Below are 142,968 nucleotides of genomic sequence, written 5' to 3'. Positions count from 1 at the left end.
ATCCTACATGGATGCTGTTTTGATCTGGCCATTTTGCTTTGTCTTATTTTTTTTTTTCCCTTAGAATGTAGTGCTTGACATACTCTGTGCCTCTGCTAATTAACAAGCCCTTAGGCAAGTTTTCTTAGGTTGTAACACTTCATTTAAGAGAGAAAAAAAAAATTGGAGGTTGGTGCTGTGGCTCCTGTTGAACACTAACATCCAATATGAATTCCGGTTCAAGTCCCAGCTGCTCCACTTCTGATCCAGCTCCCTGTTTATGGCCTGAAAAAGCAGCAGAAGATAGCCTAATGATTTGGGTCCCTGTACCCACATGGAAGACCCGGAAGAAGCTCCTGGCCCCCAACTTCAGTTCAGCCCAGCTTTAGCTGGTACTGCCATTTGAGGAGTGAATCAGTGGATGGAAGATCTCTCTTGTCTCTGTGTCTCTCCTTCTGTCTGTAACTGTGCCTCTCTCCATTCACAGGAGAAAGAACCAGGGCCCAGGCTAACCAAACGATTTGCCCCAAGTAACACAGCCGAAAGTGTCAGTACCAGTTTGTTTTTAGTAACGCTTACTAGTTTTTTTCGGTTAGACTTCTAATTACAGAAGTATTACGTGGCTACCGATAAAGCAAGGCTGAGAAGAAACTCTACCACAGACCCACGAGGCGGAGGCAACCCACCATGAAGCCTGCGGCACGCTGCTTTCCAGGCCATTCCCGTGTATGTGTCAGGGTGCAGACACAAGTGAAAGCCGGTTCTGTGTGCTCCTTGGCAAGGGGGCAGGTGTCACAACAGCCTGGAGGATCCCTGCCCCTGGGTCCCTCATAGACAGAACTACAGTGAGCTCCACAGTGTCTTGCCCTGTCAATGCTGGTAACAAACTCTTTCGTCCTCTTTGGCATGGTGTAACTGCACAAGTCTCGAACCCTCAGCCTAAAACATGGGATCCAATATGTTTCAAAGACCACAGCTTGGGCCCAATGGAATAGGCTAGTAGCTAAATCCTTCCTTGCATGAGCTGGGATCACACAGAGGTGCCAGTTCTAATCCCAGCAGCTCCATTTCCCATCCAGCTCCCTGCTTGTGGCCTGGAAAAGCAGTTGAGGATGACCCAAGTCCTTGGGATCCTGCACCCGTGTGGGAGACCTGATGAAGCTCCTGGCTCCTGGCTTTGGATCGGCTCAGCTCCAACCATGGTAGCCACTTGGGGAGTGAATGAGATCTTTCTGTTTCTCATTCTCTCTATATCTGCCTTTCCAGTAAAAATAAGTAAGTCCTTAAACATACACACATACTCTCTCACACACAAAAGCCAGCTTTTCATGGCTTGGAGAGGCTACAGAGAGCATTTGCCATTCATTAACCACTCGCAGGTTAAGCCTCTACCTGCAGCACCAGCTGGTTCATGTCCCAGCTGCTCCACTTCCCAATCCAGCTCCCTGTTGTTGCACCTGGGAAGGCATTGGAGGATGACCCAAGGCCTTGGGTTCCTGCACCCATGTGGGAGACGCTGAAGAAGCTTCTGGCTCCTGGCTTTGGACTGGCCTAACTCAGGCTGTTGCAGTCATTTGGAGAGTGAACTAGTGGATGGAAAATCTTTCTCTGCCTCTCCTTCTCTCTATAACTGTGCCTTTCAAATAAATCATTAAGAAAAAAAAAAAGACCTTCTCCAATATAGTCTGGAATCGTGTACCCTAGTGTTGGAGCTACAACCACAGACATTCCCACTGCCTGGGCAGGGTGTGGACATTATAGTCTTTGTCCACTTCACCTTGAATTAGTGCACTCGGAGTGGCAACACCAAGAAGGGCCTGTCTGCGAGGCAAGGTCCTGGCTGCACAGGGAGAAGAAAACCAGGGTGACAGTGGATTCCTAGAACAGGGAGGGGTGCGGGCCTCTGGGTGGAGGGGGTCAACTGCAGCTTCCTGAAGAGGGAGTTACAGGGAAGGAGGAAGTCAGTGATGAGGCCAGAGGGGGAGTCGCCAGCAGTGCAGAGAGCAAATGCTCCCAGATGAACTTCAGGCCCACTTTCCCCACCCAGGATCAGGCCCCGGGGTCGGGCAGGCGTGTGTGTGTGTGTGTGTGTGTGTGTGTGTGTGTGTGTGTGTGTGTGCCCGTGCTGGGCCTCCAGAGACCAAGGGCAAAGGGACGAAGGGCGGAAGCTCAGTGGCAGCCCGTGTGTGTGTGTGTGTGTGTGTGTGTGTGTGTGTGTGTGTGTGTGTGTGTAGGGGGGGGCACACCCTTGTTGATGCTGCGGGAGGCCCAGGGCAGTGGGCCTGTGCTTCCTGTGTCAAGTGCGGTTTGCCGGTTTGCCGTCAAGTGGTGGCAGGGTCAGCCGCAGCGAGGGGCGGTGGGGGCGCGGCCCTGCGGCGGAAGCCCCAACTCCGGCAGGTGATTCGCTGGGGCCGCTCACAGCCACCCTGAGCAGGATGAATGGTGGGGGTGAGGGGAGGGTGGGGGCTTCTGGCTGGTGCAAGGCATGCTGGGAAGAGTGGGTTTACACTGGCAGTTGGGCAGTTTGGCCGCAAGCTGGGGGCAAGCTGGGGTTGGCCGAGGAGGAGGTGTCGATGAGGCGGAAATTGCGAGGAGCTTTTCTTACACCAGTAAAGCCAAAGGAGGATGAAGCTATTGGTATCCTCATTGCCCAGTCCTGAGGGCAAAGGACCTTCGTTCCTCCTCCCAGCTTTGCCTCCTCCCAGCTTCTCACCCTCGTGACCAAAATGGCTTGCATCCTCCCCCCCCCCCGCCCCCGTTCAACCCCACCAACTCCGTTTCACGGGACCTAGTGCTCTAGTGCTAGAGGCCACGGCGCACCCCACCCTCGCGGGCCTTGGAACCTCCTCCTGCCTTGCTGGTCCCCTCTCCCCCCATTACTCCCAACTTGTCCAATCCAGTAGCTCGACTTATGTGAAAGGCTACCTCATTCCTGCAGAAAGCAGACCATGGGCAACCACAGTGGTCCCAAACACAACAGGAAACCACTTCCAAGGCAAGGTGCATCATCCCTGCGAGAAACGTACTCACCCTTGGCCTCTCCCCAGAGCGTTAGTCACTGTGAGAACAAGAGATGGTGGTAGGGAGAAAGAAAAAATAAAGAGGAACACAGGATGCACCCCAGAGCTGTGGCTGGATTTCTCCTGAGAGCATCCCGTGAGAGTCAGTGGGCTGTTGGCAGAGCCCATGTGTGATCCTGCCATCAGTCAGAGGTGCCTGACGAGGCTGCCAGCTGTACGGACGGACTGATGTCAAGAGTTCCAAAATGCAGTCATAGATCCGCGACCCAGTTTTACAAAAAGGATAGACGACACAGCTCTCCAGGAAAAAACAAATAACTGTCAGTAAGAAGAGGTAAAGATTGGCATCACGCGGGAGATGCAATGAAGCTCTGAGGAGGGGCCGGTGCAGTGGCACAGCAGGGACACCCACACATACTGCTGGAGTCCTTGGTTTCAGTCTTGGTTACTGTGCTGCAGAGCCAGCTTCCTGCGAGCTGGCAAGTGAGGGCTCAAGTGCTTGGCCCCCTGCCACCCACATGGGAAACCCAAATGGAATTCCAGATGCTGGCTTCAGCCTGACCCAGCTTTAGCTGTTGCAGGCAGGTAGAGGGGATGAACCATTGTATGAAAAAAAATCTCTCTCCATTTGTCTCTGTTTCTCTGCCTTCCAACAAATGGAAAATAAACATTGACACACCTTTAACAATATTTTCTATGCACGTTGGTTGAATCCATGGATGTGGACTCAGCAGGTGTGAGCTGGAAAAGTTCAGCTGTATATGTAGACAACAGATTACTACTCAATCATGAAAACAAATGAAGTATTGACACATCGTTCTAGTACAGGTAAGGAGACAGGGGCCCCAAGAAAGAGCTGGAGCAACTATGTCCCCACACCCTACCTGCCCAGGTGGCCTCTAGGACTCCTCCCCTGACCATAACCCGGAATTGGGTTATTCACTGCCCTGAACCAATGCTGGCAGTTAAGATCCAGCCTGGCAATGAGCTGCAGCCTCTGATGACATTAGAATGAAACCAGGTGGCTGACACCTCCTATCATGCACCTGGTACTTCTGAGACTTTCTATTATGATCAGAAAATTCACCCAGTTGCCTGGAAATTCCCACCCTATTCTTCCCAAAGCATCACACCCCTCCATGCCTCCAGATCACATAGGGAGATGACTCCAAGCCTTGTGGGTTATGACTCACTCTAGAGCATGCCCATGGCTGGTGCCATGGGATATCATGTTAAGCCTCTCCCTGAGGGGCTGGCATCTCATGTTCACCAATTTGAGTCCCAGCTGCTCCACTTCTGATCCAGCTCTCTGCTGATGACCTAGGGAAGCAGCAAAGATGGCCAAAGTGCTTGAGCCCTTGCACCCACGTGGGATATTTGGGTAGATTTCTAGGCTCCTGGCTTCAGCCTGGTCCAATCCCTGCTGTTGCAGCAATTTGGGAAGTGAAGCAGTTAATGGCGGACTCTCTCACTCTCTCTCTCTCTGCCTTTCCAATCAAATGCAAACTAACAAATAATTTTTTATTTTTATTTGAAAGTCAGAGTTATAGAGAGAAGGAGATGCAGAGAGAGATATCTTCTATCCACTAATTCATTTCCCAAGTGACTCTTCTCTCTGCAGTGGCTAAAGCTGGGCCAGTCCAAAGTCAGGAGCCATCAGCTTATTCTGGCTCTCCCACCTGTGTACAGGAACCCAAGGATTTGGGCCATCATCCACTGCTTTTCCAGGCTGTAAGCAAGGAGCTGAATCAGAAATGGAGCAGCCAGGACTCAAACTGGTGTCCATAAGGGATGCCAGCACCACAGGCAGAAACTTAGACCCCTAGAGGAGCCTTTCTATGTGTGGCCTTGGTGTAAAACAAGCCCATCCTTGCGAAATGAAGATACAATGTGTGACCTGTGTTCCACCATCTGACTGTGTGCCAGGAGCTAGGGTCCAGAGCAAGGGATATGGAGAAGCTGGCTCTAGAGCAGGAAGCAGTGGCCTCTGATGTCTTGGGCAGTGGGGCAGCCATGCCAGGACGGTATTGGCAGCCCCCATGTCACAGCCCTAAAACCAGGCTATCCTCATGGCATAGTGTGAGCTGTGGTCTCTGCTGACCTCCTCCTCTACACCTTTGCTCACCTGCGTCCCCAGCCTTGGTGCAGATGCCCACCCCCTCTACCCTCCAGGCCTTCCTCACCTGCTTCAGTGAGCCAGGATCAGCTACTGTCACTTGCAAGTGACAAACTCAAAACACCTGACTCTCAGGCCCACTGTGACAGCTCAGTGCCTAAGTCCTTGCCTTGCAACCACTGCCGGGATCCCATTTGAGCAATGCTCCACTTCTGTCCTGCTCCCTACTTGTGGCCTGGGTAATAGGCCTTGGAACCCTGCACTTGTGTGGGAGACCTGGAAGAAGCTCCTGACTCCTGGCTTTGGATTGGTTCAGTTCCAACGCTGTGGCCACTTGGGGAGTGAACAAGCAGATGAAGGAGCTTTCTCTCTGTCTTTCTTCTCTGTAAATTTGACTTTCCAACAAAAATAAATAAATCGTAAAAAAAAATGTCTCTGACTCTCAAAGTAGGAAAGCCATACATACAAACCCTTTGAAGTTAAGAAAGGAGATGGGAGAAAGAAAGGAAAGAAATAGGAAAAGAAGCGAAGTCTTGAGGTGTGGAAAAGTAAAATAAGGGTTTTTTTTTTTGAAATAACCAGAAAACAGTGACAGATAAGAATCTTGCTAAAGCCGCATTAACTTGCGCTAGCAACCAGGCTGCCAGGTGTGGGCAAACCACAGCTGCAACTCAGTGGGCACAAATCAAATCAAATTGCAGTCTACCGATCATGGAGAAACTTAGACACTTGAGTGCCAGAGTGAAAGAATTCCATCAGAGGCAGTGCATCTGATTTTCTGAGATGATGTTTCTTGGTGGGTGTAGTCTCGTTGAAATCTGCAGACCCAGAAGAAGAGATGAATATGAACCCAAAGTGGTCAAGAATATGAGAAGAACTGAAATACTTCCCACATGCCCGAAACAGGAGAAACACCCACAGACAACGCATGTTGACACAGGAAGTAATCTCGGATCAAATGTGACAACTGACTTACAGTTGGTTACAGGATAAGACTATTTGCAGGTGGGATTATAGTTGTTATATAAGGTATTCTGAAATTATAATTCTATATAGTTCTTTTTAAAGATTTATTTATTCTATTGGAAGGGCAGATTTACAGAGAAGAGAGAAGGATCTTTGACATCTGCTGCTTCACTCCCCAAAATGGCTGCAACAGCTGGAGCTGAGCTGATCTGAAGCCAGGAAACAGGAGCTTCTTCTAGGTCCCCCAAGCTGGTGCAGAAATTCAAAGACCTTGGCCATCCTCCACCTCTTTCCCATTCCATAAGCATGGAGCTGGATCAAAAGTGGAGCATCGAGACACAAACAGTACTTCACTGGAAACGCCAGTGCTTTCAGACTGAGGTCTAGTTTGCTGAGCCACAATGCTAGCCTCTTCTATATATTTCTAACAGAAAACATAGAAATGAAATTGTCAACAAGAGAAAAGACTTTCTAGTGATTTGTGGGGAGAATTTGGTCATTTGAATTTAAGGTCATTTCAATGAAATGCTGCTTCTTTCAGTCTGGAGTTACTGTGATCACAGGAATTGGTTGAGAATAATTAGTGGAAAGTTTGCAAAATACACCAAGTTGTGCAAGCTTGGTTTTACTCTAGCCCCAAACTGGCTATTCTCAGCAGAAATGACCTGCTTCATAGTTGCCGTGGCTTCTCTGTGCCTACTTCCACATTTGCAAAGCTTTGGTAATAGGACCTACTCCCCAGAACTGCTGTGCAACATTAGTTAGTATCATGACTTTGTTCAATTAAGTCCTCAGCTATACTAGCGGCTCAGTTAGCATTAGTTGTTTTCGCCGTAATTGTTACAAACAGCTGTCATTTGGAATAAAGTCTGATGCACTCTCAATGGCAGTGAAAGCCGAGGCAGCCTAGGACAGCGATCCAGTTGAATCAAGGTCACTTCAAAAACACAGGGACAGGCATGTGGCCTAGAATTTAAGAAACTGGATAGGATACCCACATCCAATATCAGAGTGCCTAGGTTCAATTCCCAGCTCTGGCTCCTGGTTCCAGCTTCCTGCTGATGTGGCTCCTGGGAGACAAGGAGGATGGCCCCACCAAAGGAGCCCCTGCCACCCATATGGGAGACGTGGATTGAGTTCATAGCTCCTGGTTCCAACGGCAGAGTTCAGACAAGGTAAAGAATCAGCAGCTGGGAACTCTCTCTATGCCTTGCAAATAAATAAACTTTAAAACTTAAAAAGAAATAAGTAAGAATTAAACAAAAGGAAAGAAACACAAAAGGTGTGGCATTCTAAAAACTTATCTAATGTTTGGCTATTTATTTGAATGACACAGAAAGCAGCAGAGACAGAGAGCACTTTCATTTGCTGATTTCATGCTCCAAATGCCTACAACAGCCAGGCCTGGGTCAAACCAAAGCCAGGAGCCCAGTTCAGTCTGTGTTTCCTACATGGGCGGCAGGGACCCAAGCACTGCAAGCCATCACCTGCTACCTTCCAAGATGCACATTAGCAGGAAATTGGATTGGAAGTGGAGCTGGACCACTAACCTAGGCAGGGACTTTCGCATGAGATATGATGATCGAAGTGGCATGTTAACAACAAGTGTCTCACTCCCTCCACTTCTCCAATTTTAGGAAAAAGAGAGGATCGTGGCTATTTTGCCACTAGCACTGTAATGTCCCACTGCTACTTTCTGACACCCAAATCTGTAAGCAGTCTGAAGGCAGAAGGAAACCAGGGTGCCAAGAAAAAACTGCAGGATAAGAGCCGTGGCAAGGCAAGTTAAGCTGCCACTCGCAGTGGCGGTGTCCCATATAGGCTCCAACTCAAGTCCAGTTTGTACTTGGCAACAGTTTGTACTTGGCAATCCAGCTCCCTGCTGACGTGTCTAGGAAAGCAATGGAGGATGACCTAACCCTGCATCCACATGGGAGATCCAGAAGAAGCTCCTGACTCCCAGCTTTGGCCTGGCCCAGGTCTAGCTATTGTAGTTATTTGGGAAGTCAACAGCAGATAGACTGCCTCTCTTTCAATCTGTAACTGCCTTTCAAATAAATAAAATACAAGGAAAGAAGGAAGGGAGAGAGAGAGGAAAAGAGGAAGAGAGGAGGAGAGGCTGGCACCATTGCATAGTACAGTAAGGTTCTGCCTGCTGTGCCAGCATTGCATACAGCACCAATTCAAGTCCCAGCTGCTCCACTTCTAATCCGGCTACCTGTTAATGTCCTAAGAAAGCAGCAGAGGAGGGCCAAAGTCCCATGTGGGAGACCTGAATGAAGTGCCTGACTTCTGGTTTCAGATCTACCTAGCCCCGGCCATTGTAGCCATTTGGGCATGAACTAGTGGATGAAAGATCTCTTATTCTCTCATTCTCTCTCTCTCTCTCTTCTTCTTCTTCTTCTTCTTCTTCTTTCCCTGTAACTCTGTCTTCCAAATGAAAATAAATAAGTCTTTTTGAAAAAGGAAATAAAACCTTGTAGATGAGATTGTAAGGGGAGAGGATGCAGAGGTCTGCGGGGAGAACCCAGGAACACCTGTTAGGTGAGGAAGGGTGCTGTGCTGCGAGAACAGAGAGCTGAAGGTGAAAGAGGAGGCATGTGTTCATCTGCTACTGTTACTACAGTGATGTACCTGAGGCAGCCAACGGCGCAGGGAAAGGCCTGATTGAGCCGACACTTGTGGAAGGGAAGGTCCAAGATCAGGAAGCCTCCTTGGTTAGACCTCTGACAAGGGTGGCAGGTGACAAGGACAAAATGCATGTGCAGAAAGGAGCCTGTGCCAAACTAGGGCGCAAAGACAAAGGCTGGACCCAAACTTGGGCTTCTAGAACATACCACCGTGGGAACTCCCTTCCCAGGGCCTTTCTGCAGTGACTCCAGCACTTCCCCTTTCCCTCCCTAAGACACCACCTAGGAACCAAGACTTTAACACATGAGCGTTCAGGAAACAGTCAGGTCCCCAAAGCAATAGCCAGACCACGGCAAGGAGAGGTTCTTGGAAGGTGCCTCATAGGGTCAACTTCAGCTCCCATAAGCAGACACAGTCAATGGCTCACAAGCCCCTCCGTGTCACAGAGAAGGCCCCAAGAGAAGCAAGAAGATGCTGAGGATGTGTCTTGGCATCCTCAGGCACGCTGACAGCAGCCCATGAGACAGCCCTGCCAGCAGGGGCCAGAACCTGGGCTCTGGAGTCAGACCCTGACTCTGATACCCACAGCCTTCCACCTGCCAGACAGACGGCCTTGACCCAGAGCCAGGGCTTCCTAATGGAGAGATGCCTTTCACCCAGTGGGAGCTCAGGCGACCTGAGCTGTTGCTCTTGCCTGCTGACCATTTCATCTTCCAGAGGAGAGGAAGTGCTAAGGGGAACTGCCCTGCTGAGCCTAAATTTGGCCCAAAGGAGGAATTAGTTGGCAGAGTAGGAGTGACAGGAAACTTGGAACGAGGCAGCTGTGTCTTCTTCAAGCTGATGACAGGACAGCAATGCTGGGGCCAGTAGAATGTGATCCCCAGATTGCTCATAATTAACAGAAAAATACCATGGCTGTGGGGGCAAGAGAAGGGGCATTTGCAAGTGTCCTTAACTTTTTCAGAGCATTTTCTTGACCTTGGGGATCATCCCAGGAGCTCCCACAAATGCCTTGGTGGTCACAGGTATTTGTCTGACGAACTACAGGAGGGAGCTGAACCGAAGGACACACACTCATCATCATCATCATCTCCAGGGAAAGGGCAGATGGAAGAAGTGTGGAAGATGCTGCTGTGACAGTGACAGCCTCCCCTCACCAAGGACTTCACACTGAAAACAAGAGCGGGCCACACCGCGTGTGGTCGATGTTGTCACGTTGGTGGGTGACAGAGAAAGCAGAACTCCACGATCTCGAGCTTGCTTCTGCTTTTGCTGCCGAAAGGATCGCGCTTAGGGCTGAACACCCAGGGGAAAAGTGAACCCAAGCTGGGAGGAACAAGCTATGAGAGACTTGTCAAAGCAGGCGTCTTCTCTGGGGAGTTCCGGGAACCTGATGAGAACCCAGGAGGTTGCAGAAGTGAGGCAGCCTTGCAAAAGAACACCCTCATGGAGACTCAGTGTCAGGGGCAGACCTCCGGGGATGAACGCTTACAACAATGATGAAAATGGTGAGGACACCGAACTGCCCACACAGCAGGCCCTGTGTTCATGCACTTCCAGATCCAAAGTGGAGGACTGCCGTGGACAGAAAGCCTAGTGGTTAAGATCCCCCCCCAGCCCATGTTGGTGGGGAGCCTGGGTTTGAGTCCGATTCGATTCCAGGTTCCTGCTAATGCTGACCCTGGTGGATAGCCAGGATGGCTTAAAGATGTGGATTTCTGCCATCACATGCAAGTCCTGGATTAAGTTCCTGGTTTCTAGATTCTGCAGGCTGAGCTTAAGCATCATAGGCATTGGGAAGTGAATCAGTGGATGGTACTGCATGCTCTCTCTCTCTTTGCCTTTCACATTTGAAAAGTAAGCAAATGAACTGCTAAGGAGTGCCTCAAAGAGATAGTGAGTGGTCTGTAGTAAGGATACAGGGCACTAGAGAACATTTGGATCCCTGTCATTTTGTCCCCAAGGAAGTTTCCAATATGAGTATTTCAAATAAATTATACCAACATTGATTATTTTCATCCAGAGTGTTCTCTGGAAGAAATTTCATTTGGCAATTTAATTCTTTGATTGTCTCTCCATGAAATTTATTTGAAACATTCCCACTCATTTTTGTTTTTATTCAACTGAAGTATTGTCTTTTAAAAATCATTTCAGGGGCCCAGGGTGGTGGCGCAAGTGGTTAAGGTCCTCGCCTTGCACCCCCGGGATCCCATATGGGTGCCGGTTCTAATCCCGGCAGCCCTGCTTCCCTTCCAGCTCCCTGCCTGTGGCCCGGGAAAGCAGTCGAGGACGGCCCAAAGCTTTGGGACCCTGCACCTGCGTGGGAGACCTGGAAGAGGCTCCTGGCTTCGGATCGGCATAGCATCGGCCGTTGCGCTCACTTGGGGAGTGAATCATCGGATGGAAGATCTTCCTCTCTGTCTCTGCTCTCTGTATATCCGCCTTTCCAATGAAAAAATAAAATCTCTAAAAAATATATAAATAAATAAATAAATAAATAAAAAATCATTTCACAGTGGAGTCCAGGAAAATCTGAGCAGTAAGCAGGTGTTTGGATCTCCCAGCCACGTGGCTGGGGGAACCTGTGTCAGGCCAGGCTTCCTGCTGGGGATCCCAGTTCCCCATCTACCGCTGCTAGGCAGAAGAGGGTCCTGAGGCAGGAGTGCCAACTGGCACAGGACTTCACTTGCTGGCAGCCTGGCAGCGAGCTTCGGGGTGTTAGGGGTCTGGAATTATTGCCTAGGGACATCTATGGCTAAAGACACTGTACGTGTATAGGTGAGGAATGAATCCTGAGGGACATCCAATGACAGGATTTCTGTACTTGCAGGTAAGTGAAGGGACTGAGATCTGATGGTTTGAAAATCTTTATGGGTCATACTGATGCACCAGGCCACATGGGAGTCCTGGGTTGGGTTTGTTAGCATGGAACATGCCTGACCACCACATGCCAGTGCACACAAGCTATGGTTGGGGACCTGTCTGGTAGGGCTAGATCCCAGTACCTGACAGTGTCAGACCAGGTGATGGGTCACATTAGAATGTACCATGACACTTACCAGCACGCAAGAGAACTAGGTCTGGGGTTGAGTTCTGTGGGGAATATGTGGGCTCATTCCTATGGAACTGCCAAGTCCTGCTGGTTAGCTTAAGAGTTGGGATGGTGATGGGCTGAGCTAGGCATGACCATGGAATTCACCAACACTCACTGGTACTGGGGTTGGGAACAAGCTGAGAAGGTCCAGGCTACAGTACCTGCGTGAGCACCCTCAAACAGGGTGTGGGGCAGGCCGGGCTACACAGCACATACAAAGGTCAGGACAGATGGGACAGGCATGCTGGGTAAGAGTCAAGCTGCCACTGGTATGTGTGAGATCTGGGCCTGGGAGTGGCCTGAGTGGGGGAACTTGGAGACTTCCCTATTGGGTCATAGCTCCTGCTGATGAGCATGTGGTTCAGGTTGGGTGTTGGGTAGGCTGGGCAAGGTAGCTCCATCTGTTGGCAAGTGTATGGGTTCCTGTGCCTGCCAGTATGTACAGAAGACTGGTCCAGTCTGTCCCACATTTCATTCAGTTCTCATACATGTCAATGGGCATTGAAACCTAGTTCAACCCAACCAGCCCCACTATCCAACCCACACATGTGCCAGCGGGTGCCACTCTCTATCTAGCCATACCTGTCCCAGTCCTGGTTCTTATGCTAAGCAGAGTGGCAATCCAAGAGGGAGGTGCCCACTGTTTCCCTGCTGGGCCCACTCCCACTCCTGGATCTTGCACTCTCCAGGAAGTTCTGCAGTTAGCTTGACAAAATTTGCTCCCCTGTGCCAGCATCTGCCAGCTGATGCTGTGGCAAAGTGCAACTAACCCATATCCACTGTGGCTTATGCATGTACAGTCAACCCAGTCTGGCTTGTCCCCAATCCAGCTTACATGCGGGCCAACAAGTGTTGTAGCCCTGCCTGGCCTGGTCTGCCCCCAATCCCAGCTCTCATGCTCAAACAGTGGGAATAATGGCCCAGTAGGGGAGCTTCCTGCAGCTCCCCTATTGACATCACCCACTCTCCCCTGGGTCTCACAAATGCTGGTTCGGCACTGTGGCCTAGTCTAGCATGGCCACCCTCACCTCAGCATTTGTCAGTGGGTGTTGTAGCCTGGCCTGGCCAAGCCCATCCCCAATTCCAACTCATGCTGGTGGAGACTACAGCCTAGTCAGCCCAGCCAGCCCCCAATCCCAGCTGGTATTATGGCCCAACCTGGCATGACCCACATTCCATTCTGGCTCTTGGATTTGCCAGCAGGTGATATGAACTGACCCAGTCTGGCTCAACCCAGACCTGAGCCAAAGATAAGACCATGGGTACCATTCCCTGGCCTGGTCTAGATTGCTTCCTTTCTTGGTTTTTGTGCTCACATGCAGGAACTGTGTCCTGACAGAGAAGTTGCTCAAGCTCCTCCATCAGAACCTCTCCCAATGCCAGATCTCGTGCACATGGGTGGGTCCATGGCCAGCCCTAATTAATCTACTTCCTGTCCTACCCGGAACAGCGGCCTTTCCTGTTTGGCCCTCACCCATTCCGGTTCTTACTGTTGGATGTTACAGCCCAGCCAAGCCTAGTCTGCACTCAGGCACACCTCAAACATGGCTCAGCAGGGGCAAAGACCTAGCTCAGCCTGTCCTATACCTACCCTGGTTCTCACCATCACCAGTGGATGCTGGAGTCTAGCCCACTCTGGCACACCCCAGACCCAGTCCACATTTATGCCGAGGGGCACTGCATCCATGTCCAATGGTCTTAATATTTTTCTATTTTTTATGATTTATTTTATGGGCCCGGCTTGGCGGCCTCAGCTAAAGTCCTTGCCTTAAACATGCTGGGATCCTATATGGGTACCGGTTCTAATCCCAATTGCTCCATATCCCATCTAGCTATCTGCTTGTGGCCGGGAAAGTAGTCAAAAGCCTTGGGACTCTGCACCCATGTGGGAGACCCGGAAAAGCTCCTGGATGTTGGCTCCTGGCTCCTGGCTTTGGATTGGTGCAACTCCAGCCATTGCGGTCACTTGGGGAGTGAATCAATGGACAGAAGGTCTTTCTCTCTGTCTCTCCTCCTCTCTGTATATCTGCCTTTCCAATAAAAGTAAAATGAAAGATTTATTTCATTTTACTTTTATTGGAAAGGCAGATATACAGAGAGGAGGAGAGACAGAGAGAAAGATCTTCCATCTGCTGATTTCATTCCCCAAGTGGATGCAACACCCAAAGCTGAGCTGATCTAAACCAGGAACTTCTTCCTGGTGTCCTATGCAGGTGAAGAGTCCCAAGGCTTTGGGCCATCCTTGACTGCCTTTCCAAGGCCACAAGCAAGGAGCTGGATGGGAAGTGGAGCAACTGAGATACAAACCAGCACCCATATTGGATCCCAGCACGTGCAAGGCTAGGATTTAGGCACACTAGACTATTGTGCCAGGCTCAATATTTTCCTATTTTTTGATGACTCTCCAGATAATGTATATGAGTATCTAGAATAAAATTTGGAATAATCAGAATTCCTTTGATTGTTAGTAACAGAAACAAACTGGCAGACTGGCATTGTGACAGTGTTAAGCCACTGTCTATGAGGCTCTGTATGAGCCCTGGTAGGAATCCTGGCTCTTCATCTCTCAGCCAGCTCCCTGCCAATGCACCTGGGAAAGCAGTGGAAGATGGGCCAGGGTCTTTGGTTGCTGCACCTATGTGGGAGACCTGAAGGAAGCTCCTGGCTCCCGGATTCAGATTGACTCATCTCTGGCCATTATGGCTAATTAGGGAGTGTCTCTCTCACCCAGGCAACATTGATGATGGTTTTCAAGAAGTTTTAGGCCAATGACTACCAGGTTAGCAATGCCCAGGGGAACGAAGCCCTTTCTAAACAATGTTCAGCAAAGGACCAAGGCCTGAATATCCTTGGCATGGCCCGGAATGAACAACCTTTCCTCTAACCAGTCTCCATGGTTGGGCAATAGAATATGTTGATTTTTCTGGATCAGGTGCTTATTCCCAAAATGTCACTCATTTGACATGTCCTAAATGCAGAGGGGAAAGGAGGCCCTCAAGATAATCAGGGTGCTTTCAATAGAAGCAGCAGGGACGGAGTATTGGCAGAGAGAAGCGTGGCCCCCTCGCCCCAAGGTTACCATGGTTTCTGGCAAGAGCTGAAGGCTGGGCACCGGCCTCCACCTCTTGCTCCTGGTCTCTAAGCCAGCTCCTGGAGATGAGAAAACACACGTACTGTCCCCAAATACAGATGGTAAGCAGTCCCTTTTAGAAGGTAGGCAACTTTGGGGATACATAACTAGATTACTTTGAAGAAGCATGCGAAGGTTTCCCCATTGGAGAGTCTCGCTGGAATAAAGTGCCCTCTTTGTTGCCTTTCCCTGTCATCGGTTTGGATTCCCAGGGAGTTTGTTATCATCATCAGGAGATGTGGGGTGAAATGGCCAGGGAGGGCTCTGGTGGCTAGTCATGGGAGTGAGATTGGTTGAGTTGTCAAGGCCTGCTCTAGCCTCCCTTAGAACCCACTGCAAAACGTGTGTCTTCAAGAGGACAGCAATACAGTGGCTAAGGTCCTCACACTGCAGCTCTGGGCCAGAGACGGGGGAAAGACCTGCAGTTCCAAACTCCCTCAAGAACTCTGTGCTCATCAAAGGATGAACATCTTTTTATTCATCGTCAACAGAATAGAAAGACAATACATCGGATAGGAAGAATGTTTGAAAATTTCATGGGGGCACTTCAAAAAGTTCATGAGAAAAAGAAAGTGATTTTGGTGCAAAAACAAAGATTTGAAATTCCTGCACATGAAAGATCATGAAAACATCCATGGAAAACAGCAATTAAGAAAGATCACAGCTGGCTCTGGAGTCCTTGGGTAGAAGTCCCAGCTCTGTTTCCAATCCTAGCTTCCTGCTGATGCTCGTCCTGGGAGGCAGTAGATGACGGCCTGAGTCCCTGAGTCCCTGAGTCCCAGCCACTCTCCTGGGAAACCCGTGATAAGATGCTGGCTCCTGCCCGTGAGACTGGCCCAGCCCTTGCTGTTTGGGCCATTTGGAAGTAAACCAGTGGACAAATTTCTCTCTCTCTCTCTTTCTCCCTCTCTCTCTCACTATCTCTCCCCCTTACTTTTGTCTCTCTCTCATCTCTCCCTCTTTCTCCATAACTATGCCTTTCAAATAAAAAATAAATCCTTTAAGAAAGAGTATGGGTTAAGTATTAGATAATATTAGGAAGTATGGCCCCTTGTTAGCTACCACATTTTTATCCTGATCATGTGGAAAATACTTTAATTAAAATGGTTTATTTATTTGAAAGGCAGAATTACACAAAGAGAGCCTGGCATGATGGCCTAGTGGTTAAGTTCCTTGCAAGCGCCAGAATCCCATACGGTTTCCATCCAGCTCCCTGCTTGTGACCTGGGAAGGAAGTAGAGGACAGCCCAAAGCCTTGTGACCCTGCACCCGTGTGGATGCCTGCAGTTAACCAGCAGATGGAGGATATTTCTGTATAACCTTCTCTCTGTGAACCTGCTTTTCCAATAAAAATGAGTAAATCTTAAAAATTACATAAAGAGAGATTGAGAGACAGAGAAAGAGACTCTTCCATCTACTTGTTCATTCTCCCAACAGTCCACAGTGGGAGGTCAAGAGTCAAGAGTTTCATCTGGATCTCCTATGTGGGTGCAGGGACTCAAACACTTGAACCATCTTTTGTTGCTCTTTCAGATGCACTAGAAGGGAGATGGATCAGATGTGGAGCAGCTGAGCCTCAAAATGGCACCAATAGGCAATGCCGGCATTGCAAAAACAGCTTTACAAGCTATGCCACAACACTACCCCCAGAAAATACTCTTAAAGATACATATTGAAGTATTTAGGAATGTGATATCTTGATACTTTTCAATGCACTTTTAAATATTTCATCAAGAATAATAAAGTGAGCTGAATTGCAAAAGCACTCTTCCCACCAGGAACCGGGCAGCAGAGTGGGGGAAGCAGCATGTGGAGGTTGTAGTACACAGCATGGTGAAACCAGCACACATGTCGTCTTGGCCAGGGATGGACCCGTGAATGGCATTGTTCTCTATATTTCCTTCCTGTGAGGCTCACTTCCTGACTTTTTCTCTGGGTTTGTAGATTTCTGAGAAACTTGGGCTTCTACCAAGGGACTTTCCAGGGGGGGAGGGACAGGACGGGGTTAGCCTGGAGAGCAAGGCCTCTGAAGGGTGTCCCATAGAGGAAAGGGGTTCCCTAAGCCAGCAGAAGCCACTGGAAGACGTAGAGCTCAGAGAACAAAAAGCAAGAGTGAAGTGGACATTGTGTTGCAGCAGGTTTTCCACATTGGAAAACTGGTTTGAGTCCAACCTCCTCCACTTCTGATCCAGCTTCCTGCAAAGGCATCGTGGCAGGCAGCAGACGAAGGTGTGCGTGCTTGGGTCCCTGCCACTTTGACCTGACCCAGCCAAAGTGAAACACTGGGCAAAAAAAATTCTCTCTCTGTTTCCTTACTTGTGTCGCTCCACCTTTCAAGTAGATGAACATAAATAATTAAAAGAAAAAAAGATGGAGCAGACTTCTTGATCAAGCAGTGAAAATTCCATCTCTGGAGGTGTAGAACAAGGACTGGAAGATTTTTTGGGAATGACTTGAGGGTGGGGTGCTGCACCTGAAGGCTCCTCCAGGCTTCCGCAGCCTCAGATGCCAGGACCTGAGAAAAGAGCAGGTGGGGCCGGAGCTGATGAGCCCAAGATGGAGATGCAGCCAAGGTGACCTGTGGCCTGCAAGTGAGGGAGCTGGGCCTTGGCTTCCTGTCTCTCACCATCTAGAGAAGCCCATCTCAGTGGCTGATTGCATTTGATAAGGGAAGGGCGGGGAGCTGCTGGCAAGCCCTCTAAGGGCACTGTCCCCAAGCAGAAAGACCATGTGGTCTTGATCTTTCTGGCCTCCTTTCCAACCCACCCAATAACCAGGAAGAGAAGCTGCAAGCTAAATTACAGCCAGTTTTGTTTTGAATTTCCCAAACGGTGCGTTTCAAGCAGATGAAGAATAGATGAAGAATAGCCAGCGTGTTTCCTGGCTCCGGAGACGACAGAGCAGGCCGCGTTGTACTGGACTTAAAGGGTGTTGTGTCAGATTTTGAGATCCTCCGAAAATCATTGAGCCTGAAGTTGGTGCTAATGCATAAAGGCAGTTTATTCAGGTTAACCCAGGTCACCCAGCCACTCCTCCCCCCAGTCCAGCAGGGCTGGGCAGGGGAGGGGCAGCTGGAGCCAAGGCTGCAGCGGGAACAGCAGAGTAGAAAAGAAAAAAAGAACGAGGTTCAACAGCACAGTGGTCTTACACATTTCAGGACAATTCTATATAATTATACAGTCACGATTGGTCAGTTTAACTGCTAACTTTCAAAAAGAGCAAGTTGGCAGGCTTATATTGCTGGGTTTGAAGCAAGCAGCTTTCAAAAGGTACAAACTGATGAGCTAAGGAGTAGTGGGTCTTATCAAACACTAGGTACTTCCTTCCTGAGGAGTGGTGTGCTTACGTGAGCTGCCAGGGGTCCTGCCGGGTGTCACATAGACTGACAGGCCTGCAGTTCACACAGACCTCAGCCAAGCGATTACGGCGGAATCACAAAGGCAGAAAACACCTAGGTTCTTCAAGGGATCCAAAAGATGAATAGGAGATGTTTCCGTTCTCAGAGCCATCACAACCTTCGGCTGCAGGAGAAAGGCTAGAAGGCAAGCATACAGCCACACTCACTGCAACACCTCCTCAGTGCTGGGTCATCGGGAGTGAATACGGAATCTTCTAGCAGACACCTGTAAGCTCTGTCCTCCCTTACCCATGTAGGTTGGCCCGATGCAGCCTTTGGTGAGCAGCAAAGCTACGTATGGCTTAACCCCAGTGGTGGCCTCCTCCAGCCCCGGATTCTAGAAGCAGAATCCCTTGCTTCACTCAAAGAAATTAAGTGCCCCCCCGCTCCCCCATAAAAGGGCTGGGAGCCAACTCCCTGGGAACAGTCCCAGGGGTGTTATCTTAGGGTACCCCTCCATGGTCCTGGCACCCTTGGGAATCCAGTTTTTCCAACACTTAATTCCATGGCTTAGGTTCCAGCTAGGTACCCACGAAGCAAGGGCCAAGGTATTCTTCCAGGTCTCTGGAGGATCTCAATTCTAGGAGGCAATCGCCAAAGGCACGATGAATTCCCACTTAGAGACAGCATAACCAAAGGTTGTGCCTCTTCCAGCCAGCTCCCTGCTTGTGGCCTGGAAAGGCAGTGGAGGACGTCCTAAAGCCTTGGGACCCTGCACACACGTGGGAGACCTGGAAGAAGATCCTGGCTCCTGGTTTCAGATCAGTTCGGCTCCAGCCATTGCAGTCATCTGAGGAGTGAACCTCTCTCTCTCTTCAAATAAAAATGAGTCTGTAGAAAAGGAAGAAAAGATCCTGTTCCTCATCACTTAGCCTTGGTACCCAACCCTACAGGTATGCGAGAGAAACCCAAACTAACCTTGGCCTTGGCCAGTTACAGTCATTGAGACCCACGGGAAAACATAGCAGGTGCGCGAGAAGCTAGGCTGGCACACAGTGCCTCTTCCCAGGACCAAATGCAACGGTTTGGTTTGACCCATAATCCTGACTGTTGGAAAACGACAGAATAAGGGTAGAATGAAAGAAACTGGAACTAGGACTGCCAAAGAGAGGATCGCGGATCAGGAAGGGCCTAGTGCTTCCGGAGGAGGCTTGAGGAGAGGCCTGTCCTGCGGGACTCGGGCCCCCATCCCGCGCCCTGCAGCTCCTGCGGCGGGAGTTACCATCTCTGCGCCTGCTGCGTTCCCTCCTGCACGCTCCTCCCCGCAGGGCCTCTCCCAGCCCCTGCCCGGCCCTCTGCGCGCCGCTGCTGCCCCCTGCTGGGAGGGCTGGCCCACCCCTCGGGGTGTCGGGGCAGGGAAGCAGGGCCGGAGAGGACCCCAAGCAGTGAGCAGTGACGATGGGCCTCAAGAGTCTGAATTACCTGACTTTTTGCCAGAGCGAGGCCTTATGTCTAGAGGGCAAGGACAAGCAAAGCAGAGGGGTGGTCACCTGGAAGGGGACAGCTTTTAATGCATCCGCTGTCCACCTGCGTGGAGCCCATCTTTAGCATAATAACCATCCTAAAACACAACATTCATTCAATAGGCATAGAAAAAAAAAGTCAAAGATGACGTGTTTTAAAAAGTTGTTCCGATGCCACAGCAAGCCTTCCTTTACCTCTTATTCTAACCCTCACAGGCCCACGTGACTCCACTTCTGATCCTACTCCCTGCTAATGTGCTGGGGGGCGGGGGAGGGGAGCAGCAGAGGATGGCCCAGTGCTTGGGTTCCTGCCACCCATTCGGAGTTCCTGGCTCCTGATGTCTGCATTACCTTACCCAGATTGTTGTGGGCATTTGAAGGGTGAGTTATGGATGGAGGGAAGAGATGTGTGTGTGTGTGTGTGTGTGTGTGTGTGTGTGTGTGTGTGTGTGTGTCTTTGATGAGTCTGCGTTTCAAATACTTAAAAATATGCAACACTATTTAAAACAGCAGTTTGAGTTTTTGTTTCCATCTAAAAGCCTCAGAAGGCAACAGTAGAGAAAACAGTAAGGAAGGAAGAATGGAAAAAATAATAGTTCAGCTGGCAGTGGGCATCTGGCGAGGATGCCACTTTGTGATGCTCACATCCCGTATCGGGGTGCCTAGATGGCTGCTCAGATGTGAAACTAAAAGCCTAACTTGTCAAAGAAGAAATAGATAAATTGGACTTCATCAAAAATAGTTTGCTCTCAAACGTACAGCATCATTTTAGAATCTATAAAGAACCACAACTAAACAGTACAGAGGCAAACTCTCCTTGTAAACTATGACCCAAGGGGGTAGGTGTTTAGACTTGGTTAAACACCAGATGGAGGCGCTAGTGTCTACCACTGGGTCTGCTGTGTGCCTCCAACATGCAGGACTCCAGCTCTGCAAACTCAAACCATGGGAGGCAGCATTGATGGCTTGGGTGCCTAAGTTCCTGCTCACACGCGGAAACCCAGATTGGGGTCCCCAAGTCTTGTTTGGGGTCTAGCCTCACCTGGCCTGTTGTGGGTACTGGGCAGTGAATCAGTAAATGGGAGATCTCCCCCCTCTCTCTGTCTCCCTCATAGATGGATACATTCCAAAATGATCCAAGGATTTGAATAACCATTTCTCCAATGAGATAAACAATTACCCTATATTACATAAAAACATGTGTTCTATAGCACTTAAATCACAATGCATTTTTAATTCAGTCTATTAATCTATGACGTTTGATTGATGAGTTTATGCCATTTACATTCAGGGTTAATATGAATGGATGGTAATTTGGTCCTGTCATTTAGCAATGGGTTGTTCATTGATTTAGTCTTCTATAGCTATTTTCCTGGGATGCTCTTCACATTTGCCTTTGGTTTTGGTGGGCGCTATTCCTTTTCTCTGTCAAGAGAACATCTTTAAGTATCATTTGTAGGGCAGGTTTGGAAGAGGCATATTCTTTTAACTTTTCTTTAATGTGGTAGAATTTTATTTCATTTTCAAAGACAAAGGAAAGTTTTGCTGGGTACGTTATCCTGGGACGACAATTTTTTTGCTTTTAGAATCTAAAATATAGATTAGTAGACTGGATTAAAAACAAAACCTATCTATTTATTGCCTACAGGAGACACATTTCACCAACAAAGATCAGAGGAAATTATATTTCATGGATTTTTGATTTTTTTGTCAGTTTAATCTTTTCAAAACACTTTCTTGTTATTAAATTCTTCAATGACTCATACATCATACAGCAGTATTATTTTCTTCAAAAAGGTTCTTGATTTTCTTTTACATTTCTTCAGCGACACATTAGCCATTCAGTAGCATGATATTTAACTTCATGCTGTTATTAATTTCTTTTTTTTATTCATGTTATTGATTTTGTTTTGTGGCTTTTTATTTAAGGAGATGTACAGTAATTTTGTAATGGAGATTAACATATCTAGCAGCATGTAACTTAACTTCATGGCATTGTAAATTTTTATTTTTTCTTCCTATTGTTGATTTCGTGTTGTGGCTTTTCATTTAAGGGGATGTATAGTAACTGTGGAATGGAGACTAATGTACCAGATGCCAGGATATAATGCAGTATGCAGCTCTACTTCCAAAGATGAATTCTCAAAGAAACTTGCTGGGGTCCGTGTGATGGGTGTGGAAGACAGGAAGGTGTGAAGAGAACTGTTCCATTGCAGCCAGGGCCGCAAGGAATTTCCTGCTGTATGGCAGGGCCCAGCGGATGTTTTTATAGCCACCTGAATGCAGCTCCACCTCCTTTTGCATGGACACGGGACAATCCTGCTGAGAATTCTGTAATCTATTTAGGCATTGTCTGCCTCTGAGTTAATGTTTAATATCAATGTGAGCTTGGAAGTTGATGTTGCTGTTACCATTTTAGCCAAAGGGCCTTTTAAATAAATAATAAAAGCAATAAGCTGCCCCCATTGACCATATACTAATCAAGGGTGTTAAGTCCCTAGGTGTTGTGGAAACCTATTCTTTCCCCTCTTTCCTTGATCTTTAGCTCCCTCCTTCTGTGATGCATTTCCTTCCTTAACTGATTCAAGATTAAGTTGTAGAATGAGGATTGTAGTAGGAATGTGTTACTGATTTATATGCACCATCTATTGAGAACTTCTTGACCGCAGGGTCAGGATGGATAACATCCTGCTTTAAGGTAAAACTAATGGCAGAATTATCCTTGGAAACACCCACCTGACCATGATGTAAAAAGTCTGAGCCAGAGTTTGACTGGTTCTGTATAAATAAAGTGGACAGCTTTCGTGCATTGTCCACAATGATCATGGAATTGTAGTGGTCCGTCTCTCTCTTTGCACCGCATCCACGCACCCTTCGTGAGTTCCGAACTCAGCTGAAGCTGGACTCCAGCAGAAACTGCTTACTATATCCTGACAATCAGATGCTGGACTCTCTGCCATTGTCCATGCCTGCAATGATGGACATATGACTGTGTATGAAGAACTATACTATAGTAATGATATAGGGGAACTCAGTGAGGGGGGAGAGAATTGTGGAGGAGATAAGGGAAATCCCAGGGCTTATGGAACTGTAGCATGAAATGATAATAATGAAAAGAAGTAAAACAATAAAAATCACAGTGCAAGCTGACCAAGATGGCTGGAATTGAACAGAAAATAACAAGTGTTGGTGAGGACATGGAGAAGCCAGACCTCTCCTGCCTCCTTGGCAGGTGTGTGAGAAGGCACAGGTGCGGTGGAGAAGTCTGGCCTTTCTTCACAAAGTGAAGTGTGGAGTGAACATGCTGCCTAGCCATTCCATCCAAAGGTATTGAAACCAGTCACGTGATCATGTCTAAATTCATTGGGAAAAAAAAAAAAAACCTCGTTCACAAATGCTCACAGAAGCATTGCTTACACCGAAAAGTGGTGAGTGGATAAGCAAGATATGGTATGCACCAACAGTAGACATCAATCAACCATGAAACTGAGCAACAACTGCCACACGTAGAGGAACCTCGAAAACCATTATGCTTACAGAAACAAAACAGACACAAAAGGTAGAAATCATGTGACTCCGTTTATATGAAACATTCAGGATAGTTGGATTAGTGAAAATAGTAGAACACTGCCTTGGCAGGGTTTGAAGGAAAGGAGGTAAGAGGGGTGAGTGCTGCTGGGTATTAAGTTTATTTGGCTTATAAATTATTCTGGGATTAGGCATAGCACGTTAAGCTGCAGCCCGCAATGCCCCCAATCCATATGGGCATCAGTTTAAGTCCTGGCTGCTCCACTCTTGATCCAACACTCACTCCAGCAGAGAAATGTTCAGGTCCTCAGGTCCCTGCACCCAAATGGAAGACCCAGAAGCAGCTCTGGACTTCTGGCTTCATCCTGGCACAGCCTTGGTCATTGCAGCCATGTGGGGAGTGAAGCAGAGAATAAAGCATCTTTCTCTGTAACTGCTTTGCAAAAAATAAAATAATATTAAAAAAATATTCTGGAATAAGGCAGTGGTGATGATTGTACAGCTTTGAGATTATATGAAAAAACTATCATATTGTATACTTTCGGCTAGTAAATTTTGTGGTACACGAACAAAGCTGTAAACAAACTTTTGTCTTTGTTTGCTTGAACATTGTCTAGAATTGAGAATGGAGAGCCTGAGTGCTCCTATATAAAGTTCACACTGAGAACTCAGAAAAATGAACACAGGGTTGTGGGCCACTCAACGACAGGGCATGTTCTGACAAATGCAGGGCTTGGTGGTTCCAACACTGTGCGAACACCGCGCAGTGTTCTAACTGCTCTCAGGCACAGCCGACTGCTCCTTGGGCCAATTGTGAACAAAACAAGATCAAATTAAGCACAAGAGAGGATGATACAAGAATCACTGTTCACACAGGATGGATGCACCTGCTGACAGCCTAATACAGCAAACTGTGTTAGAGTTGGCTCTTTTTCTTTTTAAATAAGAACAGGAATAAACTTCAAATAAAGATTGAAAACAGAGTAGATGCAGGAGCCAGTGGCAGTCATCTGTTACTGCATCAAGTATCATGTGCTGTATATATTCAGCATGCTGTTAGTTGTTTTAAATATTTACTCATTTTTATTAGGAAGGCAAGAGTTACAGAGAGAAGGAGAGACAGGGAGACCTTCCATCTGCTAGTTTATTCCCCCAAATAACCACATCAGCTGGAGCTGAGCCAATCTGAAGACAGCAGCCTGGAGTTTTGTCAGGGTCTCTGCATGGGTGTGGGGACCCAAGGATCTGGACAACCCTCAACTGCTTTCTCAGGTCCTAAGCAGGGAGCTGGGCAGGAAGTAGAACAGCTGGGATGCAAACCAGCACCCATATGGGATGCTAGCATATGAGACCTGCAAGAAGTTCCTGGCTCCAGGTTTCAGACGGACCCAGCCATGGCCATTTGGGGAGTGACCCTATGGAGAGAAGATTCTCTGTTTCTCTCTTTCTCCTTCTGTAACTGCTTTTTTTTTAAAGATTTATTTTTAAAATTTTTATTGGAAACTCAGATATACAAAGAGAAGAGATAGAGAGGAAGGTATTCTGTCCAATGATTCACTCCCCAAGTGGCTGCAATGGCCAGAGCTAACCTGATCCAAAGCCAGGAGCCAGGAAATTCTTCCAGGTCTCCCACACAGGTGCAGGGTCCCAAGGCAGCTGGGAGCTGGAAGGGCAGTGCAGCTGCCAGGATATGAACCAGTGCCCATATGGTATCCTGGTACACACAAGATGCTACCGCGCCGGGCCCTGTAACTGATTTTAAATAAATAAATAAATAAATAAATAAATAAATTTAAAATGTTTCTCTTTCTCCCTCTGTAACTCTGCTTTTTGAAAAATAAGTAGGGTCCGGCACCATGGCCTAGTGGCTAAAGTCCTCACCTTGAACGCGCCGGGATCCCATATGGGTTGACGGTTCTAATCCCGGCAGCTCCACTTCCCATCCAGCTCCCTGCTTGTGGCCTGGGAAAGCAGTTGAGGACAGCCCAAAGCTTTGGGACCCTGCACCTGCGTGGGAGACCTGAAGGAAGTTCCTGGCTCCTGGCTTCGGAATGGCTCAGCTCCAGCCGTTGCACTCACTTGGGGAGGGAATCATTGGACGGAAGATCTTGCTCTCTGTCTCTCCTTCTCTCTGTATATCTGCCTTTGTAATAAAAATAAATAAATCTTTTTTTAAAATCTCTAAAACAAAAAAGTGAGGGAAGAATGAAGGCACTTTTGACCATTCAAAGATGAGTCTTCCTGGATGACCTTCACAAGGTGTACAGATCTCGGTCCTAAACAGCATTCCCCATTGAAAGGGAACCAGGGCTCGTTGCAGAAATACTGGATGCAGGTCCGGGGCAGGAAAAGCTCAAGGTGAGACTTGGGCTACTTGTCAGACTGTGATTTTTATTTTACTGTTTGTGCCTATGTAATGACACAAGTCCCAGGTGACAGCGGGCTTTATCCGCAGAAGTGTGCCTGTGCCCGGGACCTGCACGTGTGCAGTGCCCTATGCACTCCCCAGGGGCGCTGCCACGTTCTACCATGCACTTATACACACATAGGCCATTTGCTGGGCTACACCGTGGGCGAGGGCAGCATTTAGCCCGTCCTGATCCTCCTGCCTGTGCTCATGGGAGATCCTCGGTATGGATCTTAATAGGGGAACGCATTAAATACCGGCGTCTGCTTCTTGCAGCTGCCAAGTGGAAGTCGTCTCTTGCATCCTGCACTTGGGCTTTAGGCCCCTGACATCTGCTCTTTCGACATTTCCTCTTGGGCCACTTCCTTGGAGACACAGTTCTGCCAGTTTCTACACAGCCCTCAGGACCAGCCTGTCAGTGTGGTGCCAGGGTGGCGCTCTCAGAGGAAAAAGCTAAGTGAGAGAACATGCTGAGGGATTTTCTCAGTGGGCTGTGCCAGGGGCCTAACGCAGCAGCAAATGCTGAGCAGCTGTGTTGAGGCCAGAAGTCCAGAGTCAGGATGTTCTACCCCACAGTCAAGGTTAAGGAGGGTAAGCTGTGGGCGGCCAGGGCCAGGCGACAGGACTCAGGCTGGGTTTTAGGGTTGCTACATTTAGCAAATAAAATGATTGGATGCCTCTATCACATATCCATTAAGATGGCTTTGATTACATATATACACACACACAAGTGTTGACAGTTGCTCCAAAAAGCAACCGTGAGATCACAACATGACCCAGAACCCCACTTCTGGATCCCTACCTGAAGGTACTGAAAGCAGGCTGACTCGGACCCACCAAATTTCACTGCAGCATAATTCATGATGGCTGAGATGCTGGAGCAGCACAAGGCTCCAGTAGAGGATACATGGATAAGGAAAATGGGGTTACCCTCAGCACATGCCTTAGAGCATGATTCAGTCCTATGAAAGGAAGAACATACTAACGCCTGTTACAGTTTGGGTAAACCTGGAGGACACTGTGCTAAGTGAAAAAAAAAAAAAAAAAGAAAAGAAAAAACCATTGCCAAAGACCAATACATGCTGATACCTCTTGCATGAGGTATTTAAAGAAGTCAACATTGCTAAAATAACAAGTGAGATTGGGAGTACCAGGGCTTGAAGGTTAAATGAGAGTTATTATTGAGTGGATACGGTCAGATCATGTCTTACCTGCTCCACTTTCTAGTTAGTTCCATGCTTATAGTCCAAGAAAGCAATGAAACTTATCCTAAGGCTTTGGGCCCCTGCACCCACACGGGAGACTCACAAGAAGCTCCTGGCTCCTGGCTTTGGATTGGCTCAGCTCCAGCTGTTGCAGTATTATGAGAAGTGAACCAGAGGATGGAAGATCTTTCTCTGTCCTTCTTTCTCTATCAAATCTGCCTTTCCAACAAAAATAAATTTAAATATCTTTTTTCAAAAAACAAGATTATTTATTTTTATTTAAAAAATCAGATTTAAAGAGAGAAGGAAAGACAGAGAAAGATCTTTTGTTCATTGGTTCACTCCCCAAGCGGCCGCAATGGTCTCAGCTGAGCTGATCTGAAGCCAGAAGCTAGGAGCTTCTTCTGGGTCGCCCACATGGGTTCAAGGTCCCAAGGCTTTGGGCAGTCCTCGGCTGCTTTCTCAGGCCACAAGCAGGGAGCTGGATGGGAAGTGGAACATCCGGGACATGAACTGGCACTGGTACGGGATCCTGCTGTGTGCAAGACGAGGACTTTGGCCATTAGGCTACTGCATTGGGCCCTAAAAATCTTTTAAAGATAAAAAATAAATACATGTATTTACTACCACAGAGCTGTTGTCCATTGAAACTGATTAAGATGGGACATGTGTGTATTTTTTTTTAAATGTATTGTGCCCAATGAAATTTGAATTTCAGAAAAACAGTGAATAACTATTTAGCATCTTTATATCTCACGCAACATAGGGTTCTATCAAAAACATTTATTCAATGAACTTTGTATCAGCCGGCCCACATTTTAGGTTGCAATCCAGATACAAGCTGGGGGTGCATGGGCAAGGATTTTCATGGTAGCAGGCCTGCTTCCCACGAGGGAGCGGGGAGTCACACACACTAAGCACAGGGGCTATGCACTGTCCCCCACCTGTCCCCAGTCCTGATGAATGACATGGTTGCAGAAGGTCTACATGATTCTCACACCAAGCAGCCATGTCATGGCCAGCAGGGTCTCCCCCTGTGACAGCGCTTGCTGATATTGGTGTAGGACACTCATCCACTACAGATGTCTGTCTCCCCACTGAGTGGCTGGTGACCCAGCATTTGCTTCCTAAGATCTGGTTTTAAAGGCAGGCTTCAATGTGGAAAGCTATATCGCCTAAGCAAGTCGTTCTGGCCTCTGTGATCCTAGCTGCCTATACAATCAAGCATGGATTCTGTTGAGGTATGGATATAAAACAGTGACATTGTGAAGGGAAAGCCCAGAATAGGTGTCCCCACAAAGTACTGAGTATGACACCCTTGAAAACCCACAGTGCAGAGGGCTGGTCCAGAAGGACAAGCACTGCACTCAGGGCACTCGCAGGTGCACACAAGGCAAGAAAGCTACGCCCGTGAGACGAGGGAGCAGCAGGCTGATTACTTAGGCTGGGGGTTCATCAGGTTGTGCACTCTGCCAGTCATGAGCCTGATAGAAAAAGGAATGAGAGGGGCTAGAGCTGTGGCATAGCAGCACCAGCATCCCACATAGGTTCTGGATGGAGTCCTGGCTGCTCCATTTCAGATCCAACTCCCTGCTAATGCATCTGGAAAGGAGTGGAGGATGGCTCAAGTGTGTGGGCCCTGGTACACAGGTGGGAGACCCGGAAGAAGGTCTTGACTCCTGGCTTCAGCCTGACTTAGCCCCAGCCATTGCTGCCATTTGGGGAGTGAATCGGCAGATGGAAGATCTCTCTGTCTCCCACCAGGGTTCCTCGTGGGAGTGGCAGCTGCAGGAGAGCCTTACCTTCCTTCTGGGATCCCTAGGTGAGAGTGCTCATGGTGAGAGGTGAGAGGGTGGCAGCCAGGGGACCCATGCAGGCTCGTGTAGGAGAAGGAAGCCTACTGGAGGATGGCCAGCTCCATCTCTCTACCAGAACCCCTTGTCCAGCCCAAGCCCACAGCGCCAAGCCTGGTGGTGATCGGCAGCCACTAGTCCTGGGTAGACACTGAGAACTCATTTGCTGCCCTCTCTCTTGATCCCCTCACTTGTAGTCTGGGCCCCTGCAGCTCACCGTGCAACCAAGATTAAGTCCTAGGGTTCCTAGAGGATGAGTCTGGAGACAGATGGGCACATGCTGCCCCGAGAAGAGGAAGCGGCTTGTTCACAGCACATACCCCTGTCACTTTTCATACCAAGATGAGCGTGCAGGTACGGGACCTGCCTGGCAAGGAGCTGCCCAATCAGCTGCAGCCCCAGCCAGTCTTCAGGCCCTTTCTTCAAACACAGAAAGAAAGAAGAACATACAACTAGTATGGCTGCTCTCTTCACAACACCAAGCCTTAAACTGCTAGTTCTTGTCCTGGGTTCAGTAAGCTGGGCTGGGCTGGGCCGCTGTCCTTGTTCCCACTGGTGTCTCTTCCACTACTTTGTGGGGTTGCCTTGCTCTCCATTTAGTTATCTTCCCCCGCTCACTCTGCAGCTTCTGGTCCTAATCAGGTTCCTTAAGTATGCTTTGCATTCTATGGCTGAGCTTTGCTCAGTGTCTGCATGACCGCCTGCCTGAGATGGCATCCCATGGGGGCGCCAGTTCAAGTCCTGGCTGGCTGCTTAATTTCCAATCTAGCTCTCTGGTCCAGGGTTGGAGAAGATGAAGATGACCCGAACATTTGATTTTCCCCCAGGGAAATCCTCTTCACACACACACACACACACACACACACACACACACACACACACACCCCTACCTGGGAGACCACTGGTAGCCTAGTCAACCCCACCTCCATTTTACAGGAAACTGAAGCACAGAGCTACTGCAGATCCCATCCGTTGTGACAGAGCTAACAAGGGGTAGAGCTGGAGAGTGAATTCTGCAAGTCTTGACTCCAGAACCCAAACCATTCGCCACCATATTATTACATAAATGCAAACCTGTAAGAAGCCCTCCAACAAATCTGTAACAAATCCATAACACCCCTGAAATTGTTCTTGCCTCACCTCTGTTCCGGTGATAGACCAAATGAGGCATCACCTTACAAAGAGCCATTGCTTCCAAAGAGAAAGAGCAGAATCGCTAGAGAGAGAACTCAGCTTCCCAAGGCAGCCCCAGCAAAGTGCCACCAACTGCATGGCTTGCTCAACACGTACTCCCTGGCTGCTGGAGAAGCTGGGAGTCCGTGCCTCCGCCTTCACGCCTGTGGTTTGCTGACAGTCTGGCTGCCCAGGCTTTTCATCGGTCACCCTCTCAGCATTCATCTTCACTCAGCATTGCCCTGTGTGCACATTGTGTCTGAATCTCTTCGTTCTTGAGGTCACTGATGGCACTGGATGAGCCCAGTGCAAGCTCATCTTAACTACACGTGAAATGACCCTGTTGCCCACGCAGGTCCCATTCTGAAGGACTGGGGGGGTTAGGACTGCATATGAACAAGTGAGTCACTGGCCACATAATTCAGTCTGAAATATTAGGTTTTCTTTTCCTCTCCTGAAGAAATATTCAATAATTATACAAAGGGATCAATGAAAGTTCATAGGAAAATTTGCTTTATATAAAAAAGCACATATGGGTTTCAAAAAAATTTATAACCAAAATACATGTCTTTTACCTCTATTTTCCCATGAACTTTACAAAGTGCCCTCACATTTCTTTTGGCCAGAAAGATAAAAATTTTGATTCTGGGGCCAGCATTGTGGTACAGGCAGTAAAACACAGCAGCCTCCCATGTGGGTGCCAGTTCATGTCCAGCTGTTCCACTTCTGATCCAGCTCCCTGCTAGTAGCCTGGGAAAACAGAATGGTTCAAAGGCTTGCGCCTCTATACCCACATGGGAGACCCACCCCAAAGCTCCTGCCTCCTGGCTTTCCTGGCCCACTTTGAGGTCTTGCAGCCATCTGGGGAATGAAATGATGGGATGGAAGATTTCTCCCTCTCCCTTAAAATGTTCAAATAAACACTTTGGAAAGCTTGAACCTAAAATGTGACAAATCACAGATGAAGCCTCTCATGGTTGGTTTGGCACCCAGACTTCATTGCTATCTAAAAAAAAAAAAACTTTTTGTTTTTTTGTTTTTTTTTTTTTTTTAATGTGAAAGGCAGAGTTATAGAGGAAGAGCCAGAGAAATTTTCCATTTGCTAGTTCATTCCCCAAATGGCCACAAGAGCTAGTGCTGGACCAAGTGGAAATCCAGGAGCCCTGGAACTCCATCCATGTTTCTCACGTGAGTGGCAGGGGCCCGAGCACTTGGGCCATCTTCTGCTGTACATTATCAGGGAGCTGGATCGGAAGTAGAGCAGCTGGACTCATCTGGTGTGTACATAGGACATCAGTGTTACACTGATGTTACTGGTGTCACGGGCATCCCCAAATGAGAACTACTGAACTTGTGTCAATCTCCTCATTTTAGCATCCAAGAAAAACAGCCCCAGAAAGGAAGAAATCTGCTTAGGATATAGAAGCTGGGATTCCTGAACTACTAATCCAATGGTCTTGACGCAAAAATGCAAATAAAAATGCAAACAAGCCTTTCAAGAACTCTAAGGGCTAGGATTATATGTCAGAGGTTCTCTGCCTTTTAAGTAGCTGAAAATAATTTTTTTTCTGAAAAAAAAAAAAGACTTTGAGTCATGGATCTGGAGGCCCACAGGTGGGCTTAATTGTCTGGTTGAGGGCGTTCTCACCCAGAGCCTTGAGGTGCCACACAGCATCACGTGGCAAGAGGCAACATGAATGCCTGTGCCTCTGTAGTCTCCATTTGATAAAGCCACCAGGATTCAATTATGGTAACTCCCACTGAATGACCCTAATGGCTCCATCTAATCCAATCTCAGACATGATGTTTGGGTTAAATTTCCTCACTTAGTATCAACATGAGGCCTTGGAGACTAAACTTTTAACACGTGGGCTTTCTTACGACCCAGCTGAAATAGCACATGCTAAGTTAAATATCCCCTCTTTTCTGCCATGTGTAGATTTCCTATGAGGGACTTCCAAAAGTTTATGTAAACCAAGTCTGTTAAAAACTGTGCATGGGGCACGGCGCAGTGGCCTAGTGGCCAAAGTCCTCACCTTGCACGTGCTGGCATCCCATATGGGCACCAGTTCTATCCCAGAAGCTCCACTTCCCATCCAACTCCCTGCCTGTGGCCTGGGAAAGCAGCCGAATATGGCCCAAAGCTTTGGGACCCTGCACCTGTGTGGGAGACCCAGAGGAAGTTCCTGGCTCCTGGCTTCAGATCAGCTCAGCTCTGGCTGTTGCGGTCAAATGGGGAGTGAATCATCAGACAGAAGATCTTCCTCTCTGTCTCTCCTCCTCTCTATATATCTGACTTTCCAATAAAAATAAATAATTCTTTAAAAAAAACTGCACATGGATTTTAAAATGTTTCATGCCAATAATATCCAAAAATTTCCCCTTTTACTTGGAAGGCAGATAAAAACAGAGAGAGATCTCCACCCACTGGTTCACTGTCCTAATGTCCGCAACAGCCACGGCTGGACCAGGATAAAGTCAGGAACCCATAACCTAGTGTGACTCTCCCCCATAAGAGATAGGTGTACAATCGCTTAAGTCGTGATCTGTTACCTCTCAGGCTGTAAATTTGCAGAGATTGGACTCTAACACTTGATCAGGAAGCCATCTGTCCAGTGATCACCCCGTGGCTCCTTGGAAGGGCTGTGCTGCCACCAGATACTTATGCTATCCATAAACCTCCTTTCCTTCAGACATGATGATAAATGCAAGCATACAATGACTCAATGGTCAACCACATTCAAGTAAGACATCTCAATAATTCCCTTAGAAAATGCCTCCAATGAACCTACGTAGAGACCTAGGCATTTTAACTATTTCAGGAATCATTCTCAAGACACAGAGCCTCAAAATCATTTATTCTAATTGTACTGTTCCCTTTACTTAGAGGGAAGGGAACAGAAATGCAACTACAATCTAAGTGTTTTTGAGGGAAGAGTTGTGATTTTTTCCATTGTAAAAGCAACAGAAAATAAGAGGCTGGCACTGTGGAACACAAAGTAAGGCTACCACCTGTGGTACTGTATTCCACACGGGCTCTAGTTTGAGTCCTGGCTGCTCACCTTCAGATCCAGCTCCCTGCTAATGTGCCTTGGAAAGCAGTGTAAGATGGCCCAAGTGCTTGGGGCCCTGCACCTACATGAGACACCTGGAGGAACTCCTGGTTTTGGACTAGCCCACCCTCTGGTTACAACCATTTAGGAAGCAAATAAGCAAATGAAGATCTTCCTATCTCTGCCTTGCCTCTCTTCCTTTGAAGGAAAATAAATGAAATCTTAAAAAAAAAAAAAAAAACAAATTAGGGTGGCTGCTGGAGGTACCTGAGCACAGTCAGGCTCAGTGTTTGGGCCCTCACCCCAGCCACCACTGCAAAGCGGTGAGTCCTGGGCTTGCCTAGGCCTTTTCTCCCTTCATGGTAAGTACATTGTGAAAGAATCTCTCGGGAGTTTGGGTTGGTCTCTGACTCCGCCTGCCACTATCTTGGACTTACGGGAGGCCAGAAAACCAACTGGCACCGGGTTCTGCCCCCGAGCCACCCAGCCACAAGCTCTGGGGTCTCGGGGTTGTAGAATTACTGCCTATGGACATCCGGTAAGGCCACTGTGTATGTAGGTAAGGAATGAATCTTGAGGGACTCCCAACAACAAGGCCACTGTTCTTGCAGGAAAGCAAGGGGACTGAGACCTGGTGGTTTGGAGGGGAGAATCTGAAGATTTTGTGGGTTGACTGATACACTAGCCCACATGGGAATCCTGAATAGGGTTTATTAGCATGGAACATTGCTGACCACCACACACCAGTCCACGTGAAAGTTAGGGATAGGGACTTGTCTAACAGGCTAGATCCCAGTACCTGACTACTGTTGCAACAGGGGAAGGGTTGCATTAGGCAGGGCCATGACACTAACCAGCACACAAAAGAATCAGGTCCAGGGATAATTCTGTGACAGATATGTGGGCCAAACCCTGTGGAAAAACACGTCCCACTGGTTAGCTCAAGAGTTGGGGTGGTGATGGGTTGAGCTAGGTGTGACCATGGAACCTGCCAACACTCACAGGTACAGGGACTGAGAATAGGCTAGGCAGATCCAGGCTGCAGCACCCTAACTAACATGTGCATCCTAACACAAGGTTTGGGGTGGGGTGGGCAGCAACATTCACCAGCTCATACAAGGCCAAGATGGAGAGGCAGACTATGTGGGCAAGGGCCTGGCACTCACTGGCATGCATGAGATCTGGGTCTGGGAGTGGGCCAAGTGGGGGAACTTGGGAAACTCCCCTAGTGGGTCATATCTCCCACTGATGAGCATGTGGTCCAGGCCTGGGGGTCGGGCAGGCTGGGCAAGGTAGCTCCAAGTGTTGGAGAATGTATGGGTGGATCTTGGAAGGAGGCTGACGGGGCAGGGCTGAGTAAACCTTAGCTCACAGAAAGTGCAGAAACCAGGCTGGAGCACAGGTCATGCCAAGCTAGGCTATCACACCTACCAGTTTGAATGAGCCAGGGATGGGAGCAGACTAGCAGGGCCAGATTGCTGCACCCACTAGTGAGTTAGGACTTACTTGGGACAGGCCAAGTCAGGTCTGGCTACAGCACCCAAAAGCAAAGGACAAGACAGGTGAGCGTCTATGCCAAACTGGGTCAGAGCAACCACGGGCATGTGTGAGATCTATGGCTGGGAGCAAGCCTGGTTGGGGAGCAAAGGGAATATCCCAGCTGGGTTGTAGGTCCTACTGGTGAGTGTGGGTGTCGGAGTTGAGGCTGCGGTTTGATCTGCAGTGTCCCTCGGCACAAGTGTGGACTGGGTCTGGGGTGTGCCAGACTAGTTTAGACTCCTGCACCCACTCGTGATGGTGAGAACCAGGGTAGGTGTAGGATAGCCTAGGTTAGGTCTTTGCCCCTTCTGAGCCATGTTTGAGGTGTGTCTGGGTGTAGACCAGGCTTGGCTGGGCTGTAACACCCAACAGTAAGAACTAGGATGGGTTGAAGGCTGGTCAAGAAAGGCCACTGTTCCTGCTAAGACAGGAGGTGGGCTAATTAGGGCTGGCCATGGACCCATCCATGTGCGTGAATTCTGGCATTGGGAGAGGTTCTGATGGAGGAGCTTGGGAAACTCCTCTGTTGGGACACAGTCCCTGCATGTGAGCACAAATACCATGATGGGAGCAGACCAGACTAGGCCAATTAGCGATACACACCAGCATACACTTGGCACAGGTCAAAAGTGAACCACATTGAGCCAGTTCATTTCACCCACTGCTGATTCCAAGCACCAGAATGGAGTGTGGGTAGGGACAATTTCAGTTCCAACAAGTGAGTTCACATGAAGGCCGAGACTGGGTGCCGGCTAGGTTGGGCTAGGTTGTAGCTCCCACCAGCATGAGCTGGAATTGGGGGGTGGGCCAGGCTAGGCCATGAGACAACATCCACTGGCAAATGCCAAGGTGAGGCTGGCCATGCCAGACTGGGCCACAGCACCCAACCAGCACATGAGAGACCGACAAGCGGGCAGCTGGGGAAAGCGGGGAGCAAAGCCAGTAGTGAGGCTGTGTGGGGCTCCCATGCTAGGCCACCACTTCCACTATCGAAGTGTGAGTTGGGACGGGGTAGACCAGGCCAGACAGGGCTACAACACTTGTTAGCCTCATGTGAGCTGGATCAGGGGAAAGCCAGGCTGGGTTGACTGTCACTACTGCTGCACACATAAGCCAGAGTGGGTGTGGGTTGGTTGGGCTTTGCCACAGCATCAGCTGGCAGATGCTGACACGGGGAGGTGGGGCAGATTGTCAAGTTAACCTGCAGAACCACCTGGAGAGTACAGGATCCAGAACTGGGAAGCACCTCCCTCTTAGACTGTCCTCTGACTGGTGAGCACGAGAACCAGGATTAGGGGCAGGCATGGCTAGACAGAAAGTGGAACCTGCCAGCAAGTGTGTGGGCTGGATAGTAGGGTTGGTTGGATTGAACTAGGCTTCAACGCCCACTGACATGTATGAGAGCTGAATAGGATGTGGGACAGACTGGACCAGTCTTCTGTACATACTGGCAGGCACAGGAATCAGGGCAGGGGGCAGGCCTGGTGAGGGTTATTGTGGGTTGCTCTGACTAGGCTACAGCTCCCACTGGTGTCCATGAATGGTGAGACTTTGGTGAGCAGGATTGGGCTGGCCTGCAACACCCACTGATGTGTGTAGAAGATAGGGTTGAAGACAGAAATGACCCAGCAATTCCAATCACCAGCATGTGCATAAGCTGATTGGGGCGACAGGCTATGCCGAATCCTGTATTGCCAGGCACACACAAGAATCAGGTCTGGGATCACTTCAGATGAAGTTTCTATGGAGACAGAACGAATCAATCAACTGCCCCAGCCAAGAGCTGGCAGGGACTATCTGGACAAAGACTTCAAGGTGGACTGTGTCAGCCAGTAGATTCTGGAGAGATTTCATCGTGCTTGGAGTGGCGAGGTTGGCAGCAATTCAGAGCTGTTGAACTATGGAAACCTCTTGAGCAGGACCCTCAGAGCATGCCCCACACTGGGGGCCCTGGGATGGTGTCGGGTAGCTGTCCTCCCTCCCAGTTGCAGAGGTGTTTGGGAGGCTGGTGTGGCTTCTCTGCTTCTCTACCCCTTCCCCCAGATACAGGAAGGAAAAAAAAGAGAATGTGGAAATGGTGATCTCACCCACTTTCCTGTAGCCCTTGACCCTCATCAACTTAATTAACTATGTAAAGATCATCAAAAATAAAAAGTATGTAAAAACAATTTCACTTTTTAAAAAATGTAAACAACTACATGTGGTATGTTTTAACTTTTTATTAGGAAACTAAGGCAAAACAACAGAATTCAAAAAAATAATACAGATCATAATTTTAAACAAATAGGAAATCTACATCCAGAACTAAAAATTAATTTGCCAGTCTTTGTGAAGAACGGGGAACGGTGACAATGTTCAGTCGTTACTTCTCCTTCCCAGCCTCAGGCTGGCACCCTTTCCTTCCTACTCCACTTGGACTCGGAGAAAGCATTTCTTCTCCATCTGTCCTTTGCCACTACAGCCTGTGATTTCAGAGGAGCGTCTGTCTTGCTACATGGTTCTCTGTTACTTTAGCAAACATGTGAGCACCTGCCTCGTGGGCTTGGAAGAGGCAGCTATGAAGATAAGCCTGTCCTAGTTTAAGGGAGCTAAGACACCAATAAATAATTAATAAATATAAATAATGTTACACAAGGCATAACGCAACACAACAGGAATTCAGCATGGGTAAAATATAGGACTAAGGACATTTCAAGGAAGATTACATTTGGCCAGGGGACCTGGAAGAGGTTCTGTGGGGACAGCATCTGAGCTGGTGCAGGTGGTTCCTTCCTAGTGAAGGCTCCGAAGTGGCCCATCGCAACCCGGGGGGGGGGGGGGGCCGCTTCAGAGCCCACGCCTCAGACAGTAATCCTTCTAATACCACTAATCTTTAAAACTCTCTAGCTAACTCTCCAAATCACTTAGTTCTCAAAAAACTACCAAGAACTAGTAATTTTAGTCTACATAAATGGTAATTTGAGGATGTAAGGTAAAAGGTTAATTTGGTCAGCTTCCATATGGTATCAGGCTATTATTTTTGAAACTCTTTCCTGGGCTAATCATATCCATAAGGCAAATGTCTAATCACTGAAACCATGATTTCAAATAGTCAATGGAGATGAAACCCACTCAACTTTAGGTGTTTTTAACCGAAAGAATGGCAGATGATATAGACGGCTCCAAAAGTCAGAGTGAAAATGATGAAATGATTCTATCAACCAAGAATTCCTTGTATGAAAATTTTAATAAACTACGAGCCACTGGACGATTACAGACTTTAAGCCTTGAGAATTTTTCCTTCCCTTTAGACAACTCTTTAGACAATCCATCCCAAGGGTAACAGAAGACGGTAACATAAGAGTCATGTTGGCTCCCACATCTGCATGTTGCATTAAGGAGAAAAAAAAAGTGCTCCCAACTTCCCCAAATTCAAATACATTTTTTTCCTGATCATAATTTTGGCTGAAATATAATAAATATGACTTTGTTTTTTTTCAACAGTAATTTTTCATCCATAACACAGCAGCTGCCCATTTTGTCCTTTACCCTCAATATCCTGTGAGGTAGTGAAAAGGGAGGGAGGGAGGGAAGGTTTTCATTTGCAAATGAGAATTCAAGATGAGTTTTAGATCAATGGTTCTCAACCTTAGTAGGATATGGAAATCAGCACAGAGTTTTAACAAAAAATCATTTTGGCCAGTTCTAATCCCATGGCAGTATCAGATTATCAAGAGTATGGGACCCAAAAATCATTATTTTCAAAAACATACGTCAAACTCCAAAGGACAGACAAGGTAGAGAACCACTGGTTTTGATAATTTATACTCAATTTTCAGGTGCAATTGTCTTCTACACAAATACTCTCTGCACCAATGAAAAAAGAGGCTGCGTGTCCATGAACGATGTAGCAGGTTAGTACTGCATACAGACACTATTGATCTAGGAATACATCTTCTTACCAGGCTACAAACAAGGCTTTCACTGCCCTGATGCTCTTGCTGACCTGGATTCTCCATTTTATTATAAAAGGTATAAACTGGATATTGTGTTTCCTTTGCTACAGGAATGGCTTACTGTTAAATTTTAGACAATTATTTGATGCTAGGCTTAATGTGCAAAAACCATGTGTTTCTGTTTTCCATTCTGCACCTTCAACACTATTACAAATGAATATTTACTAATAAGACAAAATAAAGATTATAAACACTCTTTAAAAAAAAAAAAGGCTCTTGGAATTGGCCATACCATAACCTGAAAAAGAAGCAAGTACTTGCAGAATTTTATCACTTTGTAAGTAGCCAATTTCCATCCTGAACCAGTTTTTTGCAATCAAATTTTAAACTTTGCCAAATTGAGTTGTTCTACACCAAGTAAAATCAATTTCTTTGATCAGCTACATTCTCTAATACATTTAACATCACTCTGTACAAGATTTCTTCTTTTGACACAGATATCAAAAGTCTTCAATAAATTTTACCCTTTCAAGCCACATACCAAATACACAGTAAATACTTGTAAACCTTTCAGGTGGCAACAGCAGCCTTTGTTCTATGGTTGAAACCCCTGGCTTCACTGGAGTACTGACAATTTCAACTCTCAAAGCAACCCAAGATCCCCAGCAAGCTGCTTGCTGTTCCTAACTTAGACTTAAAACAAAATATACCTACAGCAACAATCTCAAAGTACAAAGATTTCACTTGCCTTCGTCAATTCTTATTATCAGAAACCATACAATTTATACTTTCATACAGAAAGATATTGTTTACTTCTCTTCTAACAAAAGAAAATCTCAGTTCAGGGGTAACGGATCACCGACACAGGGAATATTAATGAAGAGAAATAAAGTGTATCAGTCCAAATAGGAGGTAATGTTAGATTTGTCAAGGATGAAACTTTCAAAATACTGCCAACCCGAAGCTGTCACATTTCAAGTCCCATGGGGGCAATTTTTTATCATTAAATCAAAAATGTTCTCAACTTGGGTTCAGGCTGTCAGAGTTTCTGGGAGGTGAGTAAACATTTTCGTGGTAGCCCCAGTGAAGAATCTGAAACTAGGACTACTGCATGACGTAAACAGTATGAAAGGAAATTTTTCCAATATTATCTGTAGCATTATGAAGTTACAAAATAAAAGGAACATCATTCTCTTACTTGCCAGGAGTCTGCGATGACAGCTTTCATGGAGTAAATAGCAATGTTCTGTATTATGAGACACTTTCTCAGCCAAAACATAAAACCAGACACCAAAAGGTATGCATTGCTATCATGCTTGGATATGTGTCTTGGCCAATATTTGTATAAATAGAAATAGATGTGCCTTCCCTCAGTGTTTAACCAGGAAACTGAAGGATCTTTACTGTAACTTTAATGGCTATAAAACCTTACAATCCAGCAAGACTGTAAAACCTATGGGAATGGTAAGCCAGAAAGAATACAAAATGAGCCAAAACTTATCTCCTCTTAAAATCCTCTTCTTTGTAGTAATGCAATTGTCCCAAAATGTTATTTTAACTTTGTACCATGTAGTGGTTTTTAAGAAACTGAACTAGAACAAAGCCACCCCTTTGTCCTTTTTTTTTCTTTTAGTTTTTTAAACACACATATTGTATATACAACTTTTAAAATAGCTGCACAATTTTCTGTCTCAGAGAAGTGCAGTCCCAGGCAGACCATGCTTCTCAATATATTAAAAATATTAAATAGAACACAGCCAGTTTCATACTTCTCTGATAGTCAAGCTGGCTGGGGGGCGGGGGGACTGGAGAAAGAACAGGCGGTTGTAACATGGGATCAATCTTTCTTCACCAACACACTGGTTGAAAATGTGCTACTTCCTTAACCCTCTCTCACAGCATCTCAAAAATTTCACCTTTAAAGCTGGAAAGAAAAACATTGCTAATTTAGAGACAAAATCTGTTGCAACCTGCATAGGTCAACTGCCCACTCAACCAACTGCGACCCGGAGGCTTTCCCTGGCCCGGTGGAAAGAGAAAACACTAAAAATAATCTGCAGCCGAGTTGCTTCTCCAGTTCACAACTTCTCGTGTTGCTGAGGATGTTACTTGGACATGCACATAACACACCGTCACTTCATGATTCCCAGAAGCGGCACTCTCTTCTTTCATCTCAAGAAAGCCACTGTCATCCATCCAGGGGTTTTCCAAGGTACACCAAGGTCACTTCTGTGTTGCCATATACAGCGGAAACTGCTGGATACAAGCAGACCTTCGGAAGTCCTCTAAAGGCAACCCCCAGGAACTCATATCCGCGTTCAAAAGCTAAAGTCTTATCTTCCATGTCCAAGATGACTCGAATTCTTTCTCCTATCTGCAAACAGATGTCGAAAGATGGTTAGAAGAAAATTCACCAAGGATACAATTGGAAGAAACATAATGAGAATGTATATCCTAAAGTTTTCCAGAACAATCAGAAGGGAAGCTTGCTGGGTCAGGGAAAAGGACGTAGTTACGGAAAATACATCAGTCTCTTTGCAAATGCTTATTCTGATCGTTTTGTTTAAAGACTCACATGGGACCTACATTTAATTACTAACAACTTACATGCTCTCTCTAAACAATCTCCAGGTTTTATTTACATTTTGTTTAAACGCTTTTCTTAAGCCTCCTAGTGCTTTACCATAAGACTTTCTAGGTAACCTTGTAGATTGCTTTATATACCCTCAAGAAGTTTACTTAGCCAAATTTTGATAAACACTACTGTAAAAAAAAAAAAAGGATTTTTTTTTTTTTTTACTTTTTAAAAAGATTTATTTTTCTTGGAAAGGCAGATATACAGAGAGGAAGATCTTCTGTCCAATGGGTCACTCCCCAAGCGGCCGCAAAGGCTGGAGCTGAGCCAATCCAAAATCAGGAGCCAGGAGCTTCTTCTGGGTCTCCTAAGCAGGTCCAGGGTCCCAAGGCTCTGGGCTGTCCTTAACTGCTTTCCCAGGCCACAAGCAGGGAGCTGGATGGGAAGCAGAGCTGCCAGGATTAGAACTGGCGTCCATATGAGATCCCGGGGCGTGCAAGGTAAGGACTTAACTGTTACACTATCGCACCGGGCCCTGATTTTTAATTTTAAAGTTAGAGTTACACAGAGAGAGGAAGAGACAGAGACAGATCTTACATTCACCGGTTAATTCCCCAAACAGCCACAACTTGGGCTGAGCCAAGCAGAACCAGGAATCTGGAGTTTCTTCCATATCTGTCACATGAGTGCAGATGCCCAAGGACTTGGGTCATCCTCTGTTGCTTTCCCAGAAACATTAATAGGGAGCTGATTCACAAGTGGGGCAGTCAGGACACGAACAAGCACTCATACAGTATCTAGGGCACTGCTGTTGCAGGTGGAAGTTGAACATAATACACTATGTTAGCCCCAACTGCAAGTTTTTTGAACCACAATACACAATTTTTTTGAATTCCACTTTTCTGGTTCACTCCTTAAATGCTGCAACACCCAGGGCTGGGTCAGGGAGAAGCCGGGAGCCAAAAACCAAAACATTTGGGTCATCATCGTCTGCTTCCCAATCAGCCTGATACAGAATCTGGGGGTCCTAGGCAGTAGTTTAATCTACTATATCACAACAACTATCTCAAGTATATTATTATACACACAACACACACACAAAACCACCATGGTAATGTGACACTTAAAATCTCTTTAAAGTTCAAAAGTAGTTCCACATAAAATATAGAATTTATAAAGTCAGTTCCAACTATAGATTCCAAACATGCAAAACAGGCTTATTAAATAGTTAACTGTATGTAGCTCCCTGCTCTGAGACAACTTTTAATTGTGACAACAGCAGCACCACCTGTTAAATGGTAAGCTCAGTATATCCAATTCTTATTTGGAAAAGCAAATAAAGAATGCTGCATCTAAAATCTGCAATCAAAAAATAAAAAATCTGGGCCTGGTACAGTAGCCTAGCGGGTAAAGACATTGTCTTGCACACACTGGGATCCCATATGGACGCCAGTTCTAATCCTAGCAGCCCACATCCCACCCAGCTCCCTGCTAGTGGTCTGGGAAAGCAGTCAAGAATGGCCCAAAGCCTTGGGACCCTGCACCCACATAGGAGACCCGGAACAGGCTCCTGATTTTGGATTGGCTCAGCTTCAGCTGTTGCGGCCGCTTGGGGAGTGAATCATGAGACGGAAGATCTTCCTCTCTGTATGTATCACTTTCCAACAAAAATTAAATCAGTATTTAAAAAAAATCAAAACTCCCTACTTCTTAATTACGATAACCTTATGGTTGTCACTTACTCTCTCTCACTGTATATCCTGTCACAAATAACTGCCAATGTGCTTTTCCTCTATTTTCCTTACTTACAGATTCATCCATAATCCATCTTATGGATCAAAGAATCTCCAATTCATCACTACCACCACAATTACCCACAAGATACAAAAAAAACAAAAAAACAGGAAAAGGGCCCAATACTGTAGCAAAGTGGCTAAAGTCTTTGCCTTGCATGTACTGGGATCCCATATGGGCGCCAGTTAATATCCCAGGTGCTCCACTTCGCTTCCAGCTCCCTGTGTGTGGCTTGGGAAATCAGTCGAGGATGCCCCAAAGCCTTGGGACCCTGGCGTAAGACCCAGAAAAAAGCTCCTTGCTTCGGATTGGCAATGCCACCACTGCAACCACTTGGGAAGTAGTAAACCAGGGAATGAAGATCTTTCTATTTCCCTTCTCCCTGTAGATCTGACTTTGCAATAAAAAAAAAAAGGAATAAAATGCTAATATTCTGTTGAGTAACTATCTTGTGCTTTATCTGTATGACCTTATTTAATCCTCATATTAACCTTAAGAGTTAGCTCTTATTTTACTAAAGACAAAATTGGGCTTGGAGGCATGGTTTACCAGCTAAAGTCCAAGCCTTGAATGTGCCAGGATCCCATATGGGCACCGGTTCTAATTCTGGCAGCTCCACTTCCCATCCAGCTCCCTGGCTTGTAGTCTGGGAAAGCAGTCGAGGACGGCCCGATGCTTTGGGACCCTGCACCCGTGTGGGAGACCTGGAAGGAAGTTCCTGGCTCTTGGCTTCAGATCGATGCAGCACCGGCTGTTGTGCTCACTTGGGGAGTGAATCATTGGACGGAAGGCTTCCCTCTCTGTCTCTCCTCCCCTCTGTATTGTAATAAAAATAAATAAATCTTAAAAAACAAAAACAAAAAAAGACAAAATCAAGAGCTATTTTTGCTGTAATTTCAAGGGTGCTCCACCTTGGACAAGCAGCAAGCAAAAGCACAGGCAGCAGACAAAAGTCCTTCAAATTGTGGGTATCTGTGGGTAAAACCTGGAGATGCCAAAGCAACTGGACACAGGAGGATCTTGAAAAGCAAGGGAACCACAAAAAGTGACGAGCTCTACATCCTGATGGGAATAAACTCTGCCTGAATGAGTGTGTGAGCATCAGACAGGCTGTAACCCCAGGGAACCAAGCTGGAAAAGCAGCAAGGCTGACAATACCGAGCAAAGACATTAGACATTGCACACCTCAGGAGAGACAGAGTTCAGAGACGGAATCCAGTCTAGGTAACTGCGCACTGTAACCAGGCCCAGGGGGTTTCGTTTTGTTTGCAGACAGAAGTTCTATTTGCAAAGTGACCAGGTGAACACAGAAAGCGGGAGGGGAGAGCACCCACCAGGAGGAAAGGGCCGGCAGGTTAGGTGCCTCTTGAAAGGCACCTGTGCTCTTAAGAGTACAGCAGTTTTTGGGAAACAAAACATTCCAGAATAATTAGAACCTGTATGTCCAGTTTTTAATTTAAAAATTACTGAAAAGCAGGAAAGTGTGACTCATACTCAGGAAGGAAAAAAAAAGCAGTCAATGAAAAGTAATGTCCTGAGGCCCATGCAGCAGAGCACACACAGCAGCACACAGGGGACCTGCCAGCAGCTCGGCCTGGCACCAGAGGACAGCCCTGCTCCCCAAGACACAGGAGAAAAATAAAAATTGGAAGCGCTTGTCCCACCTACCTTCCTCCATGCCTGAACCCTCTCAACCCTTACTGGGTGCCTACATGAGGTATAACCTTCTCAATTATGCAAACAGCATTAAAAATTAAAAAAAAAATAATAAAAAAAGCTAACATCCCCAACTATAGGCAACATCTTAGGTTTCCTTGTATCTAAGAAAGTGTGACACTGCTGGAAGAAAAGCAGCCAAGAGCTGGTGGGCATCTTAGGGCTGGTTGATGTCAACTCTGCTAACTATACCACTGCGCCAGCACAGTTCCCTATTCTGTTTTTTTTTTAAGATCTTGGAGGAAGCAGATGGAGTGCCCATCATCTTCTGCTTCCCAACCACCCTAGTGCCACCATGGGGGGGGGGGTATTGGCATGCATCACTAGGGGATGGGGGACTGGAGAAGGGTCATAATGGAGGTCACTAAGAACTTATTTGGCATATAGATTTCGAATGGCAAACATGGACCAGGCCACTGCACTTGCAGGGAATAAGGAAGGTGATATGAAATGGATCTGAAGGGGATCCGGAGGACCTCCCTGGGTGAGGCCAAAGCACCCACCTGCCAAGTACAAGAGGCAGGACTGTGGGCAGACAGGGCTAGGCTAGGTCATAGTACTTGGTGCATTTGGGGGTGGGTTAGGTAAGGAATTAGGTAAGGAATCTTGGGGAATTGCTCTGACTGGCCACCGCACCCACTGCTAAGTGTCAGGGTTGGGAGCAGCCCTGGTAGGGGATCTTTGGCAACACCCCTGCTAAGCCGCAGCACCTATCAATGCACATAAGAGCCAGGGCTGCAGGAGGGCGGGGCTGCGTTGTGCTGTAGCATCTGCCAGCAAGTGCCAGGGGTGGGCCATGTTAGACTGGACTGCAGCATTCATTAGAATGTATGAGAACCAGAGCTAGGTACAGGCCTAGTAGGTAATCTTTGGGGACACCCCTGATAGACTGCAGCACCTGCCCGCACCTTTAAGAACTGGGTTTTGGGGGCAGGCACAGTAGGGGCTTGTAGGGGTTGCCATGCCTAGGTCACAGTGCCCACTAGTGCACCCGGGAGCCGGTTAGGTCCGATTAGGTCATAGCACTCACTGGAACCTGTAAAAACTAGGGCTGGGGCAGGACCAGATAGGAGTTTTATCGAGGTCACCCCCACTAGGTCGTAATACCTGCTGGTGTGTGCAAGAGCCAGGGCTGGGGGATGTTGTGGGCTAAGGAGTTGATTAGTGTTCGTTGGGATGGGCAGGAACAGGAACTGGGCTTGTAGCTAAAAACACCTAGATGAATTGGACTAATCTGTATCCAATTTCCTGGCTAAATTAGGACTTGGGGGGAAGAGTACATAAGGAGAGGTGAAGGAGTGATAAAGAGAGACTTCCACCATCACTGGTCTCCTCTCTGTGCTTCATCCCCAGACCCTCTCCCTGTCCACGTTACTGGTTCTGCTGGCCAGAGCAGGGGGAGGCACTAACTAAGCAGGCTGTACTAACTGGTACATGTGCTGGCTGGTGCAAGGGGTGGACTGAGTCCAGCCCTGCACCAGATGGCACACACACGAGAGCAAGGCCTGAAGACGTCCAGGTGAGACTTCTTAGCAGCTTCCCTGAACCTGGTGCAATGGCTCAATTGGCTAATCCTCCCCTTCTAAGTGCCAGGATCCCATATAGGTACAGGTTCACGTCCTGACTGATTCACTTCCCATCTAGCTCCCTGCTTGTGGCCTAGGAAAGCAGGATAGGATGGCCAAAAGACCTGGGACCCTGCACCCACATGGGAGACCCAGAGGAGGCTTCTGGCTCCTGACTTTGGGTCACTCAGCTCTATCCATTGTGGCCATCTGGGGAGTGAACCAGTGGATGGAAGATCTTTCTCTCTGGCTCACCTTCTCTCTGTAAATCTGCTGTTCCAATAAAAATAAGTAAATCTTAAGCAAACAAACAAACAAATAAAAAAGGAAACATTCACACACATACTACTCACACACACTCAAAAAAACCTACAGAACAGCTCTCTAACTAGACCATAGAACTTGATTTCTGATCCCAGGGAAAATCACAGACATGTGGTCTAATCCTGGAGCACATGTTGCAGCTGCAGGGCTGGACCACCTCAGGGGCTGCTGACCCTTGCGTAAGAATGGAGTATGCCTAGATGAGTTTGAAGAGCAGGACAGTTAGCTGCTTTAGGCCAACAGAAGACTTCGAGTACCTCATCAAAAATAGGAACAATGGACAGTTTGAACACTCCAAGCCAGGTTCTAAAGCCAGCACCTAGGTCTGTGGACAGGTGAAGGTGGACAAGGACAGCCAACAGCCCTTACAAAGAAGTTCCTACCTCTGGTATAACAAAACTATAACGACTTCTCAGAACAATCCAGACCACTGAAGTAACACCTTTAGAGCCTTCTTTCCCACATCAGGGCCTCCTCCGTGAGCACGGTTATAGCAGCAACAGCCAAGAGTGGGGCATTTCCCCATACCCCTGTGCACACAGGAGGGACAAATGAAACCTGACTTCACCCTCATCTACTCTCTCCATCCTAATGGGAATCCCACATGGTTCTGACCCCCTCACCTTCAAAAAAACCATTAAAATTTTTAAATGTCTACAATGAAAGATACAGTATTATTTTTAAAGATTTATTTATTATTTTTATTGGAAAGGCAGATGTACAGAGAGGAGGAGAGAGAGAGAGAGGAAGATCTTCAATGATTCACTCCCCAAGTGGCCCCAACAGCCGGTGCTATGCCTATCCACAGCCGGGACACAGGAACATCTTCCGGGTTTCCCACACGTGGGTGCAGGGTCCCAAGGCTTTGGGCTGTCCTCGACTGCTTTCCCAGGCCACAAGCAGGGAGTTGGATGGGAAGTGGAGCTGCCGGGAGTAGAACCAGTGCCCATATGGGATCCCAGTGCATGCAAGGCAACGTCATTAGCCACTAGGCTATCGTACTGATCCCAATATAGTATTTTTTTTTAAAAAAAAACTTATATTTATTGCAAAGGCAGATTTACAGAGAGAGACAAAAATAAACATTTCGCAGGCCTGAAGCAGTAGCCAAGTGGCTAAATCGTCACCTTGCATGATAATACTGTATCATCAAGCAGTAGAAGATGGCCCAAAGACTTTGGGCCGTCCTCTATTGCTTTCCCAGGCCACAGGCAGGGAGCTGGATGGGAAGCAGACCAGCTGAGACACGAACCTGTGCCCATATGAGATACTGGCACTTGCAAGGTGAATTAGCCAATCTAGTCATCATGCCGAGTTCAAGACACAGTATTTATGAATGAATGAATAGTGATTTTTCAATTGAGAAAAAGAACCAGAGACACACATTTGATCTTACAAATAAGATGACGCCTGGGATGTCCACATCTCAGAGTACTGAAACTCAGGTCCCGACTATTCTTGATTTCAGCTTCACATTAATGTGCATTCTAAAAGGCAGCAGGTGGTGGCTCAAGTACTGAGATCCCTGCCACCCATAAGGACTCAAACTGCATCCCTAGCTTCTGGTTTTGGTCTGGCCTAGTCCAGGCTGTTTCAGGCATTTTGGAGGAAGTGATCAAGAGGATAGAATACTTTGGACTCTCAAGATAGCTGAAGGGCCCGGCACTGTAACCTAGAAGTTAAAGTCCTCACCTCGCATGTACTGGGATCCCATACAGGTGCTGGTTCTAATGCCAGCAGCCCTACGTCCCATCCAGCTACCTGTTTGTGGTCTGGGAAAGCAGTCGAGGATGGTCCAAAGCTTTGGGATCCTGCACCCATGTGGGAGACCCAGAAGAGGCTCCAGGTTCCTGGTTTCAGATCGATGCAGCTCTAGCCATTCCGGCCACTTGGAGAGTGAATTAATGGACAGAAGATCTTCCTCTCTTTCTCTCCTCCTCTCTGTATACCTGACTTTGCAATAAAAATAAGTAAATCTTAAAAAGTGTATATATATATATATATATATGTAGCTCAATAAAAATAAATTATTTTAAAAAGGAAAGGAACCAAATGAAAATTCCAGAGTTGAAGAATGCAATAACCAAAGTTCACTCTCCTGGCTCAATAACAGAGTTGAGGAGAGGAGAAAAGAATCTATGAATCTGAAGAGGCAGCAACAGAAATCATCCAAACCAAAGAATAATAGCAAAAGAATATAACTAGACACTGACAAATAATCCAGCGATTATATTAGATGTAAAAGGACCAAATATTCAACAGGTAGAGATTGAAACTAAGTTAGATAAAAAGGAAGACTGAGCTATACTCAATCTAGAAGACTCACTCTAAATACAAAGAATTACGTAAGCAGATGGAAAATGCATAATTTGCAATACTAAGTATAAGAAAGCAGGGATGAGGGTCTGGTGCCGTGGCCTAGCAGTTTAAGTCCTCGCCTTGAATGTGCCAGGATCCATATGGGTGCCAGTTCTAATCCCGGCTGCTTCACTTCCCATCCAGCTCCCTGCTTGTGGTCTGGGAAAGCAGTCGAGGACGGCCCAAAGCCTTGGGCCCCTGTACCCACATGGGAGACCTGGAGGAGGTTCCTGGCTCCTGGCTGTGGATAGGCACAGCACCGGCCGTTGCGCTCACTTGGGCAGTGAATCATCGGACGGAAGATCTTCCTCTCTCTCTCCTCCTCCTTTCTGTATATTTGACTTTGTAATATAAATAAATCTTTAAAAAAGGAAAGCTGGGGTGAATATATTAACATTTACAAACAAACTTCACGAGAGAATTACTAGAGACAAGAAAGGTCTACTCATAATGACAAAACAGGAAGACAAAACAATTGGAAATGTACATGCTCTAAAACACGTAAAGCAAAAATGACAAAGTGGAAACACCAAGTAGTAAGTAAATTGGAGACTTCGGTACTTCTAACCATAAATAAAAGAATTTGCACAAAGCACTGGCTCTGTGTTTAAGGGGATACACAATGGAAGTGTAGCAGACTGATATGTTCAGAGGCGGAGACAGAGAGCAGTGTCTCTACGCATACACAACAAGGGTGGACTCCCAGGACGACGGCTCCAGATTCCTCACAGGAGAACGCTGGACGCTCCGACACTGTCCACACCTACGCTGCCGGGAGACACTTCAATGACCCATTGTGAACTAGAGGGGAAGTCAGTGGGGAGGGGAGGGAGCTTGGCGAGGGGGTGGGAAATCCACGTGCCTATTAAACTGCATAACAAATTAAAAAAAATCAATTGAAATAAACATATTGAAAAGATAACAAAAAAATAGTACAAAGGAAAATCAACAACATACAGGACCTGAACACTATTAACCAACATGACAAATCGCCATTTAAAGAATATTCCATCTGGGACCAGTGCAATGGTTCAATGGCTAAATAGCCATCCTGGAAGCACCAGGTTCCTATATGGGTGCCAGTTCATGCCCAGGCTGCTCCACTTCCCAGCCAGCTCCCTGCCTGTGACCTGGGGAAGCAATCAAGGACATCCCAAAGCCTTAGGACCCTGCACCCGTGTGGGAGACTCAGAGAAGGCTCTAGCTTCTGGCTTTAAATTAGTTCAGCTCCAGCTGTCACGGCCATTTGGGGAGTGAACCAGTGGATGAAAAATCTTTGTCTTTCCTCTCTGTAAAGATAATCTGCCTTTACAATAAAAATAGATAAATCTTAAAAAAGACTATCCCATCCAACAGAATATACTATTTTTAAGCACACAGAAAACACGAAGATTAAATTTTATCATGGGAATAAATCAAGTCTGAATCAATACAGAGGACTGAAATCTTATGAACAGATTTAAGTACTCTCACGACTTCATCTTAAGGCTAATGACAGGATTGTTTCTTCAGTAATCATGAAGTCCAGATACCCCTTTCCTTAGGGTTCTGTCAGAACCAAAAGATCAATCAGGAAAAGTCTTTGGTATAAATCCTTCCAGCTTTTAAACCTTGGGAAATAGGATACATTTTCAATTTTTCTATATTAATATGCCTGACTTGAGATCATTATTGAGGTTGGGAGCTTTCAAGATACATGTGCCTCTGAAATATGCAACTCACAGTTCCTCAAGATGTCCAATTTCTCATCACACTGCATATTTCTGCCAAAATATGCCAATTATACAGCTTTTAAAAATAATAGTAATTTTTAAATTTATCTGAAAAAGCCACAGAGAAAGACAGAAACAGACAGTAGATTCCTACCCACTGCTTTACTCTCCAAACACTCAAACCAAACAAGTTTGGGTCAGGTGAGAGCCAGGAACCAAGAACTCAAACCTGTTCTTCCCTCAGGGCCTCACAGATGGGCACTGAACCCAGGTACTCCCCAACATGGGATGTGGGCATCTCAAACACTAGTTAAAAATGCTGGCCTCCTACTGTAATTTTGATTCTAGAATCAAATGAGTACAAATAAGTCCAAAATTAAACAACAAAAGTGTAGCTATCTGTCTGAACCTGCCTATATACAGGAATCCCTGAAGCCTCCAGGGGCTTTGAATCCACACAGATTAACAAGGACCCAGGGTGAGCACGTCTGTGCATGCAAACAGGTGCACAGTAAGATGTCCAGAAATAACGTGTGGATATGCATTGACACAGTTAAGATGATAATCTAGAACATGAGCTGACAAAAACTAGGCCCCTGGGCTCAATCTGCCTTACAGCCCATACATAAATAGGGTCGTATCAGAACACAGCCAGGGCCATTTGTTTATGTATTATCCACAGCTGTTTTCAACTTGTAACAACAGTTGAAAGTTGAACTGTGCAGTCAAAAATACTATCTGACCCTACACAGAAAAGCTTGCCTTTTTTGAGTTACAGCAAAAATGAACTTGCCTGAGGTCAAACAGGTACTAGGAAACAAATACCAAGATATGCTATACCATTTATTTTTATATGACCAAAAAAGACACAGTTGCATAAAAATGTGTAAATTAAAACAAATTAAAGTATGACTTGACAAAAGCCCACACATGAGAAAATATCTAGGTTCTTACCTGGTATTTTGGTGCATTGTTGCATTGTGGAAAACTGCCATTGACCTCCCCATTATGTAGTAGATTATTGTCCACCAGATTCCAGCCCCAGCTCTGGTCGTCACTGCCTAGCAATGCCACATAACCTTGACACTGCATGGGGGCTCGCTTGGTGGCAATTCCAATCACTGCCACGGTGCCCAAAGGGCCCTCCCACCACACTTCCCATGCGTGGCGGCCCTCACTGAAACCAATCTTGGTCCTTGCACCATCAGTGCTCTGAGCGATGGGGTTTCGATGTAAAGTGAAGCCATTCTTCTTAATATAGACATTTCTGGAGCAGTCATTAGTGCTGAAGGCATGTTGGAAAGCACGTACCTGAAAGGAGGAGAAACACACTAAAGAAACAGAAATTTGATTCTCCTTTGAAGTACCCCAAACTTCAAAATATATGCTTTGAAATCATAGTTATATTTTGTAGCTGACACTTTGGTAATAGCATGCTAAGCCTCTGCCTAAGGTGCCAGCATCCTATCTGGGCACTGGTATGCATCCTGGATGTTCCATTTGCAATCCAGCTCCTTGCTAATGGTCTGGGAAGGCAGCAGATAATGGCTCAAGTGCTTGGGGCCCTGCACCTACGTAGCAGCCCAGAGAAAGATCCTGGCTCCTTTAATCTAGTATTTTATATTAAAAGGACAAGCGATGCACTGTTTCCATATTGGTAATATTGTCATAAAAAGGTTACACTTTGTAAAGTAGAGACCTTAGGTAGCTCTAAAATTAATGATAAATTTTAGAAACCACAGACCTCCAAGGGTCTTTAACCTACCTGCTGGGAGTTACTCATATACCGAGATAGTATCAACCTCTTTTGATGAAACCAAATAATCCCCTAAACAGCATCTCCATTCAACTAGCAGGGTTTAATAAAAAGATGTTCTAAAAGAGAATGTGGAAATGGTGATTTCACCCACCTTCCTGTAGCCCTTGATCCTTATCACCATAATCAATTATGTAAAAATCATCAAAAATAAAAAGTAGAAAAAGACATTCTTTAAGAGTCACGTACAGGGCCCAGTGAAGTAGCCTAGTGGCTAAAGTCCTTGCCTTACTTGCGCTGGGTCCCATATGAGCACAGGTTCGTATCCTGGCTACTCTACTTTCCTTCCAGCTCCCTGTTTGTAACCTAGGAAAGCAATACAGGACAGTCCAAAGTTTTGGGAATCTGCACCCACGTGGGATACCTGGAAGGAGCTCCTGGCACCTGGCTTCAACTCAGCTCAGCTCAGCTCTGACCAATGCAGTCACTTGGGGAGTGAACCAGCGGATGGAAGACCTTTCTGTATCTCCTCTCTGTAAATCTGACTTCCCAATAAAAATAAATAAATATTTTAAAAAAGAGGATATGTACAACAAATGAAGTAGCCTAACATTACTTATGAGGCCTTTTTTCTTTTTTTAAGGATTTATTTTTGTTTTTTATTGAAAGGCAGATAAACATAGGAGAAACCAAAATCTTTTGTCTGTTGGTTCAATTCCCAAGTGGCTGCAACAGCCGGAGTTGGCTGATCGAAAGCCAGGAGCCAGGAACTTCTTCTGGGTCTACCATGCAAGTACAAGGGTCAAGGCCTTGGGCCATCCTCTACTGCCCTCCCAGGCCACAAGCAGGAAGCTGGACGTGAAGTGGAACAGGTAGGACACAAACCAGTGTCCATATCAGATCCTGGGGCATGCAAGGAGAGGATTTAGCCACAAGACTATCAGGCCAGGCCCAGCCTTTTTTGTTTTTAAACTTATGTAAAAGGCAGAACGAGAGTGAGAGTGAGAGAAAAAGACACATCTTGCACCTGCTGATTCACTCAACTGGCCTTAGCAGCCAGGAGCCTGGAATTCCATCCTGTTCTCCCACATGGAAGGCACTGAGACAAACTTCAGGGTCATCACCCGCTGCCTTGCCAGAAGCATCAACAGGAAGCTGGATAGGCAGCGGAGTAGCATGCACCGTTCTCCATGCAGCACGCCAACATGAAAAATCAGCTTCTTTGTATAAATAATCTCTCATGTTTTAACAATCTGAAACTTTTGGTTTGTGTATTTTGTTTAAAATACTTCCTTCATTTTATTAAAATTGCTCAAAAATCTTGAGCAATTTGCTGGGAACTACTGCTTAGGTTAATCCAGAAACAATCCCAGTCAACAGGCAGCAAGCATTATAAAGAGTCTTAGAGGTCAGCTAGTTCAGTTCCTGAAAGCGGACAGCTCCTGAGGTAGAGGAGGCCCTAAGAAAATAACACCCTTGGGGGCCTAGCGGCTAAAGTCTTTGCTTTGAACGCCCTAGGATCCCATAAGGGCGCCGGTTCTAATCCCAGCTGCTCCACTTCCCATCCAGCTCCCTGCTTGTGGCCTGGAAAAACAGTCAAGGAAGGCCCAAAGCCTTGGGACCCTGCACCCACGTGGGAGATCCAGAAGAGGTTCCTGGTTCCCGGTTTCGGATTGCCCCATAGCACCCGCCGTTGCGCTCACTTGGGGAGTGAATCATCGGATGGAAGATCTTCCTCCCTGTCTCTCCTCCTCTCTGTATATCTGACTTTCCAATAAATAAATAAATCTTTAAAAAAAAAAATCAACATTTTTCTGAAAGAGAGAAGTGGCAAAACAGAGAGCCTCCATCCACTGGTTCACTCCCTAGACGGCCATAAAGGCAGGGGCTGGGGCCTAGGTCAGGGCCAGGATGCAGACAGGAGCTTCATCCAGGAAATCCACACAGGGCAGGGACCCAAGCATACTTGAGCCATCTTGTGCTTCTTTCTCAAGTTGATAGCAGGGAGCTGGATGAAAGTGAAGCAGCTAGGACTCAAACCGGCACCCACACAGAATGTCAGTACCTTCCTAGGCAGTGCTTTACCCACTATACCAACACCAGGCCCCACTCTTCTTAAAAAAACAAAATAAGAGACCAGTGCAGTGGCACTGTAGACTAATCCTCTGCCTGAGGCACAGGCATTCCCTATGGGCTCTAGTTCATGTTCTCAATACTCCCCTTCCGATCCAGCTTCCTGCTTACAACTTAGGAAAGCAGTGGAGGGTGGCTTGCACCCTTGAGCCTTTGAGTCCACACAGGATACCTGAAAGAGGATCCTGGCTCCTGACTACAGACTGGCTCGGCTCTGACCAATGCAGCCATTTGGGAAGCGAACCAAGAGATGGAAGATCACTCTCTTCCTCTCTAAAAATCTGCCTTACACATAAAAATAAGTAAATCTTTAAAAAAAAAAAAAGAATTAAACAAAAAAACCCTCAAACCTGTGGCTTCAAATAGCTCCTAATTTTACAAAGAAATGATAAATCTGAAATGTTCTTACACTTTTTCTTATCTGGACCCAGCAGCATGACAGCTCAAAGGCTAAATTCCCACTGTGCAAGCACCATGTGCATGCCAGGTTGTGTCCCAGGTGCTCCACTTCCCATCCGGCCCCCTGGGAAAGTGGATGATGGCACAAAGCCTTGGGACCCTGCAGCTGCATAGGAGACCCAGAATAATCTCTTGGCTCCTGGCTTCAGATCAGCTAAACTCTGGCCATTGGAGCCTTTTGGGGAGTAAACTAGCAGACGGAAGATCTTCCTCCCTGACTCTTTCTCAATGTAAATCTGCTCTGCATTTCCAATAAAAATAAATTTTTTAAAAATATTTTTTATTTTCATTGAAAAGTCAGATATACAGAGAGGAGAGATAAAGATCTTCTGTTCAATGATTCACTCTCCAAGCGGTCACAACAGCCAGAGCTGCGCTGATCTGAAACCAGGAGCCTGGAGCTTCTTCCAGGTCTCCCACACAGGTGCAGGGTCCCAAGGCCTTGGGCCTTCCTCTAATGCCTTCCTATGCCACAAGCAGGGAGCTGGATGGGAAGCAAGGTTGCCAGGATTAGAACCACTGCCCACATGGGGTCCCAATGTGTACAGGGCAAGGACTTTAGCTGCTAGGCTACCACGCTGGGTACCAATAAAAATAATTTTTTAAAGATTTATTTATTTATTTATTTTTATTACAAAGTCAGATATACAGAGAGGAGGAGAGACAAAGAGGAAGATCTTCCATCCAATGATTCACTCCCCAAGTGAGTGCAACGGCCGGTGCTGCACCAATTCAAAGCAGGGAACCAGGAACCTCTTCCGGGTCTCCCACGCGGGTGCCAAGGGTCCCAAGGCTTTGGGCTGTCCTTGACTGTTTTTCCAGGCCACAGGCAGGGAGCTGGATGGGAAGTGGAGCAGCCGAGATTAGAACTGGTGCCCATATGGGATTCCGCTGATTTCAAGGCGAGGACTTTAGCCACTAGACCATGCTGCCAGGCCCTAAAAATCAATTTTTTTTAAAAAAATATTTTTTCTGGGTCTGGCATGGCAGCCTGGTAGCTAAATTCCATGCCTTGCATGAGCCAGGATCCCATATGGACACCAGTTTGTATTCCGGCCGTTCTGCTTTGCTTCCTGCTCCCTGCTGTGGCTTGGGAAAGCAGTCGAAGATGGTCCAAAGCCTTGGGACCTTGCACTTGTGTGGAAGACCCAGAAGAAGCTCCTGGCTTCTGGCTTCTGGCTTCAGATCAGATCAGCTCAGCTCCGGTCGTAGCAGCCACTAGGGGAGTGAACCAGTGGATGAAAGATCTCTCTGTATCTCCTCTCTGTAAATCTGCATTTCCAATAAAATAAATAAAAGAAATCATGGTGTTAAAAAATATATTTTTTTCCCTGTCTGTGTCTATTATAACATGTTTTTAAGCACTTAAAAGTTCAAAATGAGTAATGGAGGAAAAGTAACCAAAACAGTATTAACTAAAATGCTCAAGACTATTAATCAGTGTGGGCTGTGACCTACGACACCAGTACTCCATGTGGGTGCTTGTTCATGTCCCACACGTGCTTAGATCAGGCTCCTTGTTTATGCGCCAGTACAGAAGATGGGCCCAAGTGCTTGCGCCCCTGCATTCACATGGAAGGTTCAGGATCTTGGCTTTGGTCTGGCCCAACCCTAGCCACTGCGGCCATTCAGAGTTAATCAGCAGATGCAGGACCCCTCTTTCTCTTATCTAGCCTCGTTCTGTCTGTGCCTTTCAAGTCAATCATTAAAAAAAAAAAAAACACCTGGGAGCAGGCACGGCTTGATGGGTAAGGCACTACGGGGGGCATCCTCTACTCAGTGCTGGGATCTAAATCCTGGTTCTTTTCTAATTCCAGCTCCTGTGTATATGCACACAGGTGACGGTGTAGCTGGGGCTCAGCTGCCACAGGGGAGCTCCAGCAGCTGGCTTGGGCATGGCCTAATCCCTGCTGTTCCAGCCATTTGGAGAGTAAAGCGGTGGAGGGAAGATTTCTGTGTGTCTGTTTCAGACAAAAATAAAATTTTTAGAAAGTTAATTTCTTCCTTATTAAAAAATATTAATAATTCTCTATGCCTAGAGTTCCCAACCATTACAAATTCCAGGTGCCTTCCCTCTGCCACACTGACACTTGGCACAACCCCTTTCTCAGACATCTGGTATCTTCCAATTTCCCTGGACGTATCTTCTACTGGAATCTTTTTCAGTGAGCATCTTTCCTCTGCACCCCAAAATTCTCCAAACTTATTGCTTGTTTACCCTGACATTTTCCAGATCTGTCTTCCTACAACAGCACCTTTAATACATTCAAACCTAGGTAATAAACTTTGATAGCTCCATAGCATTATCAACTGTAAATTCTTCTGCCCATCTCTCCAAGCACTCCAGATTTGTTTCATAATTTCCCTTCCTACTTCTCTGTTCTCGGCCACAGCATCATGTATCTGTTCTCTTCTCCCACACACTGTTCTCTAGGACCACCTCCAGGAAGCTGCTCTTACCCAGGGCCACGGCCACCCAAGTCCCTTCACTTCTGTTTCTTCCCAGTGGTGTTTACATCACGCAGCATATCACCTGTCAATCTTGCTTTTTAATGCACCTCTACCCACTTGATTCCAAAGAAAGAAACATTTGAGGAAAAAACAGAATCTAATCTAAATTGATCAACCACTGTAATGGAAAGTGGAGGGCAAAAGGAGCATGTTCAGCAATACCATGGAACTGAGATTAGTAAAAGCCAGGGTGAGATACAAAATCTACTCTCTTCAATAAAAGTTGCAGGGATGGAAGGTCGGGGAAAGACGGATTCTACAGACTCCAACGTCCTTAAAGGCACATGCAGTCATTTGCCATAGGAACTTCATGCAGAACTTGGTTAAACAAAGTCAATTTAAAAATCGTGGCCTAGTGGCTTAAGTCCTTGCCTTGAGTGCGCTGGGATCCCATATGGTTGCTGGTTCTAATCCTGGCAGCTTCACTTCCTCTCTGTCTCTCCTCCTCTCTGTATATCTGACTTTGTAATAAAAATAAATAAATCTTTTAAAAAAATAACACTGACATTTAATGAGAACTAGAAATCGATATTGCATTTGTTAAGGAATTACTGTTAACTTTTTGTAGATGTGAGAACAGTAAGGTGATTATGTGATTACTATTTTTTTAGAGATGGGAAGCTAAACAATCCAGCTGAAGTGAAAAATAAACACCAAAGATAATAAAAACAACCCATAGTTTTTGTCTCAGTCTCATGCACAAACCAAATTTTATGTTATAGCAAACAGCTTTAATACTAATGATCTAAGCCAGAAGCTTAAGAAATCTAGAAGCTGGGCCTGGCGGCGTGGCCTAACAGCTAAAGTCCTCGCCTTGAACGCGCCGGGATCCCATATGGGTGCCAGTTCTAATCCCGACGGCTTCACTTTGGTGGCCTGGGAGAGCAGTCAAGGAAGGCCCAAAGCCTTGGGACCCTGCACCTATGTGGGAGACTTGGAAGAGGCTCCTGGCTTCAGATCGGCGCAGCACCGGCTGTTGTGGCCACTTGGGGAGTGAATCTTCAGACGGAAGATCTTCCTGTCTCTCCTTCTCTCTATGTATCTGCCTTTCCAAGAAAAATAAATCTTAAAAAAAATGCTAGAAATCCAGCATGACTGACTTGATAACACATACCACACGAGCATTTAAAAAGAAAACCCCGTAAATACAATGACCAGTTCCAAAGGCTTTCCAGTACTCTGCCTGACCAAGCCCGTACCCGCCCTTCTCTTACCCAGGCTCCTCGATGATTCTGTCTCCGCGTTGTTGCTCACCCGCTCACCTGGTAAGCTGTCCACTATCTGAGCCACCTGCTTCTCTTGCCACAGAACCAGCAGGCCTGTTCTATACCAGCTACCCCTGGTATAGGTGCCAACATCTGTCCTCTTGGATTCATCTTTTCTGCCTGTTTTATTTTTTTCCCCTGAGACACACAGACCTGCACATCTACTGGTTCATTACCCCAAACGCCCACAAAGGCTCCTGACTGGAGGCCAAAGCTGGGAGCCAGAAACGCAAACCCAACCTCCCAGGTGGGTAGCAGGAACCCAATTATTTGAGCCAGAGGCAGCACTGGCAGGAAGCCAGAGTCAAAAGCAGAGCAGCGTCTCAAACTCAAGCCTTCCAGTGTGAAACATGAGGGTCTCCAGTGCTAGGCCAAATGCTCTCTCTGGCCTGTTTAAGTACAGTCTTTTGGATTTTTTTTTTCAATCACTCCTCTGTTCAAAGTCACTGTAGAACAAAGCCCAAATGACATACTAGGCTGTACTTCCAAGGCCACTCATGTCATACCTAGTGTACTTCCCACTATTACCTGACAATTTTTTTAAAAAAGATTTATTTTTTATTGGAAAGTCAGATATAGAGGAGGGGAGACAAGAGTATCTTCTGTCCGCTGATTCACTCCCTGAGCGGCTGTAATGGCCAGAGCTGAGCCGATCTGAAGTCAGGAGCCTGGAGCTTCTTCCAGGTCTCCCACACAATCAGCGAACTGGATAGAAGTGGAGTGGCTGGGACATGAACTGGCACACAATGGGATCGTAGTGTGTACAAGGCAAGAACTTCAGCCGCTATGTTACCATGTCAGGCCCTATCTGACAATTTTGTATATTTTGACTTCCCTAAAGTGCCAACATTAAAAAAAAAAAAAAAAAGATATTTGGGAAGTATAACTTCAATAACCTGATCCATACTGTTTTTGGGGGCTGCATCCCATGTGTTTTGATGTTTTTATTTCCGTTTCATATATTCCAAATACTTTCTTTTCTCATCAAATTCATCGCTGGCTCATGGATTACACAGTGGCATCATTTTTCCCAAGAGACTTGTGTCTCCTTTTTGCCACTCATGGTTTGGTTACTCAGTGGTGCATTTTTTTCATTGTGGCGTAATTTGTTGTTGCTGTTGTGGCTGTTGTTCTAATTCACACTAGTTGTTGACCTTGTTTCATGGCTTCTCGTTTATGGAAAGTATAATGATGGAGTACTGGGGTCTACCATATCCAGATGTAGGGGTACAATGCAACATACATCCCTGCTTCCAAACAAAAGATGGACTCCCAATGAAGCTGTTGGAAATATGTAGACAATGAGATGCTGGACTGTCTAACATTGTCTGTACCAGCAATGTCAGGGCACACTTAAATAAGAGACTGATAGAATTATGATTCCTTATGAAGTACTATACTATTGCAGCAACATGGGGAAATCTGTCAGGGGGTGGGAGTTTGGGGGGAATCCCAATCTATATGAATTTGTACCATAAAATTCAAAAATTCAAAATAATAATAAAAAGATATTTGGGGGCTGGTGTTGTGGTATTACAGCTTAAGCCTTAGTCTGTGATGCTGTCATCACATCTGGGTACTGGTTCAAGACCCAGCTGCTCCACTTCTGATTCATTTCCCTGATAATGCACGGGGAAAAGTAAAGGAAGGCTCCTCAAGACTGCCCATGTTGAAGACCTGGAAGAAGCTCTAGGCTTCTGGCTTTGGATTCACCCAGCCCTTCCTGTTGTGGCCATCTGGGGAGTGAAGTAACAAATGGTAGATTTCTTTCCACCTCTCTCTGTGATTTTGTCCTTCAAATAAAAATAAATAAATCTTTTTGAAAAAAAAAAAACATTTATTTGAAAGGCAGTTATAGAGAAAGAGGGAGAAAAAGGATTTTCTATATGCTGGTTCACTTCCCAAAAGCCCCAATTGCCAGGGCTAGACCAGAATGAACACCAGGAGCTTCATCAGGGTCTTCTACATGCAGAGACCCCAAGTGTAGGGGCCCCAGCACTTGGCCATCCTCTGCTGCTTTTCCAGGTCATAAGCAGGGAACTGGATTGGAAGCGGAGCAGCCAGGACTCAAACCAGTGCCTCCATGGGATGTCAGTATCACAGGTGGTGGCTTAACTTGCTGTGCTAAAATGTTGGCCCCTTAGCTCTAACTTCTAACAGCTACCTCTCTGAAATATCTCAATTATCTCAAAAACACAGCAACTCCTTCAAGTTCTAGCCTAAGTGATCTCTTTATTACGTGAGCTGGGTCTCTCACAGCAGTCCCTAGTCTCTAGCACTTTCCTCTTCCCACCTGTTTAAAATCACTCTCAAGGGGCTAGCGTCTTGGTGCAGGATAAGCCTCTGCCTGTGGCACCAGCATTCCATACTGGCGCTGGTTCAATGGCTCAGCTGCTCCACTTCCAATCCAGCTTCCTGTCAATGGCCTAGGAAAGCAGTTAAAGATGACCCCATGTCCTTGGGCCTCTGCACTCAAATGGAAGGGAGATCTGGAAGAAGCTCCAGGTTCCTGACTTCTGATCAGCCCAGCTCTGGCCATGGTGGCCTGGGGGGGCGAACCAGTGGACGGAAGATTCTCTATGTCCCTCCTTTTCTCTCTGCAAGATCTGCCTTTCAAATAAAATAAATCTTACTAAAAATTTACAGTCTGGTCCTACAGGTTTTTCCTAAATCTGTTAAGTTCCTTCCCTCCCTCCCACTACTTGCTTCCTAATTGATACACCATGTACCTAAGGTCCTTCTCCAACATGTTCTTCACACTCAATTCAGAAATCACCTCTCAACAATGCAAAATAATCAGAGGTGGACATTTGGCCCAATGGTTAAGACACTCTGAAAATGTCCACTTCCACACTGGAATACCTGGGTTTGCTACCTAGCTCTGACTCCTGGTTCCAGCTTTCTACTAATTAACATAGTTCCTGGGAGGCAGCTGATGATGGTTCAAGTGACTGGGTCCCTTACCACCCAAGCAGAAGACCTGGGTTGAGTGCCCAGCTTCAGTGTGGTCCAGCTGTAGCAGGTGCACGCATCTGGGAAGTGAACTAGCAGACTGGAGCTTTCTGGATGTCATTCTATTCATAAATCTTTCAAAAACGGAAAAGAACCACGTCACCAATTTGCACACCCTTAACTCTCTGCAGCTGACAATTTGACATGGCTTCCCTATAGTATGGCCCTGGTCCACCTCTCCCACCAGCGCACAGAATGGCATCCCCTTTGTTCTCACTGTACTCCCTCACGCTAAGGAAGTTCTGAGAAGGCTCTTCTCTTTCCCCTTGGCCTGTGAATCCGTATCCATCAAGTCTCAGTACACGGGGAACCTGCAAGAAAGCCTTCTCCAACCTCCTCATCTAAGTCAAATCTGCCATTACCTTCAGAGCACCATGCACTTGTGCATTGTAATATTTGGTCTACGCAGTTTACAATGCGAGTCATTATTCGATGAGCACCCATTGCCCCACTAGCTTGTAGGCTTCAACAGCCACAGCATCCATAAGGGTCTGAGTCTATTTTGGTCCCACTTCTTCAGCAAACCTGGACAGAATACCCGACACTCCCATTCCTGAGTAAAAACAGACACTGTAGACTCTTGGCCTGATTCTGCTCTCTTGCTACAATGTTCAGAACCTCCTCAAATTTCAGCTCAAACACAGCTATAACCTCAAACCTTCCCCAGACCTTCATTCCACCTAAATGTCTCCCTTCATTAAACTTGAGGTATACTTTTCTATATCACTAACACTGAGTTTCTACTGCATACAACTTCACACAGCTTCTCTTCTATTAGACTGGGGGCTTCCCCCTTAGTCTACCTGACCCCTTCTGAATTAACCTCAAGAGAGAAAAAAAAAGTCTGGCAATGTCTAAAGGGACAGGTCATTAGGATGAGCCTGCAATACCTCCAGGGCACACTGCAGAAAAGCAAAAAGTTTAAACCACTTACAAAACCTAAAACACTGCAGGATGGAGACCCAAGCAACCACTGCACAGGCTGCTTCCAAGGAGGCAACTGAGCAGCAGGGGGACAGGACCAGAGGAAGACACTTTGCTGGATCTCAGTTTGCTTGTACTGAAACTTAACTCACATGAACACATTGTCTTTTAATGAAGCTTATGATGTAGGCCAACAGATGTAACCTATTACAAATTAAGTCCTCATTTAAAACCAAGGCCAAAGAACACTGGGGGCCCTGGGTTGATATCAGGTGGTCGGGTGCTGGGGTGGTAGGGAGTCCGGATACTGCTTCTCCCTTTATCTCCCTCCTCCCCTCCAGAAACAGGAGAAAGAAACAGAAAGTTCGAAAACAATGATCACTCCCATCCTTCCCTAACCCTGGATCCTTCCCACATCAACTATGTAAACATTAAAAAAGAAAACCAATAAACTTTATGAAAAAAAAGTCAAAGCTAAATAAAACTTGAGAAAGGAGAAAACTGCACTTTGTTGCACTCTCATATAAATTTCACCTGGCACACACTGCACATCTACCGTGCACAAATACTGTCCTGATAAATGCTGCTTCATTTACTCCGAAAACAACTTGACAGCTTTCATATTTCACAGCTAAGTTCCTTATTAAACTAAAAGCCTACTTTATGGAGGGATAAATTTTAGATCTACTTCACCTAAAACACAACTTTCATTTGTTACTTTGATACAACCCCTTGACCCCCAGCAGTCTCCCACTAAAAAGGGTATGAACTCCTGGTTTTTAGTTACTTTTGTTTGTTTGTTTACCACACTCCAGGTCACACTTCTCTTTCACAATAACACTTGGTGCCCACTGTGCTGAGTAACTGCTAACCGATGGCAAGGCCAAGGTCTTTGGTTTATATGGCCTTAAGAATCCTCTCGCCCTCCCACAGTCTGTTACTCGCCATTTTTAGGTACATGAACGTGGCAGGAATATGCCTCAAGAATCTAGGAGGTGAAGGGCGAAATCAGCACCTTGGACGACACACAGACAGACCGACTCAAGGTAGGACTACGAGAAAGTTGGCCATCAACAGCCATTCAGTGGCACTAGGCAATGCTTCGAGGGTTAAGCAGTGCCTAGGACCAGCAGCAGAGGGAACGAAAGAGAACAGGGGGCGAAAATAAAGAAAAACTGGTTACGGATGGAGTTTGGGAAAGGTGGAATGAATGACAAGCTCACAGAAATGAAGGTTTGTTTAAAACAACCGAGGCTGGGGGAAGGGAGGTGTGGAAATAGGATGAAAAGGCACAACAATAGCGATGGTTTGTCTTTTAAAAGTAGAACGGGTGCTGGAAATCAGAGAAAACCAGCCCGCCTTAAAAAAAAAAAGCGTGGAAGTGGAGTGCAGCAAAGAACAGAACTTCATTCCACAGGGACAAGACGATGCTTTTTTTGCGGGGGCGGGAGGCAGGGGAAGGCACCGATGGGGAGCGCGGGGAAGGCGGGATGGAGAAGCGAGCCGTCTGATTCCCAAGCTTCGCCGAGCAGCGGCGTGGCCCCGGGGGGCCCCCTCACCTTGGCCTTGTAGCTGGGCAGGTTGCAGAGGATGTCCGTGCGCAGAGCCTCTTCGGCCAGGCTGCGGGCGCACAGGCTCCGCCACACCTCGCTGTTCTCGTCGCCGTGCAGGCAGCGGTACCAATGCTTGCACACCAGGGCGCAGCTCCGCAGCTCCGACAGCTCCAGATAGGAGAACACCAACTCCAGCACGCGGCTGGGCAGCCGGCCGCCGGCCCCCGCGGACCCAGAGCCCGAGCTCGCACCCGCACCGCCGCCACCGCCGCTACAGCCAGCACCGCCCGAGGCTGCCCCAGCCCCCGGGGCCGGTGCCGCCATCGCCTCACCAGCCGGCCCGGAGGCCGCCGCCGTCCCCGAGCGGGAGGCCGAGCCGTGCCTTGACACCGGCCGGGAGCAGCTCGCTCACCGCCCCCTTTCAGTGCCCACCGCCCGCGCCTCCAGCACTCCCGCCTCTGCCCGGGGGCGACCGGCGCGCGCCCCGCCTCACTGAGGGCAGACGTTCCGGCTGCCCGGGGCGTCCCCCGCCCCTCCCGCCGCGACTCAGCGCGGGCGCCGGAACCGCCCGGCTCGCCCGGCCTCCCCGCGGCGCGCCCGTGGCTCCGCCATGCGGGTTGAGGGCACGAAGCAAGGGCGCACGCCCAGCTCGCTCGCGGTTCCTCTCGCTCCCGGATGTGACTGTTTGGCTGAGGCGCCTCGCACCCTACGCTCGATGCGATTGGGCAGCGGCAGGTGAAGTCATCTCGAAGCGCCGAGAAGGGCAGCGGGAAACGCAGGTATGGGGCTGGCGCGGGTGGGTTCAGAAGTCCTCTGTGGCGGCTCTTCCTTCTTTATGGTGTGGCAGCCTCGGGTCAGCTTTCCTGGGGGAGAATTGGGGCTGGGGGATCTTTTCCGATTTGAGTTAGGTCTCTGAAGCTTACCTTGGTAGCCAATTCCTCGTCCCCCCCCACCAACTCAGGCTTGATTATCTTGGGGTTTCTGGGTCTTTTCTTGGTCAGACCTTGTTGTTCTCCCCGAGGAGAACAGATGTCTAGGAGAGCTTCTGCCCCAACGACTGGTCGGAAAGGAAGAACGCTAACATCCTAACACCGTCCCACTGCACCCCTCACACTTAACCCCTTTCGCCGCAATTTGAATAATTTAAAGTGCCATTTTAGGGCTAAAGTGCCACATTAGACAAAATATGGTCTTCCCCAGATGCACTAAGGCAGTGTGCTTTCTATGCAACACCGCGCTATGGAGAGTGACACGCGGGGCTGTACTTGGAGGTGGTTTGCTGGGAGGGGAAGAATTTGAGCATTGTGTCATCATACTGAGCTTTCCTGGGGGGGCGGTGAGGGGACCACGTTTTTCAGGGAGTGTTTTAAGGGCGTCTACTAAACGAATAGCTGTCGATTGACCCATAATGTGAGCCAGGCACCTACTGACAATAGTGAGAACCTTGCCCCATTACTAAATATAATTTCCCCAAACAACTCTGTGAGGTAAATACTTATAATAATGGGTTTCGCAGTCAGCGTGTCCCCACCTTGCTTTGGTAAGAAATCATCCCTGTTGTGTCATCCATTTCTTGTGAAAATAACTACCTCTTACACCCTCTGTTGTAGTTGATAACCTGTTGATCTTTGTCTTTCCTGATGCCTTTTTCACCAAGCTCCAGAACCCAGATTTTATTTTTTTCAGTTCCCACCATGGCCACAGCTCTGCCAATGAGTTTGATGGTTGTCCAGCTTCACATAGGAGGGACTTGAGAAACGGCAAACCTGTAGGTAAAAAGCTGGCCTATCTTGGCTATAGTGATGGTGACTTTCAGATTACAGTTCCTAAGTTTGAACCAAGTTTTGTCTGAAAAGACAGCTGTGCGTTTCTTTTGAATCTTCAAGGATCAATGGAATTGGTCCACCTGAGAAAGGGGAGTCTAGAGCCGTGCCAAATGATCAGGTTTCTGGGCATGGGTAAGTGGAGTCAGGACTGGAGCAGAGTGCTGAGGGTACAGAACTCCCAGCCATTCAACCTACTCTGTGTCCTGTGTGTCACAGGGAAGGTGAGGTAGAGCCTGTGACACATTGTGGTCATATTGTCCCTGGTTGAGGTGGCTTAAGTGGCAGTCTGTCCCCTCCCACCCCCCCAGTAGCCCTGGTAGAATGTCAAGGTTGCCTGTATCACTTTCCTGCTTTTCTTTTTGCAAATCCTTCACCTGCTGATCCCATCTCCCCACCAAGCCCTCTCCCCATAGTCACTGGCACTCTACTGTTTTTTAGAAAGTGTGCTGAAATACCCTCACCTTTCCCTCATCCACTCCATGATCTCCTTAGGTGTTTGAAGGAAGGGATGCATTTATGTAAAGTAATTTCCATGGGGGATATGCTTGACTGCTCTGCTCAGACCCTCAGGTGACACGAGAAACAAGAGGCTGGTTGACGAGGCATTGCCTGCTTCTGCTAAGCTTTCCAGTTCAGTCATAGGAAAAACAAGACACAGGGACTTGCCAACTCATTTCTGAAAGTTGTTTTGATTTGACCCCAATTTAGTTATTTTTTTTTCCCACTACCCATCTACCACAGCAGTTTATTCACACTTTACAATGATGGTCTTGGGTGTATCTCAGATAATGAAGGTTTTACTCATACAGACTAAGTAAGCGTCTGATTTGATTGCCAATCAGCACTCTGCATGGGAAACACTGGTTGACTAAAATCACTAACTTCAGAGTGTCTTTTGGGGACTTTCCCAACTTTTTCTTAACATTTCCAGTAATAGGTCTTCATTTTAATTTTTCTGGCTAGGCAGGTGATCAAAAAAATTTTAACTGTGTGATACAGAAACTAGTAATTCAGCTTGTTTTTATTATGGTGCGTGTATTTTAAGGTAGAGCTATTTTGGGGTCTTGTGAGATTAATAGAACAAGAGTTCCTACTATTTCACTACAGAAAAATATATAGAAAATGTATTATTGGTAATAGTACCTTTGCTTTTTAAAGGTTTTATTTATCTTTACTGGAAAGCCAGATTTACAAAGACAAGGAGAGACAGAATGATTTTCCATCTGCTGGTTCACTCCCCAAATGGCCGCAATAATTGGAGCTGAGCTGATCAGGAGCCAGAGCTTCTAGGTCTCCCATGTGAGCGCAGGATCCAAGGCTTTGGGTCATCTTCCACTGCTTTCCCAGGCAACAAGCAGGAGCTCAATGGGAAGTGGAGCAGCCAGGACATGAACCAGTGCCCGTGTGGGATGCTGCACTTGGAAGTGTGGAGGATTAACTAGTTGAGCCACCACATCATGCCCCGTAATAGTCCCTTTAAGCAGATTTCATTTGTTGCCTAACTCCTGTTCATTTGGGGATAGAACTGAACCTAAACATGCCTCTAGAGATAGAATACCCTTCCAGAAAAAGGAAGAAAATCTGCGAAGACTCCTGTCTGCCAGTGAGCATTTATTTGTCAAACCCTGTGAATGGGTTTGTAAAGGAGAAGAGGAAGTGCTGGAAACTTGCCTCATTTGAAATCCCAGGAGGGAGACAAAGCCTGTACTCCAGGAGTCCGGCAGAGAACAGAGGTGCTGACTGTCAGATTGATCCCTCTTAGCAGCAAGAGAACTGACATAGGAAAGAAGTGGTTAATGCCCTAAAAGTCCATAACAATTAAAAATGCCAACTTCAGTTGCCTTTTAAATAGCTAATTCAGATTTCATATTTTAAGGTAGGATGCTGTTAGACATCATCTAAGTCTCCATAATACTAAGTCTAAATCGCATCAATACCTTTTCGCTTGAAATCGTGAGTTTTTTTTTCTTCCCCTCGATCTGTCTGGAAATTTTGCCAGATTCTTTCTCAGAGCAGAGAATTAATTCTTGTTTCAGTGCTTGTCAGCAAGAATCAAGCCGCCGAGCTCCCTGTCTTTCCCTCTGAGTCATTTCCTCTCTCAGCCGCTCCTTTAACTCTTGCTTGAGTCTCTATTGAATTAGTTTCCTCTGCATACTAACTGTGTTTCTGCTAAAAGTTTTAAAAGAGGGGGGCTTTTGTGTATTTTGTCATCTTGATGAAAATCTTGTGTGACTTTGCTTTTGTGTGTGTGTGGATGTGTGACCGTGATCTGTCACCTCAGTTACTAATAGGTCAGGGATTTATTGTTGTTGTCTAGTAATTTGTATATTTTATTGATCAGGGATGATATCAAAGTAGAAGAAAATAAACAGTTTTGTATTTGGAATACGAAATATTGCCAGATTATTTTAAGTGACTTTTCCAGTCGGGATTGGTAAATCTGTCTTTGTGCCATGCAATTAAATCCAAGTGTCATAACTGAAAATAATAAAATAATTCTAGCAATTTTTCGCCTGGTATATTCTCCCTAGCTTTGTAAAATGAACAATTAGCTTTAGCCAGATAAATTTGTTTTCTTCCTTTCATCTGACCATAGGAGTCTAAATTGCCCTAATTTTCTCAGTTGCCTTGACAGTCAAAGCAGGGTATAACAATTCTAGTCTGTATATTTGGGATTCCTAAGAGATGAGGAATCTGGATTTTGTACTCAAGTCCTGTTGTATAAGTGTAGGTAGATGGTAAAGTGCTGAAAAAAGTAGGTGAATGTGTTTTTTAAACAATGGGGAGTTCGTAGCTTTTGGTCATTTCCTGCAAACAATACTAACAAAGCTTGTTAAGTTATTCAGAGAAGGGTATTGGGGCCAGTGCTGTAGCATAATGGGTGTATAGTGGGTAAAACTACTGCCTGCAGCACCAGCATCCTATGTGGCACCGGTTCCAGTCTCAGCTGCTCCACTTTTGATCCAGCTCCCTGCTAATGTGCCTGCAAAAGTAGCAGAAGATGACCCAAGTCCTTGGGTTCCCACACCCACATGGGAGACCCAAAAGAAGTTCCTGGCTTCAGACCAGCTCAGCTGTGGACATTGAGGCCATCTGGAGTGAACTAGCAAGTTAACATATTCTCTCTCTCCCTCTGTAACTGCCTTTCAAATTTAAAAAAGTAACCTTTTTTAAAATGAGAAAAGATCTCTGTTATTTAAATACTTAGGATGTCGTTATGTTAGACCCTATGTACAAATTGTAAGAATCAAGATACCTTGGGCAAATTATTCGGCATTTCTGACAATTTTATCATCTGTTAAAGGAACTCTAGCCAATCAAATCGATTGTTTTAAGACCAAAATCAGATAACCTAGTAAATGAATATCTGAAGTACAGCTCCAAGGGTCTGCACTTTTGGCTGGATTCTCAAGTGATACATGTTCTGAAATTCCAGTATGTGATCTGAAGAAAGGGATCCCAAACGTGTAAATAATGAAGACTCTTTTCTAATAACCTGATTTGACAAGTTATATTTGTCAGTGTTCTTAGTGTTTAATATTTATCAGTTCCACAGGTATATTCCCCATATGGTCACCGTAACTGGGGCTAGGTCAAATTGATGCTGAGACCCTGAAACCCAATCCCAGTTTCCCACGTGGGTACAGGAGCCCAAGTACTCAGGCCATATTCCACCACTTTCCTAGGAGCATTAGCAGGAAGCTGGATCAGAAGTAGACGGTCCAGGACTTGAACCAGTGTTTGTATGGGATACTAGCGTTGCAGACAGCAGCTTGATGTGCAGTTCCACGATGCCAATCCTCAAACAGCTTATTTGTCCAAGGTACCAGGTGATGCTGTTGCTGCTTATCTGGAGACCATACTTTAAAAAAAAAATATATATATATATATATTTATTTATTTATTTATTTTATTACAAAGTCAGATATACAGAGCAGATGTACAGAGAGGAAGATCTTCTGTCCAATGATTCACTCCCCAAGTGAGCGCAACGGCCAGTGCTGCGCCGATCCAAAGCCAGGAGCCAGGAACTTCCAGGTCTCCCACACGCGGGTGCAGGGTCCCAAGGCATTGGGCCGTCCTTGACTGCTTTCCCAGGCCACAAGCAAGGAGCTGGAAGGGAAGTGGAGCAGCTGGGATTAGAACTGACACTCATAGGGGATCCTGGCGCGTTCAAGACAAGGACTTTAGGCGCTAGGCCACGCCGCCGGGCCCTGGAGACCATACTTTTAAGATCCCTAGTTTAGTATGTGTGTATGTGTGTCTGTATGCCACTACTTAGACTAGCCTAATAAAAAGAGAAAAGTAACAACAGTGATATTTATCAGTTTCTGTTTCATAACAGACACTATTATTTGGGCTTTATATATAATGTTAATTATCTTAATGACCTTGGCAAAGGATGTTATTCCCATTTTGTAGAGAAGCAGAGTGAGTCACAGAGGTGCTTAGAGTCAACCAGCACAAACCTGATAAGTCTGTCTACAGAGCTCACTCCCTAAAACATTTAAACGAAAAATATAAAAAAAAATAATAATAATAATAATAAAGAAAAATATAGTCTAATGATCGCATAGCCTTCTCATTAAGAGTTTTTCTGAATTTATATAATGTTTAGTATTGTTCTCATGTCAAAGACTGGAGGACCAACTTGTATGGGTCCCTAATAGCAGAAGTCTTAGACATTTGCCAGACATTGTTCAACTACCTTTGGTATTCTTGAGCTTTAATTTTTTTTTTTTTTAACTATTTTTGATTAAGGCAGGGTTTTTTTTTAACATGTCTTTTTGGTATTTCAGTGATATCTTGTTTATGATATTTGACCTTATTTGGGAGGGCGTAGGGGAAATCCCAGAGAACTGTATCATAGAATGATGATGATAATTTAACAAGAAGTTAAAATTAAAAAAAAAAACTACAAAAAAAAAATCTGACCTTATAGTTCTTATACAACACTTGAGCTGATAGCTCCCTCTCTGCCCTCATCACAGAGTCTTCCAGGCCAATATGTCAGTGAAGTGGACTGGTGGACATTCTTCTCCCATTCTCTGCTTAAATGCAAGTAAAGAAGGGCTACTGGCCTCCGGAGCGGAAGGTGGAGAACTCACGGCCTGGGGTGAAGACGGGAATCTGCTGGGACACACACAGTTCCCAGGAGCTGATGACGTTACCAGTGTCATATTTTCTTCTTCCTGCCCCACCAAGCTCTTTGCCTCCCATGGAGAAACCATTAGTGTGCTGGATGTCAGGGCCCTCAAAGCTTGTGTGGACCACTTCCATGTGAATGAAGAAGAAATCAACTGTCTCTCCCTGAATGAAAACGAAAACCTGCTGGCTTCTGCCGACGACTCTGGGGCAATCAAAATCCTAGACTTGGAAAGTAAGAAAGTCAGCAGATCCCTGAAGAGACATTCCAACATCTGTTCCTCTGTGGCTTTCCGACCGCAGAGGCCTCTGAGCCTGGTGTCGTGTGGACTGGATATGCAGGTGATGCTTTTGCAGGGAGATAATGTCCAAATGGGATTTGCTAACAGAATCAAATGATTGATCAGGCTAAATATACCTTTGCATCTTCTGTTTTCTGTGCTGACATGTCTTATTCATTTATGAACTATAAGCCTTCCTTCTATGTTTAATGCCAGCCCAAAAAATCTCATTGATTTTATTCAGAGCAAACCTTAATCCTTTAGTCTTCCTTTCTCTGTGCCTTAAGACATTCCTGAGATTTGAGAATTCAGACACTTAATTCTGAACATCTGTTGAAACAAAGGGGATATCAGAGTTGATCTGCCCATCCTGTATAAGCCCTGTGCTTAAAAACTGAAAGAGCACGTTGGAGGAGATGGGTTTGTTTTCACTTTGCAATTCTATTTTTCTAAAGCTAATTGAAAGATTATGACTGGGTGATCAAGATCAGAGCATTACATTCAGTCCTGGGTTTTTAATAAACCATCACAAGTTAGCCCAAATCCAAAGTTCCACCATTGGGAAAGCAGATATGTCCAATATATTGGGAACTGGAAGAGTTTAGCTCCTAGTTGTCTTTTGGGGGGTGGGGAAACATGTTAGTCTAAATAGCAGAAATGATGGGGAGGCAGATTTTGGTTTATTTTGGTTTCTTCAAGAGCTCACTGCCCCACAGTGGTGTGTGCTTCCTTGTGAGAACACGAATCTCAGTTATCTTGAGCATTTTAATTCCAAATCATATCGTCCAGATAGCTATCGCTCTCTTTTAATAGATGAAAAAACAGATCTAAATTAAATGTGCACACAACTGCTGACTGCGATTCAAACCTCATCTCTGACTGTGAACTGTTTTTGTGGCATCAGAGTTGTTTAAGCAGAGTATCCTTGGTTGAGAATCAGTGAGCTCCCAAACCACTTTGAACCATTGTTCATCAGTGACCTACTTGTCTAGCACTGTTGTGAAAATGTAATTGGTGCTCTCAATACTACTACACAGTACTTTGCTTCTATAAACTCTGTGTTCCTTTTAATAGCATCAAAGGTTTTGTCTTTGCATCTTCTTGGCTAGTGGACTTTGCTATCTTTTCCTGTATCTTCTATAACTCTTACAATTTAGGAATTCAAGTGTCAAACTTTGCTTTAAAAAAAATCTTTTTTTTTTTTTTTCAAAAAAATACATTTGAAATGCAGAGTTAAGCAGGAAGAGACAGACCTTCCATCCACTGGTTCATTCCCCAAATGGCCACGATGGCCAGAGCTAAGCCAATCCAAAGTTAGGAGCTTCTTCTGGGTCTCCCACGTGGGTGCAGGATCCCAAGCATTTGGCTATTTCTCTGCTGCTTTAAAACCAGGCTGTTAGTAAGGAGCTAGATCAGAAGTAGAGCAACCAGGATTTTCCTATGTGGTTGCCAGTGTCACAGCCGGAAGGTTTTACATGCCGTACCACAATGCCAGCCCCTGATGGGTCTGTCTGTCTGTTTGTTTGTTTTTATCACAATGATTGCCCCTACTTATCTCTTAGCATTTGATAGGCCCAATCAGCAGATATACTGTAATGCTAAGATAGTCCCAGAATGATTAAAAATTGTCCTGACAAAAATATCTGTAGCATCTCTTTTGACAATCACTCTCGAGAAATTCCTTTTCCACTCCTAGATCTTGACCAAGCCATTTACAAGCCTTCTGCATCTAATATATCTCAACAGTGGGGAGGTAGCACCTGCACAGCCAGGGGGATGTCTTTTTAGATAGGCATCCTATCTAAAATTTGCCTTTGACAAACTTCTGTCATCCTTCCGCCATACCAACTTTTCGTTACGTACTTATTATTCGTTCATTAGCTGTAGCAACAGACAAGTGCACAATGGTGACCTGTACTCTGCAGTTAGGTGATGGACATCCAGAATTTACCTTTTTGTCTCCAGTAATAGGCAAGATGCTTTTACAGCAGGTAGCTGACAGGGCAGTCTAGAAAGTAAATACTTATAAAAGGAAAATAATAGAGTTAGGTAGTTACCTATTTCAATTGTCCTGGCAAATTTTTTTTTCTTTTAATTTTATTGGAAAGTCAAATATACAGAGAGGAGGAGAAACAGAGAGGAAGGTCTTCCGTCTGATGATTCACTTCCCAAGAGACCACAATGGCTGGAGCTCAGCTAATCCAAAGCCAAGAGCCCAGAGCCTCTTCTGGGTCTCTAATGTGAGTGCAGGGTCCCAAGGTTTTGGGCCATCCTTTATTGCTTTCCCAGGCCACGAGTAGGCAACTGGATGTGAAGTAGGGCAGCTAGGATTGGAACCAGTGCCCATATGGGATTTCTGTGTGCAAGGTGAGGACTTTAGCTGCTAGGCCACACCGCTGGGCCTGAAGCAACATTTTTTTAAGATTCACTATAGATAAACTTAAGAGTTTTAATTTATTTATTTTTATTGGAAAGTCAGATGGACAGAGAGAAAGATCTTTTGTCCGTTGATTTCACTCCCCAAACAGCTGCAATGGCCAGAGCTGAGCTGATCCAAAACCAGGAGCCCAGAGCCTCTTCTGGCTCTCCCATATGGGTGCAGGGTCCCAAGGCTTTGGGCTGTCCTAAACTGCTTTCCCAGGCCACAAGCAGGGAGCTGGGACAGAAGTGGGGCCACTGGGATACAAATCGACACCCATAGGGGATTCTGGCAAATGCAAGGCAGAGACTTTAGCCGCTAGGCTAGCGTGCTGGGCCCAGGGGGAGGATCTTTTGAGCAGGACCGCTTTGACATGATCACATTCACTTAGGAACTGAGGCCAGCGAACTGGTTTTTTTTGATGTGTTGCGCGTCTATAAGCCCCAGCCTCTCATTTTTGTCTTCAGTTTCCAACTGCCTTGCTTAGAGTGACAACTGCTCAAACAGCTGATTGAAAAATTAAGTATGAAATGTCTTGAAGTCTTTGACAGTTGGGAAAAGTAAAAAAGTGTAAAAGGCAATGTCCAGGCAGGAACAGTCTGTAATGCCTCAGTACTTGGAAATGTAGAGTCTGGGTGATGGCTAACACAGATGTTCAGCCAAATGCAAAAATGGTTCAGTTGCTGTAGGCACTAGGGTGCAGTGCGTGCTTTACTGCCGCAGGCTGGTAAATTCAACCTAGGCTTGACTGAGGCCAAAAGAGGAGACCCATAGCGGTGCCTGTCATTCATTCAGCTGCAAATTGGTCATTTTCCTTATGTTCAGATTTTTTTTTTATATTTCATGTCAGGTTTCAGCACTCATTTGTGTTATGCTTTCTGATATGTTACTGTAGCTCACTGTTAGCTACTAACTATGATGTTATAAACCCAGCACCACGTACAGCGCAATGGCTCAATGACTGAATCTTCACCTTGCAAGTGCCAGGACCCCATGTGGGCACTGGTTCATGTCCCGTTTGGAATTTCTGCAGTTTCAGAGGCGTTATGCTAGACATTAGCAAAGATGGGTTAAATCTCAAGAAACTGACAAGCTGAAAGTGTATGTCAGTTAATACACTCAGAACTAACTGTGGGAAAGAGGAGCAAGTCTTCTCAGAGGACAGGGACTTCAGCTTAAGCCCCCATCCGGGTAGCTTGGGTAATGTGAAAGGAAAGGCATTCCAGATGGAAATTATTCCCATGATAGCCCAAATTTCATTATTTAGCTGACAGACACAGCGCAGAATAAAACTCACAAATTTCATACTCTTCAGTCTTATTCAGAGTTGAGAGTAGAAAGACATTTAGAACCTGGCAGCTGCTTAACAATTATGCTGTAATGGGACTTGTTAATCAAAACTTATTCAGGGTCTTGTTTTATAAATGCTGACTTCCCATCTGCCTTCTAGCTTTGGTTGCAGGGTAGCATCCCTACTGGAATATTTTGTTAGTGTCTGATTTTTTTTTTCTCTTTTCAATATTGCTTGAAATTGCTGAGTGGTCAGGACAGTAGAGCAAAATGGCTAGAGTACTGTGTGACCCTAACTTCTTCTTGTTCACAGGTGATGCTGTGGAATCTTCAGAAAGCACGGCCGCTCTGGATTACAAACTTAGAGGAGGATAAAGCGGAAGAAGCAGAAGGCCCGCAGTCCCCTGGTCAGCTCTTAAACCCTGCTCTGGCCCACTCTGTCTCTGTCGCATCATGTGGCAATGTTTTTAGTTGTGGTGCAGAAGATGGTAAAGTCCGAATCTTTAAAGTAATGGGAATCAAGTGTGAACAGGAACTGGGATTTAGGGGCCACTCTTTGGGGGTATCCCAGGTCTGTTTCCTGCCAGAATCCTATTTGCTGCTTAGTGGTGGGAATGATGGGATGATAAGGCTGTGGGATGTGAGCAGTGAAATTGAGAAAAAACAGAAGAGTCCTACAAAACACCCCCACCGGAAGAAACCTAAAAGGGCCACTTTCACCAAGCAGGGCAGAAATACTAGTGCTTCAGTAACAGAACAGGAAGACCATGGCAGAATTTCTCCAAAGCTCAATATCGAACATGGGGAAAAAGTGAACTGGCTTTTGGGAACAAAAATAAAGGGACATCAAACTATATTAGTCGCTGATCAAACTAGTTGTATATCGGTATATCCCTTAAATGAAGTTTAATTCCAATAAAGACATTTGAACAACTGGCAAAACTTTTTTAGGTTAAAAAAATTCCAGATTCTGAGGCAGACATTTGGTACAGTGGTTAAGGTGTGACTTTGGCTGCCTGCATCCCGTATCAGAGCACCTGGGTCTAAATCCTGGCCACTGGCTTCCTATCCAGCTTCCTGCTAATGCACGCCCTGGGAGGCAACTGCTGATGGCTCAGGTGGCAGGGTCCCTGCCACCCTTGAGAGAGTTGGGTGGAGTTCTGGCTCCTGGCTTCAGCCTGGCCCAGCCTTGGCTGATGCAAGCAATTAGGAAGTTAACCAGTGGATATCTCTCCCATCTCTCTCTCTCTCTCTCCCCCTTTCCCTCTCCTCTTCTCTCTTCCCCCCCACCCCCCATCTTTTTCTCTCTCCCTCCCTCCCTTCATCGCTAGTAAGGTTTTTTTTTTTTTTTTAATTCTGTATTCTGGGTCTGGCTTTGTGATGCGGTGATTCACATCCCATATCAGAGTGCCTGTTTGAACGCCTGGCTGCTCTGCCTGCAGTCGGGCTCCCTGCTGATGTTCCCGAGAAGGCAGCAGGAGGTGGCCCGAGTACTTGAGTCCTTGCCACACATGTGGGAGATTTAGAGGGAGTTCATTCTCCCGGCTTCAGCCTGATGCATCCTCAGCTGCTGTGGCCATTTAGGGGTGAACCAGTGGATTAAAGATGTCTCTCTCTCTGCCTCTATGTTTCTGTCACTCTTGCCTTTAAAATAAATGTTTTTTAAAAAATTCTAGATTGTTCATTTGAATTATTTATTATATAGAATCATACCATTCCATGGCAGAAATGTTAAGACATTTGAAAAGATTGGATCCTACTCTGTTTAGTAAAGGACATAAATAAAAATTTGGAATCAGTGTTCATTGAGTCCTGACTTGTTCTACCTGTTCTACATGTATTTCATTTCTTAATACAAATCAATGCAGAAGGTTTTTTTTTTTCTCTCGTATGTTAGTTGTAGCGGGAATCAAGACTCAGAGATGTTAAGCCACATAAGGATTCTGGAAAGCTGCCGGCACCATGACTGCCTGGAAAGGCCCTTGCCTGTGCAGCCTCCCACCTTAGGAAAGTCCACTTCCCAACCCAAACACAGTCACCACTGTGGTTACCACGTTCATTGTCATGAGGCTTACCAGGCTGGAATCTTACCACTTGATCTGTATAAAGGTCAGAGGCTGTGCTCATCATTACTTCAGCAGTGCTTCTAAAAAGCTTCCAGGAGACCTCAGTCAGCTGAGGATATTAGGCAGCAGTCCAGGATGTGCTACTGGTAGGGCCAAGAATGAGCTGAAGTTAAAGGATTTATAAATAAGCAGAAGATACAAAGTGGAGCATAGGCCACATTTCATGCATGTTTCAGTGACAGTTGCTTCTCATCCTGGCCTCCATGCATGTTCTGTTCTGTTGAAGAGCTTTAAAGGAAGAAGCTGTTGACCGTTGCCCTTGTTTGAGTCAAGGCTTGTTTTACTATGGCAAACACCAAATGCCGATCGGCATAAGAGAATGGACAGGAACTTAACTGCCTCACAGAATGAAGAGGCCCTGCTGTAGTCAGGTATGTGCTGTGGGGCAGCTGTGCTGACAGGATGTGACCTGTGAGTGCTCCACCTCTGGAAAGTTGCCTAGACATGGAGAGAAGGCTTGGTAATTTTAATCTTAAAACCAGCCATTCCTGAAACAGGTGGATTCCTTGAACCTGTTTTGTGTGCATGTGTGTTTACTTAAGCTAGTTTGAGCTGGATTTTCAGCTTGCTAATGAAAGTCCTGAGAAATACACAATCAGTAAATAATGTTTAGTGATCTCACTTGGCATTTTAAGTTGGTCCTGCAAAGTTCATTGACCAAGGACTGATTTTCGAGTACTGACAAATGGACCTAATCCCAGTACTGGGTGATTGTCTTGGCAACTTGGGGCCTTCGTTTGAGAGTGAGTGTGTTGAAATAGACATCTCCTGAGATGTCTCCTCTGCCTCGCCTCGCCTCGAGGAAGTGAAAGCAATGCCATCACAGTGTTGTGCTAAGTGCTTTTCTAATGGTTCTAATATGCATTAAGATATCAGGAAAATTTTTGGGCAATCTGGGATTTTTAGAAGGACCTTTTGAAAAGATATTACAACATTGTTTCATCTTTTAAGTATGAGTAACAGACACCCACTCAGGAGTGGCTAGGCAAAAAAGGAAATGTATTATCCAAAAGAGGGGAGAACAGGGTGTAGACTTAATCTATAGCAGAGAAACAGCTCTGCTGCTCTTGGAGCACTAACCAGGGAAGCCAGTAAGAATGAAGGCATGGGCAGTGAGGGGTAGGTAAGAAGCAGTGATTAACAGCAGACACCTGCATCCCACATCAGATGCGCTGGGTTTCAGTCGGCTTCCACTTCTCATTCCAGCTTCCCAGTGAACACCCTGAGAGGCAGCAGGTTTTAGCCGTTGGTCCTGCTGTTCATGGAAGACCTGGATTGAGTTCTGTCCCAGCCGTGGCTATTGCAGATGTTTGGAGAGTGAGTTCACAGACGGAAGATCTTTCTGGATCTCCCTTTCAAATAAAGTGGAAATAAGTCATAAAAATAAAGGCAGCCACCTTCAAACAAATAAACCAACCCAAGTATTTACGCTTCAGTTTTAAGTCCTATGGTCATTTTGTTACTGTATGGCTGGGTCCAGGTTCTTGTCTGTGCAAGAATTCAAGGACAAAGAATAAAGTTTATCGTTAACAGCAAAAGTACACAGTCAAGAGGGAGTACAAGTACACTTAAGACTGAGCTGCAGACCTGGCATGGTAACCTAGCAGCTGAAGTCCTCTCCTGGAATATGCTGGGATCCCTACGGGCACTGGTTTGTGTCCCAGCTACTCCATTCCCATCTAACTTCCTGTTGTGGCCTGGGAAAACAGTAGAGGATGGCCCAAGGCATTGGGACCCTGAACCCACTAGGGAGACCCAGAAGAAGCTCCTGGCTTCAGATCAACTCAGCTCCAGCCATTGTGGCCACTTGGGGAGTGAATCAGTGAATGGAAGATCTTTCTCTGTCTCTCCTCTGCAAAATCTAACTTTACAATAAAAAATAAATCTTTTTTTTTTTTAAATGAGCTGCACCCATTAAGTTTCAGGATTATCCTTTTGTATGATCTGCAGAAATTGAATATTCATGGGCAATGATGTTTGAGGCAGAGTTTAATTGAATAGAAGAGGGGCAGAATTTAAGTATGTCAGCCATGATAATTAGAGTTACACTGTAGTGAACTGTGTGTTGTGGGTTGGTATAGTGCTATCAGTAACCATATATGTGTCTTCAGTTGGAAGTTCCTGAGAGATTCCTAGAAATAGCTGTTTTCTGCGGCGCAAGTGGGGAAGAGGAGTGTTGGGTGGAGTAGGTGGGACGGTAGAGAGGCTGGTGACCTCAGCATTCCCCTCGCTAACTGCCTATCTATATCAGCTTGGCTGTTTCTAGTATACAGTGCCGTTCATTTAGCAGAAAAAAAAAAAAAGCATTTCGGGGCTACATCCATAATCCTTGCTGCCAAGTCCAAGGCCCAAAACTCAAGAGAATCTGGCCTGTCAGGTTCTTTACCCTTGATTCCATCAGTTGTGCTCAGAGAGTGCTGTCCTGGAGGATGAAGGATGCCAAAAGGGCCCACACTCACTGGCTAAAATAACAGCCCCTGAAGTCTACAACCTCACCTTGTAGTAAGTTTACAGTGTGGAAATGATGTGAGAATGACGTGCTCTTGGGAGTGCTGGCCATTTCACTATAGTTTGAGTCTCAATTTGTGAGAGCTACTATTAGTCAGTGGGTGTTACGGATACGAGGATGTTTGTATATTGAAGAATGTTTTGTGAAGTACATAACTACTTCCTGATTTACACCTCAATTAAAAGGAAAAAAAGGCTTTGTGAGGGTGAAGTCACAGAAGGAAGCACCTTGGCCTGACCCTTCAGAGGATTGAGCATATTTTGAACAAAGCTTAGCCGAGTTAGCCAGCAGACCACCCAGGTGACCAAGAGGAAATGGACATCTTATCTACACTGTGTGCAGGAAGCCAGTAGATGTCCCCCACAGGTATCAGGGTGTAGCTCTCAGGGATAGTTCAGTCGAGCAAGTTAATGAATAAGCAGACATTGAGAGCATGCAGTGTCCTATTGACACAATATTTACTTTTCCTTATTTGGTAAAAGAATCTTTGCAGTTAGGATTCATAAATGATCATACTAAAAATATTTTTAAGTTTTTTAAATTTTATTTTTACTATTGTCTATATTGTTAAGGATGTATGCCCATATTGGCCCTTGATTAGGGTGGGGAGATTGGAGGTATGGAGGAAGGAAAGTGGGAGGGACAAAGGTCTCATTTTTCCCCCTCCTATACCCTCAGGGAAGGGGAGGGGACTATTCCTTGCTATTAAACTACATCAGCACACAAGGATGGGGACAGTCATTTGATGACGTCTTAGAGACCCTGAGGTGAGGGTCTTACTTGAGTGATTTTGATAGTTTTGAGACAATGTTGCTTTCATTGAACCAGGGTTGAGAATATCTGTATCAGCTGACCAAATCCACCTTAGTGCATCGACAGACCCAGAACCTTACTGCAAAGCTTGTCCAAGAGTCCAACCTGTTCTGCTTTCCATCTGCTGACAAGGCACTTAGCATCCTCTGTTGGCCTAGATGACAGTCTTATCCACCATGTGCATTTGGGCCTGCTGTCCACTGCACAGACATCAGCAACTGAGGAAGCATAGTCTTGCTACATTATCTTACGAATTTCCATTAGGCTGGGGTTTGAGACCAATGATCTAATTGGGGAATCCCTCATGAAACCTTACCTGGGGTGACCTCAGACTTGTCTCTCCCCTGTGCTTGTCAATACAAGGTCAGATTTGGTCCATCATCTGCACCAGCCAACGCATATACCAGTGGATGCAGCTGCCTGATCAGTTCTGTCCCTAGCCCCATCTCTCTCATGAATGGATGCTGCAAACCAGCACTGCCTCCATGGGTCCAGTTTACATGCACACCAATGGGTGCTGTGGTCTAGTTGGGGCAACCTCTAATAGCTCCCAAAGGCCTGCCTTTTTATGTATTCCAGTACATGCTGCAGCCTAGCACAGTCTGTCCCACATCCCATCTGACTCTCATGCACACCTATGGGTGTTCAGCCCAACCCTTCTGCAGACCTGGACTACATACTTGCCGGCAGGTGTCACCACCTTCTCCGACCCAGCCAGCTCCAACCCTGGCTCTTGTGCTCACCAGCAGAAGCTGCAACCTAGCAGGTAAGTGTCTAGAGTGTCTGCATCTTTTTTTTTTTCTTTTAAAGATTTTATTTGTTATTGGAAAGTTAGATACACAGAAAGCAGGAGAGACAGAGAGGAAGATCTTGCATCTGTTGATTCACTCCTTAAGCGGCCACAACAGCTGAAGCTCAGCTGATCCGGAGCCAGGAGCCTGGAGCCTCTTCCAGGTCTCCCACGTGGATTCAGAGTCCCAAGGCTTTGGACTGTCCTCGACTGCTTTTCCAGGCCACAAGCAGGGAGCTGGATAAGAAATGGGACTGCCGGAATATGAACCAGCACCCACCCATATGGGATCCTGGTGTGCAAGGCAAGGACTTAAGCCACTGGGCAACAACACTGGACCTAAAAAAGTGTTTTTATAAGAATTTTATGACGTCTGAGTCAACAGACTTAACAAAATCTGAATGTACCTTTCTACATGATCAGAGAAACTTCTCTAGTCAGAGACTATAAAAATGACCCCTGAAAGTGTAGTCTTTGAATGTACCTTTCAAACCCGAAATTACTCATAGATAGCATGTCACAGGCTCAAGAATTCAGTTATTAAATTCATCAAGTATTATACGTGAAATGAATAAGCCAATGTGTGGCTAGACAAATGCAGTATGCACTGCGTTCTAAACCACTAAGACACAATAGGATATCATCATAGCAGGCGTCAGGAATCACATAACTGTAGGCTAGTGAGGGCACTCAGCTTGGTGCACCTGGGCGTGCTATACTTACGGAGGAAGGAAAACGGATAAATTAAGTTCATGAGCTGAGAACAAACTGAAAGCCTGGAATGGATAGAGCTATGGCACAGGGCTCTGGGAATGGCATGGCACCATGACATTGAGCTCCTCTGGAGTTTTGGCCCTCTCTCTGAACACAGGAAGAATGAGCTGGCATTCCCACTAGCCCACCATCTTTGCTTTAGCTTACACTCCCCTCCTTCCAAGCCCTAGAACGTGGCCAGCTGTTCACAAGCGTCCTGAGTATGCAACTCAGAAGTGGGAGCTGAAGAGAGAGCACATGTACTGAAGCAGAATTAGTGGCAGTGGCCAAGTCCTTCCTTTCTGTGTTGGTTCTTTGGTATAGCTTTTCTTTGGTAGGAGGAAATAAACCTATTGCAAAATGTTTCTAAGGTAAAAACTCGAGAAAAGGACCCAATACAATGGCTCAGTGGCTAAATCCTCACCTTGCAACCACTTGGATCTCATATGGGTGCTGATTCATGTCCTGCCTGCTCCACTTCCCATCCAGCTCCCCGCCTGTGGCCTAGGAAAACAGTCAAGGATGGCCCAAAGCATTAGGACCCTGCACACATGTGGGAGACTCAGAAGAGAGGCTCCTGGCTCCTACCTAGGAGGCTCTGGATTGGCTCAACAGTGGCCACTGTAGCCATTTGGAGAGTGAAACAGTGAATGAAAAATCTTTGTGTCTCTCCTTCTCTCTGTAAAATCTGTTTTTCCAATAAAAATAAATAAACCTTTGGGACAACGTGGTAGCCTAGAGGCCAAAGTCCTCTCCTTGCATGCACCAGGATCCCATATAAGCACTAGTTCTAATCCTGGCAGCCCCACTTCCCATCCAGCTCCCTGTTTATTGTCTGAGAAAGCAGTCGAGAACAGCCCAAAGCCTTGGGACCTGCACCCTGGGAGACCTGGAGAAGCTCCAGGCTCCTGGCTTCAGATTGGCTCAGCTCCAGCCATTGTGGCCTCTTGGGGAGTGAATCATCGGATGAAAGATCTTCCTCTCTGTCTCTCCGCCTCTCTGAATATCTGCCTTTCCAATGAAAATAAATAAATCTAGATGGGAAGTGGGGCCTCATCCAGGGTCCATATGGGATCCTGGTGCATTCAAGGTGAGGACCTTAACCGCTACACTATCACACTGGGCCCCAAATAAAGCTTTTTTTTTTTTTAAAGAAATAATAATACATCTCAGAGTTTAACTGTGCACATGTTAAACAGAAATCTTGAATGATTTTTTCCCGAAGCCAGCATCCCCTCCCTGTACCAATGTTCCACATGGTAGTGCCTGGGTTTAATTCTCTCCTGCCAATGACATACCCTTAGAGGCAGCAGTGATGGCTCAGTCACATCAGTGATGTAACTGGATTCTGGCAACCCATGTGGAAGACCAACATTATGATCCTGGTTCCTGGCTTTGCCCCAGCTCAGCCGTAGGTCATTATAGGCGTTTTGTGGACAAACCAGCTGATCTCTTTCTCTTGATTTCTAGCTCTTTCTACTCCTCAAATATATTTTATAGTCGCTTCACAAGGGAGAGATAGAGAGGGATAGGGAAGGAAGGAGAAATGGAGAAAGAGATCTCACATCCACTGGTTCACTCCCTAAATGATCACTCCCCAAGCCCCATGGGGGTTGGGCCAGGTCAAAGTCAGGATCCTGTAATTCCATCCAGGTGTCCTGAGTGAGTGGCAGGGACCAAAGCTTGACCTGTCATCTATTTCCTCCCCAGTGCAGTAGCAGAAAGATGGCCCAGAAGAAGAGCAGCCAGGACTTGAACCGACTAACACTCCAATATGAGATGCAGGTGTCTCCAGTGGAGGCTTATCCTGTCACTGTAACGCCCACATGCACTCCTCCAATGTTGTTGAATAAGCAAACACTTCCCCAATGTTCCATCATCAATCTTCCAGTTAACAGTAGCAGTATGGTCCTGGCGCGGTGGCGCAAGTGGTTAAGGTCCTCGCTTTGCACGCCCGGGATCCCATATGGGCACCGGTTCTAATCCCGGCAGCCCCGCTTCCATCCAGCTCCCTGCCTGTGGCCTGGGAAAGCAGTAGAGGACAGCCCAAAGCTTTGGGACCCTGCACCCGCGTGGGAGACCCGGAAGAGGCTCCTGGCTTCGGACTGGCATAGCATCGGCTGTTGTGCTCACTTGGGGAGTGAATCATTGGACGGAAGATCTTCCTCTCTGTCTCACCTCTCTGTATATCTGCCTTTCCAATAAAAAATAATAATAAAAAAAATCTTTAAAAAAAAAAACAGTAGCAGTGACAGTAGCAGCAAGAACCTATCAAGGAATATCTTTAATTGGAAAAAAAAACTCGAACAATATAAAAATATTTTTTAATGTGAATAAATGCTCCTGCTGTAGGCAACTGGGTACGCTAAGCCTGATTAATACCAAATTTCTAGTAATTATACCAGTGTGTCAGCACAGTTTCTTATTCTATTTTTTTTTTTTCTTTTCTTTAAGATATGTGGGGAAGGTGGGAAATGCTGGGCCGGGACACACCACCCATGCAGATGGAAGATCTTTTTCTCTGTCTCTACTCTGCAAATCTGCCTTTCTAATAAAAATAAATAAATCTTAAAAAAAAAAAAAAAAAAAGAGGGCTTGGTGCAGTAGCCTAGTGGCTGAAGTCCTCTCCTTCTACACACCAGTATCGTGTGGCCTAGGAAGGTAGTCGAGGATGGTCCAAGGCCTTGGGACCCTGCACCTGTGTGGGAGAACTGCAAGAGGATCCTGGTTCCTGGCTTTGGATCAGCTGAGCTCTGGCCATTGCGGCCTCTTGGTGAGTGAATCAGCAGATGGAAGATCTTTCTCTCTGTCTCTCCTGCTCTCTGTATATATGACTTTCCAACAAGAATGAATGAATCTTAAAAAAAAAAAAAAAGAAAGAAAGAAAAGAAAAAAGAAAGAAAAGACTAGAAGAATCATGGCAGAAGTATTTGGATTCCCACTACCCAGGACAGGGGAGATGAGGGTTGAGTTCCTGGCTCCTGGCTCTGTACTGTTGTAGCTGCTGGAGGCATCTAGAGAGTAGAGCAATACAGGGGAGATTCTCTCTCCCTCTGTCTCTCTCTCTATCAATCTTGATACTGCTCTTGAGATTTGTCATTCAAATAAATAACAAGATAAAATAAATTTAAATTTAAAACAAAGTTCAGTGGCTAGCATCGTGGTGCAGTGAGTTAAGCTGCCAGCTTCCCAGTTGATGCCGGCATCGCATTTTGGAGCTCTGATTTGAGTTCAGGTCGCTCCACTTCTAATGCAGCTTCTTGTTGAATCACCTGGGAAGGTAGCTGAATGTTAACCCAAGTGTTTCAACTTCTGCCACCTAAATGCAAGACCCTGATGGAATTCTTGGCTCCTTACTTTGAAAATTGACCCAGCTTCAGTCGTTGCAGCTCTCTGGGGAGTGAATCAGAAGATTGGAAACTTGCTCTCTCTCTTCTCTCTCTCTTCTCTGTCTCTGTCTCTTCTCCCTCTCCTCTCTCTCCTCTCTCTCCCCCCTCTCTTTCTGCCTCCTCTTGCTTTCCAATTGCCTTTCAAATGAACAAACTAATTTAAAATAGACTTTTAAAAAGAAGCCCTAGGGCCGGCACAGTAGGTTTGCTTGCGCCAGAATCCCATAAGGCTGCCAGTTCTAATCCCAGCTTCCCCACATCCCATCCAGCTCCCTGCTTGTGGCCTGAGAAAACAGTTGAGGATGGCCCAAAGCTTTGGGACCCTGTGCCCGCATAGGCAGACCTGGAAGAGGACCTGGGCTCCTGGCTTCAGATCGGCTCAGCACCAACTGTTGTGGGGAGTAAATCATCAGACAGATCTCTCTGTCTCTCCTCCTCTCTGTATATCTCTCTTTCCAATAAAAAGAAATAAATCGTAAAAACAAACAAACAAAAAGCCTTAATCTGTGGTGGAAATGGAGTGTTCTGGTAGAACACAGAAAATTCTTCAGTTTATACCCTAAGGCAGGCAGGGAAAAAAAAAAAAAAAAACAGCCGTGCTACGGGAGAAGATTGGAGTCCCCATTGAAACCAGGCATTCTGGCTTCCATGCCGGTGTGCATCCTGGTCCCATCAACCCAGGGAGGGAGCAGCAGAGGGGGGGCAGGTCTGACTGCTTCGTTCCACTTTATTGGCCCTGTCCAGCCCAGACAAGTCATCCTGTGGCACTGCCACCTGTTCTCTAGGTGCCACATACCTTCTGCTGGCAGTCAGGTGCACACGGTGGGGCCCCACTGAAGAGGGAGACACAGCTCAGAGAAAACAGAGTTTTTCTACCTCCTGTCTGTCTTACTCTGAGCTCCGTTTCTTAAGGCAGATTTATAGAGAGAAGGAGAGACAGAAAGATCTTCATCCACTGGTTCACTTTCCCAGTGGCCACAATGGCTGGAGCTGAACCAATTCAAAGTCAAGATCCAGGAGCTTCTTCTGGCCCTCCCACATGGGTGCAGGGTCCCCAAGGTTTGAACCATCCTCCGCTGCTTCTCCCGGCCACAAGCAGGGAGCTGGATGGTAACTAGAACACTACAGGACCATAACTAGAGTTCATATGAAATGCCAGCACCCTAGGCAAGCATTAGTCTACTAAGCCATTCCACTGACCCCAACTTGCTCCTTTTTAAACTGTGGACGCTAATGTTCTAGATGCTGTTGATCTTGAGACATTTGAAATGGCGTCCCTTCCTTAATTTATTTGTGGTGGTTTAGCGCCCTCTGGTGGCACAATGCACATATTTACTGTGTCATCAATATTTTGGTGGCCTCAGATTAATCAGTTAACACCCTAGCTTTTGTTTAAAAAAGAAAAAAAAAGATTTTTTTATTTATTTTAGAGGCAGAGTTAAGGTTGTCCTGTGGCATATCAAGGTGATCATCCACCTGGAGCACCAGCATGCCAAAAGGCATAGATTTGAGTCCCAGCTGCTCCACTTTTGATCCAGGCCCCTGCCGATGTGCCTGGGAAAGCACTAGGATGGCCGTAGGTCTTGAGTCCCTGCATCCATGTGAGAGACCGAGAAGCTCCTGGCTTCTAGCTTCTGGCTTCAGATTAGTTCAATTCTGGTTGTTGTGGCCACACAGAAACATCTGTTTCCAGCAGACGGAAAATCTTTCTCTATGTCTCTCCTTCTCTCCGTAAATCTGCCTTTCCAATAAAAAATTTCTAAAAAATAAATATATTTTTTAAAAGTGATGCAACCTGATTTTGAAGCTGTCCTCATATGGGATGCTGCTGCACTGGCCCCACTTGTTCTCTTGAACCCATTCTTTCTGGTGTTTGAAATGTTGTGTCTTTTGGGGCCTGGCACAGTAGCCTAGCAGCTAAAGTCTTCCCCATGCATGGGATGAGATTCCATATGGCAGCTGGTTCTAATCCTGGCAGCCCTGCTCCCCATCCAGTTTCCTGCCTGTGGCTAAGGAAAAGTAGTCGAGAATGGCTCAAAGCCTTGGGACCCTGCACCCGTGTGAGAGACCCAGAAGAGACTCCGGACTCCTAGCTTTGGATCGGGGCAGCTCCGGCCCTTGTGACCCTGGGAGTGAATCATCAGACAGAAGATCTTCCTCTCTGTCTCTGCTCCTCTCTGTATATCTGACTTTCCAGTAAAAATAAAACAAATCTTTAGTCCCCCCAGAAGCTGCTGCTCTGCATAGTTCACTGTGCACTGTGTCTATGAGTTTGACACTTTAGAGTCTATATTTAAGTAAGACCCTTTGGATTTGTTTTTTTTTTTTTAAGAATACAATTTTGTAAAGATTTATTTTTATTATTTTTTTTTATTGGAAAGGCAGATATACAGAGAGGAGATACAGAGAGGAAGATCTTCCGTCCGATGTTTCACTCCCCAAGTGAGTGCAACGGCCGATACTATGCCGATCCGAAGCCAGGAGACTCTTCTGGGTCTCCCACGTGGGTGCAGGGTCCCAAAGCTTTGGGCCGTCCTCGACTGCTTTTCCGGGCCACAGGCAGGGAGCTGGATGGAAGCGGGGCTGCCGGGATTAGAACCTGCGCCCATATGGGATCCCGGGCGTGCAAGGCGAGGACTCAACCACTTGTGCCACCGCGCCGGGCCCGACCCTTTGGATTTGTTTTTCCTGACTTCCTTCTCTCAATGCACTCTAAGCTCTTTCCTATTGTTGTAAATAGCAAGACTTCCTTCTTGGAGGCAAATAGGACCCCATTATGTAGCTAGACCACATTGCCTTTGCCTGCACAGGCTGATTCCATATCTTAGCCATTATGAGCATCCCTGCAATGGACATGGGGACGCATATTCTTTTCAACATGATGCTTTCATTTCCTTCGGTATGTTCCTAGTAAAAGAGATTTGTAGATCACGTAGTAGCATATATTTTAATTTAAAAAATTTATTTATCTTTATTGGAAAGATATACAGAGAGGAGAGACATACATAGAGGATGATCCTGCATTCGTTGATTCACTCCCTAGGTGATCGCAATGGCCAGAACTGAGCCGATCCAAAGTCAGGAGCCCAGAGCCTCTTCTGGGCCTCTCATGCGGGTGCAGGGTCCCAAAGCTTGGGCCATCCTTGACTGCTTTCCCAGGCCACAAGCAGGGAGTTGGATGGGGAATGGGGCCACCAAGGTTAAAATCAGTGCCCAAATGGGATCTTGGCACACGCAAGGCAAGGACGTTAGCTTCTGAACTACCACTCCGGGCCCTATGTATTACTTTTTTTTTTATTTAAAGATTTATTTTTATTATTTTTTTATTGGAAAGGCGGATATACAGAGAGGAGAGACAGAGAGGAAGATCTTCCATCCGATGATTTACTCCCCAAGTGAGTGCAACGGGCCGATACTATGCTGACCCGAAGCCAGGAGCCTCTTCCGGGTCTCCCATGTGGGTGCAGGGTCCCAAAGCTTTGGGCCGTCCTCGACTGCTTTCCCGGGCCACAGGCAGGGAGCTGGAAGGGAAGTGGGGCTGCCAGGATTAGAACCGGTGCCCATATGGGATCCCGGGCGTGCAAGGCGAGGACCTTTAACCACTTGCACCACCGCGCCGGGCCCTATGTATTACTTTTTAAAATATTTTCCTAGACCCACCGCAATAGCATAGTGGTTAAAGTCCTTGCCTTGCACGCCTGGGATCCCATATGGGCACCGGTTCTAATCCCGCCTGCCCTGCTTCCCATCCAGCTCCCTGCTTGTGGCCTAGGAAAGCAGTGGAGGACGGCCCAAGGCCTTGGAACCCTGCACCCGCGTTGGAGACCCAGAAGGAAGTTCCTGGCGCCTGGCTTTGGACTGGCTCAGCTCCAGCTGTTGTGGGCACTTGGGGAGTAAACCATCGGACAGAAGATCTTTCTCTCTGTCTCTTCTCCTCTCTGTATAACCGCCTTTCCAATAAAAATAAATATATATCTTTTTTAAAAAGTAAGTAAATAAAAGAAAATATTGTCCTGAGAGGCAGAATTAGAGAGAGGCAGAGGAGGCAGAGCCCCCATCTACTGATTCATTCCCCCAAATGCCCCCAGGGGCATCTGTTGTGTCTTTTTCAAGTATTTTCTCCTACAAACTCTTATAACAAAGTCACAGCTTAGATCCTGTTTCAGGGAAGAGGTTTTAGAAGGGTGCTATGCTCAGGGACTCAACCCTAATGCCAAGTAAGTGGTGCTTTGCTCTACTGATAGAAATCCCTAGAAAGAACGGCAGGCTTTATTATTGTAGAATGAGATCAAACACTAACAGGTGAATATCCTGAGTCCTTTGAGTACTGTACTTTGAGCCCTGTACCCAAAGTACAGTCACTAATAAGGTAATGTTACCTCCAGACTTCTGAGTCAGGAAAAAGATCCCACAAGGTGTTTTGTTTTGCTTTGTTTTGTTTTTCTTAACCAGAGATGAAGTTGCCTTTGATACAGTGCTTTTTGGCCACCTTGCCTGAAGAGGTTTTGCAACAGTAGCAAATGTGGAGGGAAATCAGATCTGCCATTAAAGCCATACTTTGCCAGGCAGGGACTGCCAGTCTGAATGGCTCCCAATGCAGTCTTTAAGGGAGTAAACTCTGCCCAGATATTCATCTGCACCTGTGTTCAGAAAAGAGAAATTTTTTCCCATTAATTTCCTTTCTTCTACTTTTAAAAAATGTATTTATTTGAAAGGCAGAATTACACAGAAAGAGACAGATTCTTTCATCTGCTGGTTTACTCTCCAGATGGCCACAATGGCTAAGGCTGGATCAGGCTGAAGCCAGGAGCCTGGAGCTTCTTCCAGGTTTCCCATATTAGTGCAGGGCCCAAACACTTGTATTGGACCATCCTCCACTGCTTTCCTAGGCACACACTAGCAGAGAACTGGATGGAAGTGGAGCAGCCAGGGCAGGAATTGGCTCTCATATGGGATGCCAGCACTGTAGGTGGCAGTTCAACCAGTGTACCACAATACCAATCTGTAGAAGAGGATTTATTTAACTTGGCAACTGATAAGGAATACAGAAGAAGTCATGGAGAATGAGAATTCCAGATATGTTTTCACTTGCACCATCAGATTCAACCTAGTCCTTGGCCCGGTCATCATGACACGGGGATTCTGGTGTCTGTCCATTCTTGGTTTGCCAAACTTTCTGTGGTTTTTCTGAGAACTTGACTCAGTTCCTCATTCAAGCAACCATGGCTGCCCAATTTTAACCTTTCTGTTGTCCTTCTGAGTCATACAAAAGACATGAAACAGTGCAGATTCTAGCCAACTGTGTCGTTTTACTCCCAACCTGTGTGTGGTTCTCTACTGCCCACTCACATAGATGCCAGTCTCTAATGATTAGTTCTGGTGTTCCCTCTGGTGCCCATGCTTTTGAAGTCCTCAGCCCAAACTCTCCCTCAATTCTGATGAGATTGGCATAGATTCTGATGCTCCATCCTTTAGTAGCTGTGTGAGGTGGCACAGGTTACTCGAGAGTTCTCAGCTTGTGGTCATGTGTCCACTAAGTGGGATCACAGCAGAACTGAAAGACCCCTGGAGACATGGACCCACAACTCCACTGAGGCAGTCCGTGCTTAATACAACCTACGGTGGCTTCCTTCCCTTCTGGGTGGCAGGTGCTTCTTGGAATTACCTTGCAAACTTGTCCAATTCCTTTGTTTCTGGAATAAACCAAATTAAGACTGTCCCATTATTGTATGTGAGAGGCATTTCTTACTGGGCATCGATCTCATTGCTTCTTTCTAATGTACAATTTAGGTTAATTGTAAACCTGTGCTCTTGTTTCACAATTTATAGCAGGTGTCTGACCTTTTTCTGGAGCTTGTTATTTGATAGTTTTCACTTGACAGTGTTATAACATTAATCTGGTGTTTCTAACTCCTTTGTCCACTCCCCCTTTCTCTCTCTCTCTCACTCTTTCTCCCTTTCTCAGACTCAGGCTGCACATTTTGATCACCAGACCTTATAAAAGGAATGGCTCTTATTAAACAAAATAGCCTAATTATCTCTTCATGGACACTACTTTAAAACTGTTGGGCCTGGCTCGGTGGCCAAGTGGCTGAAGTCCTCGCCTTGAACGCGCCAGGATCCCATATGGATGCTGATTCTAATCCCGGCAGCCCCACTTCCCATCCAGCTCTGTGCTTGTGGCCTGGGAAAGCAATAGAGGACGGCCCAAAGCCTTGGGACCCTGCACCCGCATGGGAGACCTCCAGGTCTCCTGGCTTCAGATCAGCGCAGCACTAGCCATTGCAATCACTTGGGGAGTGAATCATCTGTCTGTCCTCCTCTCTCTCTATATCTGGACTTTGTAATAAAAACAAATAGATCTTTTTTTAAATGGTAGGATGTCCCCGTGATTACAAATTTCTAATTTAGTCCACTAAGAATTTAGGGATAGAATTGAGCATCCGCTTGACTGACACCCCAAAGCTGCTTTACCGGAGACCTAGAGGAAGGGTAGCAAGCTAGGCAGCAGGGCACCCATCAATGCAGCTCTATGCAGTAAAGGAGACTCAGCAAGACCAGTCCACCCTCAAGTAACACTTGCTTGCAGTGTGGGAAACCAGAAGGTCAGGGAAACTGCTGCCATTGATACAAGGCTTTCAAGGAATCCTGTCAGCTCTGCCAAGAACCAGGCTATTAGAAAGGCGGATATACAGAGAGGAGAGACAGAGAGGAAGATCTTCCGTCCGATGATTCACTCCCCAAGTGAGCACAACGGGTCGATACTATGCCTATCCAAAGCCAGGAGCCTCTTCCGGGTCTCCCACGCGGGTGCAGGTTCCCAAACCTTTGGGCTGTCCTCGACTGCTTTCCCGGGCCACAGGCAGGGAGCTGGAAGGGAAGCGGGGCTGCCGGGATTAGAACCGGCACCCATATGGGATCCCGGGCGTGCAAGGCGAGGACCTTTAACCACTTGCGCCACCGCGCCGGGCCCGAACCAGGCTATTAGAAAAGGAACTGTCCTGGAGGTCACAGAATTCCTGGGTCAGAATCATGGTGGGCCACAAGTCAGAAGCCCTTTACTCTGCCCAGCTCCCAAATCATCCATCTCCATGGAGCAATGGCCTAGGGTCAACAGCATCACAGGGAAAGCTGTGTATTCCATCCAGAGGAACCATCTGTTCTATACCAGCCTCCATTTCAAGCCAGCTGTTCTCTCTGTCCAGCCAGGTAATGGGAATCAATGGGATGGCTCCCCACAGAGCTTCACACTTTCTTTATGATGTCTCTTCTGGTACCTTATGTGAAGAGATAGATGGTCCTGGGCCTCACATAACTCCTGGGCAGACCTTAACACCCACCTCCTGTCAACGTCTGGATTTGGACAATAGCAGAACTTTCCTGGGTGCCTGCAGACTTGAAGTTCCAGTGCTCATGTGTGTAAGACCTCAAAAACAGTTTTTGCTAGCTGGCATTGTAACCCTCAAGGCCACTGTCGGTTGGAGCCCAGGCTTTACCATAGGCCCTTACTTTGTTCCTATTCAGCTCAGAAAGGCCAGAACAATTGCCCTAGCTCTTGCAAGCAGCCAGAGTCGCCATGAGCAGAGGGAGGGAAACAGCACAGAACTAGAAGTAGGCCAGACTATCTCCACTAGAAAATAGGCACTGTACTGTCAGAAGTGTTTCTCTTTTCCACAACTATACATATTATTGGTTGCTTCTTTTTACACTTGTCTGTTTCTTGAGGCCTCACTAAGCAGTCTGAATCAATTCTTCATGCCTATTCTAGCCAAGCCTCCCCACTAGTATCACACAACAAAAGGCTAGGATAGTGGGATGGAGAAGTGACCTCAGTACCCTGCCAAAGCCAAGTGGACACTCCATCCAAGAATGGCCGAATGCAGAGTCTGCACAGAAGGTCAGCACCTGCCGTGGTGATCGATCACCACCACAGAGGCACCCCCGAGAAGCTCCTCATCAAAACAAACCCTCAGACATTACATATTCCTGTGAGCCTCAGGAAGAACTCAGGCCATCTTTCGAAAGGACTTTTGATAGCCTCCCTCCACTCCTATGTCATCCACACTCAAATGCAAAATGTTTTCTAACCAAACCATTAACCAGCTTCTTTTGCAAGACCAAGTGTCTCTCATTTCTCCCCCACCAGGTTGAGACCACTGCCAAGAGAACACTGCGCATAAACTCAGCTCGAAGAAGCCATGGAGGAGAACAAAGGTCCTTTTCCTTTAGAACAAAAAGGAGGAATGTGAGTAACTTGAACATAGGCCCGGAAGGCTTCAGCGATTTTGACTCTGTACTATTTCTGTGCCATTCCGGTTATTCACCAATGAAATGGTATCTTACCTGAGAACCTCACCCAACGGTCTCGCAGTCCCTCCCTGTAATCCTTGCCCACCTACCAATCACCTACGATAATCTCAGTCACCAGTCTGTGCTACCCACCCACAGCCCCTCCCAACCAGTTCCCTGCACCTCCCATGCTTTCAGGCTCACCTGGGTTGTTCAATGAGCCTCCATGTGTGCTCCCTTCCCCCATTCTACTCCAGCTTGCCCCCTGCCCTGCCCTCGCAGTTCCCATCCTGCCACCGTGGCAGGAGATGTTTCTTTTCTTGTTCTTTCCCCCTCTGACCCTGCTCCTATTCATACCCCGTTGGAATAAAAGACTTCCTAAGCAGCTTGCTGCATCTGAGATTTTGGCTTGCAGTGAACTTATCATGAAAAGAGGACTTTGCTGAGGGAATTAGCTGCGTATAAGAACTTTAAGTGCACTTTAAAACCTAACACACACCCTCTTTTTAAGATTTATTTCTATTTGAAAGACAGATTTACAAAGAGAAGCAGAGAAAGAATTCTTCCAGTTGATGATTCACTCCCTAGATGGATACAATGGCTGAACTGTAGCTGATCCAAAGCCAGGAGCCGGGAACTTATTCTGGATCTCCTACAAGAGTACAGGGTTCCAAGCACTTGGGTCATTCTCCATTGCTTTCCAAGGGCATAAACAGGGAGCTGATGGGAAATGAAGCATGTGGGACATAAACCAGCACTCATAAGTGATGCCAGTGCCACAGGGTGAAAAATGAGCCTGCTATGTCACTGTGTCAGTCCAAGAGAATTACATTTTTAATTAGTGAAACTGTTTTTAAGTTAAGCTACAACATATATATACTTTATATCATAGTATGATGATTTGGTTATCACAAGCAAATATACTCACATAATCTTAATTCAGATGAAGAAATCGAACATTTCCAACATACCAGAAGGTCCATCATGGTCCCACCCAATTATTATTCTGCTCTTCGCAAATGCAGTCATTGTCTCTATGCATCACTTATGCTTGTTTTTTTTAAAAAAAATTTGTTTGTAAATGGATTCACACACTTTTTTAAAAAGTTTTTTTATTATAAAGTCAGATATACACAGAGGAGGAGAGACAACGAGGAAGATCTTCCGTCCGATGATTCACTCCCCAAGTGGCCACAATGGCCGGTGCTGTGCCAATCCAAAGCCAAGAGCCAGGAACCTCCTCCAGGTCTCCCACACGGGTGAAGGGTCCCAAGGCTTTGGGCCGTCCTCTATTGCTTTCCCAGGCCACAAGCAGGGAGCTGGATGGGAAGCGGGGCTGCTGGAACTAGAACCGGGGCCCATTTGGGATCCCAGTGTGTTCAAGGCGAGGACTTTAGCTGTTATGTCACCGTACCAGGCCCAGTTCACACACTTTTGAGAACTTTGTTGAGGTAGAATGCCCACAAATGTGCAGCCTGAGACTGAGGGCAGACCATGTCAAGCAGAGGCACTGCATCCACCAGCATGTGTGAGATCCAGGGTTAGGTGGAAAGGGCCTGGCAGGAGAACTGTGGGTACTCTGCTGCTAGGCTGTACTTTCCAATGGTGAATCAGGTGAATCAGGGCTGGAGGTGGTAGACCAGGCTCGACAAGGCAGCAGCACCTGTTGGCATACCTGAGGGCTAGGTTTGGGGGCAGGACAGACTAAGCTTAGCTGCACCACCCATGGGTGTGCATGAGATCCAGATAGAATGTGGCTGGGCTGGACTAGGCTGCAGCAGAGCATGGCATGCACAAAAACTGGTGCTGGGGATGGACCTGGTGGGAGTTATTGGTAGTTTCCCCAACTAGGCTGTGGCACCCACTGGTGTGCATGAGGACTGAGTCTGTGGCAGGCTGATAGGAGGGGAGGTCACAGCACCTGTGTTGGGTTACACGTGATATGTGGCTGGGATCAGGCAGCTACATGCACTGGTATGTGTGCTGACTGGTACAGGTGACAGACCAAACCTAACCCTGCACTGGCTGGCACACACAAGTCTGAGGTCACCTGAGGTAAGGTTTCTTGGGGGCTTCCCCAGCTAGCCCACTGGATTTAGACTCCAGCTACAGGGAAAGTCACAGAATGTGTGGTCCAACTTCAGAGTGCATGCATGCACGCCTTGGTCTGGGCCTCCACAGTTGCTGGTGTCTGTGCAGTGAACAGCATGCCCAGATGCACATGGGGTCATGATAGCCAGCTCATCTAGGACAGCAGGGTATGTGGAGTGCCTTGTCAGAGGATGGAAAACAGAGCAGGTTAGACAAGTCTCCTAGGCAAGCTGGCAGCATGTTTCTGGGCCTGGGGACACACTAAGGTGGACTTTGTTGACCAGTAGACCTTGGAAAGATTCTCTCAACCGTAGAGCAATAAAGCCAAAAATATCTCAGAACTATCAAAACCACTCAAGTAACAACACGATTGGAACATTCTTCCCCACATCCGAATCTCTAAGGCATTATCAAATAACTATCCTCCATCCTTGGATGCTGACGTAGTTTGACAGCAAGGAGCAGCCCCATCTTCCTCCTCCCCTGCAGACACAAGAAAAAAAAAAGGAAAGGAAAAACTGAAACATTTATCCCAATCACCTTCCTATCTACCTGACCCTCCCCACCCTGTAGGGAGGCCCACATCGGGGTACATTTCTTTCAATTAGGTAAACAATATTATAAAGAAAATTTAAAGTTTTATTTATTTATTATTCCTTTCTAGATGTAGAGATATCATCCATCAATTGATTTGCTCCCTAGATCCTGGGACCTGCCCAGACTGAAGCCAGGAACTTGGAATTCCACCCAGGCCTGACTTGAACCATCACTACACCCTCCCAGAGGCAGCATTAGAGGGAAGCTGGAACCAGGATCTAGAGCCACATCCTGATTCCAGCATTCCTAAGTAGGATGCAGGCATGTGACCTGACAGACTCAACGCTTCCCCTTTGTTGATGGACTATGACTCAGTTTTCAAAAGCAAATGTTGTAGTGCATTCCAGGACACCTGTGTTCACAGGATCAGTTCTGTGAAACTATATTTGGATGTCCACGCTATTAAAAGCTTCTTGTACTGAACGACCTTTCGGGCAGAATTTAGATTGAATGCCCATGCTGCTGCTGCCTGTGGCTGAGTAGAAGACAGAAAACTGAAATTCAAACATCTCTGGGATTTTGTTTTGTTTCTCTTCATTCTGCTTTAAGAAGATGAGCATTGAAACCACAACCCTGATATCCTTGAAGGAGGCAATGAAAAGGTTTTTAAGGGCCACAGGGAGGGAGCAAGCATGGGTGTGTTATTCTAAGAAGACGGGTAAGAGAAGGATGAAGACTAGAAATAAGAACTATACAGACTTGTCTGTGCTAAAACAGCTTCAGTCTTCCAGGCTCAAACCATAATTAATTTCATAATAAAAGAAAATCCTACTCCTGGATGCTGTAAGCCCATGCAATTTGTGTGTATGTGTCTAAATTTACAAAATTAAGTGAAATTTGGCTGCTGCCCTTCAGGAACTCACAGCTTGTATAAATGGTAGACATACTTAAAATCACAAGTTAAAGCAAGTGACCTAGGAAGGACATGCTCCTAAATGGCTGTGGAATGTGAAGATCAATCAGTTTAGTCTTTGACCGTAGGAAAAGGAACCCCCTTCCTAGATGGACACTTCAGCTGGATCTTCAAGGGTTGGTGGGTTTTGAAAGAGAGAAAGAAATGGAAAGGAATTCTAGATAGAGGGAACAGCACTGGGAAGCCAGATGGCAGCTTGTGATTGTATATGGATGACTAGCGGGTCTGAGAGGACTGCTAAAAGGTGGGAGCAAAGGGAAAACAGTTCTGTGTGTCCTGATGAGGAGTTCCAACTTGGCTCTGAGATGCTACAAACAAATCATGGTGGCCCAGAAGGCACGTAACCACGTGAGTTACATAAACCACATTATGTCTTGGAGGACTCTAATTGAAGGGTGCGTCGGAGGCTGAAACAAGGTCCTGACAAGAAAGGGCTGATCAGAAAGATACTAAGAGGGAAGGGAAAAAAGGTGGGAATTATTCTGAGATTTCCAGTTTCAGCAATTGGTTTGATGGTGGAGATCTGTAGCAAAAAGACTGCTTGATTGACTTAAGATTTCTTTGGATGGTCTGAGAATGCCATTTGATGAGAAAATTCCAAAGACCTATTGTAATGGTAAACTTTTACACTGATTGACATGCTAGTGTTGATCTTTAAAATTTAAGCGAAAGAGGACTCATGGTAGTAGTCTTAAATGTCCAAAGATTAATACCACCTATATATATTCTTGGTTATATGTTTTGATTTGCAGCCAGGCTATTGGCATATGGTTATACAGGCTTATACTCCTTACAAAAGTCATTTATTACAGGGTTTTACTGTCAAATTCCCTACAGTTCTTACCTATGTGTGAATAGAATCCAAAGCAGTGGGAGAACTCCTTCATAGTAATCTCTGAAGATGCGAGTGGGCAGAGGCAGTGTACTTAGATTCAGTTCAGGACAACTGAATTTGACATCTGCTTCCAGGTGGAGACAGGCAAAATAGAGTTGAAAACACAGATGTGGAGCTGATCTAGCCTTAGGAATAACTTGGAAGCAAGAAGAGAAGATGATCAAACATAGAAGCCCAGGCAACCTCAAAAGTATTTAGGTCATGTGGGAGTGGCATGTGTCTGTGCTTTACTCCAGCCATGAGAGACACTGTGAGTGGTAGTAGGCAAGTGAGTTGTGTGGCTGCGGATGTTTGTGGGTCTTTGTGCTGTTCTTTGCAGTGTGACAGTGCCCTCTGATGATTAGGGCTCTTCAAACTATTCACATCACCATGGTGGTTTGCACAGTTCAAAATCTTCACATCACAGCTGTCAGTCACAGAGTAGATGTATTTTATTATTTCTGTGTAAGGCCTCTGCTGCCAGTGGGGGGAGCAGGTCAGACAAAGAATATCTAAGAAATGATCTCTGATCCTTCCCTTCCAAAACAAAGATTTGCATTTATAAAAATGAAAAATAAAGTAAGAGCTGGAAAATCAGTTCCTGAGAGAATCTAGACAGTGAAGAGATCTCTAGCAGGGGGGAGGGAGCATTCCAGTGGAATGAGGACCAAGCTTTGAAGGAAGGTTAGGCTCTGGACAGGCAAAATAGCATAGTGAAAAACATCTTAAAACGTGATGGTCCCAGCACAACCAGCTTTGACATGAAAACTGAGTCTTCTTTGGTAATTCAACTTTTTAAAATCTGTAAAACCGTAAAATATCACAGATTTACTTCTTATGGCTGTTTTGAGAGTCACAGTAGTTCTTATATACTCTTTTAAAGTCTAATGTATAAGTAAGACATGAAAAATAATTCAAGGAATTAATTCAAGTTATACAACACAATAAATAAGGACAAGGGCTAAAGGGAGTGGCAATGGCAATATGTGTTAATAATTTTAAACTCAGTTACCCAATGTTGAAAGAAGTTGTAAATATTAAAATCTAAGGTTAAGCCTAAATCTCTTTATTCCCTGGATCTATGTTTCTTTCATATTACAGAGTAGACCACAAACTCCAAGCTTTGCAAACACAATTCAAAGACCTGGACTTCACCGTGGATAATCTGACACAGAAATTTGAACATCATAATAAAACTCTGGCAAACCAAGCAGCCCAAGATGAGATGTGGACAGCAGTATTGGCACTTAAGTGAGTATTAAATGAGAAAACAGGAAATGTTGTGACTCTGGGAGGAGGTTTTCAAAAATTGAATTTAATATTGTACCAACATTGGATTGTGAAGAAACTACATTTGGGGGATTAATTCATTCAGGACATACTAACTCCACCTTCGTTTACTGGCATTGTGCTACAAACCTCCTCACAGAGTCTCTCACTTGCCAAAATCTTACTAACACAGAAATGCGTAATAGAACTCCCGAGCCACCAAGGAACTTACAGTATGTGTGGTTTGAGAATTCACCTGCCCAGCAGAGGGCAGACACCGAATCTGAGCTATTTGCTAAAATATAGCAGCTAGTGCATCTAGTGGTTTGTGGTGTTGTGTTGCAAAGATCACCTTATGTTTGGCACACGCTATTATTCCAGAAACTCTTTTTTTCCCCATAGGTTCACTTCAATGGAATTCAGTATCTTATACAGCTATGTCATTGAAGTACTTATCCATCTACATACTCATGTGCTCGAGAAGCTGCCTGACCTGGCGAGGAGTCTTCCCACTTTAGCCTCTGTTCTCAGGCGGAAAGTCAAGAACAAGCACGTTAGAGTTGTGTGGCAGTCTGTCCTGGAAGAGGATGGGCTAGAAGAAGGAGATGTCACAGCACTTTGCACCTTCTTTATCGTCCACGGGAGCAAGGCAGAACACTACACTGCTAAAGTGAGGCAGATGTACATCAAAGATGTCTCACTCTTGATCACCAACATGGTGAAGAACCGGGCTCTGAGGGATGCTTTGTTGAAGGCTGTTCAGGTCATTGAAAAGGGAAAAGCAGGGAGGAGCTACGAAGAGCCAAAGTCATCCATCAAAGAGCTCATACTGTCAGTCAAAAACTAACCTGGAGCCAGCAGGTGGCATCTCTTTCTCCGTGCCTGACTCTTAAAACAAACAAATAAAAAAACATCAATTGTTTAGTGAAGGCTTGTTTTTAAACAGAAAGTAAGAGGAATATTAAAAATATTATGGGGCCTGGAATGATAGTTTAGTGGTTAAAAGTTCTCACCTTGTATGTGCAAGGATCCCAAATGGGTGCAGGTTCACATTCCGGCTGCTCCACTTTCCATCCAGCTCCCTGCTTATTGTCTGGGAAAGCAACAGAGGATGGCCCAAAGCCTTGAAACCCTACACTCGTGTGGGAGACCTGGAAGAAGCTTCTGGCAACTGACTTCAGATTAGCGCAGCTCTGTCTGTTACAGCCATTTGGGGAGGGAATTAACAGATGGAAGATCTTTTTCTCTCTCTCTCCTTCTCTCTGTAAATCTGATTTTCCAATAAAACATGAATAAAATATTTTTAAATTATGACAAATGGCTACAATGACCTTTTTTCCATCTTGCATTATATTTTTGACAATCTTTACATAGTTAATTTAGGCATAAAGGTTCAAGAGCTATAGGAAAGTAGGCAGGACTATCATTTCCACATATTTTTTTTCTATATCTGGGGTAAAGAGGGAGATAAAGGGAGAAGTCCCACCCAGTCTCCCACCCATTCCAGATCCCCAATATGGAACATGCTCAGAGGGTCTTGCTCAAGTGGTCTTGATAGTTCAACAGTTATGAATTGCTTCCAATCTCGGCAGTCCAAGCACAATAAGGTCGCTGAAGAAACCACTGATTGACATAGTCCATCTTAGAGTCTCTATCTGCCCAATGTTTCACTGCCAGCATATGGCTGAGGTAGTTGACTGACTTGTTCTGCCCTCTGTCCTTTCATGGTTATGGTTCTGAGTCTGGCATTTCGACTGGGGAGATCCCCAAAGAAACTTTGAGGTGTTCCCAGACCAGATTTTTGTGTGTACTTGGAATTGCAGGGCCTGGTACAGTCCATCACCCCGAGCAGCTGGTGGTTGCAATTGCTGGGTCTATTCTGATTCCAGCCCTGACTTCCACTGGAAACAATGGGTGTTGCAGTCTAGCCTGATTCTGCCCAGCACACACTCGGCCCTCACATAAACCAGTGGGAGCTGCAACCTAGTCAGAGTGATCAACAATAACCCCACCAGGCCTGCCCCCTACCCTAGTTCCCATGCTTGCCATTATGTACAGCAGACTAGTCCAGTCTGTCCCACATCCCATTCAGCTCTCATACATATCAGTGGGCATTGAAGCCTAGTTCAACCCAACCAGCTCTACTATCCAACCCACACACATGCTATTGGGTGCCCTTCTGTGTAGCCACCACTGTCCCTGTCCTGGTTTTTGTGCCCTCTGGTGGGAGTGGTAATCCAAGAGGGAGGAGCCCACTATTTCCCTTCTAGGCCACTCACTCCCGGTTATGCACTCTCCAGGTGGTTCTGCAGTGTAACTTGACAGAATTAGCCCCCAGTGCCAGCTTCTGCCAGCTGATGCTGCAGCTAAGCCCAAACAACCCTCACCCACTCTAATTTTTGTTTGCACCAGGAGGAACAATCAGCCCAGCCTGGCTTTTCCCTGATCTAGGCCACATGAGGCCCACAGGTTTTGTAGCCCTGCCTAGTCTAGTCTGCCCCCATCCCAGCTTATGCTCTCCAGTTGGAGTAGCTGTCCAGTAGGGAGTGCCCCCCCCACATTTTCCCTGCTGGCTTCACACCCTCCCTCCTTGGTTCTCAGCAGTGCTGGTTGGGCACTGCAGCCACATCTTGTACAGGTCACCTCACCTGGACATTCTGTGTTGTGCACTGATTTTTGTCACGATCAAACCTGGCTCGACCCACACTCTGTTCTGGTCCTCAGATTTGCCAGTGGGTGATGTGAACTGGTTCAACCTGGTCTGCCCCCAACCCATGCCCAAATGTATGCCTGTGGAAAACTTCCCGTGGCCTGTTCTGGGCTGTTTCCTATTATGTTTCTTGCGCTTACCTGTAGGGATTGTGTCCTGCCAGAGGAGTTGCCCAGGCTCCTCCATCAGAACCTCTCCCAATGCCAGATTTCACGCATACCAGTGGGGTCCATGAGCCAGCCCTACTCAGTTCACATTCTGTTCTTGTAGGAACAGTGGCTTTTCCTGACTGGCTTTCAACCCAATCTGGCTCTTACTGTTGGATGTTTCAGCCCAGCCATGGCTTGAATGAACATTTTCTTTATGTCTAAATCAAAGAAAAAGAAGGTTTCTGGATAATGATTCAGTATTATCACCAAAATTTATTGTTGCTCTTAACTATTTCCAAAATATATTGTTAAATGGAGATAAACATCTAATACAAGCCAGTATGGCAAATATAAAAATAGGATTCATATTAGCTTATATATCCATAAACTTCTGCAGAGAAGAAAATGATGGTATTTGCCATCCTAGGAAGAAACCTGAGACTAGAGGATGACTAGGAAAAAAGACTAAGAAGTCTTCTCATTATTAATCCACTTTATATATCTTGAATTTTGAATTATGTGACTTTATGACTATTAAAGGCAAATAAGTAATAAAACACACCTAACATGCAGTGCTACAAACCACATGTTGATGTCGATTTTTTTGCTAGTATGGTAACAGTTTATCTTTATTTGAAAGGTAATTCTTACATACTGACCACTTAATTATAATATTAATTGAACACCTAATGCCATGTGCTTTGTGCTGTTACAGAAACATTAAAAGATGTGGAAGTTTCCAGTGCCTAAAAGACTGTGTCACATAATGCAATGTAATCAATAAAAAGAAATTAGTAGGAAAAAAAAAGATGTGGAATGGTCATTCAGCTCATATCAGGTACCTGGTTTTGAGTCCCTGTTCCACTCTCCTCCAGCCTGCTAAGGCACACCCTAGGAGCAACAGGTGATAATATACGTAGTTGGTTGCTTGCCCTCAAATGCGCTATCTGGATTGAGACCTGGACTCCTGGCTTGGATCTGGTCCAGGTCTGGCTGCTATGGGCATTTGATGCGTGAACCAATTAATGGGCGATCCTCTATGTCTTTTTTTGGTTTTTTGTTTTGTTTTGTTTTTTGTTTATTTTTTTATCTTTTTAATTTATTTTTCTTCTTCTTCTACGTCTTTTTGTCTCTGTTCTCTCTCTCTTAAAAATATAGTAATAGGGCCCGGCACGGTGGCGCAAGTGGTTAAAGGTCCTCGCCTTGCACGCCCGGGATCCCATATGGGCACCGGTTCTAATCCCGGCAGCCCCGCTTCCCTTCCAGCTCCCTGCCTGTGGCCTGGGAAAGCAGTCGAGGATGGCCCAAAGGTTTGGGAACCTGAACCCGCGTGGGAGACCCGGAAGAGGCTCCTGGCTTCGGATAGGCATAGTATCGGCCCGTTGCACTCACTTGGGGAGTGAATCATCGGACGGAAGATCTTCCTCTCTGTATCTCCTCTCTGTATATCCGCCTTTCCAATAAAAAAAAAATAATAAAAATAAATCTTTTAAAAAATACAGTAATAAATAAATAAATTTTAATAATATACACCCAGCCATCAAGGCAAGGATTTGGTGTTGATGCATTGTCTTGAAGTACAAATTCAGCATGGTCAGAGCTAAGTAACATGCTGGAAGGGTTGGGTAGAGAAGGTTATGAAGTGATAATAGGTGAAGCCAGCCCCTCCTTGGAGATGACAAGACACACAGGAAGTTGTGCAGCAGGTACATCCTCTCCATCTTGTCCTTCTCCAGACACACTGGAGAAAGCAGGCGTAGGCAGAAAGGAGAAGGCATTGGTGAGTTGTGCTCAGTCTACCTTTTTCAATCTGCCAAGGTTGTTCTGGACATGGGTGGGTTGAGGGTTGGATACTTCCAGCGGCCACCGAGAAACCAGCACTTGGCATTGTCCACAAAGGGGCAGGAGCAGCCAGAGATGCCAGGAATGCATCTGATCAGTTGTAGGAACAGCAAGCAACTGCTGCTCCAGCAAGCCAACAAGCCAAGGAAATCCAAGGAAGCATGTTGGACACACCCCTTAGCCAAGACATAAACCCCTGCAGATAGAAATCAGAATGCAGTCATTAAATACCTTACAATAAAAACCCACTATTACTAGGAATGATGTTGGGCAAATTTAGAAGAGGGGCAGCACATGGGGAAATCACAGGTGAATATTTTTAAATAATGGCAACTTCCACAAATAAAGCATGCTGTGAACCTAACAGGGAGTCTGGAATTGCAGGCTAAGAGACTGGCACAGGAGGTAGCTAAATCAGTTTCTGGATCCACAATAAAAGCAGCAGAGGTTGGTGCCATGGTTCAACAGTGCTTCCATCTTCAAGTGCTGGCATCACATACAGGTACAGGCTCGTGTTAGATAGGCGCCGGCTGCTCCACTTCCCATCCAGCTGCCTGCTTGTGGCCTGGGAAAGCAGTTGAGGACGGCCCAAAGCCTTGGGACCCTGCACCTGTGTGGGAGACCTGGTGGAAGATCCTGGCTCCTGGCTGAGGATCAACGCAACTCTAGCTGTTGCAGTTATTTGGGAAGTAAACTAGCTGATGGAAGATCTTTCTCCCTGTGTCTCTGTAAACCTTTCAGATACAACTAAATGAATCCTTAAACAGATTAAATAAACGAAAAATTAAAGTGCCAGGGCTTTTACATGGCGTTGTGACACAGTGGTTGAGGCCTCTATTTGTGATGTCAGCCTTACATAGGAGCCCAGGCTAAGAGTCCCCACTGCTCCACTTCCGATCCAGCTTCCTGGTAATGTGTATGGGAAAGTAAAGAAGGATGGTGCAAAACTGTTTTGGGCTCCTGCGCCCGTGTGGGTGACCGGAAGAAGTTCCTAGCTTACAGCTGGCCCAGCTCTAGCTGGGGGTGCCATTTGGGGTGTGAACCAAAGGATAGAAAATATCTTTTTGTAACTGCTTTTGAAATCAGTAACCTCTCGAAAAATTCCTTACGTGGACTCTTTTTTAAGTTTGGTTGAGGCTTCAGGCTTTCTGCACAGGTTGCCACCTCGAGACATTCAAGGATCTCGGCCGCCATGCAGGCAGGGATGGCACCATCCAGAGCCGATGCCATCCGCACCCAAACCTGGGAAACTGCGAGGGCGACGGGCGGGGTCTCCGTCCAGCTTGGAAGGCGGGGTTGGCTGGGACCGCGCGTGCGCGGGAGGCGGGGCCGGCGCGGCCTCGGAAGTCCCGCCTCGCCGAACGTTGCTGCTCCTGTTTCTTGGCGGTTCTGTGGGTCGGAAGTGTCGTTTTGGCGGCTGTTGTGACGTCACTGGTCCGTGTATGGTTGCTACGGGAGCCCTAGCGTAAGTAGAAGTTGGGAATCACTGAGCAGAGAGGGGCGGAGCGCGAGGCTCCCCAGGCTCGAACTGGGGGTACTGGCAGCTGTCCGCCTCCCGCTCGCCCAAACACAGCGCCGGTGAAAGGGAGCTGGACTTCCGGCCGGGAGCGGCGCTCGTCCCGGCTTCGGGGACCCGGCGTCCGGAGCATCCTCGTCCTGAGGTAGAAAGAGGAAGGAGCGAGTTTGGCGCCTCCTCAGCCGCGGGCGGGTCGGCTCATCCCGCGCGCCGCCGCAGCCTCGCAGTCCTACTGCGTCGGCCGACACAAGTTGTCCACTGGTCCCCTTGGCGGGGATGTCGGTCATCCTGCGTGTGCCTGCTGGCCGCAGGACGTGTCTGAAGTTGCTCCTCTCGTCCTTGCTGGCCCAGCGCTGGGCGTCAGACTAAAACGGGACACTGAATTCGGGGTCTCCGTCGTGCAGGGAAAACGCCCCATCGACTCGCCTGCTTGCGAGTCGATTGTGGAGGAGGCCTTGAGGAGCACTGTTAAAAATGGCTGTCCCCCGAGACGGCGTCCCTTCCCTGTCCGAGTGCCAGTGCAGGATCTGCGTGGAAATCCTGATTGAACCCGTGACCCTTCCGTGCAACCACACGCTCTGTAAGCCGTGCTTCCAGGCCACGGTGGAGAAGGCAAATTTGTGCTGTCCCTTCTGTCGCCGCCGAGTCTCTTCATGGGCTCGGTACCATACCCGGAGAAAGACCCTTGTCAATATGGAGCTGTGGGAGATGATTCAGAGACTGTATCCGAAGGAATGCGAGCTCAGAGCTTCCGGACAGGACACGGGAGAAATCGGTGAGTGTGGGCCTGGGGGATGGGGCGGGGTGGATGTTGGAGACCCCAAGGTCGTTTGGTTCATTTCTGGGAGACCTGGCGTTGTATGGAGTGTCAAAGGTGGAGGTCAGGGTCACGCCCCTGCTTGCAGTGCCCGGGCTTGTGGCTGTTAGTGGTCAGGTGCGCGGTGTTGGAAAGGCACCGCGAGCACAGATGGGTACTGCGGCTTCCTGCATTGGTATTCGTTTCACCCCTTTTAATTTCTCCAAACTGAAGCTTCCTTTCCAGTAAACACTAGCTCATTTTTCCTCCAACCCGTAGCAACCATTATTCTACTTCCTGTCCTCATGACTTTGACTGTTCCCAGTGTCTGTGTAGTAGAATATATTTGATCATTTGTTTCTGGCCATTTTGCTTAACATGTCTTCAAGATTGATGCTCACAGTGTGTAACGTGATTCCCACCCCCCTTTTTTAAATTCATTCATTCATTCCCCAGGTAGCTACAATGGCCTGGCTGGGCCAGGCCAAAGCCACAAAACAGGACTTAATGTGGGTCTCCCATATGTGTGGCAGATGGCTTAAGTACTTGGGCTTTTCCAGATGCATTAGGAAGGCACTGAAACAGAAGTGGAGTATCCAAGACTTAAAAGGGCGTTCCATTATGGAATGCTCGGTTAATACAGGATGCCATTGTCCCAGGCAGTGGTTTAACTTGCCATCCCTTCCGTTGCTTTTTAAGACTGAATAATATTCCATCGTATAGGTCTATGTGTGTGATATAGGGAGCCAGGTTGCTGCGTGCATCATGTGTAAGCATGGATTCAGGTTCTGGCTGCTCTGCTTCTGATCCAGCTTCCTGCTAAGGTAACCCAGGAAAGCAGTGGATGGTGGCCTGCACAGCTCAATAGGACGCCTGGATGGAGCTCCTAACTCTTGGCTTCAGTCTGGTCTAGCCCTGGCCATCCAGCCTTTTGTGAAATAAATCAGTAGATGGGAGGTCTTTCCCTCTCTGTATCTCTGTCTTTCAAAAAGTAAATCTTTTAGGGCCTGGCACGGTGGCCTAATGGCTAAAGTTCTCACCTTTAACACACCAGGCTCCCATATGGGAGCTAGTTCTGATCCCAGCGGCCCCACTTCTCATCCAGTTCCCTGTTTATGCCCTGGGAAAGCAATGAGGACAGCCCAGAGCCTTGGGACCCTGCACCCTGGGAGACCCAGAAAAAGCTCCTGGCTCCTGGCTTTGGATCAGCTCAGCTCTGGCCATTGTGGCCGCTTGGAGAGTGAGTCATTGGATGGATGATCTTCCTCTCTGTCTCTCCCCCTCTCTGTATATCTGACCTTGCAATAAAAATAAATAAATCTTTTAAAAATATGTACTATATATTTTTTCTTTTACAGCATTGAAAAAATCCATTATTTCAACAGGGAACATTGGGTTGCTTCTGTCTCTTGGCTATTATGAATAATGCTGCTATGAACTTGGATGTAATGATATCTCACTAAAGTGCTGCTTTCACTTCTTTTGAGTAAAGCCCATAAGTGAACTTTCTAGATCATACAACAATTCTATGTTTATTAGCTTTTTAAGGATTTGTTTATTTTTTGTTGGAAGATCAAAGTTACAGAAAGAGGGAGAAACAGAAAGATCTTTCATCCACTGGTTCACTCTCCAAATGGCTGCAGTGGCCAGAGTTTAGTTGATCTGAAGCTCGGAGCCAGGAGTTTCTTCCAGGTCTCCCATACCGATGCAGGGTACCAAGGCTTTGGGGCATCTTCCACTGCCTTTCCAGGGCACAAGCAGGGAGCTGAATGAGAAATGTAGCCAGGACACGGATCAGCACCCAGATAAGATCCCAGTGCTTGGAAGTGGAAGATTAGATATTGAGCCATTGTGCCTGGGTCCATATGTTTAATTTTTTAAAAAAAGATGTATTTTATATCTCTCCTTCTGTCTATAAATCTGCCTTTCAAATTAAATAAGCAAAAGAGAGATATATTTTATTTATTTGAAAAGCAGGATTAGGGCTTGGCGGCTTAGCAGCTAAAGTTCTCTCCTTGAACGTGCCAGTATCCCATATTGGCACTGGTTTTAACCCCGGCAGCTCCACTTCCCATCCAGCTCCCTGCTTGTGGCCTGGGAAAGTAGTGAGGACGGCCCAAGGCTTTGGGACCCAGCACCCATGTGGGAGACCTGGAAGAGGTTCCTGGCTCCTGGCTTCGGACTGGCATAGCACTGGCCGTTGCGCTCACTTGGGGGAGTGAATCATCAGATGGAAGATCTTCCTCTCTGTCTCTCCTCCTCTCTGTGTATCTGCCTTTCCAATAAATAAATAAATCTTTAAAAAAGAAAAGAAAAGAAAAGCAGGGTTAGAGAGATGCAGAGGGAGACCATCCATCTGCTGATTAATTCCCCAAGTAGCCACAACGACCAAGGATGTACCATAGGGAAGCTAGCAGCCAAGAGTTTCCTCTGGGTCTCCAGTGTGGATGCAGGGGCTAAACGCTTTCCCAAACAGGGAGCTAGATCAGAAGTAGAACAGTTAGGACTGGAACTAGTACCCATATGGAATGCCAGCATTGCAGTGCCAGTCTGTGTTTAACTTTTTAATGAACTTAAGTGATATTTTCCAGTGACTGTGCTATTTTACATTTCCATCAATAGTACACACTTGTTATTTTCTGGCTTCTATGATAATAGCCATTGTAATGAGTATGAGGTTCACTGTAGTTTGATGATTTGCCTTTCCCCAGTGACTAATGGTGTTAAACATCTTTGCATATCTTTTTAGACCATTTTTGTGTCATCTTTTTTAAAAGAAAAAATTAGAATTTTTATTTATTTGAAAGGCAGAGAAGCAAAGAAATTTTCTATCCTTTAGTATGCTCCTGAAATGTGCACAACAGCCAGGACTAGGTCAGGCTGAAGCCAGGAGCCAGGGACTCCACCCAGTCTCTCAGGACGGTAACAATGACCCCAGTACTTGAGCCATCAACCGCTGCTTCCTGTGTTAGGAAGTTGGAATTGGAAGTAGAACTAAGACTTGAACCCAGACTCCTTCAGTGGGGAATATGAGTATGCCCAGTGGTATCTATCTTTATTTGAAAGGCAGAGTTACAGAAAGAGAGCCCTTTCATCAACTCATTCACCCTCAAAATGGCTACAGTGACCAGGGCTGGACCAGACCAAAGCCAGGAGCCAGGAGCATCATCCTGGTCTCCCTATGGGTGCAGCGGCCCAAACATATGGGCCATCTTGTCCTGTTTTCCCAGGAGCATTAGCAGGGAGCTGGATTGGAAGTGGAGCAGTCAGGACTTGAACAGGTGTCCATATGGGATAAAAGTATCCTGATATCTTAACCCATTGCACTACAGCACTCCTTCCACCACCACCACCCCCCTTTTTGTTTGTTTTAATTTTTAAGAATTTGCTTTTATTTGAAACGCAGAGTTAGAGAGAAGGAAAGACAGAGATCTTTGAGTTGCTGGTTCACTCCCCAGATGGTTGCATCGGCTGGAGCTGGGCTGGTGTGAAGGTATGGGAGGGAGGGTGGAGAAAGAAAGAAGTGGTAGGGGAGACAGACAGCTATGCTTTTCATCTGCTGGTTCACTCACAGCTGCCTACAGTTGCCAGGATTAGGATGAGCTAAAGGCTGGAATTAATGAATTAGTACTCAATCCTGATCTCCCACATGGGTGACAGGAACACAGGCACTAGGGCAAAAACCAGCTAGCTGCCTTTGCAGGCACATTGGTAAGAAGTTGGATTGGGAGGCTGGTTTTGTTGTGAATTAAGTAGAACTGCTGTCTGTAATGACAGCATCTCATATGAGTGTTGGTTCCAGTCCTGGCTGTTTCACTTCTGATCCAGCTCCCTGCTAATACTTCTGGGAAAGGAGCAGAAGGTGGACCAACTACTTGGGCTCCTTTCTACCCATATGGGCAAAATGATGAAGCTACTGGCTCCTGGCTTTGGCCTTGCTCAACACTCACTGTTGCCATCATCTGGGGTCATTCAAAAGTTGGATGAGAAATTGGATGGCTCAATTGGCTAACTCCACTTCCAGGATCCTATACGGGCACTGGTTCATGTCTGGCTGCTCTACTTCCCATCCAGCTCCCTGCCTGTGACCTAGGAAAGCAGCAGAGGATGGCACAAAGTGTTGGTAGCCCCACTTCCTTTCCAGCTCCCTGCTTGTGGCCTAGGAAAGCAGTCGAGGACGGCCCAAAGTTTTGGGACTGTGTACCCATGTGGGGGACCCAGAAGAGGCTCCTGGCTTCAGAATGGCTCAGCTCTGATTGTTGCAGCTGCTTGGGGACTAAACCTATGGTTTTTTAAGATCTATTTATTTTTAATTGCAAAGTCAGATATACAGAGAGGAGGAGAGACAGAGAGGAAGATCTTCCTTCCAATGATTCATTTCCAGGTGACCACAACAGCCGGTGCTGAGCCTATCCACAGCCAGGAGCCAGGAGCTTCTTCCCGGTCTCCCACGCGGGTGCAGGGTCCCAAGGCTTTGGGGCGTCCTCAGCTGCTTTTCCCAGGCCACAAGCAGGGAGCTGGATGGGAAGCAGGGCAGGTGGGATTAGGATTAGCGCCCGTATGGGATCCTGGTGTGTTCAAGGCGAGGTCTTTAGCCACTAGGCCACCACACTGGGCCCTCTGGAGCAAGTTTCATGCAATTAACTTGAGCAATGAATGAGGAGGTAAAAAGGGCAAGACCCCAAACTCCTTTTCTGCACTTCCCTGCTATCAGCCCAGGAGCACGTGCTAGCTGTCAACTGATTGGACCCTATCACAGCCATTTTGGCCATCTAGAAAGTTAACCAGTGAATGGAAAATCTTTCTCTAACTTTCAAATAAGTTTATTTTATCCATGTAAAGAAGAGCCAGCATTGTGGTGTATTGGGCAAGGCTACTACCTGCAATGTCAGCATCCCATATGGCTGCTGGTTTGAGCCCCAGCTGCTGCACTTTCAGTTCATCTTTGTGCTAATGGCGTGGGAAAAGCAGTGGAAGATGGCCCAGGTACCTGTACCCCTGTTACCTGTATGAGACACATACAGGAAGCTCCTAACTCCTGGCTTTGGCCTTGCCTTGCCCTGGTTGTTTAGGTCATATGGGAGTCAGCCAGTGGATGAAAGAACTATTATGGGACTTTTTACCTTTTTAATTTTTTTTTTAAGATCTATTTATTTATTGGAATGGCTGGCTGATATACAAAGAGGGATATCTTCCATCCGATGATTCACTCCCCAAGTGATTGCAATGGCTGGAGCTAAGCTAATCTGAAGTCAGGAGCCAGAAGCTTCTTCCAGGTCTCCCATGCAGGTGCAGGTCCCAAGACTTTGGGCTGTCCTTGACTGCTTGCCCAGGCCACAAGCAGGGAGCCAGATGCGAAGTGGGCCTACTGGGATTAGAACCGACACCCTTGTGGGATCTTGGCACATTAAAGACGAGGAGTTCAGCTGCTAGGCCACTGCACCAGGCCACCAAAATGCCATCTTACTGTGTTTAAAGATTCAGCTCAGTGGCATTATGTACATTGACATTGTGTAACTGTCACCAACACCATCCATCTCTGAACTTTTTTTCTCCTCATTCTCATTTTCTCTCATTGACTTCCTGTTTTGCTGAAATTGGTTAAAATTTGATTTTATTTGATTGATTTCCTCTCCTAATCTATGTTGCTATGGGAATGCATTCTTTTGAAAATATTTTTGTTGTTATTTTAGTGGAGTTTAGAGGAAGGGTTAGATACGTGAATTTGTATGCTATTTTAAAACAAACAAAAAGACTTTTCAAAGATTTATTTTTATTTGAAAGGCAGAATTACATAGAGAAGGAAAGACAAAGAAATCTATTTTGGATTCATTCCCTAAATAGCCATAACTGTTGGAGCTAAATTAATCCAAAGTTAGAGCCAGCAACTTCTGGGGCTCCCAGATGTATATAGGGGCCCAAGAATTTGGACCATTCTCTGCTGACTTCCCAAGCCGTAAACAGGGAGTTTTGGATCGATGTAGAGCAGGCAGCTAGCACCCATATGCAATCACAGACAGAAGCTTTATATGCTGTGCCTCTGTCCTGTCCCAGTCTCTTTTTTTTTCTTAAGATTTATTTATTTTTATTTGAAATATAGATTTACAGAGAGAGGAGAGACAGAGAAGCTTTCCATCTGCTGGTTCAAACCCCAAATGGCAGTAACAGCTGGAGCTTGGCCAGTCCAGTCAGTAGATTGGATCCTTCTCAGGGTCTCCCAAATGGGTGCAGAGGCCCAAGGACTTGGGCCGTTGTTTGCTGCTTCTCCAGGTCATAAACAGGAAGTGGATTGGAAGTGAAGCAGCCTGCACTTAAACCCATTTGGGATGTCTGTACCGCAGGCAGAGGCTTAACCTGCTATGCTATGACATCTGACTTTTTCATTGAAATTTAAATTTTACAATTTAGCTCTGACATAGTAATGAATATAACTTTGGAAGATAAAGATTGGTCATAAAAATCTGTAGTGCCTAAAATATTTTCCTTTTTTGATGTGAAACAGCTGAAGACTATCAGCCAGTTCGTCTGATAAGTAAGCCTGGGGAATTGAGAAAAGAATATGAAGAAGAGATAAGCAAGGTAAGGTTTTGCATTGTTGTCTCTGGAGGGAAGTTTTTTCCTGCTCTATTTTCAGTTTCAGGTTTTACATAGAATTTTTTTTTGTTTACATAGAGTTCTATGTGCCGATATAACTAGTATATATTGAAATTTAAGTAATATTGCATGCTTTTGTAAAGGCTCAATTATGTGTTTGAATTAGTTATGAACTATAATTGATATAATTAGTACTGCTTTGTAATAGTGATTAAGCATTTAAGGATAAGGGGGTTTCATTTCTCCGAGGTTTTGAGCTTCAAGGATGGAGACAGTGATGGATGTAACGTTAGATGAGGCATATGGAAAGGACTAATTGGGAAGGACCTACATAGAAAAAGGAGCATTGCTGACAGGGTAGCCTTCACACTTGTTCAACACAACCCTAGAGAAACCCTAGCAGTACCCCCACACGCCTGCTTTGTGTAAAGCAGCATGACAAACACAACATGACCGCATCTGTAGCTTAAATTGTTCTAATAGTCACATTTAAAATATAATATTATGCTTAACCCAGTATCTCTAAAAATGCAGTGTTACTTACATAATTATTGGGAAAGTGATGTAATCTGCACATTATGCGGATAAATCCCCGTTTCAATGATAGGCCCTTATCATTCCTGGGCACTTTAATCATTTGAGAGGGTGCAGGAAGTTAGGGGTACCTCAGTAAGAACATGGCATTCTATTACCTGAGAATGTTTTACCAAGAAAGCCTCAAACAAATGTATGGCATTGTAGTGTAGTGACTGAAGGAAGGACAGGTGAGAAGAGGGCTATAGTCAAGGCTTGGGCTGACCCCAAGGACTGCTTTCCCACAGCCTTTCTAGATCTCTACCTTGTTTGGGGGTAGATTTCTACCAACCTGTGTTCTTTTACTATTTTTTTTTTTTAATTTACTCACTTTTGTTGGAAAGGCAGATATACAGAGAGGAGGAGAGACAGAGAGGAAGCTATTCTGTCTGTTGATTCGCTCCCCAAGTAGCCATAATGGTCCGAGCCTAGCCAATCCAAAGCCAGAAGCCAGGAGCTTCCTCTGGGTCTCCCATGTAAGTGCAGGGTCCCAAGGCTTTGGGCCATCCTCAACTGCTTTCCCAGGCCACAATCAGGAAGCTGGATGGAAAGCGGGGAAACTGGGATTAAAACCAGTGCCCACATGGGATCCCGAAACATGCAAGTTGAGGACATTAGCTGCTAGGCTACTGTGCACTGGGCCCTCTTGAACTATTAGGATATATTGCAGGCTTGTTGAAAATTCAAAGAAGTATTGTTTATTAATCCTTATTAAGGTGGAAGCAGAGCGACGAGCGAATGTGGAGGAAGAAAACAAAGCCAGTGAAGAGTACATACAGAGATTATTAGCTGAGGAGGAGGAGGAAGAAAAGAAACAAGCAGAAAAAAGGCGAAATGAGATGGAAGAACAACTGAGAAATGACGAGCAACTGGCAAGAAGACTAAGCATTGATATTGTAAGTGTTAGGAGAGGACTTAAAGCTGCTCTTTATGTGTTATAATTACTAGCCTATTCAAATTTCATAGAGAAACTGTTCAGTGAAAAATGAAAGCTTCCTTTCTCCCCATTTCTGCTTCTCTATTCTCATTCCTGTTGCATTATGTTAGTCTCTGTACAAGGTAACTATTGTTACCCATTTCTTACAACTTTTCTCCCCTATTCACCTGGAAAGGATTATATCATATCACTTGCCCCTTGAGTTTTCTTACTTATAAATTCGAGTCTTTTTATGTAGACAGCACGTAGTCTGATTCTTTAAGAGTAGACTACTGTTTCATTGTATAGCTGTAAATCACTTTTTAAAAATTTTATTGCATTTTTGACATTCTTTATATAGTTAATTAGGGCAAAAAGGATCAAGAGCTATAGGAAAGTAGGCAGGACTATCATTTCCACATATTTTTTTTCTATATCTAGGGTAAAGAGGGAGATAAAGGGAGAAGTCCCACCCAGTCTCCCACCCATTCCAGATCCCCAATATGGAACATGCTCAGGGTCTTGCTCAAGTGGTCTTGATAGTTCAACAGTTATGAATTGCTTCCAATCTCGGCAGTCCAAGCACAATAAGGTCGCTGAAGAAACCACTGATTGACATAGTCCATCTTAGAGTCTCTATCTGCCCAATTTTCCACTGCCAGCATATGGCTGAGGTAGTTGACTGACTTGTTCTGCCCTCTGTCCTTTTATGGTTATGGTTCTGAGTCTGGCATTTCGACTGGGGAGATCCCCAAAGAAACTTTGAGGTGTTCCCAGACCAGATTCTTGTGTGTACTTGGAATTGCAGGGCCTGGTACAGTCCATCACCCCAAGCAGCTGGTGGTTGCAATTGCTGGGTCTATTCTGATTCCAGCCCTGACTTCCACTGGAAACAATGGGTGTTGCAGTCTAGCCTGATTCTGCCCAGCACACACTCGGCCCTCACATAAACCAGTGGGAGCTGCAACCTAGTCAGAGTGATCAACAATAACCCCACCAGGCCTGCCCCCTACCCTAGTTCCCATGCTTGCCATTATGTACAGCAGACTAGTCCAGTCTGTCCCACATCCCATTCAGCTCTCATACATATCAGTGGGCATTGAAGCCTAGTTCAACCCAACCAGCTCTACTATCCAACCCGCACACATGCTATTGGGTGCCCTTCGTGTAGCCACCACTGTCCCTGTCCTGGTTTTTGTGCCCTCTGGTGGGTGTGGTAATCCAAGAGGGAGGAGCCCACTGTTTCCCTTCTAGGCCACTCACTCCCGGATTATGCACTCTCCAGGTGGTTCTGCAGTGTAACTTGACAGAATTAGCCCCCAGTGCCAGCTTCTGCCAGCTGATGCTGCAGCTAAGCCCAAACAACCCTCACCCACTCTAATTTTTGTTTGCACCAGGAGGAACAATCAGCCCAGCCTGGCTTTTCCCTGATCTAGGCCACATGAGGCCCACAGGTTTTGTAGCCCTGCCTAGTCTAGTCTGCCCCCATCCCAGCTTATGCTCTCCAGTTGGAGTAGCTGTCCAGTAGGGAGTGCCCCCCCCACATTTTCCCTGCTGGCTTCACACCCTCCCTCCTTGGTTCTCAGCAGTGCTGGTTGGGCACTGCAGCCACATCTTGTACAGGTCACCTCACCTGGACATTCTGTAATGTGCGATGGTTTTTGTCGCGATCAAACCTGGCTCGACCCACACTCTGTTCTGGTGCTCAGATTTGCCAGTGGGTGATGTGAACTGGTTCAACCTGGTCTGCCCCCAACCCATGCCCAAATGTATGCCTGTGGAAAACTTCCCATGGCCTGTTCTGGGCTGTTTCCTATTATGTTTCTTGCGCTTACCTGTAGGGATTGTGTCCTGCCAGAGGAGTTGCCCAGGCTCCTCCATCAGAACCTCTCCCAATGCCAGATTTCACGCATACCAGTGAGGTCCATGAGCCAGCCCTACTCAGTTCACATTCTGTTCTTGTAGGAACAGTGGCTTTTCCTGACTGGCTTTCAACCCAATCTGGCTCTTACTGTTGGATATTTCAGCCCAGCCTCGTATATACCCACATACTGCTCACACATGGCTCAGAAGCGGCTGAGACCTAGCCTATTCCGTCCCACATCTACCCTGGTCTTCCAGAGCACCAGTTGGTGTGGAGTCTAGCCTGGCTTGGTGCGTCCAGTTCAGGCCACACTTGTGCCAAGAGAGACTATAGCCATATCCTGATCAGGACGCAGCCCCCATCCCAGTTCCCGCGTTCCTTGTTGCGAATCTCAACCCAGCTATGGTGTCCCCAAAGCTCCCCAATCAGGCCTGATCCCAGCCATCTATTATGCACATGCCAGTGGTTGCTCTGACTCAGCTTGGCACAGCCCCTTACCTGTCCCAGCTCCTGCCCTAGATGCTATGGCTTCGCGTCCCTGGCTCACGCAGATCAGTAGGTGCAAGAGCGTAGCTTGGTATGACCTTTCCCCATCCTGATTTCTGATTTTGCTTGTGGGCTAAGGTTTGCTCAGTACTGCCTGGTCCACCCCATCCCATTACCAACCCACACATTAGCTAGCCATTGGAGCTACTTAGCCCAGCTTGTCTGACCCCCAGGTCTGGACCGTGTGTTCACCAGCAGGAGTTATGACCCGCCAGGGGAGTTTCCCAAGTTTTTCCACTTGATCCACTCCCAGGCCCAGTTCTCATACATGCCAGTGTCAGTCTTAGTCTCACCTTCCATTTGGCTTTGTATGAGCTGGTGAACGTTGCAGCCAGCCTAGCCTGGCCCACACCGTATTTAGGATGCACATTTGGGTGCTGCTGCCTTGACCAGTCCAGACTGTTGTCGGGTCCTTTACTTGTGAGTGATGGCAGGTTCTGTGGTCACACCTAGCTTAGTCCATTACCACCCCAACTTTTGAGCTAACTAATGGGACTAGTATTTCCACAGGGTTTGACCCACATATCCCCCACTGAATCTACCTCTGGATATGGTTCTCTCGTGTGCTAGTTAATGTCATACCCCTGCCTAATGAGACCCATCTCCTGATCCATCATTATGTCAGGTAATTGGATATGATCCTGCTGGGCAAGCCCCAAGCTTTAGCTTTTGCATGGACTGGTGTTTGGTAGTCATCATTTTCAGTGATTACAAGTTCTATACAGGATTGATAGGAGGTTGGTATATCAGACTTTTCCATAAAGATCATCTGGTCCTTCTCAAACCTACAAGGTCTCATTACCCTCGCTTACCTTCAAAGGAAAAGTTACTCTGTCATTGGGAGTCTTTAGGATTGATTGACATCCCAGAAGTACAGCGGGCTTAACATGGAGCTACCTAAACAGCAATTCAAAGCCCCAAAATCCCAGAGCTGGCCACCCAGGGACAGGTGTCAGCATGTACACGGTGGCTGGAATTGGGGCTCTGAGCATGGAGACAATCCTGGCCTGGCACCCACCAGCAGCCAACAGGCTGCTGCAAGTTTTAATCCCCAGACTCCAAGATTGTCCCCTCCCCAATCCCATCTACAACGCAATGATGGCAGCGGGTGGGGCCCAGGTCCACCTAGCTCTCCAGACTTCCCCCTTCGGTGTACTCACCATGAAGGGAGCCACCTCTGGAGTTCAGGCAGGTCCAGGGACAGGTCACTGTGTGTACGCGGTGGCTAGAATTGTGGCTCTGAGCATGGAGATGATCCTGGCCTGGCACCCACCAGCAGTCATCAGCGTAAATCACTTTTTGAAAGTAAAACAAATATTCTTCATTATTATCTTATCAACTTGCTATAAATTACAGCCTATAAGAAAATGAATTGAATGTTGATAAAATACATATTTTTATTAATATAGTATTACATACTTGCTCTAATCAGATTATTTAAAAATATTTTTTAAAATATTATTAGTATGTAGGGAATTATGTAGGGAAACTTATCAAGTGAAAAAATGAAAATTTCTTTTCTCCCATTCTACCTCTTTGCTCTTCCTCCTATCCATTACTTTGGTCTCTTGGATTTTATTGTCTTGCTGTGGTTAAATTACTGCCTATCAGAAAAGGAATGAAAGGATAATAAAACATTCAGTAAGACCAAAGGGTATGGGTGGAACCTAGTAATTCAGAGAGCCTGGCAGAATTACCAAGGTTATTTTAAAACACAGTCTCATACCTGTTCTAAATCTACCGATTTAATAGTGTCTGGAGGGAAAATGGAGTCTGTCTATGTAAGTCTTAGAAGTGCAGGTTTAAAGGCCTCTGATAACAATTCCTTTTTTTCAAACAATAAATATCTTTAAAAGTATACTTATCAAAATGAGACATACTGAGATTTGGCAGCATTTTTTTCTCTTTCTGAAAGGGCTGCAATTCACAAAAATGTTTCTAAGTTTTAGATTGTAGGTCCTATAAAATTTTAATAGAACAACTTTAGGAAGATACCCAGTCAGGAAATTAAAGATTTGTAACAGTGGAGCAGAAAGGTAAATATGTGGAGAGGACAATTTGCAGTCACGTACATGTGCCTCTCTTTCAGGTGTCTATGATTTTAAGCCTTCTGGTTTTTCACATGTGGTTACAGAGTATGTTTATTGGTATTTTGTAGTAAGTTTTGGTTTACTTTGAAAGTGTGGTCCACAGCCACATATTCACTATCACAGATTATATGACTTTTCCCACTAAGGTGGTAAGAAACTTCTGAGACTGATAGCACAAGTAAGTATTTGTAATATTTGTTGTTATACCCTTAAAACCTAGAATCAATTATGAAACTAAATTTCATTCCTGGTATATCCAAAACCCTTTTGAGTTTTTGCCTATTGCTCAATAGTCATTTCCATAATCTTATGAAAACATATTTAGAAAAAAATAATCATCCACATAAGATGCATAGCTGACCACACCATAGACCTACTGGTCCCTGGCCACCATGCATAAGCCAGGGCTGAGGGTGGGCCTGGAAGGGACCCTTAGGGGGTCTTCCTGCTTAGGCTGCAGCACCTCATGATACAAATAAGGACTGGGACAAGATGGGTAGCAGCACCCACAGGTGCTCTTGAGAGCTGGATCTGGTGGTGGGCCTGAAAAAGGTTCTCAGGGGTCTCCTGACTAGGGTGCAGCACCCATTGGTGTAAGAAAGCTGGATCTGCAGATATGCTGGACCAATCTGCAATACCTGCTGATATACACTGGTGCCAAGTCTGTGCGCAGGCTGGGTTGGGATTCTTAGGAGTCCTTGACCAAGCTGTAGCAGCTTCTGGCACAAAAAGCTGGGTTTGGGGGTATACTGGGCTGGGCTGTGGCAACCAATGGCACACATTGAAAGACGTGTCTGGGAACCAACTCAGCAGGGGCTGTTAGGAATCAGCTCAATGGGTCTACTCCATCTAATCTCCACCCTCATGAAACAGCACATGAAAGTCTAATCTAGCCTCCAAGCATATGTTGTGGAACTGGACCGACCCTGTGTCTGATTCCGTATAAGGAGACAACATACTGGGATATACACAAAAGATAGGACAGCCAGCCTCTGTGAGTCAGCAGAGAACCTTGAGTGCCTCAAGAAAAAATGGAAAAAAATGGCAGGCTGAACAACTACAAACTAAATTCTCTACCTAGCATCTGAGGTCATGGACATACCGAAACAAACATAAACAGCCAGCAAGTGTGGAAAGTGGTATCTCACACCTGGAACGACAAAGCCAACACCGTATTAGAACAATCGACTAAAGTAACAACCTCAGGACATTCTTCCCTCTTCAGGGTCCCTGAGATGATAGCAGAGGCCTTCTCTGTGCCCTGATGCTGATGTGATCTGGCAGCAAAGAGCAGTGCAACGTTTCCTCTGCCTTCCCCCACCAGTCACAGGAGGGCGGGCAGGGTCTCTTCCCTTACCCTCTTCCTCTCTCCATCCCTCCCCATCCCACTCAGAGACCTGCATGGGTCTGTGGTATCCCTCACCTATGTGTCAAACATTTAAAATTAAATTTATCAGCCAAAGAAATATAATTGGCACCATTTATGTGCTTTGTAGTGTACAATGAAAATGTAGTTAATTAAGACCACTTTGGATAGACTTAATTCTGTTTATATATTCATCTGTCAGTATCCGTAGAGGGTTTGGTTCCAGGAGTTCCTGCATATGCCAAAGTGTGTGGATACTCAAAGTCCTTATATAAAGGGTGTATTATTTGCCCATACCTTTAACTCATCTCTAAATCAGGACAGGTACTTGTCACTGTTTAAGGGCCTCGTAAGGCAACTGCATCTGTTGATCCAGCTTCCTGCTAGTGTATACTCTGGGAGGCAGCGTGATTGGTACTATTTTGGTCCCTGTCTTTCATGTGGGCCTGTATTGAATTCTAGGCTCTTGGCTTAAGCCTGGGCCAATACTGGCCATTGCAAGTGTATTGTTTAGAATACCTAATTCAATCTAAATATTTGTTATAGTATTGCTTAGGAATTAATGACAAGAAAAGAGAGTATATGTTCAAAACAGATCATCTTTTAGCCACATATTTTAAAAATATTTTTGAACTATTGATGTATGAATCTGGTGCAAATCCCATAAACATGGTAGATTGACAGTACTGAAGTTTACATGGTGAGTATTATTCAATGGATGTGTAGAATTTAAGTATTGGTGTAATTCCTAAGAAACATTCCGAATGCTGTATTAATCTGTTGTTGTTGTTGTTGTTGTTGAAGAATAATTCCTCTGAAGGAAGTATCTTGGCTTCTCCGCTGGATTCCAGAAAATCTGATTCGGTAACAACCAAGTCACAAAAGAAAAATAACAATAAACAGAGATACACAGGAAATATTCAAAAGTAAGTGATTGTAACAATAACCTTTTATGTCTATGTACCCAGTACTTTTTTTCTTCATAAACATGAGTTTTGTTTGAGAGCTCTACATGAAAGCCCTCAACAGGCTAGTAATGTGGTACAGCACGTTAAGCCAGCACTTGCATCCCATATCAAAGCACCCATTTGAGATCCTGCTGCTCCATGTCTGATCTAGCTCCCTGCTAGAAAAACTGTGGAAAATATCCCTAGGAAAGCAGTGGATAATGGCCCCAAGTAGTTCTGCCCTGCCACTCATGTGGGAGAAATATGAAACAAAAAGAAAACTTTGTTGTCCAGCAGTGAGGGGACTTGGTGCACAGAGCCAATAATTACATGGTTAATAGCCAGAGTTTATTAACAGCAAAAGGCTTTTAAAAGACTGCAGGTCACATAGGCAAAAGGAGGGAGGGTTTGAGGCAGGATGTGATTTGCATGTGATTTTGCATGCAGGGGAGGTCTGTCAGTGAGCAATGTGTTTTTCTAGCGGTTTATTAATAATTAAACAGCGTACACATACTTAAAAAAACACTCCACTTTGATCTTTTACTGAAGCTGAAGGATCAGGGAGTTGAGTTCCTACACCCGCGTTTTCCTGCTCTGGATGCCTCAGGACCTTTGCCCTGAGTTCCGGAGCTTCCTTGCAGTGTTGCAGTGTTACAGCTGGTTATGATTTTACACCAGCAAGGTTCCTCATTATCCTTTCCCAATCAATTGTCTTCCTACAAAGGAGTTCCTGTGCCTGTGTTTCCCCATTTCAAATGCTTCAGGGCCTTTACCCTGAAGTCTCGGAGATTTCTCACAAAATTACAGTTGGTTACAGTTTTACACTAGCTAGGTTCCCATCCTCCTACAGAAAACCCTCAAGATAATCTGATATTTATATAAGATGAAGAGAGACTTGAAATCTCGTCTGTATTTACCAGCCAGTTAATTTGGGCAGATTTGTGCTTTTTATCTTGCTTCCTCAGAGTTTCAGGTTATTACCATTTATCCAAATGAACAGGTTGAATTCCTCCTAATTCTCTTGGTTTAAACTCCAGCAGCGAGAAAAGCTGCTCCCACATAAGCTCTTCATTGTAGGAGCTTACAGTTTGACATGTAGGTCATTCTCCCTCCTTCCCTTTTCCCATCAGTTCAAGATAAATGGTGGTGGAGTAATTTACTCCCCCCCCCCCCAGATTCCTTCAGCAGCGAATAGAGCTGATAGCTTAATGAGTATAGAAACTTTCCCATAGTATTTCAAGTTGGAAAAGTTTAACATAACATAGAAATGTCCGCGGGGCCCGGGACAGTGTCCTAGCGGCTAAAGTCCTTGCCTTGAACGTGCCGGAATCCCGTGTGGGTGCTGCTTCGCATCCATCTCCCTGTTTGTGGCCTGGGAAAGCAGTTGAGGATGGCCCAAAATCTTGGGACCCTGTACCCGCATGGGAGACCTGAAAGAGGCTCTAGGTTCCTGGGTTCTGATCGGCTCAGCTCCAGCCATTGCGGCTGTTGGGGAGTGAACCATGGGACAGAAGATCTTCCTGTCTCTCCTCCTCTCTGTATATCTGACTTTGCAATAAAAATAAATCTTTTGAAATAAAGAAGAAATGTCCATAACATAGTAACATAAGAAACATCTAAGGGCTACTTAGTTCAACTGATTAAGGATATGCAGATAATTCACTTGCTTCCAGAGTTTGGATTTGGGGTCTGGCAGTGCAGTAAAAATAGACAGTTGATAATAAAATGTAAAAAAAAAATACATGTGGTGATATTTTTAAAAAAGATTGGTTTCGGGCCCGACGTGACAGCGCAAGTGGTTAAAGTCCTCGTCTTACTCGCCCAGGATCCCATATGGTTGCTGGTTGTAATCCAGGTGGCCCTGCTTCCCATCCAACTCCCTGCCTGTGGCCTGGGAAAGCAGTCCAGGACAGCCCAAAGGCTTGGGACCTTAAACCCACTTGGGAGACCCAGAATTGCTCCTGGCTCCTGGCTTCGGATGGCTCAGCTCCAGCTGTTGCGCTCACTTGGGAGAGTGAACCATCGGACGGAAGGTCTTCCTCTCTGTCTCGCCTCCTCTCTGAATATCCGCCTTTCAATAAAAATAAATAAATCTTTTAAAAAAAGATTGATTTCATTTATTTGAAAGGCAAAATTACAGGGATAGAAGGAGAGATAGATCTCCCCTCTACTAGTAAGTAGACTCCAAATGACCACAATGGCCAGGGCTAAGCAAGGACAAAAACAGGAACTAGGAACTCTCTCCCCTCATTAATGCTGATGACATGTAGAGTTCAACAAAGGAGGGAAAGCATAAGTATTTCATATTGATGGGTGTTTTTTGTTTTTTGGGTTTTTTTGTTTTTTGTTTGTTTTGTTTTTTTGTTAAGAATGTAGCTCACGGGGCCAAGTACAGTGGCTCAACAGGCTCTTCATCCACCTGCAGCACCAGCATCCCTTACATGTGTGTTATAATCCCAACTGATCTAGTTTCTGATCCAGCTCCCTACTGAAAAGCAGTGTAGGATGGCGCAAGGCCTTGGGCCCCTGCACCCATGTGGGAGACCCAGAAGAAGCTCCTGGCTCCTGGTTTTGGACTAGCCCAGCTCTGGCCATTATGACTATTTGGGGGAGTGAACCAGTAGATGGAAGATCTCTGTCTCCCTCTCTTTGTAACTGTGACTTTCAAGTAAAAAAATCAATAAATCTTAACTCATCAGTCTTTTTTCGTCTTTATCTATTTGAGAAGCATAGAAACTGCCTGCTGATTCACTCCCCAAATGCCTGAAATGACGAGGGCCAGCTGGGAGCTGAGAATTCAGTCCAAATGTTCTACATGGTGACAGGGACCCAGCTACTTGAGCCATTACCAGTTTATTTCACAGCCTCTAACTAGCAGAGAGCTGGAACTAGACATCAAACCCAATTGTCCAGCATGAGACATGGGTATTTTAACAGGGTTATTATCTGCCTTTTGAGCATTTACATACCTAAATTATGTATTTTGAAATATGTGAAGATAAGTAATTACTAGAAATGTAAGGGCAAACTGATAGATTTAGAAAAAAAATCATTGGGAAATCCGAATTAAAATTATAAGAAAACAACAGATAAAACCTAGTCTGTAGAACATTTTTAAAAGTTCTATTAACGCGACAACTAAAGACAAAGCAGTTTTAAAATGGGAAGAATAGTAGACATCTGATGCAGCACTGAAGTCACTACTGGGGATGTCCATATCCAGTATTGGGATTCTGCTTCATCTTATCCCCACTTCTTTTTTTTAAGATTTATTTATATTTATTTTTGTAAACAGATTTTACAGAGAGAGAAAGTCTTCCATTCACAAATGGCTATAATAGTCTGAGCTGAACTGATCTAAAACTGGGAGCCAGGACCTTCTTCAGGGTCTCCCATGTGGTTGCAAGGGCCCAGGCATTTGGGCCATCTTCCACTGCTTTTCCCTACTCTTTGGAAAATCAACCAGTTACCATCCCTTGAAGACAACCAGTAGTTTTGGGAGATTTCTGCCATTTAATAGCACTATTTTTGTATGTTTAAATATTTTAGTGTTTAAAATATGAGCATTCTTATCATATTGTAATGTACCTTTTATTCCTACCTCTTCTCTAGTGTTTTCCATTTTGTTACAGATTTCAAACTTTGAGGAGCAAATAGCCTACTAAAAATTCTTAAAATTTATAGATATATGCTGTTAATGTGATATACTGCTATATATATATATATATATATGTATTTTTTTTTAAGCAGATGATTGATACTGTAAGCATATGGAATAAAACATCCATGCTTCCGTGGTAAAACATCTATCTGATCATAGTCATAGACTGGTTTTGTTTGTTTTTCATAGACCGTTTTCTAATAGTAAAGACAAATTTTAAATAGGCCACATTTCTGGCAGAGAAAAGAACTAACTTTCTACTATCTTAAAAATGTCATTTCCATTATTTTTAGGAGGACTATAAATTTTTGCATTGTTCTGATACTGTCTTCCTTTTGAAATTCTTTGAAGAATTAATAAATATTTAGATTGTATTTTTTTACTTTTCTTTTTCTCACTAACGTATCAGTATTTACCCTTTAAATTTATTTACCCTTAAATTAAACCAAAATGAAATGAGATGAAATACACTGTGATACATTTGCCAAGCAAAAAAAACAGACAATCTCACACATCAGTTTTTCTGATTATATTATTTTGAATATGTACCACCTTTCTTTCAAAACACTCACATTTTTTTCTCCTTTCTCCTTTTAAAGATATTTGTCACCTAAATCTCAATTAAAGTCAGCATCATGGTCTGAAGTTATTCAAGAAATCAGGAAAAACTCCACATTCAAGGTATGTTGATGTGAAGGTGTTCCTAATAGGCAAGTTTCTTAAAGTCATAGGAGTCAGTGAAACAACTTTCTTAGTCATCTTAGGCTCACTTAAACTACAGGTCAGTAAGGCTTGCCTTTTAAGGCTCAATAGTGCTACCCTGTAACCGAGCTCTTGGCTCTGCCGTTGTAGTACAGGAGATCCACAGATGTCAGGTAGACAAAGGAGCTTTTCCGTGTTTGATAAAGCTTAGTTTATAGAAGCAAACAGCAGGTTGGATTTGGTCCATGGACCATACTTTGCTGATGCCTGACATGACTATTCAAACCAGAAAGACTATGTTACACCTAGCACCAGCCCCTCACAGAGGATACGGAGTGAGAGAGAGCTCCTAGGTGGAGACCTAGAAACTGTACTGCACCAACAAGCACTGAGACTACATGCCATGCAAGAATCTGCAAGTGTAGGAACCCATAGGCGTAGCTTCTGGCGTGGGGGGTGGGAGGGTCCTGGAAAGTCAGGAAAGCTGCAAGTCATTTCAGAAGACCATCTTTGCCTTTGTAAGATACTCCTAGTCATGGCACAGATGCAGGCATCTTTCCTGTAACCTGTGTAGCCTGACATTCTGTCTTTGTCAGGTTTCCAGGAAAACAGCTAAGAAAGGGAAACTTGATTCTAAGGTCAATTTCCTGAAGTCAGTTTTGTTAAGCATTTACCCAAGGATTTCTAACATTTTTTCTTTTGTTTATTTCAGTTAAGTTGTTTTATGGTGCCTAATGTTATTTTTAAAAATGTACATATTTGGGCCCGGCGGCATGGCCTAGCGGCTCACCTTGAACGTGCCAGGATCCCATATGGGTGCCAGTTCTAATCCCGGCAGCTCCACTTCCCATCCAGCTCCCTGCTTGTGGCCTGGGAAAGCAGTTTAGGACGGCCCAAAGCCTAGGGACCCTGCACCCGTGCAGGAAATCTGGAAGAGGTTCTGGTTCCCAGCTTCAGACTGGCGCAGTACCAGCTGTTGTGCTCACTTGGGGAGTGAATCATCAGATGGAAGATCTTCCTCTCTGTCTCTCCTCCTCTCTGTATATCTGACTTTGTAATGAAAATAAAATAAATATTTTTTTAAAATGTACATATTTGAAAGAAAGGGATAGAGGACCGGCCCAGTAGCCTAGTACTTAAAGTCCTCACCTTGCACACACCAGGATCCCATATGGGCGCATTTGTGTTCCAGCAGCCCTGCTTCGCATTCAGCTCCCTGTTTGTGGCCTGGGAAGGCAGTAAAGGACGGCCCAAAGTCTTGGAACTCTGCACCCACATAGGAGGCCCACAAGAAGCTCCTGGTTCCTGGCTTTGGTTTGGCTCAGCCCCAGTTGTGGCTACTTGGGGAGTGAATCAGCAGATGGAAGATCTTCCTCTCTGTCTCTGCTTCTCTCTGTATATCTGCCTTTCCAATGAAAATAAATAAATCTTGAAAAAAAGGAAAGACGTATATCTTCCAAACTGTTAGTTCACTCACCATCTACAAATATCAGCACTGGGCTGAGCTGAAGTCAGGAGCAGAAATTCCACCCAATTTTCCCATATGGGTGTCAGAAACACATTTACTTGAGCTGGAACCATAGTTTCCCAGGATGCTCGTTAGCAAGAGCTGCAGTCAAGAGCCAGAGCCAGGTATTAAATTCAGGCACGTTGTTTTTCTTAAGATTAATTATTGGAAAGTCAGATTTACAGAGAGGAAAGACAAGATCTTCTGTCCATTGGTCTGCTCCCCAAGTGGCCACAGTGGCCAGAGCTGAGCGAGTCTGAAGCCAGTCTCCTACTTGGGTACAGGGTCCCAAGGCTTTGGGCTGTCTTGAACTGTTTTCCCAGGCCACAGGCAGGAAACTGGATAGGAAGTGGAGCAGCTGGGATTAGATCCGGCACTCATATGGGATCCCTCAGATACAAGATGCAGATTTAGCCATTGGGCTATTGTGCTGGGCCCCAATCCAGACACTTTAATGTGAGATGTTAATATCTTATCAGGCATCCTAGCTGCTGGGCTAAACTGACACTAACACCTATAATTTAGGTTTACTGTATAATGCAGTAGTCTAGATTATTTTGTTTCATTTTTATTATGATCCGCAACTCTGCAAGACAGTTACCCTTGTGCCCATTTTATAGTTTAAAAAACCTGAGGTCCAGGGTTTGAAGAGACTTGCCCCCCGTCCCTCAAGTAGTTAATCCAGAGACTTCCAGTCCAGGTAGTCTAGCTCATATTGGAACTGAGTGTAGGTACAACAGCCATTGTAGGGCTAACATATGTTTCTGCTTGTTGTCCGGCAGCTATGGTCTTGGTGCACAGAGCTGATAATCACCTTTGAACTACTCACTGATGTTCAACAACCAAAGGTTATTAGTGGCCTCAGGCTTTTATAGACTGAGGATCACATAGAATAAAAGAGTAGACTTTGATGAGTTTACATATCAACAACAGGTAGTTGAGTTGAGATTATGGGAATTGCTCTAAGTCCTCACCTTGCACACACCAGGATCCCGTTTGGGTGCTGGTTTATGTCCCAGCTGCTCCACTTTCCATCCTGTGGCCTGGGAAAGCAGTTGAGGATGACCCAAAACCTTGGGAACCCTGCACCTCCGTGGGAGACCTGGAAGAGACCAGGCTCCTGGCTTCGAATTTGTTCAGCTCCAGCTGTTGTGACCACTTGGGGAGTGAACCAGCAGACAGAAAATCTTTCTCTGTATACCTCCCTCTCTCTATATATCTGCCTTTTCAAAAAAAATAAATAAATCTTAAAAAGAAAAATTGGATATTTTTCTGACTTCTAATTTTATTGTTTCTTTTACATATGAATTTAGACAGTAAACAGTGATAGTTAGTTAATATTACCTCAAAGTATTTTCACATTACATTGTATTTGTTGTTGATCTCTAAAAATACCATCTGTTATCATACCCGTACTATGAGTTATGAAGCTGTTTGATCTTATTTGTGATATTAATAGATAAAAATTTTAAAAATCATTTTAATAATTGATATAATATAAATTATTGCCCTGTAAGGCCATGTATCCTAATTTTTGCATGTAAAAATAATTCTCAGAAAAGGCCTAGGAGTGTCCTAAAATGGTTAAAGGTGGATCCAGCACCAAAAGAGATTTAGACCTCCTGGGCTGGAAGACATTTATAAGGTGGCACAGAGGTCTGGTCCCGATGCCAGCTGTTTTCCATATGTAACATGTGGTTTGTAGATTTTCATCCAGATGCTGATATGAGAGTAAAACAGAAATACCTTCATTTAAATTGGCACACAAAATAATGCTAAGAATCAATGTGCTTTATTGGTAATACTAACAATATATATTGTTAGTGCAGATATGGTCACAGTTATAAGTAAGCTTTTTTAAGATTTACTCATTTTTATAGGAAAAGCAGAGTTACAAAGGCAGAAGAAGGAGAGAAAGGTTCTATCTGCAGGTTCAATTTCCAAATAGCCAGTCCAAAAAGCCAGAAGCTAGGAGCTTCTTCCGGGTCTATGACATGGGTGTAAGGACCCAAGAACTTGGGCCAGTTTCTGCTGCTTTCCCAGGCCATAAGCATATTGCTGGGCTGAAGTGGAACAGCCAGAACTTGAATCAGTGCCCATATAGGATGCCAGCACCACAGGTGGAGGCTTAGCTTGCTACACTAATATATTGTGGTTTGGTATCTTCCTGTGGTATGCTCAGTCTTTTTCTGTTTTCTCCAGGAAACAGACAGTAGTGATGTAGGAAACCTTTCATGGCAAGACACAGACAGTGAAGATATGCCAACACTTTCTCCTCAGATGTGCCTTGAAATTCAAGAACAAAGAGCAGAGTCTGCAGTAGAGTCACCAATGCCTTGTTTGTGTGCCTATGATGTAGACGAGTGCCTTGAGGGAGAAGTCAAAGCAGAACCAGACAATCAGGATAAGGAACAACATGTCCTAAGTCATGAGGAACTCAAACCCACAGCTCCTGATGCTGGAGAAGCCGTGGTGAAGCCTGCTGGCCACACAGAGAGTGGATGTACCCCATCAGCTCTGACACTGCCAAACAACACAGCTCAGGTAGCCAACCAAGACTCTTGCCTCCTGATGAGCCAGGCTATTTCTAACAGTGAAGACCAGGCATCTCCATTGGAAACGGTCACAGAGCCAGACTTATGTGCTAAAAGGAGGAAAATATGTCCCAAATCTCCTTCAGGTCAAGAAGAAACAAATATAACCTTTACCCAAAAACTTCTGGATTTGGAACGTCTACTTTTTGAGAGGCACAAACAGGAAGAACAAGATAGGTTATTAGCATTAGAACTTCAGAAAGAGGAGGATCGAGAACTAATGAAGCCAAACAGGAAAAAGGGATCCCCAGGTGAGTATCAGTTGCGAGCTACAACCTCACCTCCAGACAAGCTGCTCAAAGGACCAGGGCAGAATCTCAAGGATAGGAACAGCAGAAGGCAGACTGATAGGGAGTCTTCCAAACTGCAGAGAGGCTGCGGGTATGAAAACCGGCAACCTCCTTTCAAGATCCAGGTGAAGACTCCAGCTGCTAAAGGAAGAAGGGTGCGGAATTCTACCAGAGATAACTGTAATATATCTAAAAGTGCTTCTTCCTTACAGCCTAGTAATTCACAGAAAAGTATTTTCCAAATGTTTCAGAAATACACAAAATAATGCATGGGTAGAGGGGAGTGTTTTATAATCCGGTAAAGTTGGATTATGAAATTCTCTTTTCTAGCCCAGAATCTACATTGGTCATCCATTTCTGCTCTGTAGACATACCACTCTCTGTCTTGAAAGGAGGGGGGACACAAGGGAAGAACAGACACTTCTGCAGAATGATTGAGAAACAGGGGTCCTTATTCTTACCATTGCTAATCATTGGACTGGCACCTCCCAAAGATAGAAAACTGCTTCAAAATCTTCTCATCCCATCCTCTTTCCAAAAATGTGCATGTTTTATGATGTTTGCTTACCTTTTCGTCGTATTTCAAAGCAAGATTAAACTAAATCAAGTAGTTAAGAAAACCATACAGAGTTTAAAGTCTTACGTATCTCTGCTACTTTCCCATACGTTTACAGAACTCTTGAAATGTATCTTCCGTAACACTACAGTAATTAATTTTCATCTCGTTTCATAAAATTTGAAGCATGATACTATTTTCTTTGCTTTAAAATAGATTAGGATCAATATTAAATCAGAATATTGGTTTTCTAGAAAATTAGAAATTAGTTGACAGGAAGTCGGATCCCTTATGTAAAAAGTGTTGAGTTGAGATGAAGTTGAGTGGGGTGCAGTCACCCTGTGGAATCCCCTGGAACTGAGTGAGTGACCAGAGACAGGGTCCAAATTGGCATAACAGATGTTGCTGGGCAGAGTATTTGCCCCCATCCTTTTTTTACGAAATGACAGAGAAAGCATTTTGATTTTACTGCTTTTGATGCTAGTATCTGGTGTCAAAATAAAAAATAGTTCCTAAATTAACTGAAATTTTGAAAATCCACATTTCTGTTAGGTTAATATTCCAGGAGAAAAAGGGAGGGAATTTACTGTGCAATGTTATATATCACAATTTGTTATAGAATTTGAAACATCACTGTATATCTACTTTATGTTGTCATTTGTGTTGATATTAACATTGCTTATGAAAAGAAATTTTTAAAATGTGATACCTGGGTCTTGTCCTCTATTAATCCCAAAAGTTAATTCAAAAGACAGTGATGTCATGAAATTGAATTTAGAGACTATTTCATTAATGTGAACAAATTAATATAAAAATACAATAAAATGTTCTAGAGCTAATTTTAGTTAAGTTTGTCAATATTTTATGTCATTACATTCTCCTCTAAATTTTACAATTGAAATTCTGTTATTCTTTGCATTCTTGATGGCATCTATGCGAACACTGATTAAATAATGATGGGTAAAATGACCTTTCAAGTAACTGCCTCCTCCTGAATATTAGTGTGGTGAAATAAACTATAGGCAGAACTGACCAAATTTGGCTAAAACAAACTAAAATACATCTTGTCAAACTAATATTTTTTTCTGTGTTCTACAGTAAGCATTGTTAGAAATCCTCAAATTAAAAATTGTCTAACTTGGTCTTCCTGGAATAATCCATCACCAAAAGGGAAAACAAAGGTAGCCGATGATACATGTATTTAGGCTTTATGTATTTAGCCCTTTACTTGTCTGTGAAGAAATCTTCCAAACTAAAATTGGTTTAAAAATGTTTGATTTCTCTGATAATCTGCTATTGCTACCATGTATGCCTTTTTATTGGAAATTAAATGTTTTGTGTCAGTCAACAGGGTGTACTGCTACTGGTTTTCTCTTGTGGAAGGGATGTGAGAATGTTGGATTGCTCAGGGAGTGCTGAATCTGTACAAACATTGAGAACTGAAAAATTAAAAATTATTGAAAAATATAAATTGTGTATTATGTATATTTTATTACAGTTTAGAAATAAAGATTAGTTGCATAACTATACATTGTACATTATAAAAGTAACCATAAAAGAAAATTGGAAAACTGGGGGATGCGTGTGAATAGTTGCAGTTTATTATAAAGAACTAATTTTCTCTATGTAGAAATTATCTGCCAACACATTAATAAAAAAGTAATAATAACTCATTTTGAAAGTTAGAAAAGTTTGTTTCCTGGACCACTGTGTTATGGCACAGTGGGTTGAGCTGCTGCTGGTAACATTGACATATTCCATATCAGAATACTGTTTCTGAACCAGCTCCTGCTAGTTTGCTGGGGAAGGCAGCACGAATGGTCCTGCCACCCACATCTGAAACCTGGGGAAAGTTCAGGTCTCAGCTTTATCTTGGCAGTTATGGCCATTTTTTAAAATTTATCTTTTATTGATTACATTGCATTATGTCACACAGTTTTAAAGGCACTGGGATTCCCCAACCTCACCCCCAATGGTGAATTCCTCCACCTTGTTGCATTACCACAGTTCAAATTCAGTTGAGATTCTTCCATTGCAAGCATCTACCAAGTATAAAGTCCAGTGTCTTATTGTCCAGGTAAGTTCAGCAGTTTCTTGGGGAGACCATCTCTGGTCTGAAATTAGCGCCGGCAGAGTATCATCCCAATCAATTAAAAGCCCCGACATTACATTAGTAACTATAACATTATGGAATTAGTTGATATGGTATTAAGTAACCAGTATGTTAAAAGAGAGAAAAAAAATGCAAGTTCTGAACCACATCCTGTGACTTCTACATTGACATTACAATTATTAGTTTATATACAATTGGGTTCTATACAGCTTAAAATGGCTATAGATTACTGTTCAGCTGTCTCATGTCTATTTTAATTTTAGTATTTAGCAGTTTATAGCGTTGAAGCATGATTTTGCTGAACCTGGCTGTTTTTCGGGTAGTCTAACTCTATAACTCTAACAAGACATGTCAACAGTTTAGGTGAACAGTTTTAGGAGGGGTGTGCAGAGAAATCGTCAATACCCTATTGAGGAGTAACTAATCTGTGTGTCCCACCCAGTGAGTTAAAAGTGCATCCCCGCTGTTTCCTGTCTGTTTCTAAGCTTTCCTTGTTCTCTATCTATTCTAGTTTTTGTTTGTTTGTTTGTTAGTTTTGAGGGGTTTCTGGTGGGTCCTGATGGTCATTACGAGAGAGGGTGAGGACCCAAAGTCGGAACCAGGCAAGGACCAGAGAAAGCTTCTCTCCCTAGTCCCGAAGGAAGTTTACTGTTCTGTTTCTGCGGACTGCACAGTGCTCCTGGTTGTCATTCTGATGACCTTGGATCCTGCAAGGCAGGGTATGGGTTTCTTCCATCCCATGTGGTACATCCAAATGGGGGTGGGTGACCTCAGAGTTCTTGGCCTCTGAAGGGGGATGTAGTCCTCAGTGCTCATACTGATAGTCCTTGGTGAGGATCTGGGAGTCCAGGGTTGGGACACAAGCCTCCTCCTGTCTGCCTGCTCCACTCTGGGGTGCCGCCCTGCTCTATGCATATGACCTCCTGTTAAGAGGTTGTCAGGATCACTCCTGATCCCCCCATATGCCTTTGTAGTTTTGATTCGAGTCTGTTGTCTATGAGTTACGATCCTAATAGGTTATACTTCCCATCTTTCTCACACCTTCTAGGGTGATGTAAGATTTCTCTGCTCTCCCTCCCCATTTCTGAGTAGCATAAGGCCTTACAAATACATTAGGTTTTACAATTCTTTGATGTAGATCATAAGGAATCTGACTCATATTGATTGTTGGTTCACTAGTTACTTCACAATTATTTCAACCCCAAACAGCCTGTATCTAATGCAATAAGATATTGTGAAGTTGTGGCCATTCTTAAGATTTTTTTCTCAGTGAAAAAAAATACGTAAAAACACGTGTAATATGGTTTCCCATCTTCCTTATTGAGCACAAATAAAAGTGGTTTTGGTTATTTTGTTTTCCTGTTTTGCATATTTTTAAATTTATTATCGTTGTTATTATTTGATAGATCAGATTTTTATGAAGAGACAGATCTTCCATCTGCTGGTTCATTCCCCAAACGGCTGCAACAGCTGAGCCAATCCGAAGCCAGGAGCTCTTCCGGGTCTCCCACATGGGTGCAGGGTCCCAAGGCTTTGGGCCGTCCTCTACAGCTTTTGCAGGCCACAAGCAGGGAGCTGGACTGAAAGTGGAACAGCCAGGACATAAACTGGCACCCATGTGGGACCCAAGTACTTGCAAGGTGAAGATTTAGTCATTGAGCAATTATGGCAGCCCACCTTTGCACTTCTTAAACCCTGATAGGCATCAGCAGTTTGCTTTGTGCAGTGTAATTATGCCATCAGCATTCCTCTCCCTTACTTAAATTAGAAAAAGATTTGGAGTCTTAATTACTAAGTGTGGGTCTCATATTTTGACTTTTTAAAAATTTATTTGCTTTAAAAGAGAAGATCGTACATCTACTAATTCACTCCCCAGATGGCCACAGTTCAGGGGTTGGCCCAGGGAGAAATGGATTTTGGATGTGTGTTGGAAGGATTTCCCCTCTACAAAGCTATAAAGCTTTCGACCTTCAACCATCACTGGTGGGATCTTTTTTCCTCATCAGCAAGAGGCCTTTATCTCAGTTCTGGGTGCCAGAAGTCCAGGAGCAAGGCTCTCGGTTCAGGGTCTGGTGAAGATCCCTTTCCTGGTTCTTAGTTCACTATTTTCTCACTGTGTCTTCACACAGCAGGAGGGCTACTGGAGCTTTTTGAGTCTGTTGTAGAAGGGTATTCATCATATTCCTGAGGAATTACTGCCACCTCCCAAAGACCTGCCCTTCACATACATCACAATGCAGATGAAATTTTCACATCTGGAATTGACCCCACCCCTGCCCACCCCCCCACACACACTCCAGGGCACAGACAGACTATTGCAGACATTAAATGAGATTGTTGGAAAAATTTTACAAATATAACTGAGTCACAGAATGACACTGGAGACTTCAACAGAGAAGGCACCACAGTAATATTCCCTAAAGGGACATCTGATCCCTCTGGTTAACGAGCACTCGAGCAGCCATTATTGGATATAAAGGACTTACTGTTCCCTGGGATATCTGATGGCCTCCTGAGTAGCATCTCCAGACGGCTTCCCTGCCATTTCGCAAGAAAGCTTGTGGAATGCTGTGATCTTGTTTCAGCTGTGTCCAACTGCGTGGCTGTGCCTTTGCCTCAACCATCTGGGTGGAGTCCTGGACCCCAGCGGACAGATGCACAGAGCCATGGGACAGCCAGCTAGTATACCCTGGGAAAAGGTAGACAACAATCCTGGGGCCTTGGGAGGGCAATTTTTGAAATTCATGGGGAAGTCATTGGTCTGCTTTGGGAGATGAAGAAGGGATCATGTGCAGTTCTCTATACCTGACATGGGGTGGGGTATCCACAGTTCCATAGAGAAAGCACTTGAGCTCTTCCCAAGATGGCCCTGACAGGACGGGGGCAAAGGTCAACATTTTATCAAGCAAAAGACACTGCCCTAGGCCCAGCACGATGGCCTAGTGGCTAAAGTCCTCATCTTGAATATACCAGGATCCCATATGGGCACCAGTAGTAATCCCAGCTGCCCTGCTTCCCATCCAGCTCCCTGCTTGTGGCATGGGAGGTTAGTCGAGGACGGCCCAAAGCCTTGAGACCCTGCACCCGTGTGGGAGATCCAGAAGAGATCCTGGCTCCTGGCTCCAAATCGGCTCAGCACCAACTGTTGTGGTCACTTGAGGAGTGAATCATCAGACCTTCCTCTCTCTGTATATCTGACTTTGCAATGCAAATAAATAAATACATAAAAACAAATCTATTTAAAAAGGTGTTACCTTGTTAAATTCATGCTCTGTGGAGTAAATATTGTGGGGATGGTTATACATTCCCTTTCCTTCTGGTGATATCCTATCTTGAGGAGGGAGAAGAGTGCTGGGCCTGGGGTGGGGCTGGAGACACAGGGAGCAGCTAGTGGAAAAGCAGCAGGGGTAGAGGAGGAGCGGCAGCAGTGTAAGGAAATGGACCTGGGACTGCCTGTTGTGGGCAGGGAGCCAGCCCCTGGTCAGATCCTGTGAAAAGACAGAAACTTCAGCTGCTTGAGACCCAGTGAGAGAGGGTTGTCTGCACCGTGGGGGCAGGAGCAGTCCAGAAGTGATTTTGAGGGCAGGGTGGGGAGAAAGTATTTACTAGACAAAAAGGGAGGGACGATGCAGAAAAGGGATGAAAGAGCAGCTGGAATGAGCCAGGAGACCTGTGGACGTGTTTCAGTGTCAGTAAAGAACATATGGCTGTGAGGCAACATTTTCTGATAGGGGTTCATGGAAAACAGCTAAAATAAGTTTACTAAACAGCAATTTTGTTTGAAATCCCTGCAACTTTTTCATGATATGCTGTTCATTGTCCTGCAGCAATGGACTTGGGGCACAGATCTGATAATAATGATAATAACATACTAACACACTTGATGTTCAATAGCTGAAGTTTATTAGTGGTCATATAGGATAAGGGAGGAGGGATTGAGGAGCTTACAGAGTTCCCATAAGCCTGCCTACAGAACCCATCAATTGTTTCCACACCCTTGTCTGAAAATATCTGTTTTGTATATCCAATCAATTGTTCCCATTCAAATGATATCCCATCCGTTGTCCTACAATATGCATCCTTTTTTGATTTGAAAGGCAGAATTATGGAGAGACAGGGTCTTTCACCTAATTCACTCTCAGTGTATAGTGTGGAAGGGGGCAGCCCAGATCAGATTACTACAACCACTGGTGCCCACAGGATGAAGTGCTAGGGTCTAGCCTTATAAGGATTTTGGAGGGGGTCGCCCCAACCAAACTGATACACCTACAGTTGGTGGTCCAGATCAGGCTGTAGCACCTGTCGAAGAGCAGGCCAAACAAGGTGACCTGGTAAGGAGTAGACCCCCTGAATCATATGGGTCCCTTAGATCAACAAGATCCCCGATCTCAGGGAACATCTCACAGACATGTGGTCTGACCATGGAACACATATTGCCAAGACTGGGCCACCTCTGTTAACTAATTTCAGAGAAAAATATACATAGATGCACATGCACAGCTCTTTTGTTTTTAATTTGCTTTTTTTTGTTGTTGTATTTTGTTTTGTCTTTTTGACAGCCAGCTCTTCTTTTAAAAAAAAAAAAAGATTTACTTTTATTGCAAAGTCAGATATATAGAAAGAGGAGGAGAGACAGAGAAATATCTTCCATCTGATGATTCACTCCCCAAGCGACAGCAATGGCTGGGGTTGTGCCAATCTGAAGTCAGGAGCCCAGAGCTCTTCTGGATCTCCCACACGGGTGCAGGGTCCCGAGGCTTTGGGCTGTCCTTGACTGCTCTCCCAGGCTACAAGCAGAGGGCTGGATGGGAAGCGAGACCGCCGGGACATGAACTTGTGCCCATATGGAATCCAGTGCGTGTAATGCGAGGACTTTAGCCGCTAGGCTACTGCACTGGGCCCTATGATATTTCTTAATCCAGAAATGCCTAAATCCCTGCTGTAGGTTGAATTAGCAACATCACCCTCTCATTCTGGAGTGGCTCAGTGGCAGAGTTCTGGCTAGGGCTTTCATCAAGTTGTGGTCAAGATTTCATTTAAGCTCTTTTGCTCATGACCATACGTGGGCAAGATGGGCAACTGCTGCAGTGTCCGGACAGCCAGAAAGCTGCATAGCCACCGGTAGGACCAGAAGTGGCATGACAAACAGTAAAAGAAGGTGCACCCAAGCATGGCCCTCAAGGCCAACCCCTTTGGGGGTGTCTTCATGCCAAGGGGATTGTGCTGCACAAAGTGGGGTTTGAAGCTAGGCAGCCCGAGGTGGCCATGAGGAAATGCGTTCTGGTGTAGCTGGTCAAGGCCAGAAGATCACGGCCTTCACACCCAAGGATAGCTGCCTGAACTTCACTTGAGGAAAATGATGAAGTCCTGGTGGCTGGATTTGGTTGAAAAGGCCACATTGTTGGTGACATTCCTGGAGTTCTCTTTAAGGTGGTCAAAGTAACAAACGTGTCCCTGTTGGCCTTATACAAAGGCAAGAAAGAGAGCGCAAGATCATAAATCTTGGTGTTAGACGTATACTAATACATTTTCATATTCCAGGGGAAAAAAAGATTTCAGGTAAGTCTGTAGTCATCTGAAAGTTGTCTGGGCTGAAAGTACCCAGCTAGCCACATGTGCCTCTCTGCACAACTGCTTGAGTATCCTTGTCCATGGCAGCTGATTTTCCCCAGAGCGAGTGATGCAACAGGTTGCCAACAGGAGCTGCAGTACCTGTTATGACCGCATCTTACAAGGCTCTTACTTCCACCAGATTCTTCTCATTAGATGCTCATCATTAAATCTGGCCCACTTGGGGGAGAAGGGGAATTAGGTACCATTTTCCCATGGGAAACCTATCAGAATTTGAGATATACTATATATTATATGTATATTATATACATATTATATATTCAAATGTTTGTCATCAAAATCAACTTATAAGTTTCCCATGAACTTTTAAAAATATTCTTATAGTATTTTTTTAGTCTCTTATTAAATATGAGTCTCCATCCTCCTACCTGCCATTCCTTTCCCCAGCCCTGAACCCAGAGACTAGGAAGCAGTGCAGTGGGCACAAGGAGAGACCACCATTTTGGAAGTCTGATCCCTTATTGGAATGCCTGGGTCCAAGTTCTGGCTCTGATTCTGATTCTAGTGTTACGTATTTTAAATACGTTCAGTTAACATCACCAGCCCAGCTCTGAATAACTTGGAAGAGGGAGCTCCTGTCCTGTTGGAATCTAATCTGTGGGAAAAAATAATCCAATCTCCTATCAACATGAAGGTGACGGAGCTTGCATGTAAGTAGCAGCTTCCTTTAGGGCCCAGCATGATAGCCTAGCAGCTAAAGTCCTCACCTTGAACATGATGGGATCCCATATGGACACTGGTTCTAATCCCAGTGGCCTACTTCCCATCCAGCTCCCTGCTTGTGGTCTGGGAAAGCAGTCGAGGACCCCCCCACGATCTTGGAACCCTGCATCTGTGTGAGAGACCCAGAGGAGGCTCCGGGCTCCTGCCACTTGGGGAGTGAATCATTGGATGGAAGCTCTTCCTCTCTGTCTCTTTTCCTCTTTGTATATCTGCCTTTTCAATTAAAAAAAATAATAATAGCTTCCTTTGCCCTCTAACACAATAGTAATCAATTAGAAAACTGCAAAAATCTGCCAGGGGGTTCAGAGGCAGTTTGTGCTTTGTCCTGCCCCTTCTTCCTGCCTTAAATACTGGTGTGATGTCTACAGTTGCATGCATTATCTTGCAAACATGAGCAAAAGGCCAAGAAGTAAATGGCCTTGACTCCAATGAACCTGTACCAGCCTGCCTACCTCTTGGCATCCTATTGCACTGGTGAAGAAGCAACTCTTCTGTACTAGAGCCACTGGCAGTCAAGTCTTGTATTATGTGCCGCCAAAACCATTTTGAACTAACACCATTGATTTAATAGGAAAGGAGAAAAGGGGGCAGCAGAATTTTGACTTGAATTTTAAAGCCATAGCCTCAGGATGGTCTAATAAAACCAAACCTGGAGTAAACACAATAGATTTGGGAGAGTAATTGACAGCTAATAACTAAGTTATGCCATCCTTAGGTTGCATAAAGATTCTCTGGTTTGAGAATAATAAAAGTTAAATTGAGTTATAGAAAGAGAAAAATCACATTTTTTCATTACATGAGTTTGTGTGCTAAGATTTATGCTTATTTGACCAAAATGCTATTCCTTTCTTGTCCTTTGATGTCTCACCAAAACCAAAATTAAAAAAAAAAATTGCTTAAAAGTATCACAGAGCTCTGGTTAGCCAGAGCTCAAACAGGCAAGCATCTTTTTAAAATCTTTAATAAAGATCGTATCAGTTCAGCTTTGGCTCTTGCAGCTATTTGGGGATGAGCGAGCTGATGGAAGATCTTCATCTGTCTGTCTTCTCTCTGTAAAATCTGCCTTTTAAATAAAAATAAAATAAATATGGGCTGGCACAGTGGTATAGCCAGTTAGTTCCCCACCCCATGGTGCCAACATCCCATATGGGTGCCAATTCTTGTGCTGGTGCTCCACTTCCAATCCAGCTCTCTGCTCACGGCTTGGGAGAGATGTGGAGAATGGTCCAAGAACTTGAGCCCCTATACCTGTGTGGGAGACCTGGAAGAAGTTCCTAGCTTTTGGCTATGGATTGGCTCAGCATTGGCCCAGCATTGGCCATTCAAGGAGTGAACTAGTGGATGGAAGACCTCTCTCTAACTGCCCTTCTCTCTGTAAAATCTGCCTTTCAAATAGAAGAAATAAAACTTTTTAAATAACAAATAAAAATAAATCAAAGGCAAAGTTCCAGAGAGAAAAGAAAAGGCAGAGATATTTCCTCTGCTACAGGTGGAAGCTTAACTCTCAATGCTATGGCACCGGAACCAGCCCCTTAACTTATTTCTTAATCTTCATGCATTTTTGGTAGTTTATAAACCAGGTCCAAGCCAGTGCATTGGCTCAACTGGCTAATGCTTCTCTTGCATGTGCCAGCATCCCATATGGGCACCAGCTTGTATTCTGGGTTTTCCACTACTCGTCCAGATTCTGCCTGTGGTCTGGAAGAGCAGCCGAGGATGGCCCAAAGCCTTGGGACCCTGTGTGTAGGCTGGAGACCCAGAGGAAGTTCTGGGCTCCTGATTTTGGTTTGGCTTAGCTCCAGCCATTACTGCCACCTGGGGAGTGAACCAGTGAATGAAAGATCTTTTCTGTTTCTCCTTCTCTCTGTAAATCTGCCTTTCCAATAAAAAGAAAATTTTTTAAAAAAGGAATCAGGTCAGGCCGGCGCGATAGTGTAGCAGTTAAGGTTCTCGCCTTGCACACACCGGGATCCCATATGGATGCCAGTTCTAATCCCGGGAGCTCCACTTCCCATCCAGCTCCTTGCTTGTGGCCTGGGAAAGCAGTTTAGGACGGCCCAAAGCCTAGGGACCCTGCATCCATGTGGGAGACCCCGAGGAAGCTCCTGGCTTTGGATTGGATCAGCTCCAGCCGTTGCGACCGCTTGGGGAGTGAACCATTAGATGGAAGATCTTCCTTTCTGTCTCTCCTCTCTGTATATCCGCCTTTCCAATAAAATTCTTCTTCTTCTTCTTTTTTTTTTTTAAGGAATCAGGTCTAGAATTTTGGCTGGTGGTCATTTTTCCAAGAATATACCTAATGATAATTCATATTTCCTAGATATCACACTTGGTTAAGATGATGATTGTCAAACATCAGAAAATTGTATGTTAAAAGTCATAGAACAGAGCCAGGCACAGTGGCCTAGCGGCTAAAGTCCTCGCCTTGAACGTGCTGGGATCCCATATGGGCACCCGGTTCTAATCCTGGCTGCTCCACTTCCCATCCAGCTCCCTGCTTGTGGCCTGGGAAAGCAGTTGAGGACAGCCCAAAGCTTTGGGACCCTGCACCTGTGTGGGAGACCTGGAGGAAATTCCTGGCTCCTGGCTTTGGATCAGCACAGCACCGGCCGTTGGGGCCACTTGAGGAGTGAATTATTGGATGGAAGATCTTCCTCTCTGTTTCTCCTCCTCTCTGTATATGTGACTTTGTAATAAAAATAAATAAATCTTTTTTAAAAAGTCATAGAACAGTTTTTTTTTTTTAGTTTCTTACATGGTCAAACATATACTCAACTATTCAAGCCAGCAATATTCTGCACCTAAGTATTTTCTCAAGAGAAATGAACACTTGTGTTTGTGCAGACACTCATTCAAGAGTACATAGCAGCTCTATTTTAATTGCCCATCGCTGGAAACAATGCAAATGTCCTGCAAGTAGTGAATGGATAGAGACTACTAAATCCTCACACTGGAATCCTACTCAGCAACAGAAAGGAACAAAAACTGATACAAACACATGATGATTTACAGGCATTATGGCAAGTGCAAGAAGCCGATTCAAAGTGCGGTATTCTGGGGCCAGCACAGTGGCTCACATGCTAGCATCAGGAGTCTATATTAGTACTGGTTCATGTCGCAGCTGCCCTGCTTCCTGACCCAGCTCCATGCTTGTTGCTTCAGTGAACAGAAGAGGATAGTTCAAAACCTTGGGATCCTGTAGCCGTGTGGGAGACCCAGAGGAGGCTCCTGGCTTCAGGTCAGCTTAGCTCTGGCCATTGAGCAAATTTGGGGAGTGAAATAGCAAATGGAAGATCTGTCTTTCCTTTCCTTTGTAAATATGCCTTTTTTTTAAAAAAAAAAAGATTTATTTAATTTTATTACAAAGATATACACAGAGGAGGAAAGATAGAGAGGAAGATCTTCCGTCTGATGATTCACTCCCCAAGTGACCACAACGGCCGGAGCTATGCCAATCTGGAGCCAGAAGCCAGGAACTTCCTCTAGGTCTCCCAAGCGGGTGCAGGGTCCCAAAGCATTGGGCCGTCCTCAACTGCTTTCCCAGGCCACAAGCAGGGAGCTGGACGGGAAGTGGAGCTCTCTGGATTAGAACCCGGTGCCCATATGAGATCCCGGTGCGTTCAAGGCAAGGACTTTAACCACTAGGCCACTGTGCCTGGCCCAATATGCCTTTCAAATAAAAATAAATATATTTTTAAAAGTGTTTGATTCCATGGAAATGTCATTCTATGAAAGCAAATCCCTTAAGAAAATAAACCCTAA

The 142,968-nt window shown here is 45.6% G+C and overlaps 4 protein-coding genes and 2 pseudogenes across 5 annotated transcripts; 4 read left to right on the top strand and 2 right to left on the bottom strand.

Moving 5' to 3' along the window:
- Positions 1–36,761: 36,761 nt before the first annotated feature.
- Positions 36,762–64,470, bottom strand: FBXO45 (F-box protein 45). The gene is made up of 3 exons (XM_041002889.1): positions 64,153–64,470; positions 51,488–51,844; positions 36,762–40,863 (listed from the first exon to the last, which is right to left on the bottom strand). Exons 1-3 carry the CDS (start codon positions 64,468–64,470, stop codon positions 40,678–40,680), a joined length of 861 nt encoding a protein of 286 aa, XP_040858823.1. The 3' UTR covers positions 36,762–40,677.
- Positions 64,471–64,792: 322 nt separating this feature from the next.
- Positions 64,793–76,037, top strand: WDR53 (WD repeat domain 53). Of its 2 annotated transcripts, XM_041002966.1 has the most exons (3): positions 64,881–64,925; positions 70,964–71,459; positions 75,421–76,037. In XM_041002966.1, the coding sequence occupies exons 2-3, from the start codon at positions 70,980–70,982 to the stop codon at positions 76,015–76,017; spliced, it is 1,077 nt and encodes a 358-aa protein (XP_040858900.1). In that variant the 5' UTR covers positions 64,881–64,925; positions 70,964–70,979; the 3' UTR covers positions 76,018–76,037. The 2 variants fall into 2 exon arrangements, with proteins under 2 accessions (XP_040858901.1, XP_040858900.1); XM_041002967.1 differs by lacking the exon at positions 70,964–71,459 and having other exon boundaries at positions 64,793–64,925.
- A 5,704-nt stretch (positions 76,038–81,741) lies between these two features.
- LOC121171409 lies at positions 81,742–81,820 on the bottom strand (annotated as a pseudogene).
- A 15,196-nt stretch (positions 81,821–97,016) lies between these two features.
- On the top strand, positions 97,017–100,367 carry SMCO1 (single-pass membrane protein with coiled-coil domains 1). The gene is made up of 3 exons (XM_041003118.1): positions 97,017–97,066; positions 99,353–99,502; positions 99,923–100,367. The coding sequence occupies exons 1-3, from the start codon at positions 97,017–97,019 to the stop codon at positions 100,365–100,367; spliced, it is 645 nt and encodes a 214-aa protein (XP_040859052.1).
- A 5,361-nt stretch (positions 100,368–105,728) lies between these two features.
- RNF168 (ring finger protein 168) lies at positions 105,729–132,198 on the top strand. The gene is made up of 6 exons (XM_041002897.1): positions 105,729–106,512; positions 113,036–113,112; positions 114,417–114,596; positions 121,287–121,408; positions 125,690–125,771; positions 129,502–132,198. The coding sequence occupies exons 1-6, from the start codon at positions 106,212–106,214 to the stop codon at positions 130,447–130,449; spliced, it is 1,710 nt and encodes a 569-aa protein (XP_040858831.1). The 5' UTR covers positions 105,729–106,211; the 3' UTR covers positions 130,450–132,198.
- A 5,725-nt stretch (positions 132,199–137,923) lies between these two features.
- Positions 137,924–138,352, top strand: LOC121171350 (annotated as a pseudogene).
- Positions 138,353–142,968: the final 4,616 nt, after the last annotated feature.

The sequence above is a fragment of the Ochotona curzoniae genome, unplaced genomic scaffold (assembly GCF_017591425.1).
Source record: "Ochotona curzoniae isolate NIBS_2020 unplaced genomic scaffold, NIBS_Ocur_1.0 scaffold_2587, whole genome shotgun sequence".
Taxonomy (NCBI): Eukaryota; Metazoa; Chordata; class Mammalia; order Lagomorpha; family Ochotonidae; genus Ochotona; species Ochotona curzoniae.
This window is presented reverse-complemented; position numbering and strand designations above follow the sequence as displayed.

What these genes read in the sequence shown, in the direction of transcription:
- FBXO45 (XM_041002889.1), bottom strand. Translation starts at nt 64,470, where the DNA reads ATGGCGGCACCGGCCCCGGGGGCTGGGGCAGCCTCGGGCGGTGCTGGC. An exon ending in TGCCCAGCTACAAGGCCAAG is followed by an intron (nt 51,845 to 64,152) that starts GTGAGGGGGCCC and finishes TCCTCCTTTCAG; the next exon opens with GTACGTGCTTTCCAACATGC. An exon ending in ACAATGCACCAAAATACCAG is followed by an intron (nt 40,864 to 51,487) that starts GTAAGAACCTAG and finishes ATCTGTTTGCAG; the next exon opens with ATAGGAGAAAGAATTCGAGT.
- WDR53 (XM_041002966.1), top strand. Translation starts at nt 70,980, where the DNA reads ATGTCAGTGAAGTGGACTGGTGGACATTCTTCTCCCATTCTCTGCTTA. An exon ending in CGTGTGGACTGGATATGCAG is followed by an intron (nt 71,460 to 75,420) that starts GTGATGCTTTTG and finishes TCTTGTTCACAG; the next exon opens with GTGATGCTGTGGAATCTTCA.
- SMCO1 (XM_041003118.1), top strand. Translation starts at nt 97,017, where the DNA reads ATGAGCATTGAAACCACAACCCTGATATCCTTGAAGGAGGCAATGAAA. An exon ending in TTGAAGGAGGCAATGAAAAG is followed by an intron (nt 97,067 to 99,352) that starts GTTTTTAAGGGC and finishes TTCATATTACAG; the next exon opens with AGTAGACCACAAACTCCAAG. An exon ending in ACAGCAGTATTGGCACTTAA is followed by an intron (nt 99,503 to 99,922) that starts GTGAGTATTAAA and finishes TTTTCCCCATAG; the next exon opens with GTTCACTTCAATGGAATTCA.
- RNF168 (XM_041002897.1), top strand. Translation starts at nt 106,212, where the DNA reads ATGGCTGTCCCCCGAGACGGCGTCCCTTCCCTGTCCGAGTGCCAGTGC. An exon ending in GAAGACTAAGCATTGATATT is followed by an intron (nt 114,597 to 121,286) that starts GTAAGTGTTAGG and finishes TTGTTGTTGAAG; the next exon opens with AATAATTCCTCTGAAGGAAG. An exon ending in GGAAAAACTCCACATTCAAG is followed by an intron (nt 125,772 to 129,501) that starts GTATGTTGATGT and finishes TGTTTTCTCCAG; the next exon opens with GAAACAGACAGTAGTGATGT.